Source organism: Mustela lutreola, chromosome 1 (assembly GCF_030435805.1).
Source record: "Mustela lutreola isolate mMusLut2 chromosome 1, mMusLut2.pri, whole genome shotgun sequence".
NCBI lineage: Eukaryota > Metazoa > Chordata > Mammalia > Carnivora > Mustelidae > Mustela > Mustela lutreola.
This window is the reverse complement of record NC_081290.1, coordinates 103,963,803-104,107,981: the sequence shown is the minus strand read 5'-3', so window position 1 is coordinate 104,107,981 and position 144,179 is coordinate 103,963,803. Positions and strand designations below refer to the sequence as shown.

The 144,179-nt window shown below is 38.0% G+C and overlaps 1 long non-coding RNA gene across 3 annotated transcripts; it reads left to right on the top strand.

The window, feature by feature from the left end:
- The first annotated feature begins 35,340 nt into the window (after positions 1–35,340).
- Positions 35,341–125,679, top strand: LOC131829697 (uncharacterized). Of its 3 annotated transcripts, XR_009352958.1 has the most exons (6): positions 35,341–35,621; positions 100,685–100,752; positions 104,386–104,489; positions 105,642–105,888; positions 121,591–121,656; positions 124,144–125,679. It is a non-coding gene; the product is annotated as an uncharacterized LOC131829697 (long non-coding RNA). The 3 variants fall into 3 exon arrangements; XR_009352959.1 differs by lacking the exon at positions 104,386–104,489 and having other exon boundaries at positions 35,343–35,621; XR_009352960.1 differs by lacking the exons at positions 104,386–104,489; positions 105,642–105,888 and having other exon boundaries at positions 35,351–35,621.
- Positions 125,680–144,179: the final 18,500 nt, after the last annotated feature.

The following is a 144,179-nucleotide window of genomic DNA, read 5'->3' as shown; positions in this document are numbered from 1 at the left end:
GTATGTGATTTAGTGAGTGCTGTGAAGTGTGTAAACCTGGTGATTCACAGACCTGTACCCCTGGGGATAAAAATATATGTTTATAAAAAATAAAAAATTAAAAAAAAAAAAAAAAAAAAAAGAGTCTCCTGACATCTAGTAACCAGCTCTACAACTTCTGTTCTTGGAACCAAAGAATGAAAAGAAAGAGAAAGGGAAAACATAGAAGAAAATCTTCATGACTTTGGATTAGGCAAAGACACCTTGTCATGCACCACCAATAATATACGCAAGCCCCGCTCCCCAAAAGACTTTGTAAACATTTCTTAAACATTGTACCAAAAGCAAGATCCACCAAAAAAAAAAAAAAAAAAAAAAAAAAAAATCAATGAATTAGACTTCACAGAAATTAAAAATCTGCTCTTTTAAAAATAAGAGAATAAAAAGGCAATAATTTTTATTCTCTAATAAGAGAAGATTTTATTCTCTAATAAGAGAATAAAAAGGCAAGCCACAGACTGGGAAACAATAATTATAAGTTATATATCTCTATATATATACGTATATATACATATATATATAAAGATTTGTTTAAAGAAAATGTAAATAACTCTTAAAACTCAGTAAGAAAAAAAAAAAAAAACTTTAATAGGCAAAAAAATTGAACAGGGCCTTACCCCAGAGAAGTCAGGCAGACTGCAAATAACAGATGAAAACATTTTCAACACCATTAGTCAATAAGAAAATACAAAGTAAAACCACAATGCGATACCACTACACATCTACTGGAACAAAATTTAAAACATAGCAACGGTCTTTAATAATATGGAAGAACTGGAACTCTTGTATACTGCTGATGGAACAGTAAAATTGTACAGACACTCTGGAAAACAACGTTGCAATTTATTAAATTAACGTATACCTACTGTTATGATTCTGCCATTCCACTCCTTGATATTTACCCAAGAGAAACAAAACCTGGGTCCACAGAAAGACTTGTTTACCAATGTTCATACAGCTTTATTTGCAACAGCGAAAAACCTGTGAACATTCCAAATGCCATCAACACATAAATAGATAAACAAATGATCCTTTATCCACATCATAGAATACCACTCTACGATACAAGAGAGTGGCCTATGGACATATGACAATCTCAAAAAGTATGAGTGAAAGAAATTAAACAGAAAGAATACATATTGTAGATTCTATTTATATAAAATCCTAGATAGTACAGTAAACTATAGTAACAAAAAGCAGATCCGGGTTGCCTCGGAAAGAGGGAACGGGGTGGGGAGAATAGGGTGGAGCCAGAGGGAAAGGACTTTGGAAGGGATTGCGAAGGAACACAAGAAAACCCCTGAGGTGATGAATATGTTAATCATCTTTATTTTATTTTATTTTTTAAAATATTTTATTTATTTATTTACTTTACAGAGAGAGAGAAAGAGAGCACAAGCAGGCAGAGTGGCAGGCAGAGGGAGAGAGAAAAGCAGGCTTCCTGCTGAGCAGGGAGCCTGATGCGGGACTCGATCCCAGGACCCTAGGATCAAGACCTGAGCTGAAGGCAGCCGCTTAACTGACTGAACCACCCAGGCATTCCAATCTTAATTTTAATTTTAATTTAATTTTCTCTTAATTTTAGTGATAGTTTCATGAATATACACATACATACAAACTTATCAGTTGTATACTTGATGTGTGTGCAGCTGAATGTATATAATTTATTTCTCAATAATGCTGTATTAAAAAAAAAAAAAAAAAAGGAAAACACTCCCCAGAGACAATGCTAGAATACCATATGGGGTAAACAAACCAAGGTGTCTGCTGTTAGCACACACTGAACTTCCTTTCCCCTGATAATACCTGCAAATTTATGAACTATCAAATAAAGTATGCAGTCTTCATGGATAATATACTTACACATGCAAAAAGGAGCAAAACAATTAGCCACTCTCCGTACTTGCCCAGGAGAATAATAATCAATGTCTGATGAGTAGCAAAGCATATAAATTTGATTTACAATGTTTCCCTGATCTATGATGGTGGGCTGGAAACCCACGCTTATACATTGGAAAATGCTTACATACCAGACTTCACTAAAGGGCCAGGTGTATGTTTTTCCTCCCCCCCGCCCCCCTGACTTCTATACCAGCAGTGATCTACTGTCTTGCAGCCTGGATGGCTCTGTCAATGAAGCAGATGGAACAATTCTTTCCTACTTCTAGTTAGGTTTGATGCTCACTGATAAAATCCACATTTCCTCCTTGCTGAGTATTCTTGTTCACATGTGTTCATTTGGCATTGAACCTGCTTACAAGGTGTTCTAGCAACATAGGTGCCAAGTCATAGTGGATCTGCTCTGGGAACCTAAGAGTCTTCAGGGTACTATTTAATTCTTCCCTCTGTAACCTCCTGAGGAGGATGAGGAGAAAGAGGAAGATAAAGCATTTGTTGATACTTTCAGACAAAAAGGTCTGAAGCTAAACTTAAGAATGTACCAGTTTGACAGCCTCAGTTCATAATGAAGATGAGCTCTTTACTATTTCTGTTTCTCTCCTAAGGAAGGTGCCAATGACTCTATTAAAAGGAAGGGGCTGTTTGCCAGCTGGAACTCCTTCACATGCCCTGTGAAGCTGCCCAACACAGCTGGTGGGCCAAAGAAGCCAGTCTCCATCCTGGAGTTTGACTCCTGCCAGAACTCACACCACCTGAGAAGCAACAGAAGATGGCCGAGCTGTGTGCTGTGTGCAGTGTGCATACCTATTGTCTTGGCACAAGGTCAGTTTAGTTTATACCAGTTAGTGCTGCCCCTGGAGAATATTTACTGCATATACAAATAGGCAGTTAATATGACCCTTGATAGACATGGTAATCGAGTTTGTTCTGACGATTGACCCAGAACTGCATTCTGCCAGTTATACCATGATTAATTCACTGTGCTGGCAGAGAAAAAACAGCTCTAGCTGAACTCTTGGATTCAGGCTGAGAATTAGCCTACCAACAGCTCTGTTACAATGATCCAGTCAATGTACAGTAAACCCCAAGGTTTTGAACACTCTTAAACCATTTCTAATATACACGAAATGGAAAGATAGCACAGACTCTTCCTAAAATGCCATTCCCTATTTAGTTGGGGTTGTTCTTTTGTGGCCTGAAGACCCTTGGAAGGTTTAAAATCCATAATCAACCCTGGCTTCCAACATCTTTTGGATTTTCAATGAAGACATGTACGCCAAGGAACATAATGCCAACAGTGAGCTAATTTCCGGAGATTCCTACCAGCCAAGGGATTTGGATAAAACTGATTTGTCTCCAGAAATGCCAGGAGTATACTGCTACTCAGTAAATGGGCTTTGCCTTTCTGTACTTCTTGCCTTTCCAGCACTGGCAGTATGAGTTTCTTAAAAATCGCTCTTCAGCATGAGGTTGAGAGGACTCTTAGAAACTTCCTAGGCCAACTTAACATGTTTCCGGAAAGTATCATGTAAGAAAAGGAAGTGGGGCCTAAGCCTCAGAACTTCCCATCCTCTTCAGACTGGCAGGACAGAAATGACAATTGCCTGCCTCTAGAGAAATCCAGAAATCCAACACAGACCAAGAAATTCATGTTCTCACAGATTCTCATCAAACCAATGGATTTCTCTTCTATACACATGTTCTCAACTCAGCCACAAAGTCGTAGAGCCACACCTAATAGGGGTATAAATCAAAGATATATACAAGGTATTAAACATTTACCCAGGGAATAAATGTTGTTGTATCTCTAAACCTAAGTCTACATCTTAATATTTTATTTATTTTTTAAGATTTTTTAAAATTTATTCATTTGAGAGAGATACAGAGACAGAGAGAGAGACAGAGAGAGCACAGGCAGGGGAAGAGGCAGAGGGAGAGGCAGACTCCCCACTGAGCAGGGAGCCAGACATGGGGCTCGATTCCAGGACCTGGAGATCATAACCTGACCAAAGGCATATGTTTAACCATCTGAGCCACCCAGGTGTCCCCACATCTTAATATTTTTTAAAGCTGTCCAGTTCACATTTACTTAAACTACTACTGATCTTGAAAATGAAGTATTGGATATTTGGTTACTCCTTATCATCTGTGATTTCTTTAATTAAATATTTACCAAAGTAAAAGTTGTCATGAAATTTTTTTCAAAGATTTTGAGAGATAGAGAGAAAGCAAGGAAGATAGAGAGAATGAGATAGAGAGAGAGCAGGATAGGGGTGAGGGGCAGAAGGAGAAGCAGACTCCCTGCTGAGCTGGGAGCCCAATATGGGGCTCAGTCCCCAGACTTCTGGATCATGACCCAAGTCAAAAGTGGATACTTCACCAACTAAATCACCTAGGCATCCCTGTTGTCACATGTATTTTAAAACATTTGATGTATATGCAGAGAAACCTCCAATTAGTACACTGTTACTCTTTGAGGCACAGGATTTAAACTTCACTTATTATTCCATTTGTTAAAGAACTGGGGATTTTTCCTTACTGATAGGGAAAGGGAAAGCAATATTTGGATATAAAAACTAAGCAAAAGTGCACGCATTTCACAGAGTATATTTCTCCAAGCAGTTCACATTGAGTAGTAAAGTCAAAGTCTCTTTCCTTCTAATTCATGCACATCCTGATATATAAACCATTTATGTAGTTAGTTGGAAAGTACACATTGGCATAGTCTGAGTCTACTGTGACTGTTCATGGTTACACATGTGGGGCTGATAATGGGTTGTCAGTTGGAATGTGGGACATAGGTGCCCCTATTTGGTTCTTAAATATTTTTAACTTCATCCCAGATTATAAAATGTAATTGAGGGGTGCCTGGGTGGCTCAGTGGGTTAAGCCGCTGCCTTCGGCTCAGGTCATGATCTCAGGGTCCTGGGATCGAGTCCCGCGTCGGGCTCTCTGCTCAGCAGGAAGCCTGCTTCCTCCTCTCTCTCTCTGCCTGCCTCTCCGCCTACTTGTGATCTCTCTCTGTCAAATGGATGAATAAAATCTTTAAAAAAAAATGTAATTGAAAGTTAGTAGCACATTTCTTCCCTACCATAATGCTGTGTTATAAGTAACCCCTTTAGTGAATGCATTGTTATGGGCTATATTATAAAGGGAAGAGAAGAGAAGGATTCCACCCTCAAAAACGAAGAAGAGGAACTTGACAAGAATATTAAGTTGATTCCTTACTGTCTGGGCTTTTAAAGCAAAATGTCATATACTGGGTAGCTTATAAACAACATAAATAAATATCTCCCAGTTCCAGAGGCTGGGAACTCCATGATAAAGTTGCCAGCAGATCTAGTATCTGGAATGCTTCTTGGTTCACAACCATCTTTTTTCTGTGTCCTTACATAGTAGAAGGGACTAAGGAATTCTCTTTAGTATCTTTCATAAGACATTAGTCTTAACAAAGATTTTTTGTATGACACCAAAAGCTTTTTGACATTGGTCTTGACAATGCTATATTGGATATGACCCTAAAAGGACAGGCAACAACGGAAAAATAAACAAGTGGTATTATATCAAAATAAAAGCTTGTGCAAGAAAACCAACAACAAAATGTAAAGAAAAACTACAGAATGGAAGCAAATATTGTGCACTATATATCAGATAAGGAAATAGTATTGAAAATATGTAAGGATCTCATTCAACTCAGTAACAAAACCCATATTAAAAAACCCATATTAAAACCATATTAAAAATGGTCTAAGGACTGAATAGATATCTTCCCAAAGAAGACATACAAATAAGAGAAGGGGATTAAGAGGTACAAACTTCCATTTATAAAATAAATTAATCACAGAGATGAAGAGCCCTGCCAGGGAATAGAGCCAGTATTATAACAGCATTGTGTGATGATCAATAGTAACTATACTTTTCAGGGGAGCATTGAGTAATGTATAGAATTGTCAAATCACTATGTTTTATAACTGAAACTAACATTATATTTCAGTAATTAAAGAACATTAATCTCATTCATGGAAGTGCCATCTTCATGACTTAATCACCTCCCACTCCTAATACCGTTTCTGCAGGCATTGGGATTTCAACATATTGAAATTTTAAATTTTGAGGGGACACAAACACGCAGACTATAACACCTATGGCAACAGCTTTGCCTCCATTTCCTAGCTTTTGGTTTCTGTCACCTTTTGGGGCCTATAGGCCCTCACTGCATGTTTTTATCACAACATTGAGAAGTCACAATCTAGACTGGTAACAATAACACCTACCATGAAATGAATACCTACTATGTACCAAATACTAAGAATCCTCCAAGGTAAGTGTTATCCCTGTTTCATACACAAGTAATCTAAGATTCAAACAAGTTATAATATTTGCCACTATAATATTATAGTATTGGATAGCACAGCAAAGTTTCCCACATGGGCCGTCTACAAAGCCAGAATTCATTCTATTCTGTTTTATATTATTCCTCCTAGAAAAGCTATGAAGATTGTCAAGCTTTCCCTGAGAGTCAGCACGTTTCCTCCATTCCTGCTACCTCTTGCTTTAATGGAACAAGCAGCTCTTCCCCACCTTGGACTCTGAATTCAAATTCTAGTTATTTTAATATGGTTATGTTTGCTAATGTAATAATAATAATAGTACAATATCCATGCATGGGCTATATTATAAAGCCTTGACTGATCAAGGTGAATTTTGGTTTCTTACTAGAGAAATAGCTCTGGAATTAAGGGCAACATAGACTGGAAGAGCCCAGCCTTAGCTGGAAAAAGATGACAAAAGGCACAATGTCAGAAGTTAGTAGTATTCTCCAGGAAATGTTTCTCAGGTATTCAAAGCTTAGTCTTTCTTAAACTAAAGTGATAATATAGATTCTTAGTGAATCAAACAAAAACTATAAATTTGTGGCAGATAGAGATATACAGAGGTTTAGATAACTACAGAACCCAGTAAAAATTCTGGTTTTTTTTTTTTTTGAAGATTTTATTTATTTATTTGACAGATAGAGATCACAAGTAGGCAGAGAGGCAGGCAGAGAGAGAGGAGGAAGCAGGCTCCCTGCTGAGCAGAGAGCCCGATGCGGGGCTCAATCCCAGGACCCTGGGATCATGACCTGAGCCGAAGGCGGAGGCTTTAACCCACTGAGCCACCCAGGCACCCCCTCAGTAAAAATTCTTGAAGCTGGATTCTGGATGTATTCTTTGTATCTATTGTATTCAGACTAATTTGTAGCTTGTATTTAACTTTTGCTATATTCAGATGTGTTATTTTTCAAAAAAGTAATTTATTCTCACTTTTTAAAAGGAAACAGTCAGGGAGGAGTCAAGATGGCGGAGAAGTAGCAAGCTGAGACTGCTTCAGCTAGCCGGAGATCAGCTAGATAGCTTATCTAAAGATTGCAAACACCTGAAAATCCATCGGCAGATCGAAGAGAAGAAGAACAGCAATTCTGGAAACAGAAAAACAACCACTTTCTGAAAGGTAGGACCGGCGGAGAAGTGAATCCAAAGCGACGGGAAGATAGACCCCGGGGGGAGGGGCCGGCTCCCGGCAAGCGGCGGAGCAACCGTGCACAAAATCAGGACTTTTAAAAGTCTGTTCCGCGGAGGGACATCGCTCCAGAGGCTAAACCGGGGCGAAGCCCACGCGGGGTCAGCGTGGCCTCAGGTCCCGCAGGGTCACAGAAGGATCGGGGGTGTCTGAGTGTCGCAGAGCTTGCGGGTATTGGAACGGGAAAGCCGGCTACAGAGACAGAGCCGACAGTAAGCTCGCAGCTCCGTGTTACCTTGAACCGGTCGCAGGCTCGGTGAGCTCGGAGCGCGGCCGGAGGTCAGGCAGACGGGAGTAACTGGGCGCTGTTCTCTGAGGGCGCACTGAGGAGTGGGGCCCTGGGCTCTCGGCTCCTCCGGGCCGGAGACCAGGAGGCCGCCATTTGTATTCCCGTCCTCTGGAACTCTACGGAAAGCGCTCAGGGAACAAAAGCTCCTGAAAGCAAACCCGAGCGGATTACTCACCCCGGCCCCGGGTGAGGGCGGTGTAATTCCGCCTGGGGCAAAGACACTTGAGAATCACTACAACAGGCCCCTCCCCCAGAAGATCAACAAGAAATCCAGCCGAGACCAAGTTCACCTACCAAGGAGTGCGGTTTCAATACCAAGGAGAGCAGCAGAATTCCAGAGGAGGAGAAAGCCAAGCACGGAACTCATGGCTTTTTTCCTGTGATTTTTTTTAGTCTTGCAGTTAATTTAATTTTTTCTTTTTCATTTTTTTTTTTTTTTCTCGCCTTCGGGTAAAATTTTTTTTTTTTTTTAACTGTTACCTTTTTCTTTTTTAACGATTTTTTACTAGTTTATCTAATATATATATATTTTTTTTTACATTTTTCTTAGGTGTTTTCTTTTTTAAAAAAAAATTCTTTTCTTTTTTTTTTTTTCTTTTTTCTTTCTTCCTTTTTGAACCTCTTTTTATCCCCTTTCTCCCCACTCACGATTTTGGATCTCTTACAATTTGGCTAAAGCATATTTTCCTGGGGTTGTTGCCACCCTTTTAGTATTTTACTTGCCCCTTCATTTACTCTTATCTGGACAAAATGACAAGACGTAAAAATTCACCACAAAAAAAAGAACAAGAGGCAGTACCGAAGGCTAGGGACCTAATCAATACAGACATCGGTAATATGTCAGATCTAGAGTTCAGAATGACAATTCTCAAGGTTCTAGCCGGGCTCGAAAAAGGCATGGAAGATATTAGAGAAACCCTCTCGAGAGATATAAAAGCCCTTTCTGGAGAAATAAAAGAACTAAAATCTAACCAAGTTGAAATCAAAAAAGCTATTAATGAGGTGCAATCAAAAATGGAGGCTCTCACTGCTAGGATAAATGAGGCAGAAGAAAGAATTAGTGATATAGAAGACCAAATGACAGAGAATAAAGAAGCTGATCAAAAGAGGGACAAACAGCTACTGGACCATGAGGGGAGAATTCGAGAAATAAGTGACACCATAAGACGAAACAACATTAGAATAATTGGGATTCCAGAAGAAGAAGAAAGTGAGAGGGGAGCAGAAGGTATACTGGAGAGAATTATTGGGGAGAATTTCCCCAATATGGCAAAGGGAACAAGCATCAAAATTCAGGAGGTTCAGAGAATGCCCCTCAAAATAAATAAGAATAGGCCCACACCCCGTCACATAATAGTAAAATTTACAAGTCTCAATGACAAAGAGAAAATCCTGAAAGCAGCCCGGGAAAAGAAGTCTGTAACATACAATGGTAAAAATATTAGATTGGCAGCTGACTTATCCACAGAGACCTGGCAGGCCAGAAAGAGCTGGCATGATATTTTCAGAGCACTAAACGAGAAAAACATGCAGCCAAGAATACTATATCCAGCTAGGCTATCATTGAAAATAGAAGGAGAGATTAAAAGCTTCCAGGACAAACAACAACTGAAAGAATTTGCAAATACCAAACCAGCTCTACAGGAAATATTGAAAGGGGTCCTCTAAGCAAAGAGAGAGCCTACAAGTGGTAGATCAGAAAGGAACAGAGACCATATACAGTAACAGTCACCTTACAGGCAATACAATGGCACTAAATTCATATCTCTCAATAGTTACCCTGAATGTGAATGGGCTAAATGCCCCTGTCAAAAGACACAGGGTATCAGAATGGATAAAAAAACAAAACCCATCTATATGTTGCCTCCAAGAAACACATTTTAAGCCCGAAGACACCTCCAGATTTAAAGTGAGGGGGTGGAAAAGAATTTACCATGCTAATGGACATCAGAAGAAAGCAGGAGTGGCAATCCTTATATCAGATCAATTAGATTTTAAGCCAAAGACTGTAATAAGAGATGAGGAAGGACACTATATCATACTCAAAGGGTCTGTCCAACAAGAAGATTTAACAATTTTAAATATCTATGCCCCCAACGTGGGAGCAGCCAACTATATAAACCAATTAATAACAAAATCAAAGAAACACATAAACAACAATACAATAATAGTAGGGGACTTTAATATTCCCCTCACTGAAATGGACAGATCATCCAAGCAAAAGATCAGCAAGGAAATAAAGGCCTTAAATGACACACTGGACCAGATGGACATCACAGATATATTCAGAATATTTCATCCCAAAGCAACAGAATACACATTCTTCTCTAGTGCACATGGAACATTCTCCAGAATAGATCACATCCTCGGTCCTAAATCAGGACTCAACCGGTATCAAAAGATTGGGATCATTCCCTGCATATTTTCAGACCACAATGCTCTAAAGCTAGAACTCAACCACAAAAGGAAGTTTGGAAAGAACCCAAATACATGGAGACTAAACAGTATCCTTCTAAAGAATGAATGGGTCAACCGGGAAATTAAAGAAGAATTGAAAAAAATCATGGAAACAAATGATAATGAAAATACAACGGTTCAAAATCTGTGGGACACAACAAAGGCAGTCCTGAGAGGAAAATATATAGCGGTACAAGCCTTTCTCAAGAAACAAGAAAGGTCTCAGGTACACAACCTAACCCTACACCTAAAGGAGCTGGAGAAAGAACAAGAAAGAAACCCTAAGCCCAGCAGGAGAAGAGAAATCATAAAGATCAGAGCAGAAATCAATGAAATAGAAACCAAAAAAACAATAGAACAAATCAACGAAACTAGGAGCTGGTTCTTTGAAAGAATTAATAAAATTGATAAACCCCTGGCCCGACTTATCAAAAAGAAAAGAGAAAGGACCCAAATAAATAAAATCATGAATGAAAGAGGAGAGATCACAACTAACACCAAGGAAATACAAACTATTATAAGAACATACTATGAGCAACTCTACGGCAATAAATTTGACAATCTGGAAGAAATGGATGCATTCCTAGAAACATATAAACTACCACAACTGAACCATGAAGAAATAGAAAGCCTGAACAGACCCATAACCAGTAAGGAGATTGAAACAGTCATTAAAAATCTCCAAACAAACAAAAGCCCAGGGCCAGACGGCTTCCCGGGGGAATTCTACCAAACATTTAAAGAAGAACTAATTCCTATTCTCCTGAAACTGTTCCAAAAAATAGAAATGGAAGGAAAACTTCCAAACTCATTTTATGAGGCCAGCATCACCTTGATCCCAAAACCAGACAAGGATCCCACCAAAAAAGAGAGCTATAGACCGATATCCTTGATGAACACAGATGCGAAAATACTCAACAAAATACTAGCCAATCGGATTCAACAGTACATTAAAAAGATTATTCACCACGACCAAGTGGGATTTATTCCAGGGCTGCAAGGTTGGTTCAACATCCGCAAATCAGTCAATGTGATACAACACATCAATAAAAGTAAGAACAAGAACCATATGATACTCTCAATAGATGCTGAAAAAGCATTTGACAAAGTACAACATCCCTTCCTGATCAAAACTCTTCAAAGTGTAGGGATAGAGGGCACATACCTCAATATCATCAAAGCCATCTATGAAAAACCCACCGCAAATATCATTCTCAATGGAGAAAAACTGAAAGCTTTTCCGCTAAGGTCAGGAACACGGCAGGGATGTCCATTATCACCACTGCTATTCAACATCGTACTAGAGGTCCTAGCCTCAGCAATCAGACAACAAAAGGAAATTAAAGGCATCCAAATCGGCAAAGAAGTCAAATTATCACTCTTCGCAGATGATATGATACTATATGTGGAAAACCCAAAAGACTCCACTCCAAAACTGCTAGAACTTATACAGGAATTCAGTAAAGTGTCAGGATATAAAATCAATGCACAGAAATCAGTTGCATTTCTCTACACCAACAGCAAGACAGAAGAAAGAGATATTAAGGAGTCAATCCCATTTACAATTGCATCCAAAACCATAAGATACCTAGGAATAAACCTAACCAAAGAGACACAGAATCTATACTCAGAAAACTATAAAGTACTCATGAAAGAAATTGAGGAAGACACAAAGAAATGGAAAAATGTTCCATGCTCCTGGATTGGAAGAATAAATATTGTGAAAATGTCTATGCTACCTAAAGCAATCTACACATTTAATGCAATTCCTATCAAAGTACCATCCATCTTTTTCAAAGAAATGGAACAAATAATTCTAAAATTTATATGGAACCAGAAAAGACCTCGAATAGCCAAAGGGATATTGAAAAAGAAAGCCAACGTTGGTGGCATCACAATTCCGGACTTCAAGCTCTATTACAAAGCTGTCATCATCAAGACAGCATGGTATTGGCACAAAAACAGACACATAGATCAATGGAACAGAATAGAGAGCCCAGAAATAGACCCTCAACTCTATGGTCAACTAATCTTCGACAAAGCAGGAAAGAATGTCCAATGGAAAAAAGACAGCCTTTTCAATAAATGGTGCTGGGAAAATTGGACAGCCACATGCAGAAAAATGAAATTGGACCATTTCCTTACACCACACACAAAAATAGACTCAAAATGGATGAAGGACCTCAATGTACGAAAGGAATCCATCAAAATCCTTGAGGAGAACACGGGCAGCAACCTCTTCGACCTCTGCCGCAGCAACATCTTCCTAGGAACAACGCAAAAGGCAAGGGAAGCAAGGGAAAAAATGAACTACTGGGATTTCATCAAGATCAAAAGCTTTTGCACAGCAAAGGAAACAGTTAACAAAATCAAAAGACAACTGACAGAATGGGAGAAGATATTTGCAAACGACATATCAGATAAAGGACTAGTGTCCAGAATCTATAAAGAACTTAGCAAACTCAACACCCAAAGAACAAATAATCCAATCAAGAAATGGGCAGAAGACATGAACAGACATTTCTGCAAAGAAGACATCCAGATGGCGAACAGACACATGAAAAAGTGCTCCATATCACTCGGCATCAGGGAAATACAAATCAAAACCACAATGAGATATCACCTCACACCAGTCAGAATGGCTAAAATCAACAAGTCAGGAAATGACAGATGCTGGCGAGGATGCGGAGAAAGGGGAACCCTCCTACACTGTTGGTGGGAATGCAAGCTGGTGCAGCCACTCTGGAAAACAGCATGGAGGTTCCTCAAAATGTTGAAAATAGAACTGCCCTATGACCCAGCAATTGCACTATTGGGTATTTACCCTAAAGATACAAATGTAGTGATCCAAAGGGACACATGCACCCGAATGTTTATAGCAGCAATGTCCACAATAGCCAAACTATGGAAAGAACCTAGATGTCCATCAACAGATGAATGGATCAAGAAGATGTGGTATATATACACAATGGAATACTATGCAGCCATCAAAAGAAATGAAATCTTGCCATTTGCAACAACATGGATGGAACTAGAGCGTATCATGCTTAGCGAAATAAGTCAAGCAGAGAAAGACAACTATCATATGATCTCCCTGATATGAGGAAGTGGTGATGCAACATGGAGGCTTAAGTGGGTAGAAGAATAAATGAAACAAGATGGGATTGGGAGGGAGACAAACCATAAGTGACTCTTAATCTCACAAAACAAACTGAGGGTTGCCGGGGGGAGGGGGTTGGGGAGAAGGGGGTGGGATTATGGACATTGGGGAGGGTATGTGATTTGGTGAGTGCTGTGAAGTGTGTAAACCTGGTGATTCACAGACCTGGGGATAAAAATATATGTATATAAAAAATATATGTTTATAAAAAATAAAAAATTAAAAAAAAAAAAAAGGAAACAGTCATTATGGAGCCTCTGGTGTTTTTTTGTTTGATTGTTTAGCATTACATAACCTTATGTTTGGAAAAAATAAAATAAATACATGTATTAGATACAGTCAAAACCATGGATATATTCAAATTAAGTTATCAAGTTAATGTGATAGATGATGATGCTCTTTTACTGAAACCGAAGTTGATGTTATAAATGGTAGAATATATGTCCTCAGGTCTGATTCTATATTTTAGCTATTTCTGTGTGTTGAATTCAGTAGTTTTAGTGCTTAAAAATGTCTTTTTAAGTTAAGCATGCAGCATATAAGGGAATTAATAACTTTGAGATTTTTCTTGCTACTTCAGGATAATCAGATCTTACATTTAATCAAAACTACAATAATCTATTTTCACATACCAATATAAATAACTATACAAATGATCAGTTTAATTGAAGATTAGTGTTTCTGTATACAAGGTATACAAGTTGGTAGTAGAGACAAAAAAAAAACATGGTTTAGGGGCGCCTGGGTGGCTCAGTGAGTTAAGCCGCTGCCTTCGGCTCAGGTCATGATCTCAGGGTCCTGGGATCGAGTCCCGCATCGGGCTCTCTGCTCAGCAGGGAGCCTGCTTCCTCCTCTCTCTGCCTGCCTCTCTGCTTACTTGTAATTTCTCTCTGTCAAATAAATAAATAAAATCTTTAAAAAAAAAAAAAAACATGGTTTCAATTCTTTAGATTTTTTTTTCTTTTATCATAAAAGAAGTCTAAAAATCAGCAGTCCATGACTGATACAGGAAGGCTATGATATCATCAAGAATGCAGGCTCCTATGTTTCTGCTCCTGAATAATACCTTACATTTTTAAAGTCACCCCATCATCCATGGAGCATATGCTGGAATTCTAATTATCATCTTCACACTGAAAACAAAGGAGAAAATGCAAAAGGGCAAAAAGTATTCCTCTCCACTGAGTTGGCTTCCTTCAAAGAGTTTTGCCATAATTTCAGCACACTATTTCTACTTGCATCCTATTTGCCTCAACTTAAACATATGGCCATACCTAGTTGCAAAGGAAGAAAAGAAATAGAAGTTTGTTTTTCGTTTCCATGCAGCAGTGCGTCTGGGTTTGTTACTAAGGTGAAAGAGGAAAATGTTTATCAGAGTAAGCAACTGTTAATCTTTGTCACATGTTATACTTTTAAACTCTGTGCTTTAAAAATCTAATGCAGTTCTTTTTTTTTTTCCTTAATATTTTATTTATTTATTTGACAGAGAGAGACAAAGAGAGAGAGGGGACACAAGCTGGGAGTGGGAGAAGAGAAGCAGGGTCCTTGCTGAACAGGGAGCCCAATGTAGGCCTCGATCCCAGGACCCTGGGATCATGACCTGAGCCAAAGCCAGCTGTTTAACGAATGAGTCACCCAGGTGCCCCATCTAATGCAGTTCTTAATAAGGAACATTTACATCTACCACCAATAAACTGTTCCCATTTGGTATACACAAAGGTGATAACCTCTAGTTAAGTGTGAAATAGAAATCAAAATATTGATTTCTGTCTGCCAGTTTCCTAGCACAGACCTCCTAAAATCTTTATCATTTCCTATGTGATAAGAGCACTAAGAATACCTTTTTTTCCTAATATTTGGTTTTGACCCCAGTTCCTGACATAGTGCTTCTAAATACCTTGGAATTTACTGAGTGATAGAAATGTCTCTCGTCCTTTTGGGTCTAGACTTGGTGGACATCTAGAAAGTTTCAAGATGAGGACTGATCACCAGGAAAACCAAGCCATGATTAAAAACTTAGATCTTTTAGCCTCTTCTTCATCATTTGGATAGGGGAGAAAGGCTAGAGATTGAGTTAATATCCTATTATGCCTACGTGATGAAACCTTCATAGAAAATCCCAAAAGTGGGAGATTTGGAGAGCCTCTTCACTGAGTTGGTGAACAATACCAGGATGACACACCTTAACTCCATTGGGGACAGAAGCTCCTGGGCTCAGAATCCTTCTAAACTTCACCCTAAGTATCTCTTCATCTGGCTACTCATCTGTATCCTTTATATGATAAACTGGTAAATATAAGTGCATGTTTCCTGAGTTCTGTGAACCATTCTAATAAATTATGGAACCCTGGGAAATGTTCTGGCCATTCAGTCAAATGTACCACAGACAACCTAAAACTTGTGACTGACACATGAACTGGGTGCAGTTTTCTGAGACTGAACCCTAAACTTGTGGTGTCTGATACTTACTCCAACTAGAGATATCAACTGAATTGTGTAACACTTTAGGTGGTATCACAGAATTGCTTGGTGTGGGGGGAAAAAAATCACACATCTGGTGTCATAGATATTGCATGTGAGTAAAGGAGACACACAGGAGTGGTTTTGCTACACATTTATGTCTACTTACAATATAAAAATGGTAATACCACTACAGTATATGTGCTCTTTGTTCTGTTCTTAAACTCTTGCATACAAAATGATGACTTAGTTCTACCATTATTTGCCTCTTCTAAAACTCTAGCCAAACTTTTGCACATACAGCATATAATGACAGTTTTCAATCTCTATTTAGCCTCCAGCAATCTGAAGGATTGAAATTATCTTTTTTAAAGAAGAGTCTAATGTTTAGAGAGGTTAGATAACCTGCCTGAAGTCGTGCAACTAAATCCAGCCCTGGACCCCTCTGCAGGTGCTGTGGCTCCTCAGGCCTCTGTAGGACAATTTATGCAAAGTTCCTTTGGCACAGAGTCACTTCTTCAGACCTAGGGTCCAGTTAACATTCTGAATGGTCATACAATCCTATGTGGGTTTCCCAGAGGCTTAAAAGAATACTTTTCTTGGCCTCTCCATTTCAAGGTGTCATATGAGTACCAGTAGGACACGGGCTGCTCTACCAGTAACTGTAATAGTGATGTATAGTTTTATGTTGTTGATGATAAATAGACAAGTTTTAGCAATTATCATCAAAAAATGACTCCTTGTGTTTAAGAACTAATTTTGGATCCACACCGCTTGGTTTGTGATCACAGCTCCAAAATCATTGGCTGTGTGATCTTCACCAAGTTAATCAACCTACACCCCATTTTCCTCATCTGTGAGGTATAAATAAGAGTAGCTACAGGGTCGTTAGAGGATAAATGAGTTAATATTAGCACTTAAAATAGTGCCTGACACATAGAGATGCTATCGTGTTTACTATCATTATTAGAAGTAGATGAATTATTAGTGTTATTATAGTCATTGTTCAGAGGAAGAAGGGAGCAATTTTGTATAAATGGGAATACTCTGATGTAAGAGTCATAAAGAAGGAATTCAGAAAATCATATAAAAGGGAAATGCACTTAAGAATCACACAGACCAGGGAGGGAGACATACCATAAGAGACTCTTAATCTCAGGAAACAGACTGAGGGTTGCTGGGGGTAGAGAGATGGGCTAGTGTGGCTGGGTTATGGGACATTGGGGAGGGTATGTGCCATGGTGAGTGCTGTAAATTGTGTAAGACTGACAGGGGTATAGACCTGTACCCCTGAATTGTGTAAGATTGACAGGGGTATAAACCTGTACCCCTGAAGTAAATAATACATTATATGTTAATTTAAAAAAAAAATCACACGGACCCTAAATCCAACAGGATCTCAGATCCATCACTCATCTTGGATAGAGATTTCTTGTTGGCCTTCAATAAGGTAAAGGAAATTGGTCCTTTTTATTCAACAATTGTAAAGCTTAGCAAAACAATTGATTTTTTTTTTTTTTTTACTCAAACTGCCAGGATCACATTATAAATAATGACGACTGGCTGCAAGGGGAAGGAGGAAATAAACCTTTGGGTTTGGGTGGGCAGGGAAGAGTACCCACACATTTGGAAAATGTAGAACTAGTTATGCAAGAGACTGAACTACATGTCAGAGACACAGGCTTGACTATAGTCAGCCTTACGCTGGATTTTCTGAACCTTTTCCTACTTCTGATTGACCTTCTGTTATCCTCCTGCCTTTGGATTTCCCTTACCTCCTGATTCACTTGAAATTTCTTTTTTTTTTTCAATTTGACATCCTGTGTATCATGTTTATAATGTTCCAAGAAGTGTTAAGTTGAATTTAGAATGTATTCCCCTTCTTTGTATGACAGGCAGTAAAAGACAGTGCCAGTCTTCATTTTACAAAACAAATTATAATACTCACACAAAAATAATTATTAAAAGAAGAAACCTATTTCTGACTAGTATGATAAAAGTGTTTTCTGCCCTCTATTTTTCACACAGATGAACTCAGGCATAAGATTTCTGGCAAGGAAAACTCAGAGTTCATGTCCTTGCCTCCCCCAAAGAAAAGATGAAATTTAAAAAAAAAAAAAAAAAAGTTCTTTAGAACTAAATGCAAGAAATTGCACAGAGAAGGAAAGCAGTTACATGAGGAACACTAGCATAGTTTGACTCATTTGGTAGAACTTTAAGACCAGTATATAAACATGACTGATACCTGCAAAACTTGCTTTACTGCTTGTTCTTCCTGTAAATTGGTATTTCTCACAAAATTTAGAAGGGAACTCTCTAACTCCTTTTCTTTCTCTTTATGTGCATTCTGCCTCAAAGCCAGCACAGACATGCAAACAGGTAGATTTGCTTCCCTGTGCCAGTAATTGATATAGTTGAACAAAGGATTCTGTCTTTCACCATAAAATGTATGTATTGCTAAGAGGAATTACAAGTTATCAGGCAGAATAATACCAGATGGCAAAGCCTGGAAGGAGAAACTGAGGTAGGTACAAAGCAACAGAATACAAGTACTGTGGGTCCCAAGCCCTGGTACAATCTATGCCTTCACAAAGGAAGCTCTGCACCTCTCCCACACTGACCAGCCCTGACGTCTTTTGGACCCTGGCACACGTGTGGATATCAGGATCCGCATTATGCTCTGGTAAGGTTAATAAAATTAGCCGAACTCCACCTCACAGCCTCCTTTGTGTTTTCTAGAACAGTAGCTCCCCCACTAGAGGGCAGGAAAGGGCATGAAGAACCAGTAGAACTCCATTAATGGAGTTCATAAAGTTTTGAGTGAAGATGAAGAATTTCTTCCGTGGATAGGGTCTGTTGTTCTAATTAACATACATAATGGAGAGTGGACCACTCTCGAGTCCTAGAGTCATTTTTGAAAATTCAAAATTCTAATAATGTGACTGACAAGCATTTCCTAAGTTATTTTATTTGGTAAATTCATTCTTTCTCCTAGACTCTAAATATCTTTGAGCAGGCTCTCCTATGCAAGTGTGCAAGACCACTCATATTTTGTGACAAAAGGATGGTTAATATTCATCCAATCCAGGAAAAAAGGGGACAGAGTAAAAAACGATGGGATCCACAAATAATTTTGTACTTTTGTGCAAACAAGTTCTAAAATCTAAAAGAGTGACCAGGGTTTTATCACAAATAATATATTTACCCAAGTTTAGCAGAATATGTAGTCTATTAGTTTTCAGGTATAACAGGAATAAAAATCAAAAGAAACCAGAATTGCACATTTTAAAATTGACTCCAAATTCATCAAAATATGGAATATTAGTACAACATTAATAAATGAAAAACAAATGGGCTCTTTCATTCAGAGGTTGAGTTTTGTTTTTTTGTTTTTTGTTTTTTTTTTAAATCTAGCCTATGTGAGCTCTTGGAGAATATAGATTTGCTGCCCTTTCTTTATAATATGTAACTGTTATTTCTATTCTGGGGATTTCTCATGAGTTTACAGCCACACTGTCACATATGGTCTCCTTTCCACCTAGTACTGGGTGGGGTTAAGTTCCTATTGACTTCTGTGACTCGGATTTAGGGGGTTTCTTCTTGGATCAGGTATATTTTATCTGAGAGGTCGTGGCGTGGTAGTGCAGCTGGGGGCTGAGCATCCCCAGCAGGAGGAAGGTAACATCACCCTGTGTCTATGGAGCCAAGCATGAAGAAAAACTACAATTAGCTTTTGCTGCTTTTCTGCAGAATCTGCATTTGCATTTTAAATTACATTTTGGTGTACTCATTTTCATCTTTCTTTTGGCTTTTAAAGCTGGAACAGAGACTCCTGACAAAAACACTGCCGAAGATTGGCATTTATTAGGGAGAAAAAAAAAAAAAAAAAAAAACACATCCACATGATTTTTTTTCTAAAATATTCCTTTGAGATTAGTTATTTCAGAAAGTCATGTTGACAGGCAGATGGAGAGAAAGATGCAAGATGGTTTCAGAGATTCTAGGAATCTCAAAGCCTGGATTTCCATTTCAACATTTCAATTCCTTGCTAGTCAGTGAGTTTCTCTAGCTCACTATATTAAAATGTGTACTATAGTAATATATATATTAAACTTGCTCTCCTGATACATGCTGACAATTATATAATTTATCATGCCAATAAGTCTGTTGAAATCAAAATCACAAAACTTGTCTCCTAAGTCTCTGGAGGGATGCTCTCTCTACATTGTTAAGCTTTGTGTGTTCTCTGCACCCCCTTCCCCATTTGCTTAAATACTATTGATTAAGAACAGCCTTCTCCCAAGTGATCCTCGGGTGTTAAATGTAAAGCAAAACAGAAATTCACACGAATCGGCTTGTGAGCTCATTCTCACTTCTTTGAAAGGGACCAATCCCTCCTCATTAAATGATTAATTCTAACTGATCCTTTGGCCAATGAGTTTATGGATGGATAAACCAAAAAGAATATCTCACTTTTTATTTTATCACTAAAGGACAGATGCTGAAAAACTGAAGATTGAGCCAGGTGCCAAGGGGGAAAAGAAAAATTATACAACTCAACCACCAATTTTCTAAAGGAGATATTAGCATGAAAATGTATTGCTATGATCAACACAAGTAAAATTAAAGGAACTGATATTGTGGAGAATTTATAATTCTCTACAATTCTAGAGAATTCTAACTTTCTCTATTATCAGCATATTCTAATAGTTTATGTCTGCGTACATCCCGTTATATATTTTGTCCAGCCTTCAGTGGTTTCATGCAATAGTTTCTTGTTGTGCAATAATAATGAAACCCCTTAGGTTTGAAACACTTTTACATGCATTCCTTTAAAATTTTATATTGAGTATAAAAGGCACTAGGGATGCATTTGTGAAAAACACAGATAAGACCCCTCCTCTCAAAAGTCTACATTCTAATTAGCAAAAGAATCAGTAAGTGGGAAACACAAAATCACTTAGATAGTTATAAGTTCTATGAAAAACAAAGAATAATGATAAACTAAAATGATATGGGGGAGGTGAAGCTAATTTAAATTGAGTGATCTGGAAGACCTAACAAAACATGACACTGGAGCTCCATTATAAGAAGAAAGAATGATGAAAAGATTTGGGGTCAGAGTTTGAGCAGAGTATATAGCAAGTACCAAGGTGCTGGCACAGGAACAAGCCTGACCTTCAAAGAAGCTAGTGTGGTTGCTGGACAGTAAGCAAGAGGGGAAATAGAAGGGGATGAATACCAAAATAGGCAAGAACCATATTTTCAGGTCATTAGAAGCTACTAGGCTACCCATTTTTTGTGAAATTATCCACAAAATGTAGTGGCTTAAAACAAAGGTTATATTTTGCTTACAGCTTGAAGATTAGGAATATGGGAAAGTTCTTCCGGGCAATTTATCTCAGATACAAGGTACAAGCTGGGACAGTTAAAGCTGGAGGACTCATTTCCCAGGTGATTTCTTCATTCAGTGTCTTGTGCCTCCATGCTCCTTGGCCTCTTTCTCTACATGGCACCTCACATTCTAGGGCCTCTCCAATGGCTCACTCTTCCTAAATGATGTCAGCATAGCTATCTCATGGTTGTTAAATGGCTTATACCAAGACTCCCTTCCCCCAGAGCAATCCTTGATCCACATTTTCAAGCCTTCTATGTGACCTCTCTTCTAAGTTTCAGAACATCCCTTCTCCCAGTTTTTGTTAATCAAACAAGATTCTAAGGCCAACCCAGAGTCAAAGGGAGGAGAGTCAACGATCTCCTCTCTATGAGAGGAAGGTCAAAGAATTTGCGGCCATCTTGAGTCAGCTATAGAGGCTGTGGTAAGCATTTTCCTTTCTTTTCCTGGGTCTAGCAGGAAGCCACTGGAGGCTTTAAGATGCAGAAATGACATGATTTTGTTTGTGTTTTTAAAATATCATTTGGGCTTCTAAACACAGAGTATACTGAATGAGGAAAAGAGAAAAGCAGGGAGACCAGTTAGAGGAAGTTACAGTTGTCTGGGTGGCCTGAAATGGAATGGTGCCCATGGGAAAGGGAAGAAGTGAATAAATCTGAAGGACATTGCAAAAGACTTGCAGTTGGGTAGGTATGTGGGAGAAGAAAAGCATCAGGGAGACACTGAAGATTTTACTGAGATACTATTTACTAAGATAAGAGGAAAGGGATCCAACTATTTACATGCCTCAAATCATCATCCCAAAAGCTCTTTGCAACAGCTCTGTGGTAGGCCTTATTATCCCCAATCTTTAGTCAGATGAGCATAATGAGATTCACAAATAAAAGAAGGAAGGAGATAGGAGAAGAGGGAAGGAAGGGAGAGAAGATAAAAAGGAGGAAAGATTTCCCTAAAACAATTAACTAGATCCCATGAGAATGGGTCTAGAATTAGTTATCTAATCAGTGTATCTTCCCATTGTACAACGTAGCTAACTAACAACGATTAGTATAAGAAGTTGAGTTTTAGATACTTATTTTGAACCTCCTCAAAGAATGTTTCCTTCTGAGTAAAAGAGAAACAGTGAAGATGATCACAAGCAAAAGTTTTGTTCTTAGTAATTACAGAATTTAAATAGTGGCATGATTAAATCTTTTCAAAGATCTCTAAATTTAGGTTAAATTAATTTTGATTTTATTCCCATAAAACATCACCTACTATATATATATTTTTTAAGTTGAATTAATAATCCCAGAAAACAGAGGAAAAGTATGATCTAGTGGAAATGTCCTGGAAGCCCTACTTCTATTTCTGATTTTGACATTGAACTTTGACATTTGAAACAATGAATTGTATGAAAATTCCCTAAATTCTGTCCAATTTCCTCCTCATCAAAACATTATTACTTTTAATAACCATGTCATGAACATGTAATGGGGAAAATGTTAGGGGAAAAAGATTTTTGTATACCTCAAAAAAAAAGTGGGTCTATTATTGTGAATTCTTCCCAAACCATTAATTTAGAATTTTAATACACCAATCTATTACCAGATAAAAAATAATCCAAAATAACGCAATATATTAGGACTCTTTGTGAGTGGAAGCCTTTCATTGACACCTCTCTAATCACCTTCAGCAGCATATAGTACTTAATGGGATTTTGCCAAATCAGTCATCAAATATGAAAACTCACATCATGGTAAAAAAAACTAAGTATCCTAGGAGGATCTTAGTTACCAAGATGATAATGACTGATAATTACTTTTATCTCCCATTTCCTTGCGTTATATTCAATTGTTGGTCACTATAAGCACCCTGATGCGACCCTGCCTGGGGCACTGAGCTAGCACACACACACACACACACACACACACACACACACTCTCACACCCACCCCAGGATACCTTTCTCTCACTCTGAGCAATGTTCCTTTACCCACATAGGAACATTGACTGAGCCTGTTTCCGTTCTAGGGGAGTAGAAGTTTAAAGGAGAACTATCTGAACAGTCATTTGGTGATGTGGTCTGAACTTTATATTTCTCAGCAGAAACAAGCCACAAACATCAAAACTGCCTGGAGATACAGATATATAGAGATTTTATACATAAATATAAAGAGATAGATATCTTCATCTATAAATATATTTTATCAATAGTTGTGTTAGATCTCAAAGCTGTGCTGTATATAGATGAAGACGGTAGGTCTAAATACAGAAAAACCAGACCATTTCTCTTGTACTTATTGTGGGAAACTGATTTAACGGATTTGGAAATGCTTAAAGGCAGGTTGAGAAAACTCTGCGGAATGTCTAAATAAACTTTCTGATTGTTCAACAATTTAATTAATGTTTCTGAGAAATCTGAAGCCAAAAGACCTTTGGATTTCAGTGCAAGCAAAATTTAGTTAGACATTCTACCAGAGTCATCATTCTTAAAATTCAAATTAAATAAGCAATGTTCCAAAGCATAAAATTCCAAATACATTTTTTTCCCTTAAACAAAAAAAAAAAAAAAAAAAAAACCTTTCTTCTTCAGATGTCACCACTTCTGTTAAAAACAGGAGCATTCTCATTTCCCTACATCCCTCCACATAGCTCAGTGAGGCTGTCCTCACATGAACACTGTATTAGTCTTCCCAACAACCCCGGCCTGTGATTGCTTCTTTCACAGGCACTAAATCATCTTGCATAGTCTCTTTGCCTATTACAATCTGAAATACAATTTGGTTGTTAAATTAAGCTAAATATTCTTTCAGTGTTTATCTATTGACTATGAAATACTGTTCAAAGTCTTTAATCACACACTCCAGGTTAGGGCCACCTCTTGGTCATGTGGGGATGTGGGCATTTTTTTTTTTTCAGCGTTCCTGTCTGTAATGACAGTTTGATTAAAAACGTATTAAAAATTCAGAGGCCCAGGACACCTGCGTGGTCCAGTTGGTTAAGTGTCTGCCCTGGGCTCAGGTCATGATCCCAGAGTCCTGCGATCAAGTCCTGTTGGGGGGAGGGTCCCTGCTCCGTGAGGAGTCTGCTTCTCCATGTCTCCTCTCACTTCTTCTATCAATCTGTCTCTGTATCTCTCCCTCTCAAAAAATAAAGTCTTTAAAAAAAAATTCAAAGGCCCATGTGAGGTATACTGATTTGCTAACAGATATTTAAAATCAAACATAGAGAAGACTTGGACTCGCCTATTTATTGTCCAATCAGAATGCGTTAAGATTTTTCCTAGCGTCCAGGCTCGGTCTCTGACTGTTAAGGTCTGGTAATCATCTTGTCATTATCTTTTGATGGTGACAGTCCCTCATTTTGTGCTAATAGGATTTATTCTCCGTTTCTTATTTATATTCTTGGCATTCCAGGAATTGTTGCCAGTTCCTGACCTAATTTGAATTCAAAATAATTATGTTTTGGGGCGCATGGGTGGCTCAGTGGGTTAAAGCCTCTGCCTTCAGCTTGGGTTATGATCCCAAGGTCCTGGGATCAAGCCCCGCATCAGACTCTCTGCTCGGCAGGGAGCCTGCTTCCTCCTCTCTCTCTCTCTGCCTGCCTCTCTGCCTACTTGTGATCTCTTTCTGTCAAATAAATAAATAAAATCTTTTAAAAAATAATTATGTTTTTATTTTTCCTGATTGACACAAAAAAAGTAGCAATGCTTTTATCACTCACAATGCCAAGGCTTTTTGAAATATTTTTGTAACAATATAATACAGATCTTCTTGCCTCTGCAAGATCCTATTATTTATATCATGCTGGTTACTCACTAAAAATGTTCCCTCAGCCAGTGAGCAGCCCATGAATACTGGTTCCAGTGACTCTCTCAGAGCCTGTGACTATGCTTCAGGATGATGAACACCATGCTTATCCAGAGTTTGCAGAATATACTAATGACAATTCATCTTCTGGTTATGCTAAATTTAGTGTTTGGAATTTTACCACATGGAGGTAGGATAATAAATCCCTCACCCATTTTTTCTCTTAAATTCTATCGGTTATATCATGTCATTCCTTGAGTGTGCCCTCTCAATGTTGACTACACCTCTGCTTCCCATACACCCCTCCACCAGGAAAAATGGAAGAGGGTCCTGTTGGCAAAGTAGAAAAGCTTAGATAAGAAATGTCTGTCCCTCACCCAGCATGGCTTATGAGCAGCCTGAAAGGGCATAATGTCACCTCATCTACTGGAAGCAAGTGAGAACATGAGTTAGAAGGGCTGAACAGCCTTTACTAAGATGCACGTTCTGATAAATGCAACTTTAAATCTCATTCCTGCAATTAGGATGAACTAATCCCCAAAGAAAATACCTTGTTAAGTGCCTGTGGAATATTTAAACAAAAAAGATATTACAGATAGAATTCAGTCTATTATTCTTAATTTCATGTTTTCATCAAAAACTGTCTAATCTAGTGTTGTTTTTCCAAAGATACACATCTCCTATAATGAGAGTGATGAATTACAACGACACCATTTTTATTCACCTACGTGGAGTGAGTACATACAATTGGGCTTTTGTAGATTTGTTTTTCCCAGGACTACGCAGACTTCCTCTTAAGTGAAAACCAAACAGTGATCTGGTTTCACCTTCCAAATCAAGTGGCTCATTAACGGTTGTGAAGGCAGTACTGATGTACTGGGTCAAGCTGACCTGCTTAGATCTGTAAATCTGTTCTGATATTATTATCTTCTAGAATTGCATGGGGTATGATTATGGAAGGTGTCTGGAAAGATGTCAGATGGAGCCTGAGTTTCAAGGAAGCTGGTTGTTTTCCCTCAGTTCCTAACACCCATTCTGAACTATGCGAGGAGGAATACTGTATATTTAAATGCATCTGTTGTACAACTGCTGAGTTCAGAGTACTCTAGCAAAGGGTGGGTAATCACACAGATGGTGTGCTTCACAACCAAAACCACTTGCTGTGAGATGCCACGTTCGCAGAGAACATGTAAATACTTGGCACAGTTGTGAGAGTTTTCAGAGGTGTTACATTCATTTAGAGAGTTACAGCTTTGGTGGTGACAGCTTTTCATTTTGGGCTAGCAGGATTAATTCTTTCTTCCTTATTTTTATTCTTGACATTCCAGAAATTGCCACAATTTCCTGATCTAACTTGAGTTGGGAAAGAGTTGTGTTTTCTTATTTTCCTTATTTTGTTCCTTAAAGAGAGTTCCTCTACCAACAACAATGTGATGCAGAGGGGCTGAGTGACCAGGAGAATACTGACTTTGGGCCCCACCAGGGAGTCCTCAGGCCTATATTCATGTGCCTTCCCACATTTCAATAAATATCACCAGCAACACATAGTATCATTTTGGTTTCTTTCATTCCAAACATACTAGGAAAAGTATTTTTATGTACATTTTCTAGGAACATTCATTTGCCCATCCACTTACTTATTAAATATATCACTGAGGACTTCCTGAGCATAAAGTAGAATCGGTCTCTAGGTCCCTCTGCATGAGCCTCCCTGCCAAAGTAAGAAAGTTGGGGAGCGGCCACGCTGAGAGGGTCTGAAAAAGACAAAGAGTGAAGTGTATCTGACGAATGGTGAGAAGATTCAAAAAAACAATAGTAGGTGACTTTGGTGTCTGTGAGAACGGACAGTGAGGTATGACATGCTATAGGTCAAGTCCATGACCTTCTCCACAGACAGCATGTATCAGAACATGCAATTCATGTGGTTTGTGGCCCTTGTTGTGGATACAGGGTCTGGCTGTTTAAAGGGGCAACACATGGCTGGATGCTAAGGGAGGGTTAAAATGACACAGGAGATCCCCTAAGGGAATTCAGCATCCAGACAAGGATGTACACCAATAAACGTAATATACCAGCACTCTGAAAAGAGCCAGAGAGTGGTTCACTTCTAGTTTCATGGAGGAAACAGCACTTGTTTTGGGTATCACAGAATGAGTAGGTGTGTGTCAGAGGAAAGAGGGTAAAAGAGCAAAGAGTTTCAAATATCCGTTCCTCCTAATTCTATGGCACATAGAACAGTGGCTGGTATGTAAGAGTTAACATTTACTGAATGAATGAATGACAGAATGACTGTCGAAGACAGTTGGGTGAAACTTTTTAAAATAAGATTCAGACTCCAAGGACCCCATACTCATATTTCAGACATCATGTGATAGGCTACATTAAAGTGAAAAATGTGACCATCTAAAAGACAAATGAATGATGTAACGTGGGAAAGAAAATTAGGAGGTGAGCTTAAAAGCCAAAGAGAAAACAAGGGTAGGAAAATAGTGTCAGCCAGAAAAGAAGCTTGCCATCATAAGATTAGTTTGGTGTTGTCAAAGCCATTTTAAAATTTCTGTGTATATATTTCCTATAGAAAATTACAAAAATAAACCAAAACAAAAAATACCCTCCAGATTCTAACATCTACAGAGACTCAGGAATGCAGATACAACCACTATTAATCTCAGTCTTACATGTTTCAAGACTAATATTTAAATGAATATTAAATGGGCTGATACTCTATGTTTTTATCTCCTAGTGTACTGTGGAGAAGGAGATACCAAGAAAAGTCTCAGAAATAATCCTCATCTGATTTAGCACAATTTTCTGAGATGTCTGAGAGAGTGGGAAACGTCTAGAAGTAAGGAACTTCTAGGTAGTTCTCCTGAAATATTTTAAAAGCCACATTTGTTACTTAACTAACAATGACTTAAAGCAATGAAAACATTCAGTTAATTGTCAGTGAAGAGGTGGAGATAGGCAGCCAGCTCCTGTGCGGTAGCTGGGTGACATTACCCAACGCTCCTTCTCCTCCTCTCGGCCCCCTCCCCTACACACAGCATGTTGGCTTACTCCTTCAAGGCACCAAGATGGCTGTCCCAACTCAGTTTCATATTCACATGATGGCAGGAGAACATGAGGGAGTGTGGTGCTAGCTTTGTCTGTCCCCTTGATGTGAAAGGCCAAACATCTCTCTCGACGTTATTGTAGTTGGTATCCCCTACTTCTAATTGGTCAGAATTTGACCATGTAGCTGGGAAATTAGAGAATACAATTGTTAAGACCGTCTTTAATAAATGTTGTGTCATTAGACCTGAAGACATGGTGATGCCAAACAGATTTGGGGTTTTGTTAGCAAGGAAGAAGGAGACAAAGGATATTAGGCAACCAGTCTGCCCGCCGTACACAGGAAGAACAAGCAGGGCTTGGTTCATGAGACCTACTTAACAACGTCACAGGTATGTCTCAGATACTTCCCACTATAGGAAAGATTCATGTTCCACCTCTAGAAACCATTTGCCTAATCACTAAAATGCACACCGGCCTCTTTATTCTCTGACACTATTTCATTTGTGCATCTCACTGGACAGAACGCACAGTTCCGCATTCAGTTACACTATCATTATTCACCTTTCTATATGGTTCTCTTAATCTCTATGGCAGGCAGCCCATGAGCCAAATAACGGCCTATTTACTTTTGTAGTTTTATTAAATGCAGACATGCTTATTTACTCACATATTTGTCTATGGCCGCTTTTACACTTACTGGTACAGAAATCATATGACCTCATTTCAAAATTATTTACTATCTACCCCTTTATAAAAAAAGAACTTGTCACCCTCTGGTCTACAGGTCTGTAAATTTCTCCACTTGATCTTAGCCAAAAGGCCGAGAAGCGATACAGGTCTGTAAATTTCTCAAAGGCAAGGTCACACCCTGTATTTCTCTTGCATCTCCATGAGCACAACTCTAGGGACATAGGGGGTGCTCAACAAATACCTTCTGTCGGGCAGAAATGAAAATCAAAGGAGAGCTCAACTCTAATAGTTAAACTCTGATATAAGTGCCACATATTTGGTGTTTCATTAATGTTTCCTGAATTGATCTAGGAATTAATCAAGTAATTGACTACTTAAGGAAAAATGCCTTACTACTGAGAGTGCGGGCTCTGGCTGCAGACTTCCTGTGTTTAAAATGCTGTGTGTCCTAGGCAACAAACTTAACCTTTCTGTTTCCTTTTGCATAAAATAGAAGTAATAAGATTCAATAGCTTGGAAGGTCCTTAAAACAATACATATCACATAGTAAGTTCTCAAAAAAAAAATGGTTATTAGTAATGCTGTGAAGGAGAGTCTTTAAAATATAGAATGTCATTTTAATGCGCTGTGGGATCTTCAAACCCATTCCATAAAAAAAAGAGGGACAGGATCAAGAAAAGCTGCAGCTTTTCCTGGCACCACTAACCCACGTGTGAATCAAACGGAAATCTGATGTAGGTGTTGCGGGGACGTCCAAGGAAGTATTTGCTAGTAGCAGGGTCAGAGAATAAACTAGCACATGCTGAGGGGGGTGACCAAAAAGTCACGAGCGTGTCAACACAGAAAGCCTGAACTCTGCTTCTGCGGATGAGAAGCATCATTGTCCCAGACGTGAGGTGAATGGCAGGAGAGCGCTTTCATTGAACTGTCAGCTAATGAAGTGGTGAGAAATTAGCAGGCCCTGTGATTTACACGCTAATGTCCCCTAACGCCACCTGGGGGCTTCCTGCAGGCAGAGGCACAGAGGAGGGGAAATGGTGTCCTCCATCCAGCAGCCAGCCTGCGCTGCTATTCTCTCTTTGCCAAGCAACACAGCAGCCCAGCTTGTTCCCATTCACTATTCAGCAAGCGGTTGGCAGACTTCCCTCAGAGCATGGGCAAGCCGCAGCTCTAAGAGCAAAATGAAGACAATGAAAGGAATTTTAAAAGGCTTCCACCTTTTTGCACTTTCTGTATGCTCTCTAAAAGTTGACTCAGCAGGCAGCCCTCTACCTTTTCTGCAGTCCTGCCAACCTCTCCCTCACTGCAAGAATAGGCCAGTGGGAATGGTCACTGTAATCAAGGCGCTCTGTGAAACACGACTCAGAAATAGGATTGGTGAGACATAGCCCCCAGAAGCTGTTCTCGCTGCATTTATCATCATTACTTAAAAGAGAGGAGTTTCTTTTTGTGAAGCTGCGGCACGTATTCCTCTACCCCGACTGCAGCTCTGCCCACCCGCCGGAGCCCTAGACTCTCCCGTTATGAAAGAAGTAACAGTTCTCACCCCAAAAACACATGCCAGGGAAAAGCAGGAAAGGACTGTCTTAGTCTACTGGCATCTTTCAGGCAAGAGGCCAAGTCAGAACTGAGGAAACAGTGTGTGATTGTGTATAGAACAGCCTCCCGTATTATAATTATATATTTCCTTGGACATCCTCTGACTGTCAAATGAATAATGCTGCATTTTAGCTCCCCCTGGTAAGCAAGGCCTGATTTTAAGACCATTAGGAAGGGGGAAGAATGCTATAGTCTTCTCGGTTTCTCTAGGGTCACAGTGTAATTGTGTGGCGGGAGGAACAGGGCCCTAGAGATGGTGTGACAGTCACTTCTCATTACCTCCCACTTGGTTCATTACATCTGTAGACAGCGATTGCCCATGTGTGGATACTTCCATTACACAGAAGGATGTAATGTGCCATAGACCTCAAATGGCTTTCAAAAGGGGAGAAGGCACTTTATTCCAGGCACATACCTATCTTGTTTCCAGGGGCCACGCCAAAGGAATAGAAAGTGACATAAGGAATAGATTAGTGGTGATCAATACAGAGGGACAGGCCCCGTACATGCTAATACCCAGTGGGGTATGTATACATGTGAATCCCACAAACATGTAACAGAACACACAAAAGACAGAACCCTCACTTACCAACCTACAAATTTTACTCTTAACAAACAGACCCAATTCATTCAGATGTATGTACATAAGCTCTTCTGTGGGCCCTCTGAACTGGCATTGCTCCTCTCTCACACATTGTGTGTGTGTGTGTGTGTGTGTGAGAGAGAGAGAGAGAGAGAGAGATACATTTTTCATTTGCAAGGGTGAGTCCTAGGAATAGTGAAATGCAGATATGTTATTTTACACTTTTCTCAAGGATGCAAAAATTCCCAATTAGATTACAAACTGAGGAGAATAAGCAAAAAAGAAAATTATAGAATGTTACAATCAGGAATGAATCTTAGGTGTTATCTCCAACAGCAAAGCCCAGACTTTTTCCTTAGAACAAAACAAAATCACCTCTCCCTAAAAGGTAGTAAGAGGTACCTAAAAATATACCCACAATGAAATAAAGGTGGGATGTTACATACTATATCCTGCTACTGGGAATTCACAGTGATGTCAACTTATTAAAGGATCTGAGAATTCCTATTACAAAAAAAAAAAAAAAAAAATCTATTTAACTCAGAGTTTCCATTATTCATTCTAGGAACACTTTTTAAAAATTCCAATCCTATCAATATCTTATGGAATAACCATACTATAATAAGAGATCCTGTTCTACTACAGTCCTCATTTTCTATAGATCTATACACTAGTAATTCAGAAATTTTCATTCATCTGAAATACCTGAGGATCTACGAGTAATCTCTCAGAGATTATTCAGTAAACTAGGTAAGGTTCAGGAACCTTAATATTAATCAAGCAACTCTAATGCAGAGGGACTCAGACCCCACTTTGGAAAAATACCAGACTCCACACGTGCTCTGTGTGTGTTCATCAGGGATTGAACTACATGTTAACAAGAGTTAAGACTTTAATAGTTAATAGGCTGGATGTCTGCAGCTTGGACTCTGAAAGTTGGCCAAGTTCATCATGAATTACAAGAGATTCTGAATATGAAAATAAATGTTTGCCTCTATAAATTGACCACAACTGACGGTTCACCTTCATAGCTGGCTTGAAAGGTGTATCCTTTTCACTTTCCGACTCATCTATTTACTGGATTCATTAATCCACTTTTATTAATCATTCAACAATTATTTACAGAGCATTCTCTATGTGTCGGGCACTGGATGGAATGCTAGTGATATTAGTGACCAAAAAAAAAGACAAAAATCTTTGCCCTTGTAGTCTAATGTCTTAGGAAAAGAGACACAAACAGCAAAACATCAAAGTAATAATTAAGTGAATGATATAGCAGGTTAAAGTCAGAAGGTGGTAAGTGCTAGGTAAGACCAGGCTGAGGGAGCTCAAAGGTACAGGTGGGCAGGGGACAAGGGAGGACAAGAACAATGGAAATAGGACAATAAAAAAATGACACTTGGGCAGAGTCTTGAAGGAAGTAAAGCTGGTGGCCTTTCAGGGATGTAGAGTAAGGGCCCAGGCCTAAAGAACAGCCGAGGGTCACAGAAAAGGAGTAGAAGGAGGGTACATGGGGAGAGAAGGGGGAATGGAGATGAGCACCATAGTGTCTCAGGCAGCAGGCAGCAAATCACCTGGCTTAGGGCTTCGACTTGAACTCAGAGTGGAACGAGAAGCCATGGCAACATACTGAGCAGAGAATGGAGATTGTTTGGGTCCTTGTTAAAGGCTGAATGTATTCCACGGGATTCACCACTGAGTGGATTTCTAGTGCTGTGCCAGGCACTGAGGATGGTGCTGTTTGCGAAGATGAACACACAGCTCCTGCTTTCAGAGTGCCGCAGTCTCTGGGCCTGAGGAGCTGCTTGTTGCAGTCAACACGTGAAGACTTAAAACCTAGTATCCTTGGCCCTTGCATCACGAGCCCTCAGCACAGTATTGGCTCTGTGATCTGGGCATCGCATGCTGCCCTGTCCTGGGCTAGCACAGGAAGAGCTCCAGCAGATCAGTCCAGAGGGGCAGGTGCCCAGCCTCGCCCTAAAGACACTGTGTGGACTTTGACCAGACATTAATCCCCCCTTTTCTTGGCTCTTCTATCTGTTTACATAATTTTCTGCAGAAATATATTTGTGAGGTCTGATGAGATAACCGGCACTGAGAGCTTTCGTATGTAATGGAAAACTGGCAATTTTAATTTTCCCTCAAATTATCATACTCTAAAATAAATAGAGAGTCGAGGAGATTCTCCAGCTCTTCATTCTGGCAGCGCTGCCTCAGCTGAAGATCGTCGTCGACAAGCTGGCAGCCCAGAAGCGAAGAGAGACTTCGTCCCTGGAGATAAAACCTGCTCGTTTTCAACAACCAAAATTCTGAGAGAGGGTCTTCTGGGGAAGAGCCATTTGTAGCGACAACCTCTTTTTAGAATTTTAACTTGCTTGCCTCCTGCTAGCTAACTCCTTTCTGTTGGGAAAGGATGTGAAAAGTCTCATTTAATTTCAGCCTCAAACATAATTCTAAAGGATCAGACTAGCTCACCTCACCTGTCACTCATCAAGAGACACGTCAGAAACAAAACCTCCATTCCAAGGAGGTGGGAAGTGAAAGGACAGGTTTCAAGAAAGCCAGAAGAATTAGCATGATGGTTGTGTTTGCCTTAAGCATGCATATGCAGCCTCTATGAACAGCAACATGATTTTTAATCAAATGCTTATGATGTAACCTCCCTGAAATCAGGAAAATTCAGGGACTTGGCAGGCAACTGGGGAAAGAGGCACCCAATGCAACACTACTTCAAACCACACTCTGCTTCGGAGCTAGCTACTCCAGATGTTTTTCTTTTGTCTTCATTTAAGTTTCCCTAAATACAATGTCTTACTAGCAGCCAAGGCAGCAAAATATACAACATATTAATTAATAGCAAGATGCTTAGCTAAGCAATTCTGTCTCTGAGTATGTGATTATATTTTTAGAGATTTTTTTTTTTCTTTTACCTTTCTTCTGTGAGATTTTACTAGAGGAATAAGTAAGGGGCTATCAGGAACCCATAAAATCTTCTGTGGCTGTAGCACGATTACTCCTACTCAAGCAGTAAGAAATAAGCTATACTGCTTACTCTTAACCATACTGGTTCTAGATGTTACATCAGTTATGAATTCACGACAAAACCAAGTTGTCCTGGGAATGACAACCACAACTCACAACGAGCAATTAGAGGTGCAAAGGGGTTTCTCGCCATTACAGACCAGCTTAATTTAAACTTCTTTTTCTTTTTTTAAGATTTATTTATTTATTTATTTGACAGATCACAAGTAGGCAGAGAGGGAGGCAGAGAGAGAGAGAGAGAGAGAGAGAGGAGGAAGCAGGCTCCCTGCTGAGCAGAGAGCCCAATTCGGAACTCGATCCCAGGACCCTGAGATCATGACCTGAGCTGAAGGCAGAGGTTTTAACCCCTTGAGCCACCCAGGCGCCCCCAGACCAGCTTAATTTAAAAAATTAAAAGTTAAATTAGTCTTTTCTGCCTGTTCAGAGATCCTTGAACTTCCTATTATCAGCAGAACATGTTGCCACACCTGCTCTGCCAATCCCCAGCCCCAGATCCAATCCAACCATCAACTTTCTCAGCTTCTGCTTCCAGGCAGCTGAGCATGGATACGGAAAAATCCCGTAACTCTGTGTACTGGCACCACACCAAATCTATGTTCTCCAACATCAGCCGGACCCTCAGTGCTGCTGGCAGTCCTTTCATTTGTCCCCAGTCAGCTCCGTTTCAGATTTCCCCTACAGCTGTTCCGAATTGTCAACATACTCCACGATCTCCTCAGTGTAAGTAGCTGCCCTTGTCCATCTATCAGACAAAATAGCGGTCCTCTCTTTCCCCTCCCCCTGCAGCCTGAGCTGTGGGAGTATCGTCCTTTCTCTACTCCCGCTCCCCTTTCCTCCTTAATTCCATCGGGGAATTAGCTGATCCCCAGAGCTAACACTTGTAGAGAATATTGGATACCTTCTCCTCAGACATCTTCTGGGGCTTCAGTCACTTCCCCTAACCCTTTGGGGTCTTTAATCCGCTGCTTTCTGCTCTCTGCCTTCCACTCTTTGATCTATGAATTTGCTCAATGTCTGCCTTATCACCACACACACACTTGCGTGCACCTAACAAATGTGCACACAACGCACGTGCACACATCCCCACTCACAACATTTTAATCATTTCAGCCTTTCACTCATGCTGCAAATTGCCTTGTATAGCAATTATCTGTTTACATGACAGTTTTCAACTGGTCCAGCGGTTTTTAATCATTGTTGTGTCACGGATTCCTTTGAGAATCTGATTAAAGCAATAGACCTTTTCCCTGAAGACGCGCACCCCCTCACCACTTGTACATGCAATACCAGGTCATTCACTGACCCACACAGGGAACATTATTACTTCCGCTCATCAATACTTCTAGCTCTACTCGTCTCCCAGGCACGCTGGAGAGCCACACTCCCTTCCTGACTTGAGATTAGTCACTGCTTTGGCCAATGAAATGCAAGTGGAAGCGACGTTTGCTAAGCTTTAAGAGGCTGCCCTGGATGTGCCGGGCTTGCTTTTTACTCTGCACCTTAACGGCTGTGTTCCCGGTCATGACTGCCGGGTCAGCGAGGGTCCTGGAGTGAGGAGCACGCCGAGCAGAGCACGTGGCCGACGGCAATGGACAGATGGAGTGGGTGAGAGAGAAATCTAGTTGTTCGAAGTGGCTGCAATTGGGGATGGTTGATTACTGTACTGCAACCCAGGCTCTGCGGCTTGACAGCGGAGCATTCTCCATTGGATATGAAATCACCTAAGTCAGAAAGATTCTTTCCAGTGGAGCATAAATTACCCTCCTTCCTGTTCCTAACCAACGCGCTCCTTTCACTGCCTGTTTCTGCACTACTAGTTCTGCCTGCCGGCAACATTCTTTCCCCCAGGGCTCCTCATCCTTTGGACCTCAAGTTAGGTGTTGCCTCCTTGGAGAGCCTCTTTTTGACTTCCTTCCCACCCCCTCCAGCCCATTACCATCATTCGCATCACCCATTTCTGTCTTTCACGGAACATGTCACAGCCTATGGGGATCTTAGCTATTGTCTGTCCCTCAGGTTCTGAATTCACAACATCTGCATTCTTGCTATCAGCAATGAGGCATAAATAACTAATGCCAACCAACTTGAGCCCCACATGAACTTAAGGGAATGCATTCAAAATATGGACTGCTTTCATTTGTTTCATATAATGATAAAAATAGTATCATAAATGTTCAGCTCCTACTTTACACTTTCCTAAACTGCGTTAATAGAAGAGAAAGCTCTAACTAAAAATGCTGGACAGACATCCAAATGTTTGGATGCACATCAAGAACAAACCACTGAACCTTGGTAATTACCCAGTCACCATTAAGAGGTCAGCTTGACATTTTGGGCTCTTTTCAGATAGTTGTGGCCAACAGCACTAACAACCTTTGGTCCCAACCCAGTTAAATAGTAGTTTTTGTAATTCATCAGTATACTTTTGTTTTGTTTGCTCCTTTTTTCCCTTTTACTCAGGACCTGCACCAAATGATCTTACTACACAGTGATAGTAAGAATTAGTCCTCAGGTTTCGGAAAGTATCGAGTAGCTAAACTTTTGTTATGTATCCAGAGATATAGGTAGAATATCTTGTCACAGAGTAAATAATTCATACATGTTCAATGAATTAGTGAATACATTTAGTATGAAATTACAAAGTTTTTGTTTTACTTGCTTTTATTATATGTAACTAATACCATACAAGACAACTATTCTAATTCTAAAACCCCAGGGGTGCCTGGTTGGGTCAATGGGTTAAAGCCTCTGCCTCACGTCGTCGTGATCCCTGGGTCCTGGGATCAAGCCCCGAAGCAAGCCCCACAGAGAGCCCTGCATCAGGTTGTCTGCTCATCAGGGAACCTGCTTCCTCCTCTCTCTCTCTCTGCCTCTCTGCCTGCTTGTGATCTCTGTCTTTCAAATAATTAAATAAAATCTTAAAAAAAAAAATTTTAGCCTTGTTTCACCTAAATACAAAACATGTTTTAAAATGTTAAAAATACAAAATTTAGTTAATATATAATTTTTCTATTTTTATTGCTTTTATGAAATGTGTTAAGCAGTCTTAACATTTGATAAGAGACTTAGAAATTGCAATGTTATCCTTCCAGCATACAACAGATTCTGAAAAACAGTCATTAGAAATCTAAATCTTGTCAGATCTCAATCTCATAAGCAAAAATTTTCTGAACCTTCTGAATTAATTGTCTGAATAAGATAAATTTAGTCCTGATGAGAACAACTGAATAAAATGTTTTACAATTGCTAAAAAATAAGCTTAGTTTAGAAATAAAAATAAACTTAGTTTAATTTTGTTCTTTCATAAACCATTTTATGTTTCCTTTGAATTTCCCATGTGGCAGTGTGCATTGCATAATAGTATCCCTTAAAACATGGAGCACATCCATTACCCTATCTCTTATGTAACATGTAATTGGCATGTGATAGCTACATTTTTCTATTTATAATTTTACAAAAATCCACATGGGTAACTTAAAAATAAGATGAGTTTTGGGGTTTTTTTTTAGATGAGACTGAATATCTCTGCTCTCTGAATTGTTTCCTATCAACTAATTTTTAAAAGGGAGATTGTCATCTGCCACCCCATTTTAAGTGAATATGGATAATCAGATGAGGTTTATGGTCTTTAAAATGAGACACACATCCAGTGTGTGTTTGCACACACATTTGAACACATATAAAGAGATTTTTTTTTTTTTTAATTGCTTTGCAAACAAGCCCGGTCCTTTCTCAATTCCTCATCACTACATTCAGCCTTCAGAAAAATTTTACAAAAGCTTCTTTTTTGTTCTACTGGGACATTTCAACCAAACACATAAATTCCACAGAAATAGTTGCTATAGAAATGCAAAGGGGATAAACAAGAATGAATTATGCAATCAAAAATTGCAACTGAAGTAGGGCAGTAGCAAGGTTTATGTTTAATAATGCTGACTGTATTTATTCTTGACTTTATATATACTCCAAATTGAATGTTCTGAGTCCTAAATTGGAAGGTCCTTTACTACTTAAAATAACACATCTTAATGAAAATATTTTAGCAGGCATTCCAGATTAGGAAATCAGTATATACCAAGCCAAAAATAGTTAAATTTAATGAATAATGAATTCAAGTGATGCCAATTACTCTCCTTTATTTCACACAAAATGGTCTTTATATGAAATGAAAGAAAGAGAGGTTTCCTCCACAAGTTCTGCAGACACCTTGGCTCTGAAGCATAAATGCTTCTTCAGGTTTCTACATGTCTTTCATTTATTTTGCTAAGGGGCTTATTTTGAAATAATGCTCTATAACAGCACTTAAGATTTTCCATTAGGTTTATTGAAGTAAAAAATCATAAGTTAAATCTCCTAAAAAAAATTTGTTTCTGTTTTTTACTTGTTTAGGGATTATATTCTAAAAGCTAAATTACTAACCAGGCATCTGGTAAATGTGACTGTGGCTATTAAGCTCTTCTAGTCTTTGATCTTGCTAATTAAGTTTTATACAACTTTAGAGAAAAAAGTTCTATCAATCATCTTATTTAGACGTAGTTTTAGGGAAAAAGTTTACTTCAGCAGACTAATACAACCTGTGTTCTAAAACCAAAATAATCCTGTTAAAAGTGTATAACAGTGACACACCCATTCATGTTATAAAATTTAACTCCACATTACCAACAAAATCCATAGAATCAGCTTAAGGTAAAGAAAGCAGGGAAGGAGGAATGAGAGGGGAATCATCTCAGAAAATATAGAAAAGTCACCGATACCTTTCTCTCTGAAAATATTGACCTTTACAGTTTCTGTAAGCCTTCTATTTTATACTGCTTTAGCAAAATGATAATCAAAATTATATCTGAATAGCATCTTTCTGTGTTTGGAAGAGTGGAGGAGCACAGGTTGTAGTCTTGGATAGGCAAGCGTTCCAAGCCAAGTTCCAATATGTACCGTGGACCTTGGTCAAGATTTAACACCTTCAGTCTGTTTATTCATCCATAAAATCATGAGGCATTTATCCCACAATGATTTGAATTTTACATCAAAGCTGTATTAAAATTATCCTGATGAAGGTCACCAATACCCTCTTAAATTTAAAATTAGAACTCTTTGCAATATTTGACTCTAATATTTAATAATTCTTTGAACTGTTTTTTCTTCAAAATGGACTAGCCTTTTGCTACCATTTTGCTTCCCTTCTGGGAGTTTGCCCTTTCTGGGAGTATTCTCTTTTATGCATTCTACTCTTAATTAGATGGTCTCTGTACTCTTCTCCCTCTCAGTAGTCATCCCAACAAATTCCATCCACCACTGCTCCTTCCCATGGCTTCAGCCATCACCTATACCTTGATGATTGTCTTGTATGTTCCTCCTTTTGAGACCTCTGCCCTTGGCTCTTAGCCTCCATATTACTACTGCCTATTGGACAACTTCACTGGATTGTTCTATTGGTACCATTCAAAACTTCCACCCACTTAGACATAGAGAGCTAGAACTCATCCCACAGCCCTTGCTGTCCCTTTTGCTCAAATCTCCTCAGTCTCCAGAAGCTTACCGAGTCTACCTCTTTACTATGTATTCTGATTCTGCCACTGCCTCAGTTCATTTTCTCATGTTTCAATCAATGGAAGAGACTCTACTTTCTTCAGAGTCGTTGAAATGCTGTAACAGAGAACATTTGTAACAAGTGTGGTAACAAAAATCTCTGGCTTAGCACAATAAAATTTTCTCCCTGCTCATGTCACAATCCAATTCAAGGTGTAGGGCAAGATTATGCTCTGTTGACTAATCAGGATTCCTCCATCCAGCGGCCACACCACCTCCTTATGGCGTGGAGTCCTGGCTCAGACCTTTGTACGTGGCAGGCAGGTAAGGAAGAGAGTGGTGTTGTTATGAGCCTAGTCTATGTACAGTGGTGGATCATGAACAGAATAAATGAAATTAGAACTTCTATTCCAAAAGGGGAATAATGGGAATTACAGTATTCACTGGCCTATTGCAATTCTGAAATCCTGCTTGGTAGGTTTTATTAAAGCCCTTATCCTAGGGAGAAGGTGAGTTATTTAATTAAGCTTTAATTCTGCTACTTGGGAACAATTCTCTTTCCCTCTTTACTCCTTGGACTCAGCTTTTAGGAGTTCTTATTGTGTATTTACTCCCTTTGGTAACAGCTGAAATGAGTGTTACCAAAAGTCTGAGAACCCAAAATGTGATTTTACAGCTCAGCCAGTGAGTTTTTTAGTCTGATATTTTGGATTTCTTGACAATAAAATTTTCATCAAAAACATGCTAGGCTTCTGTTGCATTTGCTCCAATCTGTAAGTCTCAGGTCTTTCTCTTCCCTCCCTCTCCTTAACAGCTACTTTTATTATGGTTTCATATCACAAGGCTTCACTCTTAATCAGATCCTTGACCTAAAACTAATTCATGATAACCAACTAAAAAGTTTTACCTGACTTTCATGGCTCTATTTAGGATCTGGAGGCAGTTGGCTTCCCAACCACTTTTTACCCCAAGTCTTTGACTGTCTATTGTTTTCTGGTCAGCTTGAAAACTGAGTAACCCTGTCTGAACACATCTCTTTTTTGAAACACCTTACCAGAGGAAGCCAACACACTGATGAACATGACCTAAAACAAGGGTTCTCAAAGTATGGTTTACACAAACCTAGGAATCCTGGAGATTCTTTTAGTGGATCCACAAGTCAAAACTACTTTTATAAAAACTCTAAGAGGTTGTTTGCCTTTTTCACAGTGTTGACAACACTTGCACAGATGCCACACCAGCAGTGGTGGGTGAAACTGCTGGTGCCTTAGCACAAATCAAGGCACTTTCAGCAAACTGCATCACTGTATCATTGGACTTTGGGTCCTATTTGTCACCATAAACTTGCTGCAAAAAAACCCAAAAAACAAAAAACAAAACAAACAAACAAACAAACAAAAAAACACCTTTCACTTAAGAATGCCCCTGCTGAAACAGGAAAAATTATTCACTTTATTAAATCTCAACCCTCGAGTACAAGTCTTTTCAATATTCTGTGGGATCAAAAGGAAAGAACACGTAAAGCGCTTCTGCTGCATACCAAAATACAATGGTTGTCTTGGAGGAAAAGCAATGTGTGATTGTTTGAGTTGCAAACTGAACTCATCTCTTTTTCATGGGACACCATTTTTACTTGAGAGAACAAGTGATAAACAAAATATGGTTATTCAGACTTGGGTATTTGGCAGTCATTTTCTTGAAAATAAATGAAGTGAGCCTGTCACTTGAAGGCGAACAACCTGACAGTATCTGTTGCCAATGATAAAACTCAAGCTTTCAAGTAAGAATTAGAATTTTGGAAAAATCATCTCTGACACCATGCGCCTGACAGTTCTGAATCTTTAAAGACTTTTCTGAAGATATCAGTACTGATATTAACAAATGTGATTTTTAGAAATATTATATAATGAGGTGTGTCAATGTGTAAATCAGTGAAACAATATTTTCTAAGAAACCGATGAAAGATATCACAAAATCATTCATGGGTAAAAAAATCCCTTTGAAGTACAGTAAACTAATAGATTTTAATGTAATAATGTGCAAAAAGTTCCTTGATATGATTTCAGAATCCACATTGTAATCAATTTAAATTATCACCTATTTTGAATTATTACAAAAACTATCCATAGTTATTTGAAAAGGCTATTCAAATACTCTGACAAAAGAAGATTGCCCTTCTCACAGAAAATATGTCCACATCTGTGTCAGGCCACGTTTTCCTCATATCATAACAGAGCAAATGGGAAGGCAAATGAGAATCTCTATGCCTATTAAACTGGACAGTATAGAGTTTTACAAAAAATGTGAAACATTGTCATCCTTTAATAAAGTGCTTTTGAAAATTATTTATTTTAACATAATGGATTTATGATTATTTTCAGCTCATTAGTATCTTTAACTTCTCAGTTTTCATGTGGTAATTTTTCCTAAATATAGCTCATAAACAAAATCTTTTTGTAATTCTCAGTAGTTTTTAAAAAGATAAATCAGTCCCAAGAAGAAAGTTTTTGAGAATCACAGGCCTAGAGAAAGGATCAGCAAACAAGTGCCCACAGGTAAAATCCAGCTGTTTTGCCTGTTTTGTAAACAAATTTTACTGGAACAAAGGCTACCCATTTGCTTACATATTGTCATGGCTGCCTTCATGCTATATCAGCAGAGTTGAATATGTGCAACAAAGATGATAGTGCTCTCAGAGCCCAAAATATTTACAATTTTGACCTTTACAAAAAAGCCAATTGCTGATCTCTGCCTTGAGCTTTGGTTCTCAAGCTTGGCTGCATATCAGAACTACCTGGAAAACTGTTAAAATGCTACTAATGATCTTCCCCTTCTCCAACACATACACACACGTTAAGTCAGAATCTCTGGGGGTGGGGACAGAGCATAGATAGTTTTTACAGTTCTTCAAGTGATTCTAATATGTACCCACGGTTAAGAATCACTGTCCTAAAGCTATAAGATTTTCAAGTATAAATCATGCCTTCTGGATTCCCAGACAACATCCAAGGTTCTTCCCATTCATGACCATATTTTCAGCTTCTAATATCACAGTCCTCGCTGCCCACTGGCAAACACTAAATCAGTGCCACATTTGTTGTTATACCGGTACCCCACTGGTAGGTACAAATTTCAAAATCAGTTAGGATAAGCTATCTGCTGTAGCAAACACTTCTCAAATTTCAAAGACTAACACAATAAAGGTTTATTTCTCAAGCAAATCATGGTGCAATATGCTTTGGTAGGGGTCTCTGCTCCACAAAGGAACCCAGCTGCTTCTAGCTAGAGACTCTACCATTCCTCAGGGCCTCAGAGTACATTGCTGGATCCTCCTACATCTAGCCAGGTGAGGAGAAAAAGAGAATGGAAGATTGAGTGAGAGGTGTTTTATGGGCCATGCCTGGAGAAGGTATTAGTAACTCCTCTTGGCCAGAACTTAGTCTTCCTGGTCACAAGTAAGTGCAAAGAAGGTGCAAAACATAGCCAACCTTTCTGCCAAAGAGGTTAAGCAAAATCGTTTTGGTGAACTAGCTTATCCCTGTGGCAACTGCTTCCTTACCAGTCTTAAAGTCCAGTGCTGTGAAGTACCTTCAGGACCCCTGTGATAGGTAGAATGGCCTCTAGACTCCCTCCTTTATTTTTTACTGCTAATTTGATATATCCAATTTAGTACTTAGCTCACTGACTTCATCTGCCCCTTCCTCTGCTTTTAACAGATTTGGAGAGAAATTCCTAGCAAAAAGACTAAGAGTTTGTTCTTTCATGCATTCATTCTCTGAAAATAAGTTCGTCGTGACACAGACTTCATCAGAACTTAATTCTGTGGGAAGGTGTTCAGTATCACAAAAACAACAAAATAGGAAAAACAGACAAGCTTCTAAACATCTTTTGCAGTATCTTTCCTGGGATGGATCTCCTATTCATTTCAAAGAGCTTCTTTCCTGAAGAAATGCAAAACAGGAAGGAAGTCTGAGAAGCCTACATAATGACAATCCTACCGAAGAGGATTACCATGAAACTTATATTCTGCATGTTTCTCTTTCAGTGAATTTCTCCAGTTTACTCAAATTTCATGAAGGTGTATAGCGCCTATAATTTCAGCACATACCTATAGCCAATAACCCTTCAGGGGGCTGTTTGTATGAATCCTTTCATTTGGATGGATTTATTTCATCTGCCTATATAAGAACTGGAAGAAAAACTCAGACTTTTAAAATATTCTGAGTATAGAATATTAAACTTATATTGTGAAACAGTTTTGTTGTGGATTAGGGTTGAGTTTTTCTTGAAAAAGACACTGGTCAGCTTCATGCACTGACACATTTTTCTGGTAGAGTCAAGCACTCCATGCAAGATTCACATTCTATTTAATTAAGTGGACAAGGATCTTCCTCATCAATTACTCAATTTCCTTGCATCTGGATAGTATAGGTTCACCACAATGAACATTAATATATTTTACTCAGTAATATAACTGTAATATAGGAATTGTGACCTGCTAATTGATTTACCATTTATAGAGAATATTTTGATAAACTATAGTCACTATTGCAGAGCCATTCTGCAGAGCCAAATTCTAATGGACTTTCAACCATTTCTTGAACTATTTTGCACCTACTATGTATAAAGGCAGATAAGAAACACCTGTGGAATAATTATCATTTGGTGGATTGAGTCAAATTTATTCTAACCATAGACACATAATTTTCAATATGAGTCCTAAATGTCAGTACATCAAGTTTCTCTGAACATCATCCCTTATCTTTTATTAAAACCTCTCATTCAGAATCTGGAAGACATTGAATTCCTACTGGCCCCTGTGGTTTAGTGTTCTTGCACACTAGATATTAATAGTAATTAGCTATTGGGGCACCTGGGTCGCTCAGTCATTAAGCATCAGGCTCCCTGCTCCTTGCTCCCTCTCCCTCTTCTACTAACCCTACTTGTGTTCCCTCTCTCGCTATGTCTCGCTCTGTCAAATAAATAAATTTAATCTTTAAAAAAAAATAGTAATTAGCTGTTGTCCTCATCCTCACCTCTCAACACAGTATCAGTTTTCCAGTGGCCATTGATTCTGTACTAGGAGCTCTAAACTGCTAACCACAGTGGTAGAGAGTAACCATGGAATTCTCCTTCTCGGAGGATAAGAGGTCTTTCTACCCTTTAGTCAGTGATCATTAAAGCCAACTAATACATTGTTAAGCTTAACAAATCACAATGCCTGTAGGGACCCATTGGGACTTCGCCACTGAAACTGCAACAGTGAAGTCACAATTATCCAGCAATTAGGTTTACAGCTGTATTCACCTTTTAATAGTCCAGTCTACAAAAATGTGCCCACACTTCTTTCTGTTGAACTTAATCTGGAAGGTTTATAAAGCCTTCATTTTTATGTAGGTTTCTGAAACCAAGGAAGCAATTGCATCTGAATGAAGTAATGACAAATTTTATGAAGCAGAAAAAACAATTTTTTCCACCTAACATAAGCCTTATTTTAAAAAAATGGGGTATTTCCAAGTTATATTTCCAAATGGAATATGCTCTGAGCCATCATAAAAATCTGGCTGCCAGAAAAGTATCTAGTTTAGTAAATATGAACATGGATACCTAATGTTTTAGGAATGCTTTCAAATATAGGTAACAAACAGCCTAACTAGAGTGACTTTTTTTCTTAAATTAGGGAGTTATTTTTCCCCCTACAGTGAGAAATCCAATTACTAATGCTTGATTGGTTCAGCAGAGCAGTCATGCCAAAGACTGAGATTTCCTTGATCTTCCTCATTATTACAAAAAAAAAAAAAAAAAAGACTGCTGCACCTTCTATAAATACATCCTCTTTCCCCCAAGCAGGAAGATGGGCCAGCAAGAAGGGATGGTGCCAATACGTTTTAATAGGTAAAATCCAATTTTAACGGAAAGATCCCAGAACATGTTTGTATCTCTTTGGCCAGAATTTTGTCCCACAGTCACTGCTGGCCTAAAAGTGGCAAGAGAGAAGATAACACAGATAAAAAGGAAAGCAGCTTCTTACATTCAGAAACTGGCCTAACACAGCCAGACGTTAGCAGTGTTAAGAGCTAATGCATCACTCACAATAGGCCTTGATATTCTACAGTTGATCATAAATAAGCTTCTAAATCACCACCAATGCCTGTGACGAAGAAAGACAAAACTATTCCATAACTTCTTTAAGCACAGAAACAAGGTCATTGTGCAAACCATAGAAATACCAAACATCCCCATGTACTGGCTAATATGGAAACTTGCTGCTGTTTTCCCAACTGCCGCTTTGGGCTTACTTTACTTTTCCCATCTTATACACAGGATTTTTAAAAATGTCCAGTCTTAGTCCGGACTTAAGTCTTAGTCCAGTTGGGTACTGGGTGTCTCAGTCAGATAAGTGGCCAACTCTTGATTTCAGCTCAGGTTATGATCTCAAGGTCCTCAGACAGAGCCCCATATTGGGCTCTGCACTCAGTTTGGAGTCTGCTTCTCTCCTTCCTCTCCCTCTGCCCCTCCTCATGCTATCTCTTTCTCTCTCTCAAATAAATCTTTTTTAAAAAATGTCTAATCATAGAATTATCCCCAACTATGGATAACATCCAAATGAGGGCAAAGCCACTTCCTTAAACCATCCCCCCAAGTCATTTCACATTTGTCTTGATCCTGTGATAAGTCCTTCAAAAACTTCTGAAATGTCTCACATTGCCCAATGAAATTCTCCCTTCCTTGCACCCAGGAATAAATCTAGCTTGTCCAGTCATAGGTATGTGTTCCTGGTGGGCTTTCCCTGGACGGCACTGAGAGATTAGGTCAACTAAACAAGTGTATTCACCACACCTTTGTTTCATTCTAGTATATTTTCAGTTAAGATGCTATAGCTTGATATGCCATGCTTCGAGATCCTTAATTAAGAAAGAGAACTGGGGTACAGTGAACTGAGCATGGGATGAATAATTAAGAGATAAGGATTCTAGTCTGTTTTGTCCAGTTAATTAGTAAAGTGACCCCAGGTAAGTCATTAGAGTACGGGAAAGCGACTGACCTCACAATAGTCTAATGAACCAGTTAACATTAACCATGTTTGAGAGATGGCAAAACCAATGTTCCAAGAGGTTGAGTACATTTTCCTATTTACTTTCGGTAAGTGACAGAACTAGGATTTGAACAAGGGTTCTAACTCTAAAGTCTAGAGGTTCTCCACCTTCTTCCTCTGTGAACCAACCAAATTGTTGAACTAGAGCTTTAAAGGTCCTTTCCATTCAACATTCTAAGACTTTGAGTGATGTGTCATAATATTTGCATTGACTCTTTTTTAATCCCATCTGATCTGTAGGTGAAAGGTACAGGAATAATGTGAGATGATGTATGTTTATAGAGTTCTGAATTTAAGCAAGCCCTTTTTTAAAGGGCATAAATCATAAATTTGATCTACCATTTGAAGTTCCAAGTCGAATCAATTTTCAGTTCCTTTTAAGTCAAAATAGGACCACTTCACTTAAGGAACTGTGAGACCCAGTACAAAAAGGGCTGAGAACAGCAAAGCAGGAAATGAGAAAAAGCAGGAAAGCAAATAAGCATGTTCCTTTTTTATATTCAGATCTCAACTTTAACACCTTAACATTTACATATTCATGTGGCATACCTTTACAAATCAGTAATAGACAAATACAAGAAAATATAATCACATAATTGAATAAGGACAAAGTAAAATCATATGCATTTTAGTATTACTGATTTAATAAAAAAATTTTTAATAGAAATAATCGAGGCTTTGGGAAAATAAACACTGAAGGACTGGAAGAAGTGATGTCCTTTTGTACTTGCTTTTGAAAGGCAATTTGAGATATATATCCAACAGTTCTAATATTTTTACATATCACATTTGACCCATAATTTACTTTGAACAAAACCACAGAAGTATGCAAAGAGTTAGCCACAAAAATGTCTGTGGAAGTACGATGTATAATTGAAGAAAATTAGTAAAAAGTTAAAAGGTTAATGATAGAAGATTGATTAAATTGGGGTTTATTCATGCAATGGAAGTCTTTGGATGTTAAAAATATAAAGGAAAAACGATATGGACAAACATGAAAAACACATTGCTAGGCGGATAAATGTAAATTCCAGATGTGTGATTGTGTTGTTTTAAATAGATGTAGATACAAGAGTGATTATGGATTAAGTATTTATGTGCCCCAAAACTCACCCATCGAAATCTAATTCTCCATGTGATGGTATTTGGGAGGTAATCAGGTCATGAGGGTGGAGTCTTCATGAATGGGATTAACCCAACTTTAAGAAGTGGCCAGAGGACTAGTGCGCTCCTTCCACCCCTGTGAAGATATAATGAGAACTCAGCAGTCTGCAACCCGGAAGGGAGCCCTCACCAGAACCCAACCACACTGGAACGTTGATCTTGAAATTCCAGCCTTCAGAGCTACAGGAAATAAACATCCGTTTTTACAGCCACCTGGTCATTGGTACTTTTTATAGCTGCCAAAACTGAGTAAAATGGTATAAATGAATTTTTAAAAGACTCGAAGATATCCAGTAATTATCTCTGACTGATAGGATTACCGGTAGTTTTGTCTTTTTATTTATCTACATTTTCCAGATTTTCTATGAGAAATATAAATGTTTTTATAATAATTTTTTTAAATGTATTAATTCTTAAAACAAATACTAATATATATTAATAAAAATATACTGTTTGGATGTTAGCTACACTTGTGAGCATAGCTTAACACAGAGAAGTTGAATCACTATGTTGTACACCTGAAACTAATGTAACTTGGTACATCAGCTATACTCAAAAAAGAATTTCTTTAAATATAGTCTTCAGTATCTCAACTGCCACATTCACTTGTCCTTAAAAAAAAAAAAAAAAAAAAAAAATCAAAGATAAGCCCTTAACATCATGACCATCAGATCACAGTCCCCATGGTTGTAGATACCAAGCCAAGGGCCATTTCTATTCTAAGAAACACAAATACACTTAGCTCAAGGAGGCTTTTCAAATAATTATATTAATTCTCTTTCAAACTTGGAAATCCAGCTTGAAAGGAATACTGTGTATACAAACTGAAATTTTTAAAAAGCAAAATTATTTTTAAAAAGTGTTATTTATTTTGTAAGGTTTTCCATTGTGGTATTAGCCACATTGACTTTGGAATTATAAAAGAAATTTATTTACTTGGAATATTTGCTTTAACAAATATTGCATTTCTTTTTTTTAAGCCAATGCAATGTTGCAAACCAACAGTTGTGCAATGATATTTGGCAAGAGTTAGTATCACAGCAGAAACTTGTATTTAGTTGTTTTCCTTTGGGCATTTTTTCTTTTAACAGAAAGGACTTTTAAAAACAAAAGTATGTGCTTTATTAAACGGCAATATTAATGGCATAAATTTACACCCTATTAAAAAAAGTTGAAGAATTAGTTTGCCTTTATAGAAAATAGTGCAATACCTACCTTGTATTTGTTGCCTATTGTTATTTAGGTTCTTAAATAAACGCTATCTTATTTTATCCTCACAGCCACCCTGTGAAGGAGATATGATTACCCCCATTTTGCAGATGAAGAAGTTGAGGCACAGAAAGTTTTGAATAATTTGAAACTTTAAATTACTTGAGCAAAATCATACAGCCAAAAGGAGGAGAATCAGGATCTGAACTCAAGTCTCTGACACTAGTTTTTGTTCTGTTCACTAAGTAGGTTGTTCACAATACACTACTTTTCTTTGGGATTACATTGTATTATTTGGCTATTTTTCTTCTTTGGAAAGATACCTGGGTGGCTCAGTCCATTAAACATGCAACTTTTGATTTTGGCTCAAGTCATGATCCCAGGGTCCTGGGATTGAGCCCCACATCAGGCTCCATGCTCAACAGGGGTCTGTTTGAAGATTCTCTCTCCCTCTCCTTCTGCCCCTCCCACCATTCCTGCTTATTCTCTCTCTCTCAATTAAATAAATCTTTAAAAAAATCTTTAATAAAAAGCTTAAATAAATCTTTGGGGAAAAAATGATGCCACACTTATTCTTCTGTCTGTGACTTGATTTTTCTCTCTTCCCTTGTGAAACAAATACCAGAGTATAGCCCATGGGGGATGAGTTACCTTAGGAACCCATGTGTACTTTGAAAGCTCATAAAGAAAGACTTCTGACAGCTAAGTGAACTTCCCAGGGTAGAAAACATGGGTAGGTTATACACCATACTGGGCAGACAGTATACCAATCTTGGGCCAGGACTTGTGGGAGCTACAGTACTTTCAAAGAAAATTGATACAGGGAGTCAGGTTGCTGGGTGCTAGGAACTGTAAACCTGGGGCTCCAAGGAAAAGCAACCTGGATTGAAAGTAACACTCAGCTACCTCATGTGCTCATGCCGTGAACAAGGCCAGAAAGATTAACACTCTCCCGCAGTGTCAACGAAGGGTGGTCATCTGAAGAGAGATGATCAGTTTACAGAGCGGCAGGGGTACAGCAGGAAAAATGCCAGCAGCAAAATAACCCCAGATGGATTTAACACCAGGACTCTTCCTGTTTGGGTGTGGAAATCTAATGGACTCCTCCTGGGAGAGAGAACCTCAATCAAGATACTAAATCAGCATATGGATGCTTTGATCCCCTTTTAGCTTAATTTGGGGAAATAAGGGGTATGAAAACTGGCATAGCCATTGTTTCTCCATGCCTTTCTCTCTCTTCCAAGTTAACTGCAAGGGGCATGCATTACCTTTTCAACTTAGCATTATTCCCTTAAAATCATTAACCAGACAAATTGTATTAATTAGTTATGTATTATCTTGCATGTTAGTTCAGCGTTTTAAAAATATACTATTGGTTTTAAAAAAAAAAAATTCATTGTACTGTCAAGCCACAAAGCTATCATACAGAAAGTTTTACCTCAATGTGCTAGAAGATAAGAAATGTTACTAGAACACACAGTGAACTAAACAGGCAAAAAGCCCTTAGGACAAACTCTTCTCACAGACATAATGGCCCTCATGTTACACATTCCCTCATCTCCTACAGGAAAGTTTTAGGCAGAGAGAATGTAAATATTTTGCTTATTAAATGTTGGGTCCTGTTTTATGTAATTCTGAAGATTTCTTCCTAAGAACAGTCATAAAATAAAAACCTCCCTTCTTTTTCTTTGGGTCACTTTGGATATACAGCTCATTCATCCTTGTGCCAGAGAGAAACTTTGGTTTTTTTGTTTTTTGTTTTTAATTAAAAAATATATTCCTCAAGTGTCCAACTCTTGGTTTTGCCAAAAGTATATATATATATTTTTTTTTTCTTGTCAACTTTACCCTATATCTTCTTATGTACGTTGGCCATGTCTACTCAAAAAATGTATTGCCAATGACTGATTATTGTTATGCAAAATAACCAAGGAGAAATTTAAACACATACACCCACACGAAGTTTGCACTTAGACTCTCTGAAATAGTTCATTCAACTGTACTTTGACTTCCTTAAAACTATCTAATGATTTATTTTAACTCTTTTTCTTTAAGAATTTTTTTTTTATTTATTTGACATAGAGAGTGAGAGAGCACAGCAGGGAGAGGGAGTGGGTGAGGGAGAAGCAGGCTCCCCTCTGAGCAGGCAGGGAGCCCAATGCAGGGCTTGATCCCAGGACCCTGGGATCATGAACTGAGCCAAAGGCAGATGCTTAACCAACTGAGCCACCCAGGCACCCATATTTTAACCTCTTGTATATAGAAGACATTCTGGCAACGAAGTGTATGAATTATTTCAGAGAAGGAATATATAATGTTATTTTAAGAGAAATCTGATTTCTGGAATAAAGTAGAATTAAAATTTACCACTTCTTACTTTACTTATATTTTAATTGCTTTTGACAGAAACTTTCTGTTTGTAAACTAACACACTGGGAAGAAATAAGGAGAAATAGCAATTATTTACTCTCACAGTGCAAGCTTTCAAGGACTGTGGTAAAACTGCTCATCAGTTGCTGAATCTCAGTAGCAAAATATCAGTCAATCAAAACCAAAACACTTTGGCTAGACTCTATAAAATCAGAATTTCCTGAAAGACCCTCATTGCTTCTTTTTAGTTTAAACTCATCTACTTCATCTACCATCGACTCCCACCCACCGTGGTTGTATAGAACAGTAGAACTGCAATTTAAAGTAAAAAATTAATATATTACAATGGATTTCAGAGTGAAGCATTGGAACTAGTCAGACAACTTTCTGTGATGAAAACCCACAACTAAGAAAATTAAACTTCCTATAATTTTGTAAATTATAGCAGGAATACCTGTAATTACCCACATAAATGATGACAAAAAAATTTGCCCTTAAGGGGTTGGATTACATTTGAAGGGAGGCTGCCTTATTTGCTATGCTCAAGAAAGAAGGCATGTTGACACACAGAATAATAGCTAATGTGTTTTGGGCACTGAGAAGAAAAGGATTTTTAAAGAAACCTGATAAACAGGACATGGCTCTTTTCTATAAGGAGATTCAGCAAGCCCAACAAAACAAGAAGCCACCTATGGTAGCCAAAACTATCCCTAAATCTACACGCACACACACACACACACACGCACACACACACATTTTCAGCTACCTCTATCGACACAACATTAACTGGCAGATTGTAATCAGAAGTGAATCCAGATCTAATGTTTGTTTTCCTTTTTGTATCTGGCTGCCAAGCCTAACTCCCCTCAAATAGGACAGAGTACTATGTGCTCAGGAAACTACAGAATTCCTGCCCCTGGGTGACTGACAAAGACCGCAAATGTTAATCCCATCACAAAAAAAAAAAAAAAAAAAAAAAAAAAAAAAATCACTTTACTCCTGCTAAATTAGACATATAAGATAATGAAAATGGCATGCAATATCCCTATAACCAGTCATCTAAAATACATGGGCTCATTTATAGATAGATTTGCAACTTAAGAGATATTTGAAGGCAGACAAGCTCCAAGTTAGAACATGTTATGTTCTAATGTGGAGAATGTGGAGAATCCCATAACTCATGTTAATTTTTTCCCTCCACATACAGTTCCCATTCATCATTCCAGATAGAAGGTCCATCAGTATCCTCCAGCACATTATGAAATCCTGATATAAGTGTCTTCCATCTATAAGCAAGGTATTTCTCCTCCTTAACTGTACACAACACATGAATTGTGGAGAGCAAATTTCCTCTAACACTTTATTCCTAAGAAGGCTCTTTCCACCACCCTTCCCACAAAGTGAGCACCGATCTTTGTGCAAGGTTTTGACATTTACCGACTTAAATACAAAGATGGTTTGAAAATTCTTGTTAGGTTTGCTATATAATTCTAATGTGCCAACACCCTTCATAAACAATCCAGTGTTCTTCAAAACAGAAGTAGCTTATTTAGCCCAGCCAAACACATGTGGGAAGTATCACCAAATGGAGCTATTCTCTAAACCACCAGCTACAGTCCTCTCTAGTTCATTATTCATAGAAACACATCTATGTTTAAAATTTTAACCAATCCATATAAAACTGAAAGGAGCAAACTATAAACTGCTTTATTAGAGATAAAAAAAGGTAATTATATATGTATGTGTGTGTAATACTAAAGATCTTAATATAAGAAATAAAGTTATACACACAACCTAGATATGCAGGGGTTTTGAGCTGACCAACAGAACACATCTAGAGCTACAGTCTTTATAGCCACATCCTTCTACATTTGGTCCAAAAATGTAGTCTGGACTTTTGCTGCATTAGCTTGCCCCAAACTATCAAAGTTACTAATTTCCAATGGACGGAGCATAACCTCTACAGGAATCCTAGCAAAATGCTTCTGGATGGCCTTTTAAGGTCGTTTAGACATCACCAGATGTTTTTGATTACATTGTCACCAGAACTTATATCTCTGTTTATCTGTCATTGCCTCAAGTCTTGGTTCCTGCTGATTAAATCTGTCTTAGCAACAGTTACGTAATTTTGCTTCTAGATATGAAATGGCCATTGGGACTCTACTTCCTGGTTAACCTGTCTTAATGAAACATCACATTTTCATATCTTCCCACAGGAAAGGAACGGGGTATAATAGAAATGAGTTAAGATATAATGATCTCTCCCCCACCTTTTCCCTGCACAAGTCTCTGAATATTCTTGTATCCTTTCATTCATAAATAAGGAAACCAATATGGATTTTAGCTTTTAAAAAGCAATGCTAACATTGGTCACATTTCCTACAAAGACCTAGAACCTATTACAAACTTTTTAAAATGAACAACAAAAAAGGAACTGATTCTCCAAAAGGTCAAAGTTTCAGCTAATTTACATAATCACTAAAAATCAGCACCAAGTGATACTGAAAAAGTTAGAAAGCACCTCACCCCTAAATCTGTCATTCCTAGACCATACACATACATATTCACTAAATAGGAAAATACCTGGCACAACTCTCAGATTTTCTTTGTAACACTTCAAAGTATTTTGCCAGAATTACATAAATCATGGTCTCTTAAAACTCCTCATATCTGCTGTATAAGGTCAAAAATTATTGGTATTTAATGGTAAGTAAAGTATATACGCTGGCAAATTCTTTGTATACAGATAACATTCCAGAAGCATCCCATTGTTATTTTCACGTCCTATTTAGACAAAAGGTACTGAGAATGAATGTGTTGAGAGAGTATTCACAAAACCTCTTAAGGGCAGGCTGTCCACACGTTGGAGGAAAAACAGCCTGCCAGGCACTTAACACTGTCAGGTTTTAGGGGACCCCATATCTCTATGGAATTCTGAGACCATATAGGCTGCTCCAGGATAAATCTGGCTTCTGGTGGATCAATGATAGATGCATCTTTTGTTATATTTTCCTGCTTATTTTGCTAAATAGGTTGCAAAACTCTCCTTCTGTAAGGCCTATTTGGCAAGCATTTTTTTTCTAGGAGATAAAACTGGGATACCAAGAAAATTCTCAATCACAATAAAACATAAAATCCTAGCAATGTTCCAAGGTTTATGACAGTCAAGCACCTAATCCATTTATAGGAGACTCCTATCAAATACTAGGTATTTGTTGAGAAAGCCTAACCTCTTAAACTTGCCTAGAGACCTCAGAGATTTTGCCACCAACTTCATTTTCCTCCTCCTATGTGGAATACTGCAGACTGACTTCAAACTGCCAATATGCCTTATTTCTACTGGTAGAAGCCCAGTCTGCATGTGCTCCTTACAATCATTCTAGGACAAAAATCACAATGTTTCCCTTTGCCAGAAAGTCATTCTTGCACCTACTTTTGCAACTAGGAGTGATTGCATTTCCTGATAACGGGAACAGATGTGGCTGGAAACTTCTCTTGCCTCTTCTTCCTTTTTAAAAATATTTTATTTATTTATTTGAGTGAGAGTGAGAGAGAGAAAATGAGCTAGGGAGGAGCAGAGGGAGAGGGACAAGCAGACTTCCTGCTGAGCATGGAGCCTGATGTGGGGCTCAAAATCAGGACTCCGAGATCATGACCTGAACTGAAATCAAGGGTCAGACACTTAACCAACTGAGCCACCTAGGCACCCCTTGCTTCTTCCTCCCATATGGAAATGACACTTGGTGCTATGGTAGCCATATTAAAAATCAGGGAGCATCAAGCAGAGGAGGAGAGAGCCAGCAGATGAAGAAAAACGGAATGAAAATCTAGAGTCTATATGCTTGCTAGTGAAAACAACAATGGAAACAAGACCAGCAATCACCCATCATCTTGCTTCTTGCTATGTGAGAGGGGGGAAAAAAAAAAAAAAAACCTATTTACTTAGACCACTATTAGTCCAATTTTCTGTTACTTGTAGCCAAAATCATCCTATGTAATAACTTCTGCTTCATGGCTTCTGTGCAGTCCTGTCAGTCAATATGCCTCACCCCAAACATCACACGCTTTCCTACCTTCACCTCTTTTCTCCACTTGGCTTTGCATTTGGTGAGGATTTAATAAATATTATAAAATGAATGATGTGAACTGATTGATGAAATTTTAAGTTTAAATTAGTGGCCCATCTTTAGATAAATAATAATTATTCACTAACTATGGTATGTAAGGCATGGTGCTATAGTTATTTTACATTTTGAGCTTTCATTTATTCAGAATTATTTCATACATTCCAAATGAAAACTTTTGTGCTTTGCTTTTATAAAGAAACAAAAGGCCTCAATATATATATATACAGGGTGGTTGTCTAGAGGACAGGAACCAGCTCTCATGCAGTGTTTTATAGAAAGTCTAGCTCACTGCTGGCACTCAATGAATATTAAATTATAATAATACTGCTATGGGTATCATTCAGATTCTGACATTGTTATAACTTTCGACTCTGTTTCTGAAGTGTATGAGATCCTGTAATAAAAATGTTTTATAGAAGTGAATGCACATTACATACAGTTTGTCAGTCATCTTAGCCAGGTTGTATTAGGAACGTGTTGGGCTCAAATAAAAATGTGCTTTAAAATTCTATGTCTAAAATGTTGATGTGATTCAACTGCTAGGGTGTAAGTTTTCTAATTTACTATAATAAATTTCTTTTCAAAAACATTCTAAGATTGCAAGTATCTTCAGTATCTACCCTTTTCTACAGGAAAACTGAAATAGGGCAAAAAAAGATTTTTAAAGTATAAAATCTTGGGACACCTGTGTGGCTCAGTCAGTTAAGTGTCTGCCTTTGGCTCAGGTCATGATCCTAGGATTCTGGGATCAAGTCCCACATTGGGCTCCCTGTTCTGTGGGGAGTCTGCATCTCCCTCTGCCTGCCACTCCCCCTGTTTTATGCCCTCTGTATATGTCTGACAAATAAATAAAATTATATATATATATATATATGTGTGTGTGTGTGTGTGTATACATATACATATATATATATAAGTTTAAGTCGTACTTCTTTTTTTTTAATATTTTATTTATTTATTTGACAGAGATCATAGATAGGCAGAGAGACAGGCATAGAGAGAAGGGGGAAGCAGGCTCCCTGCTGAGCAGAGAGCCCAACTCCGGGCTTGATCCCAGGACCCTGAGATCATGACCTGAGTGAAGGCAGAGGCTTAACCCACTGAGCCACCCAGGGACCCAAGTCATACTTCCATTTAAAAGAATTCCTGCGTGATTTTGTTTTAATAATTTTAAAACTATTGCATTTAGAAGAAGCATATAATTATTAAAGAAAAAATTTCAAACTCATTCATATAACTACCACTTAAATAATACAGTCAAAGTCCTGAGATGGTTCAGATGGCATTCGCCATATGTCAAAATTTCCAAAGATATCTTAATGCTTTATGGAATTTTGCTTGAAATTGTCCTTGCTTATCAACCTAAGGAATTATTATGATGATCCACTGTATTTTTGATGATCCACTGTCTTTTTAACTATTTGTTCATCCACTCCATTTCTGAAACTCTAGCTAACAAACTTTCTCTTTGCTTACTTACCTCTGCTTTCATAATCAGCCCTTCTTCTGAAGGACACCATTGAAAAAAATATTTAAACTTTAAAGTAGTTCCTTAATATGGAATAATCTTCATTTTAAAACCACATTTATTTTACTTCTGGGCATTTACCCTAAAGAAATGAAAATCTGAGCTCATACAAAAACCTGTATACTAATGTTCATAACAACTTTATGTACAATAGCCAAAAATTGGCAACAACCCAGGTGTTCTTCAACAGGTGACCAGTTAAACAAACTGCAGCATATCCATACCATGGAACACTACTCAGCTATAAAAAGAATATTGATACATGTAAAAACCTAAATCAACTAGAGAACTGTGCTGATTAAAAAAAAAAAAAAAAGCCAATTCCAAAAGGTTACGAAGGGTAGGATTTCATTTACATAACATTCTTGAAATGACAAATTTATAGAAATGGAGAACAGATTAGTGGTTACCAGGGTTTAGCATGGTAGAAGGGCAGAAGAGAAGTGGGTGTGGTTATAGGATGGCAACCTAAGGGATCCCAAGCTGATGGAAACAGTCTGTATTTTGACTACACTAATTTCAGTATCTTGATTGAGATATTATCCTATAATTTTGCAAAATGTGACCATTAGGGAAAATTGAGTTAAAAGATCTCTATTTCTTACAACTGCATCTGAATCTTTATCTCAAAGTAAACTCTAAATTTTTGCCTAGCTTCCATTCCATCTCCTTATAACAACTTTTTGATGTTTCTTGGAGATACCTGTCTTATTTTTTAGTCCACATGGTTCAGATGGTCTAATCCAGCCTAAATTTCATGGCATTTAAATGACATGTAAGTCAGACCTGATCAACCAGCACAGTCCATCTCCTTATTTCTAGCAATTGGTTGAGGATTAGTCACTGCAGTGGTATTCAACTGAACTGTGGAGGAAGAGAAACTTTCTTTACTGCAGTTGCTTAATTTGGAAGATGAAAAGTTAGAACCAACAGGCTGACCTCGACACTGAGCCAGTGCAGGGGAAGCAGAGCCAACAGATGGAGTCTTGGGTCCTAACAACAGTTTGCGCCCCTGAATCCAACCATGCCTAAAACTTGTATACCTTCTAGACTTTCCAATTATGTGAGCCAGTATATACATTTTAAAAAACCTTTATTTTAAAAGATCTTCAGTGAAGATTAGAATCACATTCAGTATATGACAAATATTTCTATATATTAGATATATATATCTAGTGAAGATAGAAATACTTCCCACTGTAAGGAAAACATTTTATTATTCCATTAGTAAAAATTCATTTCTGTACTTTTATTTCAGGTTTAATGTCAGTTGTCCTCTTCTGATCTTAGTCTGCCACTAATTTTCTTGAACGAAGTTTCTGGGATATACTATATTTTTGTGTTTTGTACATATTCTTATCAATTTCTAAGATTTTTGTATATTAAGGATAGTAGACCTCTGTCTTGTGCCCATGTAAAATACTTCTGTGTACCGGCCATTTGTCTTTCAATCTCACATGGCGTGTTCACTCCATAGAGAAGCATTTAATTTTTATAGTTAAATTCATCAATCTTCTTCTTTTATTGTTCCTGGCTTTCATATCATACTTAGAAGAGCTTCTCTATGCCAATATCATCTTTAAAATCTACCCATACTTTCTTCTACTAGTTTTATAGTTTCCCAAATGGTTACATATTAAACATTTATTCACTAATGCATTTTTTCCTCACTGGTTTAAGACTCTTTCTCAAATGCTAAATCCCTATACAGAAAAGAGTCTAAGGATGGGTGTTCATTTGTTTCTTAACCATCTATTTCTCAGTTCATATTATTTCAATTTCATCAGCTTTATGATACATAATATCTGGTTAGGCAGTGTTCCTTTTTAGTATTTTGTGTTTTTTAGAACCCTTTCAGCTATACCTGCACATTTATTCTTCCAACTGAAAGTAGAGTCTTAACTCTGTTAAGATTAACATTTTGTCAAGTTCCACCACACGTCCCCACAACACATCAGGATTTTGGCTGATGACCACCTTGTGTATAGCATAAATTTAAACCAGGTTGACCTCTTCAAAAAAATTAAGCCTACTTTTCCTAAGGCATGTCTGTCCATTTATTCAAATCTTCTGTCATGTTCTCAAATCTTATTGTCATGCCATTCCATATGTTTTAATTTTATTCATCTAGTTTCTGTACATTTCTTAAGAATTTTCCAGATACGGGTCCCTGGGTGGCTCAGTGGGTTAAGCCTCTGCCTTTGGCTCAGGTCATGATTTCAGGGCCCTGGGATCAAGCCTCATATCAGGCTCTCTGCTCAGCAGGAAGCCTGCTTCCCCCTCTATCTCTGCCTGCCTTCCTGCCTACTTGTGATCTCTCTCTGTGTGTCAAATAAATAAATAAAGTCTTTAAAAAAAAAAGAGTTTTCCAGATATTAAATGCTATACAGCTGTAGAAGTAAATGCAATGTTTCCCTTTATATTTTCCTTATAAGAATGTGATATATCAGAAAACTATTGGTACTTGTTTGTAGCCATTTACCTTAATGAACATCCTTGTTTTCTTAAAATTTTAACAAGTCTGGAAGATGGATCATTTTTTCAATATTTTCAAAGATCATATCATTTAAAATAGATCAAGAAACAACTGGGTCATCAGAATAACTTAAAATGAAAAAAAGCGATGCTGGTTTAAAATATACGCACACACATGTCCTACACAAATATATACAGATGAATCCTCTAGATTGGGACATGCTTTCTTCTAGAATTTAAATATTAGCAAAAGCAAGGATTTCAGTATTTTTATAAAGCACTCACACTGTTCAGAGAGCTCTTCCTGTTATACCATACTATTTCTCCAATGAGAAAGATTGCCCTAAAGAACTATTTTTTCTGTGATTCTCAAAAATCAAATATTGCAATTTTAAAATTGGTATAAGAGAAACATCTCATCTGATGCTTTTGCTACTTTAAAAAAAAAAAACAGGTTCACAACATGTGATTAACAATGCACATAAACTTGCCTCTGTGATTTTGCGTTGAGATAATGGTTAAAATCCATTAAAGTATCCTTTTATGGTTGATGATCTGTCAGCTGAACATCCAACAGTTTCTTTTTATAGAAATATGATTTGATCTGCAATGTCCTGGAACATGTTTTTCCTGCTATTTGGCTTCAAGTTTATGCTAATTAATGGGCTTTATCTCACAATTTCCGTGGTACATTAAAACCCCCTCCCTCTAGAAGCATTATTTGAAAGACCAATGGAATTTCTGCAGCATTTTCTGTAGGTACTACTCAAATGATAAGACTTTTTTTCTTTAAATCCTTTGTTGTACTAAATTTTTACTTTCTGTATGTCTTCTTTCTCTATACCACTTACAAATTCCTTGAGAGAAGAAATTAATAGTTTTTGAACTCCTAAGTGCCAGAGTAGTCTAATTGTTTTAAATACACTTTTTCATGGTAAATATTGGTTCCTATTGACTGTTCTATCTCCTAAGAGAATCTAATGCCCAGTAAATAATAGATGGATGTTACTTATATAATTGTTACTTAAACAATTATTAGTATTTCTTTCTTAAGTAATTTCCACCTAAGTGAAATAATAGTTTCCTTATTGGCCTGATATTACTGTAAGTTGCTGGTATTAACAATCAAAGTTCATTGCCAGTCCAGAAATGTAAGGAATTTGAGGCTTTAATTATGAAGAAAATAGGTTTCTATTAGAGAATTATATTTTCTCAAAGAAACACCCAGAGCTGTAACAAAGGCTGTGGAAAGCTAGAAGATTCATTTATCCTTTTGTTACTAATCTTTTGTCCAATAATTACATTGTAATTTTAGTTAACTCATACTACATTTTTTTTCCTCACTGATTGAGCTAATGATCCATGGATTAGCTTGTATCTGAATCCCAAAAGTATAGATGAAACTCCTTCATATATACATGAAATGAGACTAATAACAACCATTTATTGAGTGACTATTATGTGTCAGGTACTGAACTAAGGGTTCTACATGCTTAATTTGATTTAGTTATCATGACAAACCATGCAGTTGATATTATTATCCTGATTTTAGTGCTTAGAAAAATGCTTAGAGGAATAACTTCAAATAGAATGCAAAGCCTGAATTCATCCATTTTCATGCACAATAAAAGAGTCTAAGACTTGAATCCCCACTAGCATCGGGAATGAACTGTCTACCTTCTCCATGAACTCTAAAAAAGCAGGGAATGTCTATCTGACAGATACTATGACTGGAAACAGAAGCTAGGATAGTGAGAATGAATTCCCACTGGAAATATTTTCAAAAATATTTTCTCACTGAAACTTCATGACCATTCTATTAAATTAGTGTTGCTCCCATTTACAGATGGGAATACTTCAAAGTCACATACCTAGGAAATGACAGAGACAAATCTATGTCTGGGTCTTATAGATCCAAGACCAATACTCCCACCATTTAACTCTAGTTCAAACATGACAGAAGAGATGGCAAAACCTGTCCCTCACAGTGTTATACCCATGGTATCGCAAAGTTCAGATCACCTTCAGTCTAGACACTGTCTCAAGCATGCATCAACTAAAGTAACTGCTGATCTCTAACTTTATAAAAGAAAATACATCTCTTAACAGTATATTTACTTTAACACCCTGTTTTTCTTCTTCTGGGGTATCAATAATGTTCAGTTCAAATTCTGTAAATAACTTGTAGTCCAATTGATGCTATACAGTTTGACTATATTTTATCAAAGTATCTATTTGAAAATCATGTATGTAAATTATTTAGGCTTAACTATTGTGTACAATTCCAACATGCCACTCACCATGGACATTTTTTAAATCTTCCAGTTGCTTTCCAAATTCTCCTACATACTCTGGGCCCTATCTACCTATGGCCAAGCTAGCTGTGCAGCCCCCTCCACCTCAGTCTCTCAAGCAGTTAGACTGAGGACATAAGACCAGGTTGAGCTGGTGAACTACTTACATATTAAATCATCAAATGTCACAATAAGGTAGGTATTATGTGTTTTATTAGATTCAGTCTGTGTCTATTTGACATCCATTGATTATATGTCCAATTATATTAACTATATTTTCTGTATGTCTGATGCTCTGGTATTTGGTTACCTCACAGAACTGGAGAGAGATGCCCTCCCAGGACTAGCCAATTCTTAGAGATAGTAAAAAGTTTGTCTGGGAGCAAATCTCCTACATGCAAACCAGCCAATCCTGAGTCTGTATCTCCAACCACCTCTTTATCTCATATATAGCAAGCTTATATTTCCCTGCCTGAAATTACCTCAGGGCCAGATAACAGGCCACATGAAACCACCCCTTTAGCCTGAAGCCCATGAGAATTATTCAAACTGGCCAATACTAAACTGTTTACCCTACCCTTCCTTACCTTTTCTGTGGAAACCCCGAGAAAAGCCCTGGTGCAGATTTTCCCTTCCTATTTTTTGCCACCTGACCAAGACCTGGCACTTTCCATATGACCCCTCTTTGGGACCTGTGAGTCTCATAAACTTCTTCCTTCCAAGCCCCTTTCCCTTGACTGTATCATCTTTACCATACCACATTCAACAGTCACATTATTGGAGCTGTAGTTACTATCTTTAACCTCATTTTAGAGATGATGAAACCGAGGTACAGAGTGTTTAAACAATTTGCCAGAGATAACATGATGAACCAATATTCTAAACCAGACAGGCAGGTTCCAGATAGCACTAAATCAAGGCTTTGTCTCCTTTGTTGTCCTCTCCCCCTCTTCCATACCTGGAATAGTTCCTGGCCTTATGGTTTTTGTTTGCACTCAACTGATGGAATATAAAGCCACTCATATTTTTGGTGTTCTCAAAAAGCAATAGCCATAGGGAGGAGCAAGATGGCAGAGGAGTAGAAAACCTAAATATTATCGGGTCCTAGGAATTCAGCTAAATAGTTATCAAACCATCCTGAACACCTGCAAACTCAACAAGATATCAAAGAGAAAAATAGTAGCAATTCTAGTAACAGAAAAGCAACCACTTTCTGGAATGTAGGATGTATAGAGAAGTGAATCTGATATAATATACAGGAAGATAGACTGTGGGGTGAAGGGCGGGCTCCCAGCAAGTGGTACAGCAGCAGAGCACAAAAATCAAAATTTTAGAAGTCTGCTCCACTAAAGGATGTTGTTCCAGAGGCTAAGCAGGGGGTGGAGCCCACACTGAGACACTGGGGTCTCAGAACCTGTGGGGTCACAGAAAACCAGAGGTATCTGAGAGTGTCAGAGCTACTAGGTATTGGAGTGGGGAAGCTGACTCAAGAGACAGAGCTGAGGAGGGGGCTCTCAGCTCAGAGTTACCTTAAACTGTGAGCTGAGTCACAGTCAGGCCACCACTCTTCGAGCAGGAAACCTACAAGCTGAAGATATGGGGATACCCCCCATCCTCCTCTGGGAGGAGCAGCACAGGAGTATGCAGCAGGAATCTGCTGGGTTTGGAGACTCCAAATGGGGCTGTGTGCCAGAGATAGAAATGTTCAGTCACAGGCCACATCGGCACAAAGCACAGCTGAAGACCAGGGAGATGGAAGTGATTGCATTTGCTGAGGGTGCACTGAGGAGTGGGGCCCTGAGCTCTTGGCTTCTACAGGGCCGAAGATTGGGAGGCCTCCATCTTCATTCCTGTCCTCCAAAGCTGTATGGAAAGCATTCAGAGAACAAAAGATGCCAAGAGCAAACCAAACAGATTACTCAGCCTGATCCCTGGCAAAGGCGGTGCAAGTCCACCTCAGGCAAAGACATTTGAGACTCACTAAAATAGGCCCTTCCCCCAGAAGATCAACAGGAACAGCAAGCCAAGACCAAGTTCACCAATCAATGAAAAGTGCAAAACTTCAGAGCTATGGGAATACAGCACATAGAATGCATGGCTTTTTTCCCATGATTCTTCAGTCCTTCAAATTAACTTATTTTATTTTTTTTCTTCTATTTTTATTTATTCCTCTTTCCTATTTTAACATTTTTAAACTATTTTATCTTATCAATACCTTTTTAAAAATCTTTTTAATTTTTCATTGTTACAGTCATAGTCTATCCCTTCATTTTATTTAACCTTATTTTTGTAGACATCTAGGTTTTTCTTTCTTTAAAATTTTGGTATACAGTTTTCTCTAACAGATCAAAATATACCCTAATTCTGGCGTATGACTTTGTTATAGTCTCCAGCCTGATCACATTCTTTCTATTTTATTGCCTTTTTTCAAACAACTTCTTATTAATTCCCTTTTTAGAATCATTTTAATTTTCATCTTTACAATCATACATCCCATATATAAATATATGTATACACACACACACACATATATATATGATTTTTTTTCTCCTTTCTTCTCCCCCTGCTTTCAGATATCTTCTGACTTCATTAGTGAATGTTTTTCTGGGGTCATTGATACCTACTATTAGTATTTTGTACTCTAATTCATCAGTTCTTACCTGGATAAAAAGATATGGTAGAAAAACTCACCTCGAAAAAAAAAAAAAAAAAAAAAGAGGCAATAGTGATGACTAAGGACCTAATCAATATGGATATAAGTAAGATGTCAGAACCAGAGTTCACAATAATGATTATCAAGCTGCTAGCTGGACTCAAAAAAACCATGGAAAACAATAGATAATCCCTTTCTGGAGAAATAAAAGGACTAAAATCTAACTAAGTTGAAATCAAAAAAGTTCTTAATGAGGTGCAATAAAAAATGGAGGCTCTAAATACTAGGATAAATAAGGCAGAAGAGAAAATTAGTGATAGAGAAGACCAAATGATGCAGAATAAAGAAGCTGAGAAAAAGAGAGATAAACAACTACCAGACCATGAGGGGAGAATTTGAGAAATAAGTGACACCAGAAGATGAAACAATATTGGAATATCTGGAATCCCAGAAGAAGAAGAAAGAGAGAGGGGGGGGCAGAAGGCATATTGGAACAAATAGCAGCAGAGAAATTCCCTAATTTGGTGAAGGGAACATCTAAGAGTATAACTTTTAAGTCTCAGTGACAAAGAAAATCCTGAAAGCAGTTCAGGACAAGAGGTTGGTAACATACAATGGTAGAAATATTAGATGGTCAGCAAACCTATCCACAGAGACCTGATAGGTCAGAAAGAACTGGCATGATATATTCAGGGCACTAAACAGGAAAAATATGCAACCAAGAATACTATTTCCAGCTAGGTTGTCACTGAAAATAGAAGGAGAGAGAAAAAGCTTACAGAACAAACAAAAACTAAAAGAATTTGAAAACACCAAGCCATCCCTACAGGAAATATTGCAAGTGGTCCTCTAAGCAAAGAGGGAGCCTAAAAGTAAGAGACCAGAAAGGAGCAGAGACAATATACAGTAACAATCACCTTATAGGCAATACAATAGCACTAAATTCCTATCTCTAAATAGTTACCCTGAATGAAAATGGGCTAAATGCCCCAATCAAAAGACACAGGATATCAGAATGAATTAAAAAAAGACTCATCAATATGCTTTCAGCAAGAAACTCATTTTAACCCAAAGACACCTTCAGATGTAAAATGAGGGGGTGGAAAACAATTTATCATGCCAATGGTCATCAAAAGAAAGCTGGAGTGGCAATCCTGACATCAGATAAATTAGATTATAAGCCAAAGACTATAATAAGAGATGAGGAAGGACACTATATCATACTCAAAGGGTCTGCCCAACAAGAAGATCTAACAATTTTACATATCTATGCCCCTAACATGGGAGCAGCCAATTATATAAGCAATTTAATAACAAAATCAAAGAAACACATTGACAACAATACAGTAATAGTAGGGGGCTTTAACACCCCACTCACTGAAATGGACAGATCATCTAAGCAAAAGATCAACAAGGAAATAAAGGCCTTAAATGACACACAGGACCAGATGGACATCACAGATATACTCAGAACATTCCATCCCAAAGCAACAGAATACACATTCTTTTCTAGTGTGCATGGAACATTCTCCAGAACAGATCACATCCTGGGTCATAAATCAAGTCTCAACCAGTACCAAAAGATTGGGATCCTTCCCTGAATATTTTTAGACCTCAATGCTCTGAAACTAGAACTCAGTCACAAGAGGAAAGTTGGAAAGAATTCAAATACATGGAGATTAAAGAGTGTCCTACTAAAGAATGAAAGGGTCAACCAAGAAATTAAAGAAGAGTTGAAAAAACCATAGAACCATAGAACAGATCAATGAAACCAGGAGCTATTTCTTTGAAAGAATTAATAAGACTGATAAACCTCTGGCCAGACTTATCAAAAAGAAAAGTAAAAGGACCCAAATTAATAAAATCGTGAACGAAAGAGAAGAGATCACCACCAACACCAAAGAAATATAAACAATTATAAGAACACATTATGAGCAACTATATACCAGCACATTTGACAATCTGGAAGAAATGGATGACTCCTAGAGACATATGAACTACCAAAAATGAACCAAGAAGAAATAGAAAACCTGAACAGACCTATAACCAGTAAAGATATGGAAGCAGTCATCAAGAATCTCCCAACAAACCAGAGCCCAGGGACAGACGGCTTCTCAGGGGAATTCTAACAAACATTTAAAGAAGAATTAATTCCTACTCTCCTGAAAACATTCCAAAAAATATATATAAATGGGAGGAAAACTCCCAAATACATTTTATGAGACCAGCATTACCTTCATCCCCAAACCAGACAAAGACACCATCATTTACAGAGCAATATCCTTGATGAACATGGCTTCAAAAATTCTCAGCAAAACACTAGCCAATAGGAACCAGCAGTACATAAAAAGGATTATTCACCGCCACCAAGTGGAACTTAATCCTGGGCTGCAAGGTTGGGTCAACATCCACAAGTCAATCATTGTGATATAATACATTAACAAAAGAAAGAATAAGAACCATACGGTACTCTCAATAGGTGCTGAAAAAGCATTTGACAAAGTACAGCATCCTTTCTTGATCAAAACTCTTCACAGTGTAGGGATAGAGGGTAGACATTTTGATATCATCAAAGCCATCTATGAAAAACACACGGCAAATTTCATTCTCAGTGGGGAAAAGCTGAGAGCTTTCCCCCTAAGGTCAGGAACATGGCAGGGATGGCAACTATCACCACTGCTATTCAACATAGTTCTAGCCTCAGCAATCAGACTACAAAAAGAAGTAAAAGGCATCTGAATTGGCAAAGAAGAAGTCAAACTCTCACTCTTCATGGATGATAGGATACTTTGTGTGGAAAACCCAAAGGAGTCCACCCCAAAACTGCTAGAACTCATACAGGAATTCAACAGTGTCAGGATATAAAATCAATGCACAGAAATCAGTTGCATTTCTAAACACCAACATCAAGACAGAAGAAAAAGAAATTAAGGAGTCAATCCCATTTACAATTGCACCCAAAACCATAAGATACCTAGGAGTAAACCTAACCAAAGAGGCAAAGACTCCGTACTCAGAAAACCAGAAAGCACTCATGAAAGAAATGGAGGAAGACACAAAGAAATGGAAAAACGTTCCATGCTCATGGGTTGGAAGAACAAATATTGTGAAAATGTCTATGCTACCTAAAGCAATTTACACATTTAACGCAATCTCTATCAAAATACCATCAATGTTGTTCAAAGAAATGGAACACATAATCCTAAAATTTATATGGAACCAGAAAAGACCCTGAATAGCCAGAGGAATGTTGAAAAAGAAAACCAAGGTTGGTAGCATCCCCAACCCGAACTTCAAGCTCTATTACAAAGCTGTCATCATCAAGACAGTATGGTACGGGCACAAAAACAGACACATGGATCAATGCAACAGAATACAGAGCCCAAAAATAGACCCTCAGCTCTACGTCCAACTAATCTTCAACAAAGCAAGAATGTCCAATGGAAAAAAGACAGTTTCTTCAACAAATGGTGTTGGGAAAATTGGACAGCCACATGCAGAAGAATGAAACTGAACCATTTCCTTACACCACACACACAAATAGACTCCAAATGGATGAAGAATCTCAATGTGAGAAAGGAATCCATCAAAGTGTTTGAGGAGAACACAGGCAGCAACCTCTTCAACCTCAGCCACAGCAGCTTCTTCCTAGAAACATCACCAAAGGCAATGGAGGCAAGGGCAAAAATGAACTATTGGGACTTCATCAAGATGAAAAGCTCTTGTACAGCAAAGGAAACAGTCAACAAAACCAAAAGACAGCTGACAGAATGGGAGAAGATATTTGGAAGTGACATATCAGTATAAAGGCTAGTATCCAAAATCTATAAAGAACTTATGAAACTCTACACCCAAAGAACAAATAATCCAATCAAGATATGGCCAGAAGACATAAACAAACGTTTCTGCACAGAAGACATCCAGATGGCGAACAGACACATGAAAAAGTACTCAACATCACTTGGCATCAGGGAAATGCAAATCAAAACCACAATGAGATACCACCTCACACCAGTCAGAATGGCTAAAATTAACATGTCAGGAAACCACAGATTCTGGCAAGGATGCTGAGAAAGGAGAACTCTCCTACACTGTTGTTGGGAATGTAATCTGGTGCAACCATTCTGAAAAACAACATAGAGGTTCCTCAAAAAGTTGAAAAGGTAGCTACCCTACAACCCAGCAGTTGAAAAGGTAGCTACCCTACAACCCAGCAAGTGCTCTACTGGATATTTACCTTAAAGATACAAATGTAGTGATCCGAAGAGGCACCTGCACCCCAATGTTTATAGCCGCAATGCCCACAATAGTCAAACTATGGAAAGAAACTAGATGTCCAAGAGCAGATGAATGGATAAAGAAGATGTGATTGTACACACACACACACACACACACACACACACTTACATATGCAATGGAATACTATGCAGCCAGCAAAAAAACCCTGAAATCTTGTCATTTGCAACAACACGGATGGAAGTAGAGAGTATTATACTGGTCAAAATAAATCAGAGAAAGACAATTATCATATGATCTCTCTGATTTGAGGAATTTGAGAGGCAAGTCAGGAGGTCTTGGGGAGGGCAGGAAGGGAAAAGTATGAAACAAGATGGGACTGGGGAGGGAGACAAACCATAAGAGACTCTTAATCTCACAAAACAATCTGAGGGTTGCTGGAGGGTTGAGGGGAGGGAGAGGATGGCTGGGTTATGGGCTCTGGAGAGGGTATGTACTATGGTGAGTGCTGTGAATTGTGTAAGACTGATGATTCACATACCTGTACCCCAGAAACAAATAATACATTATATGTTTAAAAAACAAAAAAAAAGCAATAGCCTTTACTTCAACTGGCAGTCTGTTATCATGAATCCTAGCCTTTTTTTTTTTTTAAATTTTGCTCCATTTTCTCAGTTTCAGCTTGACATTTCTAGATACCCTTCTATTCCATTGTCTTCACCACCTCCTGGCCACAAATCTTTCTCAGTATTCTTGCCCAGCTCTGACAAAAATCTGGTCCCATTATTTCTGAAATACATAGGGGGAGGAAGACAACAAAGTCTGGAAGTTTATTCATAAAGTATATTCACAAAGACAGGTAAAATAGCATATAGGAGGATGAGAGCTGCCCTTTTTTCTAGGTTAAACTATATCCAAGTCACCTCTACATCAAGGTATCAATATTTTCACCAGTCTCATCAAAGCTCCCAGGATTTCTGCTATACTCAAGCAAGCTAATCTAGCATGATTGGATATAAAACCAGATACTATAGCCCCAAGCTTTGGTGGAGAAAGAAGCAGGGCAAAAGTGATTAACAATGTATTAAGTTAGTTCCTCCCAAGAAATACCATCTCAAGACATCTAAAAAATTCCTTGACCTCCATGAGTAAAGCTTATATTAACTCATCCCCCCAAGGGTCCTTTGGGAAAAGGCCAAAATACTTATATGGAATTCTTAGGCAAAAATTCATGCGTTCATATTAGATCAAGGCCAAGAGCAGGGAAGAAAGGTTTCATAATAATCAATGTACAATTATTTATAAACAGCAGTTTTTCCTTGTATATATTCAGCTTTAGTGTTAAAATCTTTTTTAGTGGGGGTAAAAAGAATTTTTAATAAATATTGTCAACACAAGTAGAAAGATAAAGCTGTTGTTAGAGAAAATTACCAATACCCTAATCTCCTGTTTCTAAGAAAGAGCTTCTAGAATAACACTTCCTCCAGCTTCTCTACATTCCCTTCTGTGTTCCCCAGACAAGAAGAAAAGACACAGCTGATGGGGTAGATTAGAACAAGGATCTGTGTAAGCATGGCTCAGCCTTTCTACCTTCAATCTTTCAGGACTACAGAGAATAGAGAATTTTCTGTAGGATGATAGAGAACAGCGCAGTCCTGGAGAAAAATATTTTGATCGCTTCTCGGCCTTTTGGCTAAGATCAAGTGGAGAAAAATATTTTGGAGGTCCCCAAAAAGGGGTAGACTAACAAAACTCCTCATGGGATTCCAAATGCAGACCCACATCCTTTTCAGACCAGCAGCCCCAGGAGCTTCTACTGGCTTCTTCCCCCTTTCACTGACACTGGCCTTCTTCTCCAGATCTTAAATTTTTTGTGGTGAATATTCATAGGTCAGGGTCCCAAATTCTTTCTTAAAGAACCATCTCCCTCCTTGTCATCTACTATAGTTCAGCAGATGTGAGGCGGGAAATCAAAGTACATCTTCTTTAGAGAATTCTGGCAGATCACCCTAAAGCCTATACTTACAGGAAAATAGTCAGAAACAGTAAAATTTTCCACTACTAAGGGAATATCTAAGAAATACACCCAAATCTGGCCTTGTGAGTCTATCATTTGATCCTGATCTATCTGGCTTTACTTATTTCTCATTCGGGTCCAAACTCGGGATTTATGGGATAGAAACAATGATCCTCTACCTCTTCAAACTTCAACAAAGTTGTGCCAAAGGTAATCTGAAAATCTCTAAAATGTTTAACACCTAGCCTGTATTGAAGAAAAAAGAAATCATCAAATCTGTCTCCCTCAGTCCCAAGTTCACTTCCTCATAACATCAGGTATAGGTGTATGCTTTCATTCTAACTTGGACTTCCCTGTTGAACTCCCAGAATCTTGGAACTGAAAACGACTGTATGGACTACTGGAGTAAGGATCTCTCTCCAGGTCACAAAGCTAGTTGTAGACAGAGTTAAAAACTGAGACCCAAATTCTCCAGTTCCTAGTTGGGTTCTCTTTCTGTCATACTAGACCTCCTTCTCAAGTTTTCTTCATAAGCTGATACTATGAGTGCCATCATTCCTTAATTAACATCAAAGATGTCTTGCAGTGGCAAGTAGAGAATGCGAGAACCACTTAATTCAGAACTTGAAGCAAAATTAGAGAAAAATACCAGCCCTCTTTTCATTTTACAGATGAGGCAAGAGAGGGCCATAGAAATGGCCCTGCTCAACTAGACCATGCATCACCTGCCTCTCAGCTCACTTCTCTTTTCTACACAGAAATGCCCACTTTAATTATTGCAAGCTAAAACCCAAGTGTCCTTTCTCTCTGCTTGGTCAGTATCAGAGAAAAAAAGTAGGTATTTAACCTCCTAAATAAAAAAGTAGGCAGTACATTATTATAATTTTCATGTAATGCTCTAAAGAGACTGTTTTATTGATTGATTTAAGTTAGTTTCCTCCTAAAACTTACCATGCACCTTCTTGGTAATAAGATCCCTATTCCTAGCATAGACCCCATTTAGAAAACAAACCCCATGTCTTAGGTGAAAAACAATTCCATGATAAATGCTGATGAAAACCATTAATCGTGCAAAGCCATATTAAGTTGTTTCAGTAATGAGACAGGAACTGTTTAATGAAGCATGTCTCAACAATAAATAACAACAATAATAAAGGGAAATTTACTGCTTTTAGCTCCATTGGACATTTGTCTCACATCCCAGAGCACTGTAAATTAAAATTGGAAATACTTAATTCCGGGTATAAGTAAAGAGGTAGAAAATGTTTAAAAGAGGTCAAATTATACTTTGGTCACCACAGTTTTAAAAAATAGGTTCATTTCTAAGGCAAATATATGAACTAAATAACCATCACATTTATTATACATGCATTTATTATATCTGCTGAATAATAATGTAAACATTGACACTCTTACCTAGTTGTTACAGTTTTGGAAGGATTTGTTCAAAGACTGATTTATTATTTTCACAGAAAATGCGAGAATGAACGAAGTGCTGACCTAAGAACAGCCACATTGTGTGCATCTCAGGCCTGAGGTCTCTGTTTCTAGAGAAATAGACCAAAAGAGCTCACAATCTACAATGAGATCACCACATAGAAATGGCAAATAAATAAATAAATAAATAAATACAATAAATAAATAAAATAAAATAAAGAAAAAAGAAAGAAAGGGGTCAGCTCCCAAGGTTTGAATCCTAGGCAGAACCAATCAACACTCTTTAAAGTATGGCTCACCCACCTGGACTAGAGGCTTTTTATGAGCTGGGATGGCATATCATTAACCACTATGCCCCAGGACCAACCTGGACCAAACTGCCACATCCCAGCCACTGTTCAGAAGCATCCCATCTCTTTCCCCTCTGACCTAGAGCAACTTCTGAGTAGATTCACTCCTTTCCTACCTTTTCTACTTTCTAGCTCTGCCAAACATTATGCTCAATATAACCTCTGGAAGGGAAGGACTGTGCCAGTCTTATTCTTTGTAGTATCTGCAGCATCCAATGCTAAGAAATCTGTAACATCATTGAAAATTGGTTGTGTGTCTATTTGAACACCTTTAGGAAAGAAGTATTTGAGATGGTCCCACAAATCCATCTTAACACAATCCTAAAAGATAAAACCTTCTTGAGAAACCTCAGATGTGTGGTGTCTTATGGGTGGAAAAGGGTAAGGGTAGAATTATTTTTCCTAAAGGTATATTTTCTATTATATTTGAACAAAAAATGTTCCTATTTTTTCTTCCCTTTAGAGCTATACAAGAATAACTATAAGCCTCATCCCCAATATTCAGTTAACTGACAATAAATAACATGTCCCCAACTCCCCAGTATGGTTCAGATTAGATATGGCCAATTTTTTGTACATATTAACTTCTACCCAACCACCTCACCACCATTGTATGTTTATAGCTCCACTACTTTAGTCCAGCTGTATTGCTTACTAACAACACTGGATAGGTTTCTTAACCACTCTGATCATCAGTCTTTTAGTTGTAAAATGGAGACAACATCACTTAACTCAGACTTGAGGATTGAAATCCAGGACATACACTCAAATTGTGGTTATCACATAAATTCACTACATAAAAATATGCACTCAAAGTGTTTTGAGTCCTGGTGTAACTTTTTAAATTGCCTCTCAGATACAGGACACTGGCTACCCTTTTGGAGAGAACAGAACTAGTAGAGAAAGGAAAAGGAAACAGAGAAAGAATAGATCAAATATAGAGAAAGGAATATCCATCAGGATTAGATCACTGACATTTATTTTTTTATAAGATTTTATTTATTTATTTGACAGAGAGAGATCACAAATAGGCAGAGAGGCAGGCAGAGAGAGAGGAAGGGAAGCAGGCTCCCTGCTGAGCAGAGAGCCTGATGCAGGACTCGATCCCAGGACCCTGAGATCATGACCTGAGCCAAAGGCAGCGGCTTAACCCACTGAGCCACCCAGGCGTCTGATCACTGACACTTCTGAAGGAGAAAAATAAGTAGGAAAATATATCAATAGGTAAACACTTTGAGGAGATTCTCAAAAGAAACCAGCATGGTTGAATAAAGTCCTGTCAGACTCGCCTAATCTCCTCTGACAAAGTAAAAGATCAGATTTCAAATTTTAAATTCTGATCTTGGAGCATACTTCCCAACAAAGGTAAATTCCACCTATCAAATAACAATTATGGTGACATAAAGCTGATTGGAGAGCTGCACCAACAGTGTGGTTGATTCTATCTTAACTGAGGAACATAACAACCATGCTCCACAGACTGGAGTCATGCAGTAATTAGAACCAAGTCTAGTGAAATCACATGATTTTATCTATTTGAATCTTGCACATGCATTTTCTGAACTGTATCTGATTGCACACTCCCCTTTACACACTTAAACCTTACACACAAGAATGAGAAAAGCAGAAAAAATAAGGATACATCTCACATTTACACAAAGGTCTCAAGTTAGAAAAATATGGCCCCTTTCTAAATCAGAAGGGGGAAAAAAATGAGGTTAAGTTTTTTTTTCCAATTACCAAGCCCTCAGAACGCATTTTTAAAGCGCACAAAAAGTACAATTAAGGGTATGTAATACAAGGTTCTTTTGAGTGTTTTACCCACATTGACATTAACAAGTAAGTCAAAAGTCAAAATTTCAATTCCTAAAACTAAACCAACAATCTTAGCTACCAAGGATTTACTTTAAAATTCTCTAATTGTAGGCCAACCTACTATTGCTAAAGTGTCAAGTTGTTGCTGTTGGTCAGAAACACTCTAGTCTTCTGTGTTGCTGTTTTTAACATGTCTATAATGGGGAAGAAAAGGAGGGTACACAGAGCTCTTGTAAAGCTCTTGACCTTGTAGCTTCAGAGGGGGTTCATACAAGAGGGAGGCAAATATTCATTATTGTGAGATCCAGGAGGAATAGGTCCATCTTTGCAAAAAGATACATTAGGAATACTAAATTAGAAATTATTCACTCCAACAATGCCCACCTCCTCATTCACATTCTATACAGAAAAAGTTTCCATCATTCCTAGGAGCTGCAGTTAATAAGAAGAGACTTGGACTCAAAATAAGAACAAGCTTTCATAAATGAAACAAGATGTATTAAAGAGCTGAGTAACAGATCAATGGCAAAGAGGATATAAATTTGAAGTGTTATAACTAATCATTCAAGTTGTCTAAAAATGGAAAAGTCTGCCTGAAAAATTCTGCATGTCCCATAACTAAAAGAGTTCAAGTAGTTCCCCTAAGGCCAGTGGCAGAGGGAATCCCCACACCACATGTTTTGATGAAATTTTAAAAGTTTCTCCCAATAGCAAAGAGATGATCATACCAGAACCTAACTTACTACTCCAAACCCATCCACTGTTTTGGAAATTATAAATGCATGTTTATGGCCTGTTCTAAGTGTGTTCTGAGTGAACTCCAAAAAAAAAAAAAATCATTTTTAATGAGAACTTGAAAGCAGATATCTGTTCTTTAAACAATTATAAAATTCCTTGAAAATGGGCAAAAAAGGAATTCTTTAAGAAAATCCAAGTAGTATAATAAGGTTGTAAACTTTGTTAAGAAGGCAAGAGTTTATTAGCTGTGTGAACTTGGACAGGGTAATTAAACTGTTGGAGTCATTTCATCATCTGCTAAACAAGAATCACAATCCAGTGGGCTTGTTAGAAGGACTGTATGAGTTAATACAGCAAATTCCTAGGGCTCACTGTCTGCCCAACAAATGATATCCATTATTATTGCTGTTCTTGAAATGGAGTAAAACAAAGATTTTGTGATGTTCATTTGTGGAAGTACTGAACACCTTGAAAAGAAAAATTATTATCCTGGACTTACAGGAATTTTTCTTCCTAACTATTTTTCATTAAAAATCTTCCCTGGAAGAAGGATATGATACAGGAGATAGAATACTTCTTTTGAGCCAGACTGTTAGACAGTGCTATTTATTGTTGAAGCCTTTTAATCCCATTCCTGGGAAAATGATGGGTGGTCTTGGCATGAGGGCAGGGATAGTCTGTTGTAAAGAGATCTGTTAGGAATGATCATTCTTAGAGCTCTTGCAACATTCAGGTTCCCAAGAACAAGGAGTTACTGGAGAGTACCTCTCATGCTAAAACAGAAAATATAGGAAAAAATTAAAAGTGACACATTAAAATCTTTCAGCATAATTCTAACCCATCAGGTGCATAAGCGGAAAAACCATCCAGAATATTCCTTTGTTAAATGCCAAACTTTCCTATGAAAATGAAGACTTGCAAACTTTAACATACACACACACCCCAATAGTATATAATCAGAGTGTTCTTCATCTCCCTAGAAAACACAATACACATTTAAAGTATGTCAGCACTCTCTAGAAATGGAACAGTTGGATGTATAATGTATAATATTATGAGCTCTCAAACACCAGAAGAATTTAGCAGGAGGTGGAGCTTCACATGTTAAGATACAAAGTTTTCCCTGAGGCAGAAGAATAAACTGCCATATTTCTTCAGATCGCCAGAAATGTCCAATTGGTTGTGTTTCAATCTCTCAAAGACCATCTGTGGAGCACTATTATTCCTTAACCAAGTTTGATATCCTTGTTTTGGTTATCAAGCAGCCTACCTTCAGGTTTCAAAACATCGTTTCATCTCCTAGTCCCAATTTCTCAGAACATTCATGACTTCTTATTCAAACCAGGAGCTGATAAAACTAGTTACTTTTCTCCTCTCAATATCCAGAATGCTGTCAGAAGTTGGATTAAGCCTAACCACCTGCCTCTTAAGAGTTTTTACATGAGTTGATAAACTTGATTCCAGTGTATCTGCCAGTGAGACCACAGAAGATTTAAGAAAGTACAACTTAAGAAAGTAAAAAACTTAAGAAAGTAAAACTTAAGAGAAAAGCATTCTTCACTGTGACTGAGCTGGGATTAAACTTGAGGTGTTCTAATCCCACACTTCATGTTACTGATGAGGAAATGAGTTGCACACACCCAGTTTGTTAAAGGCAGATCTAAAATTAAAACCTGACACCCAACCCATAGTTCAGTTTTTACTAATACACCTACATACCTGCATGCACACAAACACACACACACACTCAACTTCACTTGAATTTCTTCCTTGTTTGATAAAGAGTGAAACCACTAAAAAATTATTGTGAAAAACTGGTTTCACAGTTGAATGATTTAGTTCCGGGGGAGAGGAAGGGATACCTCAAAGATGCCATGATTACTGGACTCTCATCTAGTCAGGCACATTCATGGCAGACGTGGGAGTGTAGGAGATCCCTGAGGGAGAAAATATAGGAAAAGAAAAACAAACATCCTATGATTTAACCATGATTCAACCATGGGAAAAACCTCTATTTGTGGCATGGGGGAGGATGAATAACATTAATTGCCACCTTGGGCTTCTTCCCCAAAGTACTCTAGGACTGGTTTTTCAAGCATAAAGGAACCAGACAAGCTACAGCAGCCCACAGCATGTTTTCTCACCTCCCATATCTGTGCCTCACACCCTTCCTTCCCAAGACTAGTTCCTGGTCCCTGGTCTCCATTTGGAATGCACACCAGGGCAGGATTTCTATAGAAGAGGGAAAAGAGGTGGTTCACAAGAAGACAAAATATATGGCAAGACTACAGTTCTGGTGTTTCTCAGTATGCATTTGTTGATTTTTCAGGAGTTGCCTGCATGCTCAACTAGGTCTCACCTTTAGTACTGATTCTAGCTTTATTTTTTTATTTTTTTGGTCCCTTTGCCACTCAAATGAGTAGGCCATCTGGAGCTATCACATCAGCTCCCTGTTCAAGAAAACTTTGCATTCAGACATTAATAGAGTTCTGGGTCAAAACCAATGGTTTTTGTTTTTCTTTATCCTTCTATATATTTCCAGCAGGTTTGCCATGGTTGACTTTATGAAGATTTCTGAAGTTAAATTAGGCCTGAAGGAATGGGTAGAATCTGTTCCACCATATTCCAGAAAGTGAAAATAACATAAATCACTATTTTTATGGATGTCAGCTATTCATGTATTACCTTCAGTTTTTCCCATATTACATATTTAACATCTTATTTAAATTGATCCTTTAAAAAACTTGAATATTTACTTTAGTCTCAGTCTAAGTCATAAAAATCTGTCAAATCATAGATTTGAAGTACATGTGCACTTTTCTGGTTTACATTAAACTTAAATATATAACTAAACACTCTTGAAGTGTATTCATATACCACCCAAAATCATTTCAAGTGCCATCAGTGAGAAGCATCAACTTTGGGAAACACTGAATTAATCAAAGCATGCTGAGTAGCATACATGACAGACGTCCCAGACAAAAAGAACAGCATTAAACAATGTTAGGTGGAAAGTCTTAGGTCAAATTATCCAGACCTTTGACATGAGAAAATAAATAAATAAAATAGGAATCAATGCCAAGTGGGAATGAAATTAAAGCAATGCTGAAATTCACCTGCTAATCATACAGAGGATACATCAAAGGTCAGAAGGCCTACATTTGGGAAGGCTAGAAAGCTGTTACAAATAACCATGCCAGCTGGTGAGAGCCTTGGATAAAGGTACAGACTCCAGGCAGAAAAGTCTGAAGAGCTATACTTAAAGGAAGCAATCAGAAGGAAAGGAAAGGAATTTGGGAGGAAGAGATAAGGGCAAAGATGATTGCAGACTTTCACAGGGAGGACTGATAATGCTGTGGAAATGATAATGGAATGTTTGAGGGGAAAATTTAAATAAAAATGTCCAATAAGCATTTGGTGATACCATTCAAGACCTCAGATAAGAGACAGGATTGCAGTGATTTTGAGTCACCAGCAGAGATTTGACAAATTCATGAAATAGATATGTACCCCAAGACATAGAGTAAGAAACAGTGCAGTTCTGTTTAGGAAACCAAGCCTCACCAGCTGAGAAGGTGGTTGTTAATCAATAACAACAAAAACCTACACTAGAGCAGCTTTCTCAACCTTGGGAGAATATTAGAAAAACTGGGGAACTCTAAGAATTACCAGGATCGAGGGTATGTACTATGGTGAGTGCTGTAAATTGTGTAAGACTAATGAATCACAGAGCTTTACCCCCCAAAATTGTACATTATATGTAAATTTTAAAATTCAAAAATTAGAAGGAAGCAAAATGGCAGAGAAGTAGGAGACTGAAATATCATTAGGTCCCAGGAGTTCAGCTAGATAGTTATCAAACTATTCTGAACACCTACAAACTCAACAGGAGATAGAAGAGAAGAAAAGCAGCAATTCTTGAAACAGAAAAATCGACCACTTTCTAGAAGGTAGAACATGAAGATAAGTGAATCCCAAGCAATGGGAAGATAGGGGGGAGGGGCTGTCTCCTGGCAAGTGATGGAGCAGCTGAGCAAAAAATCAGAACTTTTAGAAGTCTGCTCCACTGATGGAGATCACTTCAGAGGCTAAGTGGGGGTGGAGCTCTCATAGAGACAGTGTGGTCTCAGAACCCACTGGGTCACAGAAAGACTGGGGGTGTCTGAGTGCAGCAAAGCTGCCAGGTATTAGGGTAGGGAAGCCAGCTACAGAGACAGGGCCAAGGAGAGTGCTCTCAGCTCAGTGTTACCTGAAACCATGATCTGAGGCACAGTTAGACCACTGCTCTTTGAGCAGGGACCCCAAAAGTGAGAGATCCAGAGAGATTCACCTTCCTCCTCTGAGAGGAGCAGAGCAGGAGCATATGGCAGGAATCTGATGGGTTTGGAGACTCAAAACAGGGCAACAGAGATAAAAACACCCAGTCACAAGACAGGTGAGCACAGAATGCAGCCAGAGACCAGGGAAATGTGAGTAATCAATGGCTTTTCTCTGAGGGAACTCTGAGGAGGGGGGCCCTGAGCTCTCAACACCTCTGGGCAGGAGATTGGGAAGCTGCCATTTTCATTTCCATCCTCCAAAACTGTACAGAAAGTGTTCATGGGAAAAAAAAAAAAAAAAAAAAAAAAAAACCCTACCAAGAGCAAACCCAAATAGAGTGAACCAAGCAGATTACTTAGCCCGGCCCCCAGCAATGGAAGTGCAATTCTGCCTCAGGCAAAAACATTTGAGAATCACTATAACAGGCCCCTCTCCAGAAGATCAGCAAGAACATCCAGGCAAGACCAAGTACACTGATCAATGAGAATTGTGGAACTCCACAGCTATGGGAAAGCAACACATAGAATTCATGGCTTTTTAACCATGATACTTGTCTTTCAAAGTGAAATTTTTAAAAATTTTTTTATTTTTTTAACTCTTCATCTTTCCTCCATTAACATTTTCAACTATTTTATCTTATCAATACCATTTTTAAAAAATATTTTTAAATTTTCATTGTTATATTCATATTTTAGCCTTTTATTGTATTTAACCATTTTTTGTAAACACATAAGGTTTTTTTCTTTAAAACTTTGGGTTACAATTTTTCCTAATAGATAAAAAATAACCTAAACTTAGCAGATGACTTTGTTCTCACCTCCACACTGATCACATTCTTTCCTAATTTTTTTGTCTTTTTTTTACCAACTGCTTATCAATTTCATTTTTAGAATTTTGTAAACTTTCCTCATTACAGACATATTCCATACCTTCATTGTGTATAAATTTATTCTTGCATATATAGAAGTTTTTCTTTCTTTAAATTTTTGGGAGGTAGTTTCTTCTAAGACACCAGAATAGACTCAAAAAAGTGCGAGGCTCTGTTCTACTCATAACTTATATATATATATATAGAATATATTCTATATTATACACCATATTATATATTTATATTTATATATACATATAGATAAATAAATGTATATATAAATATATATATCTTACATATAATTATATTAAATCAATATATTTATACTATGTAAATAGAATGTAGAATATATTATAAATAGAAAATATACATATATGGAATAAAGGGGGGGTTATATATAGATATAACCCCCCCTTTATTCTCTCACCCCTAGGTTTGGGTCTCATCTGATTTGGTTAGCACACATTTTTCTGGGGTCATTGCCTCCCTTTTAATATTTTATTTGCTCATTCATATATTCTTATCTGGATAAAATGACAAGGCAGAAGAACTTACATAAACAAAACAAAACAAAACAAAACAAAAAGAACAAGAGGCAGTACCAACGCTAGGGACCTAATCAATACAGACATTGGTAATATGTCAGATGTAGAGTTCAGAATGATGGTTCTCAAGGTGCTAGCTGGGCTCAAAAAAGGCATAGAATATATTAGAGAAACACTGTCAGGAGAAATAAAAGCCCTTTCTGCAGAAATAAAAGAACTAATATCTAACCAAGGTGAAATTAAAAAAAGCTACCAATGAGGTGCAATAAAAAATAGAGGTTCTTAATGCTACGATAAATGAGGCAGAAGAGAAAATTAGTGATAGAGAAGACCAAAAGATGCAGAATAAAGAAGGTGATGAAAGAGAGACAAAAAACTACCAGACCACAAGGGGAGAATTTGAGAGATAAGTGACACCAGAAGATGAAACAATATTAGAATAATTGGGATCCCAGAAGAAGAAGAAAGAGAGAGAGGGGCAGAAGGTATACTGAAACAAATAGCAGCAGAGAAATTCCCTAATTTGGTGAAGGGAACAAGCTTCAAAATCCAGGAGGCACAGAGAACCCTCCCCCCCCCCAAAAAAAATATTTGGTCCATACCCCATCATCTAAGAGTATAACTTACAAGTCTCAGTGACAAAGAGAAAATCCTGAAAGCAGCTCAGGACAAGAGGTTGGTAACATACAATGGTAGAAATATTAGATGGGCAGCAAACCTATCCACAGAGACCAGACAGGCCAGAAAGAACTGGCATGATATATTCAAAACATTTAATGAGAAAAACGTGCAGTCAAGAATACTATATCCAGCTAGGCTATCATTGAAAATAGAAGGAGAGATAAAAAGCTTCTAGGACAAAGAAAATCTGAAAGAATTTGCAAACCCCAAGCCAGCTCTACAGGAAATATTGAAAGGGGTCCACTAAGCAAAGAGGGAGCCTAAAAGTAAGAGACCAGAAAGGAGCGGAGACAATATACAGTAACAGTCACCTTACAGGCAATACAATGGCACTAAATTTCTCTCTCTCAACAGTTACCCTGAATGAAAATGGGCTAAATGCCCCAATCAAAAGACACAGGATATCAGAATATATAAAAAAACAAAACCCATCAATATGCTGCCTACAAGAAACCCATTTTAGACCCAAAGACACCTCCAGCTTTAAAGTGAGGGGGTGGAAAACAACTTACCATGGTAATAATGGGCATCAAAGAAAGGTGGGTGACAATCTTTATATCAGATAAATTAGATTTTAAGCCAAAGACTATAATAAGAGATGAGGAAGGACACTAGCTCATGCTCAAAGGGTCTGTCCAACAAAAAGATCTAACAATTTTAAATATCTATGCCCCTAACATGGGAGCAGCCAACTACATAAACCAATTAATAACAAAATCGAAGAAACACATCAAAAATAATTCAATAATAGTAGGGGACTTTAACAGCCCCCTCGCTGAAATAGGCAGATCATCTTAGCAAAAGATCAACAAGGAAATAAAGGCCTTAAATGACACACTGGGCCAGACGGACATCACAGATATACTCAGAACATTCCATCCCAAAGCAACAGAATACACATTCTTTTCTAGTGCACATGGAACATTCTCCAGAACAGATCACATCCTGGGTCATAAATCAGGTCTCAACCAGTACCAAAAGATTGGGATCATTCCCTGCATATTTTTAGACCTCAATGCTCTGAAACTAGAACTCAGTCACAAGAAGAAAGTTGGAAAGAATTCAAATACACGGACACCTACTAAAGAATGAAAGGGTCAACCAAGAAATTAAAGAAGAGTTGAAAAAATTCATGGAAACAAATGAAAATGAAAACACAACTGTTCGAAATCTGTGGGGCACAGCAAAGGCAGTCCTGAGAGGAAAATACATAGCGGCACAAGCCTTTCTCAAGAATCAAGAAAGGTCTCAAATACACAACCTAACCCTACACCTAAAGGAGCTGGAGAAAGAACAGCAAAGAAAGCCTAAACCCAGCAGGAGAAAAGAAATAATAAAGATCAGAGCAGAAATCAATGCAATAGAAACTGAAAGAACCATGGAACAGATCAATGAAACTAGGAGCTAGTTCTCTGAAAGAATTAATAAGATTGATAAACCCCTGGCCAGACTTACCAAAAAGAAAAGAAAAAGGACCCAAGTTAATAAACTCATGAATGAAAGAGGAGAGATCACAACCAACACCAAAGAAATACAAACAATTATAGGAACACATTATGAGCAACTATACACCAGCACATTTGACTATCTGGAAGAAATGGATGATTCCTAGAGACATATGAACTATCAAAAACGAACCAGGAAGAAACAGAAACCCTGAACAGGGAAAAAAAAATCATCAGATCGGGAGGGAGTCAAATCATAAGAGTCTCAATGTCACAAAACAAAGTGAGGTTTGCTGGGGAATGAGGGAATAGGGATAGGGTGGCTGGATTATGGACACTGGGGAGGGTATGTTCTATGGTGAGTACTGTGACATGTGTAAGCCTAATGATTCACATACCTACACACTTGTGGCAACTAATATATGTCAATAAAAAATAAGTAAATAAAAACTTCAAAAATAATTAATTAATTTAAAAGAAAAAATAATTAAAAGGATCTGGATCCCACCCCAAACTAATTACAGGTCTCTGGGACCAAAACGGTAATATTTTTACCTTAGGTAAAGTATTACCTAATACTTTCCATACCTAATAAGTATGGAAAATTCTAGAATAACAAAAAACTTTAAGTCATGTCTCTTAATCTTCTCTATAAGAAGCATGCTAGTTTTCTAGAGTGCTTTCTACATAAACAAAGTACTTGAATATATTTATAGTGATTTTATCTGCATAGGATTTCAATTATTTTCATTTATTCTGAAATTTTTATGACTTTTTTTCAATTTATTTTCATATTAGTTGTTTCAGTTAGAAGGACTAGAGTATCCAGTCTTTTAATAAGAAAAAAGTGTTATTATTCTATGTGCACATTGCCAGGTTATATCTCAGTTGTCAATACTTCTCTTAAGATTTTAACAGAGAGTGAGAAAACACAAGCAGGGGGAGCAGGAGAGGGAGAAATAGGCTCCCAGTTGAGCAGGGATTCCGATGTAGGACTCAATCCCAGGACCCTGGGATCAGAGGAAGATGCTTACCTAACTGAGCCACCCAGGCATCCCTCAGTTGCTAATAACTTCTGAAGTTCTAAGGCCTCATAAGAGATTTTTTTCTTTATGTTTTAATGTTTTCTTTACACCCATTTGAATGTTGCCCACACCTAGTGCTTTCAGAAACATTCTTAAGGGAATCTCGGTATTTACTCATTTTTTCAAGACTTTTAAAATAAAAAATTAAGCAATGAAAAGTTCAAACAATTTTTTTCAATTTTTATTTCCTGATTATCTCACACTCTATAGGATAGGAGTAAATTTTCAAAAGAAGATGTCCATCCTTACTTCACTTTCACTCATCAGGGGAAATAACCATGCCTCTGTTCCTCCATTTGCCCTGAGCAATGATACTTGATACTCATCTACAATATTTTCTCAGATGTGCATTTCTTTTTTTTTTTTAAGATTTTATTTATTTATTTGACAGAGATCACAAGCAGTAGAGAGGTAGGCAGAGAGAGAGGGGGAAGCAGGATCCCCGCTGAGCAGAGAGCCCAATGCGGGGCTCGATCCCAGGACCCTGGGATCATGACCTGAGCCGAAGGCAGAGGCTTAAACCCACTGAGCCACCCAGGTGCCCCTCAGATGTGCATTTCAATGGGTAGAGGTAATTTACTCAAATTATATGTACAGATAAGGCTAGGATATTGGAAAGTCAACCTCGTTACTCACTTATCAAAACAACTTGTTTCAGATCATCAAAATCATTTTTCTTTTCTGTACAGACCAAATCATGTTAAGGATTTAACACTTTTTAAAATGTCTTTCTAAGCAACGATGATAATCAGGGTATATAGAGCTTACTAGGTGGTTAAGACGAGGAAAAGAGTCCAAGATAATTTAGCCTAAGATTACAGACGTGTTCTAAAGAAGAAATAAATAGCCCATTGTTAAATTCTAAATTAACTTGGAGACAATTCACTAAGAAATCAATGTGTAGGAGAGTCGTGTATATCCTAGAATCAGAAATGTTCTCTTGGAGGTCATGATATTTTATATCATGAATTCTTCACACCCTTTAAATGAACCCTTTGCCCCTAGCCTCTCCCCCTTAGCATCTGCAGAACAAGTTGGGTGGAGCTTCCACACATGAGCCCTTCAAATATTTGAAAACATTGATTATGTCCCCTCGTAAACTCTCTCTTTTGCCAGCCAAACAGCCACATTCATTGACTTGTTCCTCTTGAGATCTCCTCCTCCTGGTTACTCTCCCCTGAACTCCTAAAGATGTTTGCATCTCCTGAACTTAGTGCCTTGCAAAAGCAAATGTGCTATTGAGTGAAGTTCAATCAAAACTTACAGGGAGAAAAATGTCACCTGCTTCATTTTTTATACTCTTAATGTACATTTCCTGCTGGTATTTTTCTTTTTTAAAAATTAATTTTTTATTAATATATAGTGTATTATTAGCCCCAGGGGTACAGGTCTGTGAATCGTGATGTTTACACACTTCACAACACTCACCATAGCACATACCCTCCCCAATGTCCATAAGCCAACCACCCTCTTCCTACTCCCCTCCTCCCAGAAATCCTCAGTTTGTTTTGTGAGATTAAGAGTCCCTTTTGGTTTGTCTTCTTCTCGATCCTATCTTGTTTCATTTTTCCTTCCCTACCCCCAAACCCCCAAATTGCTTCTTAAATTCTTCATATCAGGGAGATCATATGATAATTATCTTTCTCTGATTGACTTATTTCACTCAGAATAATACCCTCTTGTTCCATCCATGTCATTGCAAAAGGCAAGATTTCATTTCTTTTGATGGCTGCATAGTATTCCATTGTGTATATATACCACATCTTCCTTATGCATTCATCTGTTGATGGACATCTAGGTTCTTTCCATAGTTTGGCTATTGTGGACATTGCTACTATAAACATTCCAGCGCACTTGCCCCTTCAGATCACTACATTTGTATCTTTAGGGTAAATACACAGTGGTGTGATTGCTGGGTCTATTTTCAAGCTTTTGAGGAACCTCTCTGTTGTTTCCAGAGTGGCTGCACCAGCTTGCATTCCCACCAACAGTGTAGGATGGTTCCCCTTTCTCCACATCCTCGCCAGAATCTGTGGTTTCCATACATGTTAACTTTAGCCATTCTGACTGGTGTGATGTGGAATCTCACTGTGGTTTTGATTTGTATTTCCCTGATGCTGAGTGATGTGGAGCACTTTTTCGGTGTCTGTTGGCCATCTGGATGTCTTCTTTGCAGAAATGTCTGTTTATGTCTTCTGCCCATTTTTTAAAAGAGCTATTTACTTATTTATTTGACACACAGAGATCACAAGTAGGCAGAAAGGCAGGCAGAGAGAGAGGGAGAAGCAGGCTCCCTGCTGAGCAGAGAGCCCAATGTGGGACTCAATCCCAGGACCCTAAGATCATGACCTGAGCAGAGGGCAGAGGCTTAAACCAATGAGCCACCCAGGCAACCATTTGCCCATTACTTGATTGAATTATTTGTTCTTTGGTTGTGGACTATCATAAGTTTGTTATAGATTTTGGATACTAGTCCTTTATCTGATATGTCATTTGCAAATATCTTCTCCCATGTGTCAGTTGTCTTTTGGTTTTGTTGACTGTTTCCTTTGCTGTACAAGAGCTTTTCATCCTGATGAAGTCCCAATAGTTCATTTTTGCCCTTCCCTCCATTGCCTTTGGTGATGTTTCTAGGAAGAAGTTGCTGTGGCTGAGGTTGAAGAGGTTGCTGCCTGTGTTCTCCTCAAACACTTTGATGGATTTCTTTCTCACATTGAGATTCTTTATCCATTTGGAGTCTATTTGTGTGTGTGGTGTAAGGAAATAGTCTAGTTTCACTCTTCTGCCTGTGGCGGTTTCAATTTTCCCAACACCATTTGTTGAAGAAACTGTCTTTTTTCCATTGGACATTCTTTCTTGCTTTGTTGAAGATTAGTTGGACGTAGAGCTGAGGGTCTATTTTTGGGCTCTGTATTCTGTTGCATTGATCCATGTGTCTGTTTTTGTGCCCGTACCATAATGCCTTGATGATGACAGCTTTGTAATAGAGCTTGAAGTTCGGGTTGGGGATGCTACCAACCTTGGTTTTCTTTTTCAACATTCCTCTGGCTATTCAGGGTCTTTTCTGGTTCCACATAAATTTTAGGATTATTTGTTCCATTTCTTTGAACAACATTGATGGTATTTTGATAGAGATTGCGTTAAATGTGTAAATTGCTTTAGGTAGCATAGACATTTTCACAATATTTGTTCTTCCAACCCATGAGCATGGAACGTTTTTCCATTTCTTTGTGTCTTCCTCCATTTCTTTCATGAGTGCTTTCTGGTTTTCTGAGTACGGAGTCTTTGCCTCTTTGGTTAGGTTTACTCCTAGGTATCTTATGGTTTTGGGTGCAATTGTAAATGGGATTGACTCCTTAATTTCTTTTTCTTCTGTCTTGATGTTGGTGTTTAGAAATGCAACTGATTTCTGTGCATTGATTTTATATCCTGACACTTTGTTGAATTCCTGTATGAGTTCTAGCAGTTTTGGGGTGGACTCCTTTGGGTTTTCCACACAAAGTATCCTATCATCCATGAAGAGTGAGAGTTTGACTTCTTCTTTGCCAATTCAGATGCCTTTTACTTCTTTTGTAGTCTGATTGCTGAGGCTAGAACTATGTTGAATAGCAGTGGTGATAGTTGCCATCCCTGCCATGTTCCTGACCTTAGGGGGAAAGCTCTCAGCTTCTCCCCATTGAGAATGAAATTTGCTGTGTGTTTTTCATAGATGGCTTTGATGATATTGACATGTGTACCCTCTATCCCTACACTGTGAAGAGTTTTGATCAAGAAAGGATGCTGTACTTTGTCAAATGCTTTTTCAGCACCTATTGAGAGTACCATATGGTTCTTATTCTTTCTTTTGTTAATTTATTATATCACAATGATTGACTTGTGGATGTTGACCCTTGCAGCCCAGTAATAAATCCCACTTGGTGTGGGGAATAATCCTTTTTATGTACTGCTGGTTCCTATTGCCTAGTATTTTGGTGAGAATTTTGCATCCATGTTCATCAAGGATATTGCTCTGTAAATGATGGTGTCCTTGTCTGGTTCGGGAATGAGGTAATGCTGGCTTCATAAAATGAATTTGGGAGTTGTCCTTCCATTTCTATTTTTTGGAATAGTTTCAGGAGAATAGGAATTAATCTTTTTTAAAAGTTTGTTAGAAATCCCCTGGGAAGTCGCCTAGCCCTGGGCTCTGATTTGTTGGGAGATTCTTAATGACTGCTTTCATATCTTTACTGGTTATAGGTCTGTTCAGGTTTTCTATTTCTTCTTGGTTCATTTTTGGTAGTTCATATGTCTCTAGGAATCATCCATTTCTTCCAGATAGTCAAATGTGCTGGTGTATAGTTGCTCATAATGTGTTCCTATAATTGTTTGTATTTCTTTGGTGTTGGTTGTGATCTCTCCTCTTTCATTCATGAGTTTATTAACTTGGGTCCTTTTTCTTTTCTTTTTGGTAAGTCTGGCCAGGGGTTTATCAATCTTATTAATTCTTTCAGAGAACTAGCTCCTAGTTTCATTGATCTGTTCCATGGTTCTTTCAGTTTCTATTGCATTGATTTCTGCTCTGATCTTTATTATTTCTTTTCTCCTGCTGGGTTTAGGCTTTCTTTGCTGTTCTTTCTCCAGCTCCTTTAGGTGTAGGGTTAGGTTGTGTATTTGAGACCTTTCTTGATTCTTGAGAAAGGCTTGTGCCGCTATGTATTTTCCTCTCAGGACTGCCTTTGCTGTGCCCCACAGATTTCGAACAGTTGTGTTTTCATTTTCATTTGTTTCCATGAATTTTTTCAACTCTTCTTTAATTTCTTGGTTGACCCTTTCATTCTTTAGTAGGTGTCCATGTATTTGAATTCTTTCCAACTTTCTTCTTGTGACTGAGTTCTAGTTTCAGAGCATTGAGGTCTAAAAATATGCAGGGAATGATCCCAATCTTTTGGTACTGGTTGAGACCTGATTTATGACCCAGGATGTGATCTGTTCTGGAGAATGTTCCATGTGCACTAGAAAAGAATGTGTATTCTGTTGCTTTGGGATGGAATGTTCTGAGTATATCTGTGATGTCCGTCTGGCCCAGTGTGTCATTTAAGGCCTTTATTTCCTTGTTGATCTTTTGCTAAGATGATCTGCCTATTTCAGCGAGGGGGCTGTTAAAGTCCCCTACTATTATTGAATTATTTTTGATGTGTTTCTTCGATTTTGTTATTAATTGGTTTATGTAGTTGGCTGCTCCCATGTTAGGGGCATAGATATTTAAAATTGTTAGATCTTTTTGTTGGACAGACCCTTTGAGCATGAGCTAGTGTCCTTCCTCATCTCTTATTATAGTCTTTGGCTTAAAATCTAATTTATCTGATATAAAGATTGTCACCCACCTTTCTTTGATGCCCATTATTACCATGGTAAGTTGTTTTCCACCCCCTCACTTTAAAGCTGGAGGTGTCTTTGGGTCTAAAATGGGTTTCTTGTAGGCAGCATATTGATGGGTTTTGTTTTTTTATATATTCTGATATCCTGTGTCTTTTGATTGGGGCATTTAGCCCATTTTCATTCAGGGTAACTGTTGAGAGAGAGAAATTTAGTGCCATTGTATTGCCTGTAAGGTGACTGTTACTGTATATTGTCTCCGCTCCTTTCTGGTCTCTTACTTTTAGGCTCCCTCTTTGCTTAGTGGACCCCTTTCAATATTTCCTGTAGAGCTGGCTTGGGGTTTGCAAATTCTTTCAGATTTTCTTTGTCCTAGAAGCTTTTTATCTCTCCTTCTATTTTCAATGATAGCCTAGCTGGATATAGTATTCTTGACTGCACGTTTTTCTCATTAAATGTTTTGAATATATCATGCCAGTTCTTTCTGGCCTGTCTGGTCTCTGTGGATAGGTTTGCTGCCCATCTAATATTTCTACCATTGTATGTTACCAACCTCTTGTCCTGAGCTGCTTTCAGGATTTTCTCTTTGTCACTGAGACTTGTAAGTTATACTCTTAGATGATGGGGTATGGACCAAATATTTTTTTTGGGGGGGGGAGGGTTCTCTGTGCCTCCTGGATTTTGAAGCTTGTTCCCTTCACCAAATTAGGGAATTTCTCTGCTGCTATTTGTTTCAGTATACCTTCTGCCCCTCTCTCTCTTTCTTCTTCTTCTGGGATCCCAATTATTCTAATATTGTTTCATCTTCTGGTGTCACTTATCTCTCAAATTCTCCCCTTGTGGTCTGGTAGTTTTTTGTCTCTCTTTCATCACCTTCTTTATTCTGCATCTTTTGGTCTTCTCTATCACTAATTTTCTCTTCTGCCTCATTTATCGTAGCATTAAGAACCTCTATTTTTTATTGCACCTCATTGGTAGCTTTTTTTAATTTCACCTTGGTTAGATATTAGTTCTTTTATTTCTGCAGAAAGGGCTTTTATTTCTCCTGACAGTGTTTCTCTAATATATTCTATGCCTTTTTTGAGCCCAGCTAGCACCTTGAGAACCATCATTCTGAACTCTACATCTGACATATTACCAATGTCTGTATTGATTAGGTCCCTAGCCTTGGTACTGCCTCTTATTCTTTTTGTTTTGTTTTGTTTATGTAAGTTCTTCTGCCTTGTCTCTTTATCCAGATAAGAATATATGAATGAGCAAATAAAATATTAAAAGGGAGGCAAAGACCCCAGAAAAATGTGTGCTAACCACATCAGAAGAGATCCCAAATTGTCAGAAGAAAGGGGATAAAAAAAGTTCAAAAACTTTTTAAATTATATATATATATATACATACACATATATGTATGTATATATTAGACTGGTGAATAGAACAGCTGCCCACTTGATTTTGGATGTATTTTGGTCTCTGAGAAGGAACTACCTCCCAAAATTTTAAAGAAAGGAAGAAAAACTTATATATACACAAAAATAAGGGTAAACACAATGAAGGGATGGAATATGACTATAACAATAAAAATTTTTTTAAAAAATTCTAAAAAATGATTTGATAAATTGGTTGGGAAAAGAAAAAGTGGAGAGAATATTCTCAGGCTGGAGAATAGAACAAAGCCATGTGCTAGATTTGTATATTTTGATCTATTAGAAGAAGTTGTATCCCAACAATTTTTAGAAGAAAAAACCCTATATGTATGCAAAAAATAAAATTAGATACAATGAAGGGTAAAATATGACTATAATAATGAACGTTCAAATGGATTTTTTTAAAGAAAAGTATTGTTAAGATAAACAAGTTAAAAATGTTAAAAGAGGAAAGAGTAAAAGTTAAAAAGTTAGAATAAGAAAAAAATCAAAAATAAAATTTAAAAAATTTAATTAACTTTGCAAGTCTAATGAATCATGGGCAGAAAGCCATGAATTCCATGCTTTGCTTTCCCATCCTCTGGAATTCCACTGTTCTCCTTGATCAGTAAGCCTCGTCTTGGATGGATATTCTTGCTCATCTTCTGGGGACAGGGGCCTATTGTGCTGATTCTCAAGTGTTTTTGCCCAAAGCAGAATTTCACCACCCTTGCCAGTGGATTGTGCTAAGTAATCTGCTGAGGCTTGCTCTTGGGAGCTTTTGTTCCCTGAATACTTTCTATAGAGCTCTGGAGGATGGGAGTGAAAATGGTGCCTCCCAATCTCTGGCCCAGAGGAGCCAACAGCTCAGAACCCCACTTCTCAGTGTGCCCTTGGAGAAAAGCGCTCAATCACTCCCATCTCCCCAGTCTCCAGCCATGCTGTGACCAAACATTTCTGTCTCTGGCACACAGCCCCATTTGGAGTCTCCAAATCTGGAAGATCCTGCTGCTCTGCTCTTCCAGTGCCTCTCCCAGATCTGCCTCTTGTGGGGTCCCTGCTCAAAGAGCAATGGCCTGATTGTGCCAGAGATCACAGTTAAGGTAACCCGGAGCTGAGAGTTCATTCATTAGTTCCATCTCTGTAGCTGGCTTCTCCACTCTGGTACATGTGAGGTTTGCTACACTAAGACACCCCTGATCCTTTATTGACCCTTCGGGACCTGAGACCACACTGTCCCCAAGAGGGCTCCACCCCCATTTAACCTCTGGAGCAATGTCCCTCTGTGGAGCAGACTTTTAAAAGTTCTAATTGTGTGCTCTGCTGCACCACCACTTGCCTTGAGCTGGCCCTTCCCCCTATAGTCTATCTTCCTGTCACTTCAGATTCACTTCTCCACACATCCTGTTTTCAGAAAGTGGTCAATTTTCTGTTTCTAGAATTACTGCTCTTCTAATCTTCGATCTCCTGTTGGATTTGTAGTTGTTGGGAATGGTTTGATAACTAACTGAACTCCTGCAACCTGATGTCATCTCAGCCTGCTATTCCTCACCCATCTTGACTTCTCCTCTGCATTCCTTTTGGGATTTTTCATACTGAAGTCCCATTCTGGATTCATTGCTGATGTGCTCTGTGAATAACCACAAGTTTTTCCCTCACAGGTGCTGAAGCCATGCCATATGACTTACTTGTATGCTTATAAATTGTTTCTTTTTATAGACATTAGAGGACATTAAAGTCCCTTTAACTCACCATAAGAGTAGCCTAGACATGGCAAGAGAAAAAAGATATAGAACCAAACCCTACATAAAATTCACTGAAGAAAATGTAATACCAGTTGTCAAATACTAAAGTTTTAGAGTATTTATCTTATTTGAAGATTTCAGAACATTTTTATTATGATTTTTATAGCAAATGATACGTTCAAGTGCTTTTTTTCTCCCTGGAGGATTTCTAAAATTATCATTGGGATACCCTTACAAAATTGACAAAACCAAGCCATATTCTCTAGAAACATGTCCTTTAAGGTTTTAAGACTGGTTTTCATTTGACTGGGGCAAGGTAACTGGTATTGCTATCATTTCATCAGGAAACAAAATTCACACTCCATTTTAAATGTAGAAAGGGATATGGCAGGATTAATAAAAGAATGAAAGTTTCTCCAAGCAGGAGCCAAGCCTTCACAATCTCCAATAGCAGCTCTCACTGTCTGACTACTCAGTGGGCAGAACAGAAGCCTGTGTGATGGCAATGGGTCAGAGCTGCTTAACAAAGAGAGTGAAGACTACCAAAGTTGAAATAGGAGCCAAAAGTAAAGATAAAGGAGGAGAAGTAGCATATTGAGGTGAGGAAAGTAATAGTTGTCAAAATGATGAAGTTAGAGAGTCAAGAGTTAGGAAGCAATGAGAAGTAATAGAGGATGATTTACAGAAGAGGTAGAGAAATTCACAGAAAATTGCTGGAATAGAACAGAACAATCAAGGGCACAGTAGCTAAAAATCCCAGCTTCCCAGGAGAAGAATTTTTAATATAGATGTTTTCTAATATTGGCTTGATATGAAATTAAGAAATGTTTTACTTTCAGGAATCCTGGCTAAGTGAGCCAAAGAGAAGGTCATGTGTCAAAAGAAAAGCAGGATTTCTTAACTTTGACAGGATATTAGAATCATCTGTGGAACTTTAAAAAAGTGGTTTAAATTGTGTTTCATTTCATTTATTGTCTTTAAACTTTAAGTAAAACAAACAAACAAAAAACCAAAGAACAAAAAACAAGATCCACAAAACAGTAATACTTCCTTTTCAAGTTTAAAGCTTAACAAGGAAATATTACTAAAGCTATGGAAAATTACTTTTCTAGTTTTATTGAATTTTTCTTGAGGGTTTGAACCTTAAGACATCCTCCTTCCCTTGCAACTTCCTTGTAATTTTCATTTTGAATGTTTTATGATGTCACACTGCACTGCTTCTTCAGTATTTCTATACTGAGTCAACAGTTTGATTCCCTACTGAAATCATGTCCCCACTGAGAAAGACATACTAATTTCAAGATTTGCATGACTAAACAGGGTCAAGTTCAAATTCCCCATCACTATCAACAGATTGTGGAAAAGAGAAAAATACTGATTAAAATACTAAAATGAAATTACTGGTTGCTGGAAAAAGCATGACTTTCAGAGAAAAATAAGATGCTTTACATGAAAATATTCCTGTTAAAACATATTTTTAAGAAAATTACACCTTTTTGCCATAGGACTTGATGGTCTAGAATTCACATTTTTTCCTGAACCAAAATTAAGTATCAAAGTTTTCTTTGCAGTTCTAAGATTGAGATAATCTTAGAATATTCCAGCTTTCAGAAAAAAAGGGGGGGGGCAAAAGACCAGGAATTCTACTTTTTATATTTAAGTACATTTTTAAAGATTCTCCTTTTGATACTTGTAAAACACTCCCATGTGTCCAACTATACTTTCTGATTAGTTGATATTGAATGTTGACCTGAAAGTTTAAAATAAGTACATTTCAACACTGTAGTGTCACAAAAAGGGGAACTATTATAATATTGAGGTGTAAAAATAGCAAAAAAAAAAAAATTCAGCTTAATAAATGTGAAACATGTAATTGTTTTCTATATCACTAAGTTTTGCCAAACTGTCTTTGCTGTCACTTTACACTACATAGATTGGTGGCTTGTGTATCTTTGGTGACTTTTAAGAAACAAAACAAAAACTCACAAAGGTTTGATCAATTTCATTCAGTGGAGTGTTTTCCTTTATCCCCCAAGGATGAGCTCTCCCTTTCTCACAAGAATTTGATCATGACACATCTCTTGGATTTTGTTTGTGTTTTTATCTTTGATTGGGTTATTACAGTATTTCTCTAAACCCAACTATCCTTCCTTCAAGTAGCACATCTTCCATGATAGCTTTCAAAACACCGGGCTCACCTTTCCCCTCTTACTAGAATCCTAAAACCACAGCCAGTGAAAAACAAAAGTGAATAAGACACTTCACTGGTGTGTTAGATATAGTCATTCTCTTATAATAATCATCATGGCAATCAGATTTAATGACAACTCAAATGCGGTCTAGGAGTTAGTGCCTTAGGAAGTAAAAGGGGATTCACATTCACTGTGCTTTGACTATGTGCAGGTACTTTCTACATGTCTTAATCTCCACACCTCTCCACTAGATACCATGCCTGAAAGGATATCTTTACATTATCCCTTATTGAGCATTCCTTCATGAACCTGGTGTAGACCTCGATCTGCTGCAGGAGAGAAAGGGCAGACATACCCTAAATCATGGTCATTGACAAACTTCATCAAAACTCACTTGATCACTATAGGGTCATACCATGTAGCAAAACAGTTACTAGAAATTATTATAGCATAAGCATGTCTGAACAGCATAATTCTTAGAATCAGAATTTTCCAGTCCTACAGATATGTTTTCTAGGTCAAAAGTAAATTTAAATCATCTGCTTTAAAAATCCTTTCAGATTAAAATATCATATGTCCTACTCCATACTTGTTCCTTGTACAAATCTGTAAGAGTTAACAGATACAGGACAACTAATAGATATGCAAACCATTCACACTCTAGGAATCTAGTGCATATCCCTGAATCTTACACACTAGAAAGTTGTATATTCAGTCCTTACAACCTCTGACATTAAATTTACATTTTATTGTATAGTCCTTAACTTCTCAAAACACCCTTAAGAAATCATCCTTGAAAGCACTGTCATAATTGCTATAATGTGTTAAGGTTGATAAGTCTAACACTCTGTGCACCAGTCATAAAAAGCTCCAATGTGATTCAAGATTGGAAGATATTCCTTCTGAAGAAGTAGTTCCTTCTCCCCTACATTCCTCTTTCTAGTTGGGAAACTGGACATCCTGGGAATAAGCTTAAAGCTGAATCAAAGAAACCATCCACTTACTTTTGCAGAGAGATTTTTTTTTCCCTTGGCCTCAATTTTCTACTTACATTTAGCCAAGTTGTTTAAAGTCATCTGGAATTAAAAATTCTCTTATATCATTAGGACAGAGGAGTTTGAACATATGTAAATTTAATAAATAAAGGCTAAGCACTTACCAGGATATGTAATTGAAGTAACTGTAGATGTTTGACAATTTTATGAAAGTAAACATTCTAAAATGTAAACCTAGGTCACTCCTTGATTACAAGTCCTTCCATATCTGTCACAGGTTTCAGAATAAAGTCAAAGTTCCTAAGTGTCCAAGTTCCTACAGCCACGGTCAGCCCTTAGTTCCTGCCATCTAAAAAATGTTCTACCTCCTGCAGGCTTGTTTTGGGTCTTTTGGGATGTCAGATCCAGTGGTAGTCAAAGAAATGGCCAGAGAAGGAGAAAGACTCAAATAACTAAAGAAAACTGAACAAGGAGATGAGAAAGGAGGTGGGCAGTGGGGTGTTGGGGGAAGGCAGGGAGAAGAGAGAGATGAAGGTTGGTGCCAAGAAAAAACTGGAGAATGAGAGACACAAGGCCAGTCTTGAGGTGTTCAAAAGTAAGATGTGATTGGGAGGGAGACAAACCATAAGAGACTCTTAATCTCACAGAACAAACTGAGGGTTGCAGGGGGTAGGGGGTAAGGATAGGGTGTCTGGGTTATGGACATTGGGGAGGGTATGTGCTATGGTGAGTACTATGAAACGTGTAAGCCTGATGATTTCCAGACCTGTACCCCAGGGCAAATAATACATTATATGTTAATAATTTTAAAAAATAATAAAAATAAAGTTAAACACCCTGTAAAAAAAGGAATTCAGATTGGGGACAGATGAGGATTTTAGTGTTCTTCTGAGAAACACAAGTAGAAATCAGAACTACTTGATCCTCTTCTGTGATTAGACTGAGCTTTCTTACATGCCACTCCATAAAGAAATTGGGCTGTGTGGGACTCTGGGTTCTGTTCACACTAGAAGTAAAACACACTAACCTTCTATTTATTTGACCACTAGGATTTCCTCTGACTCCAGCACCACACTCACCCTGACTCTAAGAGTTGCCTGCAGTTTATAGAACCCATGTTTTTCTTGCATCAGAGTCTCTAAACTTCTAAAACATTGCTCTATCTAGAGCATTCACTGTCACCCCTCTTTTATACTAGGCTAAAGCCTGCAGCTTCCTCAAAATCAGTTTAAATATTCATCCTACAGGAAGCCTTCCTTCCCACCCCATCTCAAATCAGAGATGCATACACAGAGAAAGCACATCTGCTCCATCAGTCTGTTTCCTTCAATTTCTCCCATTGCACTAAGCTCCATGAGGGTAAGACAGTGAGAGCAAGAAAATGAACAACACTTAAAGTGAAAGCAGGAAAAACAAAAACACTTGGCATCAAGAACTCAGAATGGTTATAAAATTAAGCCTTCTTTCACAAAATATACTATCAGAAAATGACTCATACAGAGGTTTTCTGGTTTATAGTAAAATACTACCATTGAGGCTTTGAAGATATGGGGCACTTATGAAATCTCCAAAAAATTATCTTACTTCTTAAGCAAAATTCCAAAGATACAAATGAGAGTAAACACAGAGGCTGATTTGATTAAATATCTGGAATTTTAAAACTGATCTGAAATAAAGACAACTCAAAAAGACATACATAAAAATGTTTTAAAAGACTTTCAGACAAGATGGTAGTATGGTAGCAGATATCTAAAATCCTTCCTAGAAATTGAGCTAAGTTCTAAAGGAAAAATAAGAATAGCGAAGAATCCTACCTTGAAGTTCACATTGGTCAAACTCTAAGAGACAGTTAGTGAATTTAATTAACTTTAGCAGCAAGAGTTCACACAGTCTATTAGATGACTATCCAAATCATTAGAAAACTGAATCAGCAGGCAAGTTTTCAGAAATGACAGAGAATAGCACTGTAGAACTGAGCTAGGAAGGAAATGGCAGCTCTGCCATCAGACTCTGACCTGCAAACCTTGGAAGCTGAGACCCCCTCCCCTCCGCAATCAAGCACCACAAAACTGGATACCCCAGCATGGTATTTGCCGGCAGAACCTAGAACAGCCAGCACCTCACTCTTCTCTTCCAAGTAACATGCAAGTGCATCTGAATGAGAAACCTAAGTCCCATTTAGAACTCCAGCTAACAGAGTATCTAGGAAATGTATTTATTTTTTCAGCTCTTGCACACAAAAAGGCACACTAGAAATAGGGGGATACAGATCCTGAAAGTCTGTCCCCCAGGTCACACACAAACATGTGGGTGTCTCCTCAATACATCATGGCAAAAACCTCAAGGGTTTTTGCTGCCTATAAAGAAGGTATTAGCTTGAAGGGCTCCACATACTCATAATTCCCCCTCCCCAAGAGTAGTGCTGTGACATAGGGAAGAGCTAAGGAAATCCTTGGGGGGTGAGGGGCAAAACCAAAAACAAATACTTCTAAATTTGAGGTGATAGGGCTAGAGGTGAGACTGGCACTTCTCCACTTAATGTCCTATCACCAGCACAAACAAGGGCCAGGATATCTCATTCAGAGAGGGCCCTGGTCATATCAAATAAAAACCTGCAATGGAAGGTTCTCTGATCTTGCTTCTCACCAATGTAGCAGAATTTTTCAACTAGAAATACCCTCTCCTAAACTATAAGAGCATTCTAGATTTCTACCAACAAGATATAGCTGGCTCTGGTACCATTATATTCCTGGATTATAAGAAATGTGACTTTTGGCCCTACTAGAAGAGTTTCAAGTAATGAAACTGTAAAAATCATGTTTCCTGTAGATGTATTTATCTTTCTCTGCACACCCCTCAGACTGATAAATCAATGAAAATTTAAAAGAATTCAGTTAAACACCTTAACTTCTGAAAGGAGAAGGCCACCAATAGCCTTGTAAATACTATTTGGAGGAAATGGGATTCAGCAACAGATCTGCTCCAGCTCAGTAATGAACACTTGAGGAGAAGCAGCCATACTGAGGGGGGTGGGGGTGGGGGTAGTCAACCATTTATATCACCTGCAGTGAAATTAAAGAAAATTAATGGGACCAAGGAAGGATACAGAGAGAATGCACAAGACTAGAGATAAAAAGAATACTAACATTAAGTTAAAAAAAAAAAAAAACAATGTAATAGTACAGTGACATTTTAAATGGCACTAGAAATAGCCAAGATCAGATCCAACTACAGAAAATAAACTGCAGGGACTCTTTCACAGTTAGATTAAAAAGATAACAGCAAATGAGGCACGTAAAATATATGAAAAACAGCTTACATATTTAAAATGTGAATGAGTATTAGTTTAATACACGTTTTTGGACATCTTTGTACCTGGCTTAAAATGAAATGTAGGACATACAAAGATAGAATATTTTCCTAACCTGAGGAAAGATTCAAGCAGATCAAAAGGGCTCACAATCTACTAAGAAAAGTAGCAAAATAATAAACACTTGGTTATATCATGAGGAGATATTGGTTCAGGGGGCTGGGTGGGAGGGATGAGGCTGTCCCTGAGGTGTTTTTTGTTCTGTTTTGTTTTTTAGAATTTTTATTTATTTAAGAGAGTGTGAATGAGTGAGCCAGTGAGAGGTAGAGGGGGAGAGAGAGAGAGAGCAGGAGCCAACACACACATAAGAATGGTGGGGAGGGGCAGAGGGAGAGGGAGAATCAAGCTCTCCAATGAGAAGGAAACCGACTCTGGGGTCTATCCCACGACCCTATGATCATGACCTGAGCCAAAGGCAGATGCTTAACCGACTGAGACACCCAGGTGCCCCATCCCTGAGCTTTTTAATGTGCACAATAGATACAGGAAACAATGGAGGAAATTTGTATGAAAATTTCAGGGAAAATATTGGGAGCCACAAATGTGGAATCTTAAAAAACAGAACAACAAAAATCAGAAGCAGATTCAAATCCAGAGAACTGGTATTTGTCAGAAGTGTGGGGGCAAAGGATGGACAGAATAGGTGAAGGACATTAAGAGTACAAACTTTCAGTTACAATGTAAGTAAGTCACAGGGATGAAGAGTACAGCAAGGAGACTATAGTCAATAACATTGTAATAATGTTGTCTGGTGACAGATGTTAACCATTTATCTTAGTGAGCTTCCTATAATGTATAGAATTATCAAATCACTATGTTGTACACTTACAACTAATGTGACATTGTAGGTCAATTACACTTAAAAGAATTCTGAAATGAACTGAAATGAATTTTTCACACAAAAAAAGGCAAAAATTATTCCCAGATATACTTCCTGAAATTTTTTGTATACCACTCTTGCAATCTTCCTGGAAAAAAAATCTTAAATATTCCAGTCAACCCACCAACACAGCAAGATATAGATTTCAAAAATAAACTGTGATATTAAAAAGAGGCAACTCAGAGAATACTTCTCCAAAAAACTAGCTCCAAACATAGAGCTTTTATAGCCACACAGGAATATGAAGGTACACGATCCTTAATTTTCTTTTCAGTAAACTGAGGAAATATTTTCCTTAAAGTCTTAGATATTTTCAACCCATTAACTCCTCATCCTAGGCAGGTTGGAATTCATCTTCATAACTGCCACCTTGTGAAAAAATGCTTTCTACCAGGACAGACATCACTCCTTACACATCCGTGAAGGACAAAAGGGCTAAAAAGAGACCTTTCTGACCTATAGGTCCCTCCTTTTAATCAAAAATTCTTGGGGTGCCCAGGTGGCTCAGTCAGTTGAGCATGTGACTTGATTTCAGCCTAGATCATGATTTCAGGGTCGTGAGATGGACCCCCATCTCGGGCTCTGTGCTGGGCGAGGAGCTTAGGCTCCCTCCACCCTTCCCCCTCTCACTCTAAAAAAATAAACTTTCTCAGGAGTTCCCCAATAATATCTTTTTAGATCTTACTGGTCAGAACTAGGCTATATGTCCTTTGTAATGGAATAGAAGCTAAGAAAATATTTGCCACTTTCAGGCTTTCTCATAATTGATCTCAGAGTTGAAAAGAAGACTGTGAGCCAAGACTATAATGTCCATCATCAGGTAAATATTAAAGTCATGGTAAAGTTCTGCAAAACATTTCTATGTTAGTTCTTGAGAGTTGTGTTTTTTTTTTTTTTTCCAATTATATCCAGGCAAAACTCAGGATATGCCAACAATAATAAAAGAAAAAGGCTGGGGGGGGGGGTGCGTGCTTACAGGGGTGGGTGGGAAAATGTGGAGATCATGGCAAATGCTAAAACTTAAAAGTAAAATAGTGTCTCTGTCTTGGGGAGTCCCTCTCCTTTGTTGATGGGAAACCTACATACATAAGAAGGTGTAATCCTCACCCTTGGGGATGGTTAAGGGACAGGACCATTATTTACACCATATACCAAGACCCCTCTTGTTAGCTTAGCATTCCCCTCACTCCCCACCTTCACACTTCCCTCAGGCAACACCAAAACAAAATCCCCACTTATTTAAGAACTTCAGACCCTGAGTTTACATGGTCAGTTTTTCACAAATTCCACAAGCAAGTTTCTATGGAAGGGGAGGTGGTATAGATTAGGAAAGAAGAGAAGACAGTGACTGCCTTCAGCACAAATGACCCTTCAAGCAGGCAGTTTTGGAGGACACAACCTGAAGTCTTCTAGAAAGTGGACTTCTTTCCCAGCTGACTCCTCTTAAGCAGGGTAATTTTCTGGAGATAACACTACCCTCACACTCTCACCGCCACCTCCCTTGCCTTGAGCCCTTAAAAACCATCGGTTTAATCCATTGGTAGCCTGACCCAAGGTTTATTCCTCTCTTTCCACTGCATGAAAACTCAGTGAGAATGCCCCAAGGGCAGCCCAAAAACTCAAACACATCCCTGTCTAGCATGGTCAGCAACTGCGTGAGTTCCTCATTTTCCCTGAGAACTACTGCCTCCTGCTTCTCAATGATTTTCACCACCTGTGAAACAAACTTCTCTCTTTTCTACAAGATACAACAGGACAGAAAGAGAAACAAGAGCTCAAAACCCATCAAAGCATTCCTGCTCAATTCTGCCAAAAGCCTTTATACCCTTACCTTCCCTCCTGCTATTTATTAGCTTTGCCAATTTTCCATATGGTCTGCCTCCCATCTGACCACTTCAGGTTGTTGAGAATGTCAGTTTCTGGTGGAGAAAGGGAAGGTGCATGGGTGCTATAGATTTCTGAGGAGCTTTCTTCTAAGAACACTTCCCTTCACCTCCAGAAACTTGCTTCCTTGGTGGTTTCACCATTCCCCAGTATCTGCCACTCCTGCTCCAGGAGCTTCCCCAGCTCCTTCCCCTTCCTTTACACCTCATACACTGCACCTTCTACTGGTCATCAACTGCTAGCATTTTTTTTCTAGATGTCATTGTCTAGATGTCATCTAGAGGATGGGACCACCAGTTGACCTACAAACTAAATGCAGTCAATAGGAGGCTCCTAAACCCCCCATCCTTGAAATACACATTGTGCCCAGTGTTCCAACCATGGGAATGGCTTCAAGGATGTGGTCTTGAGAGAACAATGTGTTGTTGATATTATCTGAAGACTATAGGCTACTGAACACTATGAGAGCCTTTATAAACTTTTAAGATTTGGAGGGATACAGTGGAGATCTACCCCTGCTGCAGCCACCCCGACAATCCTGTGACTTTTCTTGACTACCAATCTCTGTGCTCTCCCTCTTTCTTCTGTCTCCCCTTGTCCTATGTTAAAAGGGACCAGTTTGTGAACCAGCAGCAACTGTTGCAGTTTCTTCACCTGGTGGGACAGAGGGAACCAGTGAGCATGAAAGGCACACAGGACTCCCAGAGCCACCAACCAGTAGAAATATATCAGATCCTACACAAATGGAGAAAAAGAATAGGACCTTCCCCTTGTAAATGTGTAGGACACAGATATGAGAAACATGCCATACACGCGCCCCCCCCACCCCCCACCGCTGAAGCCAAAGCCTGGTATTCAACCTCCTGCCCAGCCTGGCCCAAGTCACAATAGCCCCTGGTTCCATTCTTCAAACTCCAGTTAGGAATCCTTCACAGCAGTAATCCACTTAGGTGTCTCCACCTAGGCCTGGATTGGGGTAGGAGAGGCAAGCTGTCCTTTTAAGACAGTGGTTTTCAGACATTAGTGGATAGCAGCATCTCCTGGAGAACTTGTCAAGCCTGATGACCAAATCCACCCCCAGAGTTTCTGATAAAATGGGTCTGGGTAGGGGCCCAGAATTTGCATTTCTAACAAGCCTCCAGGTGATGCTGTTGTGATGATGAAGAAAACACACTTTGAGAACCACTGCTGTAAGCTACCCTGACTTCTTTTGACTTCCTATTTTCCTCCTTCCAGATTCTAAGCACCTTTCATTGTCAGGAAATGATTCTAAGTACTTTAACTCCTCTCTGTACCCACTCTATCTGATTCTAAACCATAAGCAAGTGATAAGACATATACTCAATGCCCTTGAAGGTTGCTTTGTAGAGCAGTTAAGAATGAGCAAACTCTCAGGATGCCAGGGTGGCTCAGTCTGTTAAGCATCTACCTTTGGGTCTTGGGGTCCTAGGATCAAGTCCCATATCAGGCTCTCTGCTCAGTGGGGAGTCTGCATCTCCCTCTCCCTCTGACCCCTCTCACTGTCTCTCTTAAACAAACAACAACAAAAAAAAAAACAATGAATGAAGTCTGATAACTGCATTGAGTCTTGTTTCTGCTGTGTACAAACTATGACCTCAGCCAGTGACTTCTGAGCTTCTCCATTCCAAGTGCTTTATCTAGTGCCCTATATACAATGTGTGCCTCATCATTGTTTTTAGCATTATTGTCAGAAAAGTCTTTTCAGATAAAATCTGCTTCCACCAATCTTCTTTTCATTACACATCCTAATTTAATCTAATAGTCCCATTGGAGTCAGTCAACTGTATGGTTTTCGAAGATGCCCAGGTGATTTCAATGCATAAGTTTTCGAAACCACAAGGTAGACTAATTATTTCCCACCTCCACCAGGTGAAGAGAATCACTGCCACTTGCCCCTCCTTGAGCACCTACCACAATATGGAGCTTCAGAGACTACATGCCCACAGGATCCACCATACCTCCTCTGTGCTCTCTAATGTGGAGCACACCCTGTCCAAACTTCTCCTCCTATTCTATTCTGAGATCCTGAGAGTTCAAAGTGGGGTCCATCCCCCTCCCCAGAGCCACCCCTTCCCAATAAAGTGCAGAAGGCCCGGGGAGAAGGGAATATCATACCCTTCGCTGAGTCATGACCATGTTATGTCCATGAGAGATAGGAATAGAGAAGTGGCCAAGGTTATTAGTTACAAAGAACACCACCACCCTTTCAGCCCCTTCACCTCAATGGAAAGAACTCTCTATTCATTCCCTGGATTCAGGAAAAACATCTCATTGGGGTAAGCTCGACCTAGCTGAGCACCAGCAGTAGTTGAGCAGGAAAGTGTAGGTATCTGGTAGTGGGGGGAAAAAAATGCCACCTAGATACAAGGTCTGGGCTCCTCTAGGGTTAGGTTATCTAGGAGGTACAGGAATCATACCTCCAGAGCAGAAATTCCATGTCACCCATGGTAAAGTGTCAGGGAGATGGAAACTAAGTAATGGGAAAGCCCCAGGTACTACCTGGGATCAGAAACTCTTCCTTACGATGTTTCACGATGCTTTCTGAAAGGAGCCAAATGTTGGATGAAGCTGGATTGCCTCCAGCTTTCTGAAAGCCAATATAATTCCACAAAGGGGCCAGAGACTACCCAAGCACTGCTTCCTGAAATTCAGGTAGAGTTTCCCTCCTCTTCTCTAATGAAGCTTTTTTTTTAAACCAGGAAATACTTCAAGGATCAAAGAGTCAGATCTTTTCTTTGGCCAATAAGGAAAAAGAATCAGTCACAATAAGTGGAAAAGCCAGGAATGAATTCCATGTTTTAATTTCAAGTTAATTTTTCTCACTGTACCATATTTCCTTAGTCTCTAATTCATCTTTCACCATCTCTAATCTACTTGTTTCCCAGCCAGTCAGCCAAGCCAAAACATGAATTCTTATTCAGGATAGCCAGTCTCAAAAAGCCCGATTTCCCAAAACACTTTGAGTCCCATTCTCTTTCTTATTGGACCATCTCAGTTTCTTCAAAAAGAAAAAGAAAAAGAAAGGAAGAAAGAAAGGAAGGAAGGAAGGAAGAAAGAAGGAAAGAAAGAAAGAAAGAAAGAAAGAAACTGAAGAAATCACATAAGAGGAAAATAGCAGGAGTAGCTACTAGTTAGTGTCATTTTACCTGACAAATTCCAAGGATTTCAGCGTAGAGCCTCCTAGGGCTGGCCTAGTTGCTCACTAGTTCTCAATTTTGGCTCCACATTAGAAATGCTTGGCGAGATTTTAAGATCCCCTGTACCCAGACCAATTAAATCAGAATCTCTGAGCAGGAAACCCAGATAGCAGAATTGTTAAGGTTTCCCAGGTGATTCCAATGTGTAGAATACTTCTCTAACAAGCCATGTGTTGGCTCCTGATCCAGATTCTAAGGCTGCCCAGCTGGGGTATAAGCTTTCTGGGTGAGAAACAGCTGTGGATGAGAGAGGGCAGTTCTTTGGCAGCAATATAAATTGTTAAGCAGCCACCTAGCAGAGAATAAAGTCACACTAAAATTTTAAAATAAAGCCTCTAATTTTATTGGATCAAACTTTACTGCTCTTCTAGACTTTTTTTCTCCTTTCATTTCATAAAATTATAGAGCTAAAGCAATAATGCTAAAGAGATCAATACTGTTCATCATCAGGGGTGGATGTCATGCCTTTTCTTAACAGTCTTCAGTGAACCCGCAGAGCTAAAAATAAGTTAAATTAAGTTTTAGACCTCCATCTGTCTGCTAAGGTGACTGCCTGACCTACTGGTTGTTTTTTTTTGTTTGTTTTCTTTTTTTCCTACTCCCCCAGACCAGCTCTTCCTCCTATCAAGTACTACCTAAGAGATCATCTGTAGGGAAGAAATTGGGAAGACTTTCTAAGAGAAGTATTTACCTGGTTAGCATTTAGGTATTACCACCTCAAAAAAACAAACAAACAAAAAAACAAAAAAAAACAACAAAAAAAACAGCTTCTATGCTAATTGGCTGGCCAGGACCTGGGTAGTAGAAAAGAGTTGGCAAAGCAGTTCCCAGGAAGGAGAATACACAGAGGTAAGGTAAGACACATTAATGTATGTTCCGGATGCCCATGATATTACTCTACAATTACTCAAATATATTGCTGAGAATTTCTCTTTGATTCCAGGTAAGCAAATGAGACTGTGACTCAGATATGTCTTTATAAATGAGTTAGAGGCAGCATGATGTAATGAAGATAGCAGAACATGACATCGGATTCATATCTGATCTCTGTCACTAATTAGTCCTATTTATGTCCACAGGAGAAACTTTTCAATCTCCCTTAGCCTCAACCTACTACTCACCTGTAAAATAGGGATAATAATATCTCCCTCACATCATTTTTTTTAAAGATTTTTTTTTTTTAATTTGACAGAGATCACAAGTAGGCAGAAAGGCAGACAGAGAGGGGGGAGCAGTCTCCCTGCTGAGCAGAAAGCCCAATGCGGGGCTTGATCCCAGGATCCTGGGATCATGACCTGAACTGAAGGCAGAGGTTTTAACCCACTGAGCCACCCTGGTGACCCCACATCATTGTTTTAAAGATGAGTATTCTTTTATGTAAGTATCCAGTATGGTGAATGGAAATAATAGGCATTCAATAAATAATTGTGGCAACAAATAGAATAATGATAGCAATCGTATTTGCAGTCATTATTGTTAGCTGTTGTTATCTGTACATACCAACAGAGAAATTATTAGCTTATATCCCAAATCAAAAGCTCTCACTTTATGTTTCTGAAGTATTTGTGACATGGGAAATATTCCTAGTCATGCAACTGAGGCTTACAGTTATTTTGCACAAAATTTCTTTAATAAGGTCCTTTTAATTTTTAGTTCTAAGGTACTGGAATGATAACATTTCTCAGTCCTTAAAACAATAAGACCAGGTTAACCAAATGGTCTCTGGTTTTAAAAACAATGAGAAAATAAGAGATAAATTCTATAAAAAAGACAGTGTACAGAAATGGATAAATAAGTGTAAAATGAAAGATTTTGAAATCAAGAGAGACATCTTGCCAAATATGAATAACTCATTCCTTAGCAGAGTATTTATTAGGGAAAATAATGACAAACACAATCTTGGCAAGACAAACTTACTAATTGGGAGTGTATTGGGCAAATTTCCAAGAGATGCATAAATCATTTTCTAGATCAAAGAAAACTATTAAATACTTGTGTGGCCTTAGGAATGTTTCTTAATCTCACTGAGCATCAGTTTCCTCACCAGTAAAATTGTGGTGATAATAATAAGTTGTTTTGTGCGTGGAATTAATTAGCTGGTGGTATACATAAGTCACTTCATATAGTGCCTATTGCTGTGTTGGCTATCATTTTTATCTCTGAAGCTAGGATTAAAGTGATTTAGTAGAAGAATTTGAAGACCTATCAGAAAATAATGATTTGGCTAATTTCCAATACCTGAGCCTCCCACGGGATTAGAGTGAGGTTTTGGGCATATCACATGGGATCCTCACTTATTCTTAGTTTGTCAAGTAGGAATTACTAAATGTAGGAGGGTATCCAAAAGGAGTTTTGGGGTTTAATCAAGCAGACTAATTATGGTAAGGGATGACACCTCTTACCACTTGTATTTTTCCTACAAAATTTTGATCAGAAAGCTGTGTTAACAAAGGATTTTTAATTCCTAACAGTGGGAGATCCCTTTCTAATTGGTTACAAGTTAGTTTTGTCATATCTCTGAGCAACATTTGGCATATGTAAAGGGGAAGAAGCACACAAAGAATATGCTGGAATGGAGTCTGCCTATATGGGCATTCATCCTTAGGCAATGACACAGCAGTCTTTGCAAAGAGCATGACAAGCTTCTTTCTTATTCATTTATTCATCAATTATTTCGTAAGCACTTAGGACCAACAAGCAACCCCTAATTTCATTTGTTTTTACACTACATGAATTACTTCTCATACACAGTCTGATCAGATATTCCTGGTCAGCAACTTAAACTCAAGTGAGGTCAAAATCCCACAAATTTCCCTTAGTGACTCTGCCTTGTCCTAGAATCTCTTCAGAACCTTCGGCTGGATGCTCTACCTGCAGCCAGACAACAGGCAAAAAGAAAGAGACCTTGGAAAATGGAGTGCCTTTCACTTAATAACCTCAACTCAGAATAGAAACACATCACTTCTGTCCACAGTGTGTTGGGAAGAACTAGTTACATTGTCCCACCTAGATGCAAGGGAAGCTGGGGAAAGTAGCTAGGTAGCCACTTCCCAGTTACAATTCCAGGCTATGGAAGGCGATTCTGTTGCTCAGCAAGCTATCACTGCCCTAAGTACCCAGGTGCTGATGAAATTCCTTTCATCATGGAACTTAGAGTCTAGTTCACTCTTACTCTGATAAGAGCTTCCTCCTAAAGTTTCAGTGCACTAAATCATCTTTCATCAATTTTACCCTCATCTCGGTCTACTCTATAGAACTACAGTTCCCAGAATCCCTTTCTAGTATCAGTCAGGGTTTGATTCTGCCAATGAGGCATTCACAAAGATTTTTTAAAAGGAGCCATTTTTCTCAGAAGCAGCTGTTTGCAGACCGATGAGATCATTGTTGGCAGCACTCCTTAGCTTTCAGCACTTCTCCCAGGAATCACTTGCTATAAGCAAGCAGCTGAAATCATCAGAAGCTTCCAGTGCTCGGCCATCCTCTTGAGAATAAGTACTCCATGCCACTAGGATCACTGATAGTGGCTCTCCTGCAATTCTTTCAAATTTGCTGAAAATAATCTTCCAGGCCTCTCCCAAAGCAATTCCAATGCTTTGAATTAATTTTCTTCCTACTCAAAATACTAGAATGACTTCTATTTTCTGGAAAAATCTGAACACACTCAGGATTAAAATGTTCAGTACGTTTAATCAGTAATTCAAAGAATTATTTTCCTGTGCCTGTTATATGCTAGGTCTTATGCTAGATACTAGGGAATACAATTTGACAAGCTAAGTAGATTAACTTCTGCCTTCATTGGGCTTATTTTCTTTAAAGATTTTATTTATTTATATTTAATATTTATTTGACAGACAGAGATCACAAGTAGGCATAGAGGCAGGCAGAGAGAGAGTGGGAAGCAGGCTCCCTGCTGAGCAGAGAGCCCGATTCGGGGCTTGATCCCAGGACCCTGGGATCATGACCTGAGCTGAAGGCAGAGGCTTTAACCCACTGTGCCACCCAGGCACCCATTTTGTGCTTATTTTTAATAAATAAATATTATTAAATATAGTAAATATTAATATTATCAAATGTATTAAATATTATATATTTTATATAAATATATTAAATAATAAATGAAGATTTTAATAAACTCATTAAAAACATATAAAACATTTTAAGCCTGTAAGTATAAGTGTGTATGTGTATATATATATATATATATACACACATTTAAGTGTATATACACGCGCACACACACACACACACCATCAAGTTTGAAAGGAAAAAGAAAATCAAGAGTAACTCAATGCTGCTTTACTCATCAAAAGAAATTTGGCAAAATTCTTGGAAGTATGTCACTAATTAAATATCTTTATTGCCTCTGAGTTGTAATGAAATGACATATCACACAACAGGGGCCACAATTTGTCAAGGTCATAATAAGTATCTTCCAAAGGCAAGAAACCCTACCTTGTTTTTATGTGCAGGATGAAATATTGCATATTGGTTATGCTGCTAGAGGATTTGGATCATCAGTAAAATGGAAAACACTTGGCTGCAAATGCAGTTTTTTTTTTTTTTAATCTGTAAATGTTGGAATTTTACAGTAAAATCCTTTAGAGAAGCAGTACCAAGTAAAGCAGAATAGGTCACTGTTAGGGATAATTCTGATCAAGATAATATGGTGTCTGTGCTCTTCCCACATATTAATTTGTTAGTCAATGGTAAAAATGCTTATTTTCTATTCTTTATACTAATCTAGGTTAGAGAAAGACCATCAATTTTCACTATTAGGGTGTGTAATAATTGTATGAAGATTATAAAGTATAACTATCATGCTCCCCTTTTCCTCAGTGTCAGTACTAATGTGAACATAGCTAACAATAATTAATATTCTATTAGTGGCTTGTAAGTAGAAAAAAAAAAAACATGTGTAGGAAACCATCAGGCTCCATCCTAGCCACAACTAAGACAAGCAAAATGTTTATAAGAATCTGCATCTGCTTAGCTCTTTGTATCTATTCACTCCTCAGAAGTAGGACTCATAATTTACCATTCCCAACCTCTGAATACAATCAAGGAGATCTCTTGTAAACTCTGTTCAGTACTTCAAGCCTCAGCATTTGGCTAGTCTTATTGCTTACCCTATATTAAAGCTCAGAATCAAAGACCAGCCATGTTCTTTATAAACAAGCTTCTACCATACATCTATTCACTCAACAAATATTGATTGAACATATAATGTGTGTTGGGCCCTGGAGATATAACCAAAGATGACATAGATGATCCCTAACCTGATTGTATTTGGGGGTGAGTGATGAAGTTACAAAGAGGAGGTAGACTGTTCATAGAAGGAAGTATAAGGGCAACTAAATCAAACTTGACAGTTTTGAGACCACTTCCTAGAAGAAATGCCTTTAACCACAATCTAAATGAGGCTTAAAAGTTATCCTGGCACAGAAGAGAGGTAAAATTATCTGGCAGAAGGAAGAACGTTGAGAAACCCGGAAGTGAGAGAGACCATGGCAGATATTCTATTGGAGGAACTGGAAAGAGTTTAATATAGCTGGATTTTAAATTACAGTGTTGAGTGGTGAGTTCAGAGAATTAAGGAATAGATTTTATAGGAACTGGTAGACCACATAAGAGAGTTTGAAGTTTAGGAGCAATTTGGAGCTCTTGAAAGGCATAAACTAGGAGAACAGTCGGCTCACTTTGGCATTTTGGAAGTTTTATTCTGGCTGTCCTATGAAGAACGGAAAGGAAGGGAAGAAAGACGGAAGGAGGAGGAGGAGCCATATAGGAGATGATTGCCGTAATTCAAGTATGAAAGTATGGTAGTTTAATCTATGGCATTGAGTTTTTCTCTGGATTGACCGACTAATACACTGTTTCATTTAGAATTGGTTTCCTGCCTTACTTCTCACAGTCCCTTCCAGATGTTAAAGTTCTACCCCATGTTAGTCTTAATAGCAGCACTTCTACATGATATCAAATATGCTTGATAGTAATTGATTGCCAGGGTGCCCCTCTACTGATTGCCTTAATCATGTGTTCCCCAACTATGATATGCTATACTCACCTACTGGGAAATGTAGTTCTTGCTACCACCAGTCTTTCCCTAAACAACTCCTATTAACCACTTCCTGTTTTCTGATGCTGAGACCTTTCAATTTGCTGTCTTTCCTCTGTGAAAGCATATTCTTTACCATGGCTTTACTATGTTGTCCTAGTTTTCCTATGATCTAAGCTCCAATTGAAACACTGGCAATATCATGGACTCTAAGATAAACTGACACAGATTTTAGGATTTTGAACTTGTAGCCTCCTATAGTCCTTGTACTGCTCTCTAGTGTCACAGAAATTTCTTCAGCTTGTATTGAATAGCTATTTAATCTGAATAGGCATATGTTTTTAAAGTTTGTATTTAAATTCCAGTTAGTTAACACCCAGTGTAATATTGGTTTCAGCTATACAATGTACTTATTCAACAATTTCATACACCTGGTGTTCATCCCAACAAGTCACTCCTTAATCCCCACCACCTTTTTAACCCATCCCCCATCTACCTCCCCTCAGGTATCTATCAGTTTGTTCTCTATAGGTAACAGTCTGTTTTTTGGTTTGCCTCTCTGTGTCTCTTTTTCCCATTGTTCATTTGTTTCTTAAATTGCACATATGAGTGAAATCATATGGTATTTGTCCTTCTCTGACTGACTTATTTAGCTTAATGTAATACTCTATAGCCCCATTCATGGCATTGCAAATGTTAAGATTTCATTTTTGTGTGTGGTTGAGTAATATTCCATTATATATACCACATCTTTATCCATTCGTTAGTTTATGAACACTTAGGCTGTTTCCATATTTTGGCTACTGTAGATAATGCTGCTATAAACATCAGGATGCATGTGTCCCTTTGAATTGGTATTTTTGTATTCTGTAGATAAATACCTAGTAGTAAGATATCTGGATAACAGGGTGGTTCTATTTCTAACTTTGTGAGGAAGCTCCATATTGTTTTCCAAAGCAGCTACACCAGTTTGCATTCCCACCAACACTGCAAGAGTGTTCCCCTTTTTCCACATCCTTGCCAACACCTATTCTTTCTTTCTTGTGTTGTTGATTTTAGCCATTTTGATGGCTGTGAAGTGATATCTCAGCGTGGTTTTGGTTTGCATTTCTCTGATGATAAGTGATGTTGAGCATCTTTTCATGTGTCTGTTGGCCATCTGTATATCCTCTTTGGAAAAATGTCTTTTCATGTCTTCTGCCCATTTTTAATTGGATTACTAATTTCAGTTAGTAATTACTAATTTCAGTTACTAATTTGAGTTTTATAAGTTCTTTATATATTTTGGATACTAACCATTTATCAGGTAAGGCATATTTATCTTTAAATATTATGAGAGCATTATAACTTTACAGGTACACTGATTCATTCATTCAGTAGTCATTGAAGTTCAGCCCTATGGTTAGAATCTGGCTGACTCCAAGAAAGGATACAAAATGTTGAATGACACATAATTCTTCTTTCCAAGAAACTAAAAAGTTAGTAGGGAATCCAAAAAATTGTATAGTCAACATTTCTGTAATACTGTAAGATATTTAATTCTCTCAAGATGATAGATATCAATTTAATTTGAATGCTTACTATGTGCCAGACTCTACCAAACACATGATATGTCCTGCGTTTTTCAATTATTATAATAATCCTTCAAAGCAGATGTTATTCCAATTTTTTTTAAGTTAGGAAATAAGACTCAGGGAAGTTAGGTGACTTGCCCAAGATTACATAGAGGGTAAGTGGTAAAAGTGGATTCAATCCCAAGCTTGTTTTATGAACAGAGATTTGCTTTTTACTCATATGCTATAGATACTTGCCTCTAATGTCCACGAATCATAATATATCCCATTCTAAAACCCATTACATCCATTTAAAATATCTTCTGGAAAGGAATACGATGGAATAAAGCAAGAAAAGGATGACAGAATGCTTTCAACTTTTATGTTAACTTCGATATATTTATTGTGGCTGACTGAAACTCTCTCTAAAGAGGACTTATATGGGTTGAAATAACCTATAAAAGAATTCTGAGGCTGCACTTGAGCTCTGTGGGAAAGAGCACCATCTTTAATTTGTGATGTCTGCCCTGAAGTCAGAATAGAGAAGTTGTGATTATCGTACCAAGTTTGTAGCTATCATGTGCAAGGAAGTCTATGAGAAATCAACCATATGATTGCCTAGTAACAGTGAAGACTCAAATGAATTCTGCTTTCTTATATCTGTCCTGACCAGCATCTACAGCTTTATCACATGGGGGGTGGGGGTGGGGGGAGAGAAAGAAAACTGGGAAAGAATTATAGACCAAACCTGCTTTTTCTAAAATGGTAACTGCCAGCTAGATAAGGCTTTTAAGCACTTAAAATCTACTGAGAATGACTGAGAAACTGAAATTTTAATTTCACTTAACTTGAACTAATTTCAATTTAAACTAAAATACTGGACACTATATTTGGTTATTGGAAATGTTTAAATAAGTTTAGGATAACTTGGAGATGTGACTCTACTTTTTAACCATTTTATAAAATCTAGAAACAGATCAAGTAATTTCAATGAATATTGAAATATGCTATAAGTACAAAATACACACTGGATTTTGAAGATTAATCCCACACAAAAAAAGAATGTGAGCTATTTAATTGATAATTATTATACTTGCTATCTCTTAAATCTTTTGGATATATTGTTAAGTCAAATATATTTAAATCAATGTCACCTGTTTCTTTTTACTTCCTTAATGCAGTTAGTAGAAAATTTGAAATTGCATGTGAGACTCACATTTTATTTCTATTAGACAATATTGGACACTACAGAAGATCACAAGGACAGGGAAAGAGAGGGTGAGAGTAAGTAGGTATTGAATTAATTGAATATTCAGGTAGGTGGGTGTTCTAGAAAGTGTTTCTTGGCCTTTCTTTTTCTTTTATAATTATTTAAGGTGTCTTTTTAGACCATGTTGTTGTTGTTGTTGTTGTCAGTCCTCCATGAAATTTAAACCAAAAATATACTATATATCTGTTTATGTACCATGGCGGATCCCAAATCACTCAAATATGCAAGATGTTCTTGCCCAGCTTATATTTAACAGCTTGTCCCTTTGAGAGTGATACTTCTCCCACAGAGTTTTAGGTGTTGGGAAGGGTTAAGTGACTAGAAGTCCCAGTGATGAGAGAATGAATCTTCAGACAGTGTGAGGCAATGACAAATAAGGTATCATGAGTTAATTAAAGAACTATGTTGAAGAACAATGAGGCAGAGGTACCAAAATGAGGATCTGGGGCAGGGTATGAATTATTAGGAGCCATGGTGATCCAACACATTTTTTTGTACCTTTAGACTGTAGATTTTTCTAGACATGTGAAATGTTGGGGCTACATCTAACTCACAATTATATGGTTTGTAGAACGACTGCATATCACCAGTATAACAGGTGTTAAGTTATATCACTCATTCCTTCCATAAGTGTAGATGTCAAATCTATATTTCAAATCTTTCTTTCTAAATATTTTATTTATTTATTTGACAGACAGAGATGACCAGTAGACAGAGAGGCAGGCAGAGAGAGGAAGAAGCAGGCTCCCCGCTAAGCAGAGAGCCCCACGTGGGGCTCCATCCCAGGACCCTGGGATCATGACCTGAGCCAAAGGCAGAGGCTTCTGAGCCACCCAGGCACCCCTGTCAAATATATATTTCAGATGAAATGAAGAAATTAGTGCACATAACATGTAATAGCTTTATTTCCAGGCTTTGGAATCTAATAGAAGAAAACATGGATTCCTCCTTGATTTTTGCTGTCCTTTGGTCTCCATTACTCATGTATCTGTATTAGATGGTGAAACAAGGATAATGACAATAAAAGAAGATGTAGGCCAGAATGTGGGGTGAATGTCAATTGATGCCATTTTCTGTAAATAAAGATTTATGTGAATAATATTTATTTCCATAGTAATCTATCTCATAAGGCTATTTCATATAGTTTATCTTATGAGGCAAAAGGGCAAATCCTTTGATACTGTCAAAACATAACTTTCTTAAATATATAGAGTATAAGCTTGAAATTTATAACATGTCCTGAAATGATTACGTAAGACAAAAAAATAGGGACTCTGTGTTGGGTCTTGGGGATAAAAACAGAGGTATTTTCCAGATTTTTGCTCTGACCAACTGGAAACCCATTCAAGTTTTCTTGGTGATTTGTCATTGTAGTCAAAATGAGTGTCACAGCTTCATGATAATTAAAAAGCACTATTTAACTAACTTATCCTGACTCAAGCAAATTTTCAATTTTAATTTGGTTTCATGAACAACTCTTCCAAGCAGAAAAACTCTTCAGATGCCCAACTGTTTTAAGTTTTCCTGCCTATTAGTAGTAATATTTTTATTGAAAGTTTTTTAGCATTCTAGATTTTTTAGTAAGTACATTATATGCACTTGGAATATAGTATGTTACATTAAATTCTTCCCACTTTCCACCTCTCCCTTTATTCCCTAGCTCCATAAGTAGCTTCACTATCTTCCTATATCACCCAAACCAAATGTTAACAAGTTCATCTGAGGATCCTTTTTCTCCTTGGTTCTTGCATTATACTCGTCATTTTAGCCTGCCAATTATTCCATGTAACATTTGTACATCTCCATTGCTACTATCTTAGTCTCTCATCAATTCTCCCAACTTCTTTAAAGTTCTCTTTACTCTTCAAATCAATTATTGTCTTAAACAGAACTGTTTCAACCCTGACTGACATGGCTCAAGTGGCTAGGTCAGAAAAGGGAATTGACTGGCTCAAGTAATTAAGAATGACAAGGGTAGTTCTGCCTTCAGGTGCAACTGGGTCCATATACTCAAGCCTAAGATTAAATTTCTTTTTCCATCCCTCAGCAGTGGTTTTGTCCATGTTCTGGCCCCGTTATCACCTATTGCAGTCAAATTTTCTCCATATGGTGGGTATTATAGACATGGAGACATACTGGCCAAATCCCTCTTCCAGAAAGACTTGCTGTTAACTGTGGGAAATGCAAAGAGCCAACAGCCTCTAGTTGTCAGTTCCCTTAGTATCTTTATCAGCTACAGAGAGCCACCTCACCCAAAGTCACGCATGCATCTGGTGACTGAATGAAGCTGACCAGCCATCTGGAACCTATGCAGGACACTGCTGGGCTTTCCTCACACCAGAGCTTCTTGCCAGGTTGGCTGAAGCCTTGTCAAGCCTGCATCTCAATCTACTCCTCTCTTTGCCCAACTATGTGTCTTCAATCCTTTTTCTGGGGTTGATCCCTAATAGACATTTGCATTACAAACTCTATCTGTGTCTGCCTCCTCACCCTATAATAGTGAATTAGATGGCCTGAGTGACTAGGACTTTCTTGTCCCAGAACTGGAGCTAAGCCTTCTCCCTAGTGCTGACTAGAACAATCCTAATGATGGATTCTGATTGACCTTCCTTGGTTCACATTTCATTCCCTGGGCTAATTACTAGGGCCATGCAGTCAGGAGGGGTGTTTGACCCTCACCAAGACCACATAGAATGAGAAAGGAAGAGTTATGTAGGAAGGAAAATGTTGTCCTCTTTAAACTTCCATATATCCAACTCCTATCTCTTTCTATAATACAGATCTAAAGTGGTTTTTCCTTTGTTTAAACATCAACTTTCACCATTGCTTATAGCAGAAAACATTCAGAACAGCACAAAACACTGTAAAGGACACAGATTCATCAAAGCCCCCATCATTCTTACTTGGGCATAATACTTAGGAATGTTCTCTGCCTTGATTGGGGATTGCATTTTGCATGAAAAGATATCCAAAGGAATGCAGTTGCTACCTTTGCTTCAGCTGCTCCAGTGTATCCACGCTGACCTGCATCTGGACAGTTCTTTCTCATGGTTTTTCATTCATGGTTGAATCATGGCTGCCAAGGCTTTAGTCATCATAGACTCATTAATGTCAGGACAAAGGGGTGGGTGGAGATTTCCCAAAACCATCGCCTTTACCCATACTTGCCCCACCAGGTTTTCTATTAACAGTTTATGGGACAGAAATGAGTCACATGAAAACCCCTACCTGCAAGGGAGATGACTGAGAAAGTCAGGCTCTGCAGGAGTCATCAAGGGAAAGGGGGTTAGAATTTAAGTTAAATAAGAGGGAAAGTGAGAATGTGAGGGGGCTAAGAATTGACAGTGAAACTGTTGTAGATTATAGGTTCTGATGAGGCAAAGGAACATCTGAAGTCAAGGTTCTGAACAGAGGAAACTAGAATGATCGGAGCTGGTGAGCAGAGCAGGAAAAGCTCGAAATTGAGATTGTGGAGTTAGTTGAAGTTATTTGTAATGACACAGAAGTCAGGGGCTAAGTGGAGGAGTGAATGGAGGGCAGGAGACAAACCAGCATTGACAGTCCCAGCAGGTGCTTGGCACTCAGCAAGTGGTAGATAAACAAACGATAAGCTGACTTTCCTGTCAATATTTATCTGCAATCTCTGCATCTCTCCTGAAAGAGACTCTCTTGTCAAATGCTTTCTCCTCTCTGATGTCCTATAGGGACCTATATGTCAACATATTCAAAGGTCAAACCGTAACTTCTCAGTTTTGACATCCCATCTCTTTATTATGTTCTCTGGTTAGCTACGTATATTCACTTACCTCAGCCAGTGATCTAGAAGGTGCCCTGACTCTTCTTTCTCATGGCCGCCTCTTACCAGTTACAAGGTTTAAACATGGTAACTTAGAATCATCTTCTTTATTCTTTCTTCTCTTCCTCCAATACCTTGGTCAGATATGCATCATTTCTTATGGGGACTATTGTAGTAGTCTTTAAAGGAATCTTCCTATATAGAAATATGATTTTTCCTAATTAAAAATTTCTCAGAATTTCTCAGAAATCCCCAATCTGTGAATGTAGGGGAAAATGTACATAGTATCATCTCTTCATCCTGCCAACACTGTGAATAAATTGGTAACCATCTTTCACCTGGTCAACAACACAATTAGTCACCTATAGGATTATTTTTAACAACATAATTAATCATCTATAAGATTTACTTTACAAAATGGAATAGATTCATACACCCTGTACTCTAATTTAGAAATTCCAAAAGCCAGTATCGAACACAGTAATGTATCTCAGCAATTTGTGGGTTATGCTTTGATTACTTTGTTACTCCTGTTTATTCTAGTAGTTATCTAGTTATAATTACATACGTAATTCCCTGTTAGGTTCTTAGCACTGTGAGGATAGAAGCCAGGGCTGTCATGCTCATTGATTATGTTCTTACTAAGTGGAGCAAGGTCTAGTGTCAAATGAAACTTTTTGAGTGAATGCATGGATAGTTAAATAGCAGTATTAAATAGTGTGTCACTAAAACAAGAGAGGAAATTTATTAAGAATGTGCTATGGGCTAATACCATGAGGACAAACTATGTGCATTATTTCTTTTACTACTCAAAAGATGTAGATATTATTATTACTCTATAGATGAGGGAATTAAAGCTTAGAGAAATTGTTACTTCCCAGAGGTCATGGTTACTAGGGAAAGGATCTAGGACTTTAATCATGATCTGATTTCATGCTGTTAATGATTATAGAGGTTCCAAATGAATTACTGTTTTATATTATTATTTTTAAATTTTATTTTATTCTATTTTATTTGTGTTCCAAAATTCATTGTTTATGCACCACATCCAGTGCTCCATGTAATACACGCCCTCCGTGATCCCCACCACTAGACAAACCCACCCCACCACCCCCCTACCCTCCAAAACCCTCAGTTTATTTCTCAGAGTCCACAGTATCTTATGGTTTGTCTCCCCTTCCTATTTCCCCCAACTCGCTTCTCCTCTCCATTTCCCAACGTCCTCCATGTTACTGTTTTAAAAGTATAAATTTATCGGGGCACCTGGGTGACTCAGTTTTTGGGCACCTGCCTTCGGCTCAAGTCATGATCCCGGGGTCCTGGGATCAAGCACCACATTGGGCTCCCTGCTGAGTCGGAAGCCTGCTTCTCCCTCTCCCAAGCCTCCTGCTTGTGTTCCCTCTTTTGCTGCATCAAACAAATAAATAAAATATTTTTAAAAAGTATAAATTTATACAAAGTATAAAATAAAATATAAAAATATTTCGAAATTTACTCAAAACACATATTATTACTCATATCTTATTAATTTCATTTTTCTAGTTTTCAGCTTTTTTATTGAGGTATAATTGACATAAAATATATTTTAGGTGTACAATATAATCATTTGGCTTTTGTATATATTGCAAAATTATCATAAGTCTAGTTAACATCTGTCATCATACAGTTACAATCTTTTTCTTGTGATGAGAACTTTTCTCATAGCAACTTTCAAATATGCAATAAACTATTAACTATACTCACTGTGCTGTACATTATATATATATATATATATATATATATATATATATAAATAATTTCTTTAGCCGTTATTCATTCATAACAGACACTTACACTGTTTCCATTCTTGGCTATTCTAAATAATGAAGATAGGAGTGCACATATCTTTTTGAATTAGTGTTTTCCTTTTCTTCAGACAAATACCCAGATACAGAATTGCTGGATCATATAGTAGTTCTATTTTCAATTTTTTGAGGAATTTCCACATATTATTTTCCATAGTGGCTGTATGAATTTATATCCCCACCGCTAGTGTACCAGTATTCTCTTTCCTCCACATCTTCACCATTACTTGTTAATTCTTGTCTTTTTTATAATAGCCATTCTGACAGGTATAAAGTGGTATTTCACTGTGGTTTTTGATTTACACCTACCTGAGCAGTGACATTGAGCATCTGTTCAAGTACCTGTTGGCCATCTGTGTATCTCCTTTGGAAAAATGCCTATTCAAATCCTCTGTCCATTTTTTAATCAGACTGGGGTTTCTTGCTATTGAGTTGTATGAATTTTTCATATATTTTGGATATTAACCCCTTATCAGATATATGATTTGTAAATATTTGCCCCCATTTAGTAGGTTGTCTTTTTTCATTTTGTTAATGGCTTCCTTGGCTGTGCGGAAGCATTTTAGTAGAACTACATATTAATTTTTATTAGAGCTTCTTTAAGAGGGTATTTTAATTGAGCAAGGGGAGTCAGAGAGCAGCTTGGCATTTCTCATTCCTACAGCCTCTCTGTTCTCTGCTGTGGTCTATAGGGAGTAACCTTTAATAAAAAACAACAACAACAACAAATTCTTCATACTTATGAAGATTATAAATTAGCATATGGATTATTTCTTTTTTTGAGACAGAGCTTTAAGTAATTGGACAGCTTTTTAAAAATCTGGTCAACAGATCAAACAGCTAGTGATGATATTGTTGCTACAGTAAACCCTGTTTTCAAGAAAAAGTTTATTCTATTAAGTGTATTTTGCTCTAATACTGAAGCAGCTATGACAGAGTATACAAAAGGTTGCTTAAAGATTACACAAATAAAAGCCCCTCTTTTTTTTTCCAGTAGGAATTAATATGGAAAATACTTTGTTTTCCTGGCAGTTTGAAGGTAGTATTAGAGAATTTTGGATCTCCTGACATCATTCCTTATAAAAAATAAATGATCCTGAAAAGCTTCCTAATGAAATAGGGGAATGCAGGGCTGTGTGATGTTGTATCAGAGACTTCTTTTTTTTATTTTTTTTTTCAAAATTGGCATTAAAAAAAAAAAAGGTGGAAAATGAGGAACTTGGACAGGGGATTAGGAATTTTGAAAACAGGGATTAAGTGGAAATTGTATTGTTTCTCTATGGGATATGTAATATAAATCAGAGCAGCAGAGTTAAAATGGCAGATCTGACTTCTAGCCTTTGAAAGTAAGAGATCTGTTACAACAAGGTTGACCCTTGATCTTGTCTGAGAACTTGGATTTTGGGGTATAGGGTTCCCACCATTCCTAGAACTGATGAAAGTGGCTCACTGTGCCTAAATTGTGCAATCAATATGGTTTACCCTAAACACCTTTTTTCACTCTGAGAGTCTGATATCTATGTGCCGCTCAGAGGATGCCTACATGACCAGCTAACAAAACCCTGAGCACTGAGTTTCAAACAAGCTTTTTTGGATGACAACCACTACCAAAAAGAGTTGTCACAACTTGTTGCTGGGGGAATTTAGTGCAACCCGTGTGACTCCACTGGGAGAGGATTCTTTGAAACTTATACCTGGTTTCCCCCAGACTTTGCCCCACATGCCTTTTCCCTCTGCTGATTGCAGTTTGTGCCATTTGTAGTAATCATAGCCATGAATATGATTATATGTTGACTCTTATGAGTTCTCCTATCAAATCACCAAACCTAGAGGTGATCTTGGATAACTTCAACACAGTACCTTACTCACTATTACTAAAAGTCTTCAGGATATCACACAACTGTTGAGTTTTCATTATGTATCCAAGTATTTTTTTAAACACTGGGAATATAATAATGAGTAAGATATAAACTGTGTGAAAGATTCTATTGCTCAGGATTTTGGATGATTCTCATCCAAAACTGATTTTGTCTTCCAGGAGACATTTGGTAATGTCTGGAGACATTTTTGATTATCACCACTGGGACAGTGCTACTGGCATCAAGTGAGTAGAACCCAGGTACATTGCTAAACATCCTACAATATAAACAGAACAGTTCCCCTCAAGACTCCAAAAATCATCCAGTTCAAAATGTCAATAGTGCCAAGGTTGAGAAACTCTAATATAGTGGGAGAAAGACACACACACAGGTGATTTTAATAGAATGTGAAAACTGGTCGTTGACCTCCTGCCTTCCAGGGACCTTATCCTTTCACTTACCTTAACCACTCATTCCTACAACCAGGGCCCCCCACCTATCACCTTTGTATTTCTTTTACTCCCTCATGGCCTCTGATGAGGTTAAGTTCCATTGTCAATTAACAGTAACCATTCCTTTTAATACCCCCTATTTCCCCATATCTAGCTCTCTCTCTAGGCCCTCTTGACCAACCTCAATAATAGTAACCTGAATTTATATTGACTCCAGACCCATGATGCAGCTGACCTTGACTGATTTCACTTTAAATTCATAGTCCTCAACCATCACATGGATCCTGCATGCTATGCTGCCACCACATATCTGCAGAGCCTTCCTTCTCTCACCCATTTCATACTTGCTCTCTCTCTCCAAATTCCCTACACCTGCTAGCCTTTCTTTATGCTCAAGTTGCTTGCCCTGTTTGCAGTTTCGCTGAGAAAATAAAAGCAACCAGAAGAGAACTTCCACAAGCTCTCATTGCCACAGCCATTGAAGTTGGCACAACTGGCACACATTGTCTGCCTTCTTTCTGGGACAAAGGATGAACTACATTTATCAACCAGCTCTAGAAACCCCTCTCACTTGTTCAAGGAAATCACAACTCCAGGACTCCATCTCTTTTCTCCCACATAATTGTTTCCCTCTCTATGGAATCCTCACTACCAACATCAAAATATGCTTCTTTCCCCATCTTAAAAAAACTTCCTCTCCGGACTCCACTTTTCCCTCTCATCACTATACCATTTCTCTCCCCTCACATCAAAACTACTTAAAATAGTCGATTATATTTACTGCTTTAAATTTACCTTCTATTCTTTCCTGAACCAGTTAAGGTGTTCACTATTTTTCCAAATCCGTTCTCACCATCCTGCACTGGTAAGTCATCTTTCAAAATCAGATGCATGAGGGGTACCCAAGGAACTCCCTGCACCGCAACATGTGTGGGAGCCCTCAGCTTCTCTATTAAACTGATTCCCCTACTTCTGTTTATTTCATGAACTGCACAGTCCCTTCTCAATGCTCTGAATTGTGACTTCACTTTGCTTCCCCATGCTAATCACTTTGTTCTCTTAGTGGCTCTAAACTCAATTCCATTGAAAAAATGAACCTAGGGGTAAATTTGTATTTTTAGGTCAGACTGCATCATATATTATCCACCAGGTTATAGGCTAAGTGATTTGTTTCTGGGATACACTGTAAGTCCAAACACTGGCCACACCAACAAAAAAGCCTTTTATTGCTTCTCTGACTTGGCAGTTGAGGGCAAGGCAACCTTATCAAGAAAGGAACAGTGGGTATTGAAGACAATGGGATATAGCCAGTGTAGTGAGAGTAAATTTTCAGTTATCCCCTCCCTATCCAATGGCATGGGTCACATACTATCTTGTAATATGGTGGTCCATGCGTATTTCATGTAGTACAACCTGAATTTAAGAACCTGTACTCCAGGACTATGCCTTAGCTATTATCTCTGTCTTTCTGCCATTGACTGTGTGTCCTCAGCTTCATAAGACCACATTAGGGCAGTATAAAGGAAACATTGACACTTAAGAGGGCCTTGAACCTGAAGCATATTTTCCCAATTCTTATCATGCTTCATTCTGTCTTTGTGACCAACCATATTTGCTACTACTCCTGCTACCTCCTCCTAGGTTCCCAGCTCTCTACTACACAATAAACTGGGTGGAAGGTACAGTAATCTCATATTTATTGCTGGTCCCCGGAACCTTGTTCCACAGCCTAGGCTTCGTAGGTGATTGGCAAATGTTGATGAATAATGGCAACTGAGCATTGGTCCCAGTTCAGTCCCTTTGGCTCCATTATTATGGCTTTCTGGAAGGCCCTTTGTGATCCAGTATTTTTGTAGCTTCATCTATTGATCATAAGCTTTCCTCCCTATCATTCCATACCCTATCCCAAAATCTATGCCGGGAAGCCTTGCAAGGTAGAGTGCGTGGAAAGGCGTGCAATATATTTTTAGCAGATTATATTCCTAAAACTGCAACCTACCACCTTATAGGCCCAATGCTATTAATATGTCTATCTGCTTTTCTTCAGCCCAACATTCCCATGCACAATAGAAAAGAAGCCCTTTAACAATCATGTAAATGTTACTACTAATAAAAATAAGCACTACGTTGAAGCCAAATTACATGTCTTTTACTGGGAAATTTTAATATGGTTCCATGTCCAAGTGCTTATTGTTCAGAGAGGGATTTTTGGTGTATATGGTCGCTGAATTATTTTTTTCTTCTTTACCCATTAATACTCATATTTTGGTCATTTCACAGATCATTCGTGTCTCTACTAGAGAAGAAGAAATATAAATAGAAAGGAAATAAATTTCAATTTATAAACTGAGTTGTTTGTGCATAACTCTAATAGTTTAAAAAATAGGAAGAAGAAAAAGCTGTATAAGGGGTAAGAATCTGAAATCAGTAATTAAAAATGAAGTATGAACTTTTGGGACTTCATCAAAATCAAAAGCTTCTACACAGCAAAGGAAACAGTCAAGAAAACAAAGAGGCAACTCACCGAATGGGAGAAGATATTTGCAAATGACAGTACAGACAAAAGGTTGATATCCAGGATCTATAAAGAACTCTTCAAACTCAACACACACAAAACAGACAAGCATATCAAAAAATGGGCAGAAGATATGAATAGACACTTCTCCAATGAAGACATACAAATGGCTATCAGACACATGAAAAAATGTTCATCATCACTAGCCCTCAGGGAGATTCAAATTAAAACCACATTGAGATACCACCTTACATCAGTTAGAATGGCCAGAATTAGTAAGACAGGAAACAACATTTGTTGGAGGGGGTGTGGAGAAAGGGAGATCCCTCTTACACTGTTGGTGGGAATGCAAGTTGGTGCACTCTTTGGAGAACAGTGTGGAGATTCCTCAAGAAATTAAAAATAGAGCTTCCCTATGACCCTGCCATTGCACTACTGGGTATTTACTCCAAAGATACAGATGTAGTGAAAAGAAGGGCCATCTGTACCCCAATGTTTATAGCAGCAATGGCCACAGTCACCAAACTGGAAAGAACCAAGATGCCCTTCAATGGATAAATGGATAAGGAAGATGTGGTCCACATACACTATGGAGTATTATGCCTCCATCAGAAAGGAGGAATACCCAACTTTTGTATCAACATGGACGGGACTGGAAGAGATTATGCTGAGTGAAATAAGTCAAGCAGAGTCAATTATCATATGGTTTCAGTTATTTGTGGAGCATAACAAATAGCATGGAGGACATGGGGAGTTAGAGAGGAGAAGGGAGTTGGGGGAAATTGGAAGGGGAGGTGAACCATGAGAGACTATGGACTCTAAAAAACAATCTGAGGGGTTTGAAGTGGTGGGGGGTGGGATGTTGGGGGAACCAGGTGGTGGGTATTAGAGAGGGCACGGATTGCATGGAGCACTGGGTGTGGTGCAAAAATAATGAATACTGTTATGCTGAAAATAAAAAAATTTTAAAAAAACCATTACTTTCGTGGAGGGAAGAGTTGAGGGACAGTGAAGAATTAACTCTTTCTTCTACATATATTTTTGTTGAATTTTTCACAATAAAGATATATTCACAGGTTAAAAGAACAAACCATAAGTGACTCTTAATCTCACAAAACAAACTGAGGGTTGCTGGGGGGAGGGGAGTTGGGAGAAGGGGGTCGGATTATGGACATTGGGGAGGGTGTGTGCTTTGGTGAGTGCTGTGAAGTGTGTAAACCTGGTGATTCACAGACCTGTACCCCTGGGGATAAAAATATATGTTTATAAAAAATAAAAAATTTAAAAAAAAAAGAAAGAAATGAAGTATGAAACCTATCCTATGGCATTCTTTTTGGTATTCTTTACATGATAGGTCACTTTTTCTGGGAAAGGGGCACATATTCTCAGCATGGAGCATATCACTTGTGTAAAAGAGTCTGGATTGAGAGTGTTGATGTGATGGAAATAGGCCAGATGAGTAAATTACACACATGTTTGAGTTGAAGCTGCTCCTGGCAAGATGTAAATTATGACACATTTATAAAAGAGTCCACAATTGCTGGAGGAATTTCTGTGTTAATCATCAGGAGACAGATTAAATAAAATAAAATTTTTTTTAAAAAATCAGTGCCAGCTTATATAATATTCTCCTTCCCTTCCGAAATCAATTATTGGCTCTTCTCTGTCAATGACTGAGAATTGATAGCAACTTAATTAGCTATTTTTCCACTGAAGAAAATCACATTTTTTTTTATTCAAATACACCCATACAAGTTATCCAGGAGATATGTGGCTACAATGTAGATTCCAAAGAATCACAGAGCCAACTCCTGAGTTCAAATAAAGTGACATTTTAAAATATAATTCTAGCTCCTATTTGAGAAGATTAAATTCTATTTTAATATAAAATGCCCTTTTTTTCTACAGTTGCTATATTAGACCAAAACTTCATGTCAAAGAAAGTCAGTAAGTATTTTCTCCAGAAAAGGTGTCTTTTAATAATTTTAAGGTGGTTAATATTTTCTGTCAACTTGATTACCTAGTGCTGTAAAATAGTCCTATGGATTTTGAAACCAGTTTTTGAGTCCCCACTCTTCACCAATAAAGTGGCAGTGATGTCAATGAAAATATTTCTATAATTCTTTCTAATCATGATATAAAACTGGAGGCCCTAAAAAAAGGATTGATACATTTGACTTCATAAAACCATAGAATTTGTATATGAAAATAATATTTTATGTAAACAAAGGTAAAAGATACCACAAAGTGGAAGAAAATATTTTCAGCATCTGTGGTAGAGGGTAATTATCATTTTAGAGAGAGAGCTATTACAAACAGATTAAAAAAAAAAAAAAACTGCTAAGCATATGAAACTGTTCCCAACCTCACCAATAAGTCCAACTTAAACAAGAAAAAATTAATTTTACTTACAAGACAGGCCAAGATGAAGAATAATAATTACATTCAGTATTGGTGAGAGTAAGGGGAAATCAGCACAATTGTACCCTTTTGTCGAAGTATAAATCACTACATTTCAGCAAGTTCTTTAACAATGTTTCTCAAAATTAAAGTACATCATCACTTTAACACAGCAATTCACTTCTATGAAGCTATCCTATGGTAATACAGAAACATGAAACATATGAACATGGTCACCTTAAGGCATTTGTCATTGCAAAAAAAATTAAAACCATGTAAAAATGTGTCAGTAGGAACTGATTAAGTAAATCACCATAGAATCTTACAACAGGCATGTATCCATTTTGCAATTTCAAGAAAACCTTCAGGTATGGAAGGACAGGATAGTGAAGAAAGAACAAAATTGCTTAACATGTTAACTTTTAAAAATTAACTTTAGAATAAAGTACAAAATATGTGACGTCAACCCCACTCCCACAGGCTGGGCTGTCAATAGCTTACTATGTATCCTTTCAGAAACAGACTCGTGTATATTTTGAAGCCATGGCCAACTCTGCTCTTACTAAACAAAGTTATAGTTAAATATTAGTTTTTTAAATCTCATAAGATACAAAAGGAAACAGTGCCAAAATAATTACATGTCTCAGGTCTACAGTATCCCAAAGGACTGAAATCCCAGCAGAGGCATCAGGCATCACTATAGCTATGCTTGCTAAAGAGAAGAGTTTAATTTTTGCACTTCCTCTGTGGTGTCTTAACCCACTGAGCCACCCAGGCGCCCCCCTCTGTGGTGTCTTAAATGTCTTCACTAACACAGGCAGTGCAGCTTCTCTAAGCCCTCATATTTGTCTTCCAAACTTCCTGGTTTCACCTTATCTGTTACAGGTGATTTGCTTCCTTATTTTAGAGCAATGATGTTTTAACATTGCCATCATCTCTCTTTGCAGTGGCTCCTTTTTATTCTTGGCAGCCCGACCTTTTCTCCCTCCTCCTCTCCCCTGTAAAACAAATGTTTATTTAAATGATTTTTTTTAAGAATTTATTTGTTTATTTGATAGAAAAAGAAAGACAGAGAGAGAATAATCAGGGAAAGCAGCAGGCAGAAGGAGAAGCAGGCTTCCCACTGAGCAAGGAGCCCTACATGGGGCTCTTGATCCCAGAACGCTGGGATCACGAGCTGAGCTGAAGGCAGATGCTTAACCAACTGAGCTACCCAGGTGCCCCATATTTAAATGATTTTAATTCAACAAATATTCCACAATGATTAGAATAATTGCTATAAAGAGTGTTTAGAACCCTGGCTGACCCACATGTCTCATTTAAACCAGTCAACAATTGGAATTAGTTCAATTTATTATTTTTTTTAGAGCTGATCTATCTTCTTTCACTGCCTTACAGACTTTCCCGAGTTCCCTCTTCCTCCTCCTCTTGTTTGCTGCTTCCTCCTCCCTTCTCTTTCCCTTCCTACCATTCCTGTCCCTCCTCACATCACCACCAGCCTTAGTTCCTCTTTCCATAAGGTTTCAGCCACAATATTTGTTAAAACAGAACTTGAGGGTTGATCCGGGAACTAAAGCATGATGTATACTATGGTTTCTTCTATGGGCTTTAGCAAGAAAAGGTCATGAGTACACTTGGTCCTCATCCTCCTCCTGGCTATAGTCTACACTGGGACAGGAAAGGAACCTGGTCACTGGAGGGGAAAACGAATCTTTTACTGCAGAACATAGGCCTGTGTAGGTTGCCTTCTGCACACAGGGACCTCTTCGCTTTGATCATTATCTTCTATTAAATTTTTTGAGACATCCTGTTGCTCTCAGTTCTACCAACCCTATCTCATTATCTATGACTCCTATCCCCATGCTTGTTTTACCTCTTCAGTCATCTGCATCTGTCTAATTGTTATCCTAACCTCACTTCTGCTTTCATTCATTTATTTAGCAATGTAATGGCAACTTGCACAGTGAAGATACTCCTCAACTGATCAAGAGATACTTTAAAGTTCTGTTTTAACATTCTTACTAATTAGTCAATTTTTAATGCTTTCTAATAATATGAAAAGGTGATATAGAAGGGAATAATGTCACAAACGAACTTCAGCCCATGAAAGCTAACAAAGGTTTAACTGTTGGTTCTTAATATTTGGCAGTCAAAAGAGTCAGGTCTGCTTTAAGATGTTGTACTTGTGAGTTTGCAAAAGGAACATAGGAGTTGTGGGAAGAGAGGTTACTATAGCCACTTAAAATACTAAATTTACTAAGAGAAACACCACAATGTTAGCTGGCTTCTTTGCCTTGTGGTTTATTCTCATCCACTCTCTCCTTTCCAGAAAGATCTTTATAATAATCTAATCTCTTCTTCAAATTCTCAACCCCTTCATGTGACATCCACCTACCTTGTGGTGACATCCATCTACCCTCTACCTAGAACCCTTTTCCCACTCCTTTGCTTGTCTACTTCCCACTCTTCCCACTCCTCAGCTCTGGAGTCCTGACTCTGTGAAAGAGCCTGATTCCTAAGACAAGCACAGGCACACATTTCTCTATTCCTCTTGTCCCCCACTCTTTACAAACACCTCCATTATAGTTCTTATGCATATTATTATACATGTATACATGCTCTTGTCAAACTTTTGCTTAGTATATCCAGCTTGTCACTAGAGTGTACTTTTCAGCATTCAGAAACCACACCTTTTTCTGTCTATGACCTCCATATCTAAAATTGTACCTGGCATTTAGAAGGTACCTGTATCAGTGAGAGTTCTTGTTCATAGGCTACTATGGCTAAATTGATCAGAAAAGAGATTCATTGATAAAAAATATTTGGTGGATTACAGATAGGCTCAGAAGATAAGTAGCAACCAGTTGCTTCAGGGCAGCAGAGCCAAATCTAAAGCCATAACACAAGAAAGTCTAGAGACCTTGGTACCACTGGTGCCTCCGTCCCTATCAGACATGTGTGTGGTGCTACCAGCACTGGACTCTTTTAATACTTTCAAATTATTTCTAGTACTTGGTTTCACTGCCTCCGCATTCAAAATTCTTTTTTTTTTTAAAGATTTTATTTATTTATTTGACAGAGAGAAATCACAAATAGACTGAGAGGCAGGCAGAGAGAGAGAGAGGGAAGCAGGCCCCCTGCTGAGCAGAGAGCCCGATGCGGGACTCGATCCCAGGACCCTGAGATCATGACCTGAGCCGAAGGCAGCAGCTTAACCCACTGAGCCACCCAGGCGCCCTGCATTCAAAATTCTAAGTAGAAGCATCCAGAGCCTACTTCATGAACCTATACTTTGACTTATAAGTAGTGGTAATAGGGAGAGTATAGAGAAGTAGACTTCACATCTTAACAATCTGTGCAATGGAGAATCCCCCACAAAAGGAAGGAAAATTTTATACTCAGCAGTCACCAAAAAATTACAAATGCCCATGAGAGTTACCAAGTATTATCATGCTGTCACCTTGAACTACAACAATGAACAGAAATCATTTAAAGTACATTTAATGATTTTGAACCCAGCTTTAAAGATAATGAAATGATATTTTTATTACCTTTGTTTATTACACAACTCTTCTATAGCTCAAATTTTTATTTGGAAATTGTAGATAACAAGTATATTAACTTTTTTCACTGTTGTAACAAATTACTACAAACTTACCAGCATAAAAGAACACAAACTTCTTATCTGAGTTCTGTAGGTCGAAAGTCTAGGTGGGCTTGGCTGGCTTCTGTCTTCCGTATCCCATAAAGCGGAAATCAAAGGGTCAGCAGGGCGGCAACTCTTTCCAGAGTCTCCCAGGGAGAATCCATTTCCTTGTTTATACAGTATATCAGCAGAATTCGGTTTCTTGTGGTTATAGGTCTGGGGTCCCATTTCTAAGCCATCGGCTGAGGGCACTCCCAACCTCAAGAGGTCTTGTGTATTCCTTGCCTTGTGCCTCCACCCCCTTTCTCCATCTTCAAAGCCTATTCCTGCAAAGCAATTTGCCTTGTTTTTTCTTTTTTGTTTTCTTCTTTTAATTAGCCATAACAGTAATAACAGATAACATGTTACTCTTTATCAAGCACTGAGATCAGAGTTTTACTAATGAATCCCCAGTAATCTTCCTTTACCGCCTCTCAGGGGTGTGAGGGAACCTGCTCCTGTCAGTTTTATGGGCAGGACAGCTTCATAATTTGCAGGGCTTCATGCATAATGAAAAATGTGGACATAGCAGGGACAGGAAAGTCAATCTTCCCTTCCCACAGGCCTATACCCTAACCCATGGCAGATGAACATTCCCAGAAGAAACATGCAGTAACTTGATGAGGAGTGGGTGAAAGGCCCCAACAGAGTTGCCACTAAAAATATGGTGGCAAACTAGCCCAGAGCTAGGCAGACCAAATCTTTGCCCTGTTGTGAGATGCTACATGGTGCTCACCTCCAGACACCATGTGGTCAACTGGTCTCTTCAAAGTATATCCATATTAGAGGTCGGTGTTGATATATGTTGCTACAGGTTGAACATTTGGTGGTGATATTAGAAAGAATAGTCTTAAAAAGGGGGAATTCCCCCACAGAGCCTCCATCCCTATCACAATGGTGGCTTGGTTCTCATGCCTATTGTTCTAGCACTGAAGTAGTTGTTCACACTTTGTTAACATTAATAAGCCAAGTTATTTGAGCTACTTTTGTTTTGAGTGACTATTCTGTGATAATTACTCTGACAGAGATTAATAATGAATTAATAATTAAAGAATGCAAATGTTTTAAACTTTGTGTGCATTCCTGTATATCCATCCATATGCTTCTACCACATACTTCTTGGTCTCTAGCCACCCAATGTTACTCCCTACAAGCCACTGTGCAATGGCCTTTATACTCCTTTATTTTTTTTTTTAAAGATTTTATTTATTTGTCAGAGAGAGCGAGCGAGAGCGAGCACAGGCAGACAGAGTGGAAGGCAGAGCCAGCAGGCTCCCTGTGGAGCAAGGAGCCCGATATGGGACTCGATCCCAGGACGCTGGGATCATGACCTGAGCCGAAGGCAGCTGCCCAACCAACTGAGCCACCCAGGCGTCCCTATACTCCTTTATTGAAAATATATGACTAGATACCACGCAAAGCTCTGTCTCTTGGTAGGAAGGAGTGGTGGTTTCTCTCACCATTGTCTTAAAAAGCCACTCAGTATGGTTGTAGTGAATTTGCAGTCCATTGTGAGCATCAACATACCAAGCTGACATTCATACACCAAGCTTGGGCTTTGTTTTTCTCAGTCATCTTACTATAACTAAATTATAAGTGAAATTATGAACTAAGTGGTTGCTGATGCACTAATAGCAGATTAAATGGGAGCCAGCTTACTTTTGCCCTTTGTTTATCCCTGATTCTAGATGTACTACTTTTATTTTACAATGTATTATTGGATTATTGTTGTGCATCTCAATTGTGCATCTCAAAGATTCTGACAGACCCCAGCTTTTTTTTTTTTTTTTAAATATTTTATTTATTTATTTGACAGAGAGAGATCACGAGTAGGCAGAGAGGCAGGCAGAGAGAGAGAGAGGAGGAAGCAGGCTCCTGCTGAGCAGAGAGCCCGATGCGGGACTTGATCCCAGGACCCCGAGATCATGACCTGAGCCGAAGGCAGCGGCTTAACCCACTGAGCCACCCAGGCGCCCCAGACCCCAGCTTTTGATGGGCAGTTATAATACATGGTCATGCATTCCTTTTCTACCATTGTCCAATAGTGTCAAAAATTGTTTTCAAAAGGCATATAATTCTCTGGATGATTTTGATGTTCTTCAATTGTACTATGCTATACTGAGGTGTGAATTTAAAATTTTCTTGGAATTTGTTGGATTTGTTGAATGATATTGGTATCTTTCATTATTTCTGGAAAGTTCTAAACTATAATACCTTATGCCTCAGTCTTTCTCTTTATTCAAACAAAAACCTTAACCCTATATATATATATTTTATATATATATTTCTATATATATACACATATATATGTGTGTGTATATATATACATATATAGTTAATATCTGTTATATATAAAAATATATTATATATCAAAAATATTATATATCAAAGATAAGTCAAAGTATAAGGAAAATACGTATATGTATTCTACATTTTCTGTTCATTTTCCCTATGCTTTGACCTATCTTTGATATTTACTATCTCTCTATCTCTTTGGGTTACTAAGGTTATCTCTTCAGTTGTTCTTTTTTCTAATATACTATTTCTTTTATTAGATGAGTATAATCTGTTATTCAACTAATCAATTGAGTTTTTCATTTTTAACAATCATAGTTTATGATTCTAGTTCTGTTTTATGCTTTTTTGAATTTGTTCATATTTTATTTTACTTATTAAAATATATTCATACACTTTTATATTCTATGTCCTGTAATTCCAAAATATGAAGTTTGAAAACCTGCTTCTGTTTCCTTTTTCACATAGTGTAGTTTATGTGTTTGTATTTAATGATCTTTTTTAATTATATGCTGCTCTTATGCCTTAGAACTTTATCTGTAGAAACATGTTATTGCCTTGCATGAAGGAAGGTTATTCTAGAAAAAAATTGTCTTTGTTCCCTTCAGGGACCTGGGGATTTTGGGCTCTCCAGGTAGCATATATTTGGGTCACAAAATTGAATTGTGTTTGCAAATATCAAAGGATAATGTTTAGTTTTTTCTACTAAATACCAAGTTTTGAGACTGGCAGTTTTCCTGATAGTTTCCTGAAGAGTAAAAGGAGGCAGATTTATTTCTAGTCAATACACACTATGAGTGTAACGTTCTTTGTGATCCCAGCTTTCTGTGAGGGATTTCTTATTAGACTCACTTTATATGCCTTCCAGAATGTTTTTTTTTTCCCTTCCTTAAATTTCACAATCTCACCAAACCAGTGTTCAAATTCTCATGGTGTAGTTAATGCCCTCAAGAAACAAACAAAATCTGTTTCCAGTGCTATCCATGCTCTTCTCTTGGTACCTAGGTACACCACAAATTCTGGCCTGCATATTCCGTATTTCTTGCCATTAATGAAAGCAATTAAGGAGTATTTTTCTGTATTTTACACAGCATTTTGTTCTCAGAACGTTTAGAGGCCTAGTCTGCCATTGCTCCAGAAATCTCTTCTGGCCTTTTCTCACTCAACCTGTTAGTATCCTGTTGTTAGAACTGCTCATAATCTAAGTCTGGTATGAGATATTTGACTTTGAGTAACAACAAAAACAAAAATGACCAAAGAAATGCTACAAATAGTTGCTTTTTTCTCATAAAACAAGAAGCCTGGAAGCAGGCATTCCAAGTCAGCACCTGCTCAGCAGCAATATTGAGGACAAAGATGATATAGCTAATCCTTGAGGAATTAGTCCATTTTACAAGCAAAATAAAAGGAAAAATCAAAAGGAGAAAAGCTTGGGCCAACAAAGTTTTTTATTTAATTAAGAAATTTTTATTAAGAAATAATAATTTCATTGGCAGAACTGAAATACATGTTTACCTCAAACCAATCAAAAACCATGGCAAAGGGGCACCTGGGTGGCTCAGTGGGTTAAAGCCTCTGCTGTCGGCTCAGGTCATGATCTCAGGGCCCTAGGATTGAGCCCCGCACCTGGCTCTCGGCTCAGCAGGGAGTCTGCTTCCTCCTCTCTCTCTGCCTGCCTCTCTGCCTACTTGTGATCTCTGTCTGTCAAATAAATAAATAAAATCTTAAAAAAAAAAAAAAAAAAAAAAACTATGGCAAAAGTGCATGAGAATACCATCTCTAACGTAGACCAATCACATTACCTGAAGCTAGGATAAGAGGCTGCTCCACTGGAACTCAGAAGTTCTCCATTGCTACCTGAATAAGTAGGGATTCTGTGAGCAGAAAATAAGGTGTTGGAAAATGATTACTGGGGAGGCATTAGATTATGTCTGTCAAAACACCTAATGCTCTCTTCAGCATCTAGAGTTTCCTGCCTAGAATGCCTTCTCTTCTCCTTTCATCTGTTTATGTAAGTCCTCATGTCCTCAAGTCCAAGCGTGGGCCTACCTTTTGTTAAGCCTTTGCCATCTCTTTCCATGTATCAATTGTTAATAACTATTACAGAGTGCATCTTTCTTCTGAGTGTGATCACTTGCTACATTAAGTTATTCTTCCCATCTCCCAAACCAGAATGTCAGCTTTTTGAGAGTATGACTCCTATCTCATGTCCCCTAGCCTAGCACTTGAATATACTCTATATTCAGTAAGTCAAAGCTCATTGTTTACTAACAAACTAATTGATTATTTAATTGCTTATGTTCTCCGTAACTCCTTCTGCTTAGTGACACATCTTTGATATTTACCCTAAACCCTAATCCATTGACCTTCTTTTATATCTTAATTTTATTGACCTCTCTGTTTTTTAAATTCTAATTAACTATTCTCACGTAGAAAACCTGTTCTGTCTCACTCCTGACTATCCTGGTGATTTATTATAGACTACGATCTCTGCTATTCTACATTCTAGTTATTCTCCTAGGTTTCAGTCTTTTTCCTGCCTCTTTCTCTGGTTTCTTGTCACCTTATTTCTCTCTTCCTTTCACTCTAATCTCCTGAGGTTCATATTTAAACCTTCTTTACTCCTCAACCCTTTTCTTTGGGCAGATCCATTGGATTTAGATGATTCCCCAAACTAATGAAAGCAGTCCTGATGATTTCTGTACCTGTATTTATTGCATTGTTGTCATTTCAGGCTCAAAGTTTTTAACACTAAATTTATCATCTTTGTTCAAATATACTTTGTATTCCAATATCCCTACTTCTTCCAATGGTGCCACCACTTTTCTAGTCCTACAGCATGAAATACTTAAGGCAGTTCTAACTGTTCCTGTCATGTTGATTCCATCTTTGAAATGTCTCTAATACCTATTGATTCACTTTTTTCCTTCTTCAAAATTCAGAAATCTATACCTCAATTAACTAAATAACATCAAGCAATTCTCTCACAAATACCTCTTTTCTCCAATCTCCTAAATGGATTAATCTTTCTTAAAAATTTACCTTAAATGAAGTCCTAATTCTGAGCCACAAAACTTCACTGATTCTCAACTACCCAATTTAGTGAATTTTCTCTTGCTTCTCCCACAGAGGATTTCTGAAAATCACCTTTAAGGAACAAAAGAATCTTTTTTCTAATGTTCAGAAGTCAATAAAACATCTCTTCTGCTTTCAGTAGATTTGCTTCCCAGATGAATGTACAAAAGAACAGATCACATGTACTATGGGTTCTTTCAGCAACCATTCTTCTCATGTCTTTCTTGTAGTTTGTTTGGGGTTTTGCTCTTGCTGTCACTGTGACAGTCTCTTGAGCTGCCCTCACTTTTTTAAAGTTATGCAGGTTGTGAAATTTGAGAATGAAAAGAAATTGCTTGAAATCACTTAGCTGACTAGGGACTTGTACATATTTACATAACTCTAGTTTTGCTTTTGTTTTTTATTTAAGATTGTATTTATTTATTTGACAGAGCGAGCAAGAGAGAGAGAGAGAGAGAGATAAGCAGAGAGGCAGGCAGAGAGAAAGAGGGAAACAGGCTCCCCACTGAGCAGAGAGCCCAATGCGGGGTTCAATCCCAGGACCCTGAGATCATGACCTGAGCTGAAGGCAGAGGCTTAACCCACTGAGCCACCCAGGCGCCCCTCTAGTTTTTGTTTTTAAATAGAACAATTCCAACTGGATACTGGCCTTTGGAGGGACTTTGTGCAGGTGGCAGGCCAGTTAACATGGTGGAGACTTCCTTTTAATTACGTTCAGGTTGAGTGGCTCCCACAAAGTAGGTAATTTGGACTGATTTCTTTTTTCCATTGTAAATTAATTTCATACTAATATTTTGTCTTTCTTTAGAAGATTGTTGATTAGCAAAAGCAGTTTTGATTTTCAAGAATCTGATGCATTTGATCTTAATGTATTTTCTTTCCCCATAGAGCAGAGATATTTTGAAAATGTTTTACTTTAATGGTTTCTTATCTAGACTAATTCCTTGTAAAAGATCAAACTGTCTGCATGTTAAAACAAATGTGCATTTGAATGCACAATTGATTAACCAATTTTCAAATAATTAACTTTTAGATTTTGCATGTGCATTTGTTGCTCATTTGACCATATAATAATTAATTAGCCTTAATTATAATGGATTGCACCTTCAAATCATGCTTGCATATTCTAATAGAATGACAGCATTTGTTACCACTTTGTTTTTTATATTTTAGTCAAACAGACAAGCACTCACAAGCAAAGGAAGAGAATTTTAAAAGTGGGGGACATTTTACATCTGCAGAAGTTGACATTTTGATTAATGAAGTGTTACAGTTGTTTTTAATGTATTTATTTGGTGGTGCATTCAGCAAAATTAATCCTGATAGATGAAATGTGTTTAAAGCACTGCTTACAAAATGAATGGTGTCTCCAAGCTAATAGAGTTATAAATGAACAGAAAAAAATGAAGAAGACTTTAAAAATGAGTCAAGTGAAAATAAATGCCAGATTAAAAAAACAATTTATTCTGTGTGTCTAGGAGAACCAAAGGGAACTCAAGTGCAAAGAATTTGACTTATGGACTAAGTGAGGAACTGAAATATTTATTTATTTGTTTGTTTGTTTGTTTGTTTTTCCAGCTGAAATATTTAAATACCAGTCTAATGTTATTCAGTCATGACTGAAAGAAGATGCACAGGTTGAGCTTCTTATCTTCACCTGTGATATGCAGAGCTGAAAGGCAAAAACCAAGATTACATCCTGAGGAACATAATAAGAGTCAAGCAGAGAAGTACAATCATACCATTCATCAGTGATTTCGAGAGCCATGATGTAGCTTGAGCATCAGGGAAAACAAGAATCAGAATTAGATGGCTCAGGCATCCAAAAAAACATTGGGGGATGAGTATTACAAACTAAAGCCAGCTTCCTCCCAGGAATGTTTCCCCATCTCACTTTTTTGATTTTGAAAGTAGAGTACGTCTATTTGAAATGATAAAAATAGGATGCTCAGGTAGCTCAGTTGGTTAGCCTCTGCCTTCAGTTCAGGTCATGATCTCAAAGCCCTTAGATTAAGCCCCACATCAGGCCCTCCAACAGGCCTCCATTCTGCCTCTGCGCTCAGCAGAGAACCTGCTTCCCCTCTCCCTCTGCCCCTCCTCCCTGATTGCACTATCTCTCTCTCTCAAATAAATAAATAAAATCTTTTTTTAAAAAATAAAATAAAATATAAGAACAATAAAATAAGAAACTTATCTATGAAAATTCGCCATAAGAGAGAGTTCCTATTTTATGAATAATAATTTCAGTCCATATAGGCAATTCTCCAAAGATTTTCAGAATACATAAATAGCCAAGTTTTTCACTCTTGGGAAAGGTCAAATAGGTGTGCATACTCTGTACAGAATAGAGTAGGCCTTCAGAGAGAGCCACACACATGCGAACTCTAACTTTATCACTCATTAACTATTGGGTCCCAAGCAAGTTTAAAAATTTCTCTGTGTCTTGGCTTTATCCTGTCAACAAAGATGAATAATATCTATTTTTTTATCTTTAATGTCACAAGAATTGAATGTGTATGAGGACAGTCATTTTGCTGGTATTGTTCACCGATCTAGCCCATGTGCTTAAAAAGTACTGAGCACTTAGTAGGTGCTCAATAAATACTTAATGGATGAATGGTTATAAAGGTATTTTTCATAGTTCCTGGAACTTAAGCATTCATTAAGTAAATGTTAAACAAAACATAATTTGGTAGCACTTCTACACCTAGATATAATGGAGTGCTAGAGCAGACTCCCCCTTCAGCTGAAAGAAACTAAGAATTCCACGTCTTTGTCTAACCAACATTTTCAAAATGAATTTGTCCACATAAGTCTTTTTTCACATCATGACATTCCTTCATTTATTCAAATGTTTATAGAATTTCTATATATGCCAAACACTATTTTCCATGTCTAGAAAGTCGTGAACCAGTCCCTCTCCTTCAGGAGTTTATACTTTTTTGTGAGGAAGGCAGAAAGTAAAGACTAAAGTGACATGTGACTTCAGGTAGTAATAAGCACCATGAAGAAAAATTAAACAGGATATAAAGATAAACAATGATTGTTGAGGCTGGAATATATGTGGTACAGGAATCAGAATATATTTTGGGAAATTCTGGCCTTAGATTTATACCCATATGCAAGCCAAGGTGAAAAAGACCTATAAAAGGAGAAGGCTTAAGAAAATCCTAACACTTTATCTTCACTCACATTGATGAGTGCTCTCTTGAAGATACTTAGTCCTTGAGTTTGAAGGCAAGTGCTATTGATGGAGATCACAACACCAGACACAAAGGAAGGCTATGTCATGGGAGGCATCCAAGGGTCTCTGAATTAGAGGCCCTCATATTGTACTTTGTAGATAGTACTTACTTAATGCATTCTGTAGGCAAATTTCCCTTCTTGAAAAATTGGAAAAATGTAATATTTACACATTTTGTTGAACTTAAAAATCTCAGATGTTCAGGGCCACCTGCATGACTCAGCCAGTTGAGCGTCCAACTCTTGGTTGCAGCTCAGGTCATGATCTCGCGGTTTTAGGGTCAAGCCCTGCATTGGGCTCCATGCTCAGTGGAGAGTCTGCTTGAGATTCTCCCTCTCTCTCTCTCTCCTGTTTTTCCCCTTCCCACATCAAACATATAAATAAATCTTTTTAAAACCCTTTGACCAATTCTATGTGGCTGCGATAATGAAATCATTCCCTAAAAGCCAGAGCATAGCCCACTCCATAGGGGAAACTATGGACTTGTGGAGATAATGGATGGCCCCACTTTCCTTACAATTGGATTGGATGATGTACTTGGGGATGACGTTATCTCTTGACAAGTTTTCTCCCACTTGCCAGTGATTCCTTATAATTAGGACATTGTTAAGGCTGGACCTCAAACAAAATGGGCTTCTTAATTGTATCTTCCCTTGTAGTCATATTTATCCTAGAAGTCACCTCTTGATGTACAATTGCAAACAAAGGCTTTAGATAAGCATACAATAGTCGTGTAGGTAGGAGCCTCAAAGCTCACTGTGGGATAGTCCCTGACTATAGTGACTTCACATCAGGTCCAGAGTCTTAGAGACCAAAAGCTACCAACAGATTATGGGAAGCCAACTTAGTAAACACCAGATGATGCTTATATATATGCCTGAAATATACGTAAAAGCTGTCAAACTTTAAACCCAGCTACCTTAGGCCTGTACCTGACCATCGTATCTCTATAGCATAGAACATAACTGTTCAGAGGTTATTGATCTTGTTTATTCTAGCTGACCAGATTTAAGATACCCCTATTAAAATTGCAGATGATGGCTGGTTTACCAATGGCAGTAACTTCATGAAAGAGGGGAAAGAAAAGCTGGGCATGCTATAGACAGTCTAACAGACTGTCAGCAAATACATCTGCCCCAGAAGCTGAGTTAATAGAACCCACATGTGCTTTGCAGTTGGCAAAAGCCTTAAAAATTGATGTTTATACTGACTCCAAATATGCCTTCCTAGTCCTATATGCCCATGGAGCAATTTAAAGAAAAGGGGATTATTATCAAATCCCCAATCAAATATGGGCCTGAAACTATTACACAAATTCAAAGGATAACCCTTCAAAACCAAATAGTCCTTGATATCCTGACTCTACTTCAAAGAGGACCAGTATTAGATGACTGGCTCCTGCCTAGGATCAAACTGTTTTGCAGCTCTAACCATATGTTGGTGGCTTCCCCCAGGCTGGATAGGCCACTGTACTCTGGGTTTTGCCTGGATCCATGGACATATTATTAAAACAATTACCAACACAGACAAGTTTAAAATGGTGGACATGTTCTATATCTCATCGGTATGACCACCTAGCATCCATCTTTATTCCCTCCTTGAGACTGGAAGATGTTGTTTGCACATGGAAACTCTTAAGTAAATGGTCAAAGCCCTAAATAACACTTAAAATGTCATTTCTCTATTAAATGCTAAAGTAATACATATGTGTGAAGATGTTTTACAAAACTTATGCTATCATAAAAACAATGCTGTGTATACATTCCAGATTACCACAAAAATATTTCTGTGTTTCTAACAGACATGAATACTCAAATTGGCACTTGAAACGATCTTTTTCCATTAATGATTGGTTTAGTTCCTGGCTTAGAGGAAGATTATGGTCAACTATTAGGGGTCACTTTATTGGACTGCTCATTCTTAGAGCCATACTGATTTTAATGTATTGCCTTTTTCAATCTTTTGCTTGGTGCTTAAACTCCTTACAATAACTTCCTTACAATCCTTACAATAACTTCACATCAGCAGATGATCCTTACTTACCTGTAGAGATAATTCCTTAATGTCAGCATTGGATTCAGCTGCCTCCCTCTTTGTAACTCTCCTATATGTTCCACCAACTGACCGATACTGACCCCCAGGTAGGGACATCTCTATGCCCTTATTCAGCAGGAATATGTTACAGAAGATGAGATCTTCTACCTTCAACAACCTTAAAGATTCAAGGGTCAAAATTGTTCAGGAGGAAAATGATGAAGGAACAGAAGGCTAGCTGAAGACAAAGCATCAGCTGATACCCTCTGACCTCCCCCCACCCCCACTCTTGGGTGGGATATTGGCGACATTCTTCCAGGAATCTCCCAACTATCTTAATGTTAATACCTTGCTAACGGGGAAAACAACCTTAACTTGAAAATGGCAAGGCCTCTGATATTTGTAGGCATCCTGTAGGTCAGTCCTCTTTAGCATATGAAAGTTCTTTTGAAACTTCTTTTTTCCTTATTTACTTCCCCCAACTCCCAAGTATATAATCCTCACTCCTCAAGACACTGGCAGCAGCAGTGTCATGAGCAGCAGCTCATTCTGCCCATGGATTCTTTCCCCGTGCTTTAATAAAACCACCATTTTGTGCACGCACACACACACACATACAAAGTCTCAGCTGTTCAATTGATCCTACAACATTTCTCATTAGTAGATAACTGACTGGCATAATTTTTCTTTCTTCTAGACAGAGAAATTGAATTGCCAGTTTCCATCTTGCTCCTCACCTCAGATGGCTAAGTGGGACAATCCATGGTTTTTTTTATTTACCAGTTCACAACATCTGTTAGATATCATATTGTATGTGCAGCCCTGTGTTAGGAGCTAGGTATGCAAAAATGAATTTGATGTAGAGGAACTTACTAGCACACTGGTGCTAGTGAGATGGTTAGACAAATGGTTAGGTACTTCCCCTTGTGTTTCCCAGCCTCTGTCTTAAGAAACAAGTAAAAGCTTCACAAAGAAGGGATGTAACTCATTTGTTTCTCACTTTTCAAAGCCACAGAGAACACAATAAATAGGGCTAGATGCCTAAAATGTATTTTATCTTGACTCATGAAGTTTTTTAAGAATAATGATCAGTACAACCATCTTTTGTTAATCAATTAGAATAAGATATCACAAACACAGAACTTCTCCCCATTATTTTCATTAGGGAGAGTCTATTTGGTAGCAAAACTTCTAAACACTCACTAGTCTTAAAGTGGATACTCAGAACTGGTTAGGGCAGAGAACACAGTGGTTCTAATCCTCCACCTGAAGTCATATGACTCATTTGAAGCAGAAGTGGGAAGAAGCAGATAGGCCAGAAATCTGAAATTATGAGCAGCAAAGAAAGTCATAATGATTGTACTGATGAGTCATCTGCCATCTGCTTCTCATTCAGAAAAGTCAAGGTACAGATAACTAAGAGTAAAGCAATACCAAGAAAAAGCAAAATGGACTGTTTTTCTGGAATGATACAAAGAAAGATGAAGTACATGAGAAGCTGTCACAGGGAGACCAATGTATTCAGAACCCTTCTGAGCAGGCTGGGCAGAAACAGGCTTTGTGAAACCCCAAACCTGCAGTAACTGATAGAGAAAAGGAAAGGAGTCTTACACTCTACCTAACCAGAGAACTGGAAGCCAAGAAACTCAGTAGGTGAGCCTCTTCCAGCTCCACTGGTTGGCTCAACTTGCAATACCAGAGGCAGGAAAAGGCCCTCATGAGGACCCCATTCCAATGAGGGAAGAGAGTCTAACAACACACAGATCTCTTTAAGCCTTCATCAATTCAGACCTCTCTGAAGATCCACTGTGGCTACCTTTCCCAGAACAAAGAACTATTCTATGGAAAAGTTCTATGTTCAGTGGAACTTCTCATTCCATTGCTATTGGTTTATACTGCTGTTTTAGAACTGATCACACTGTATTATGTGCCTTTGTATCTGTCTCACTAACAGATGGTAAACTCTTCAAGAATAGAAGTAATCACTTATTTATTGCTATCTCTCTCCAGTGCCCAGTAAAGTTCTTGGACCAGAATAGGTACTGAAAATATCTTAGTAAACTGAAGTTAACTGGTCTTCCCCCTTATATTTCACTCGTGACCTATCATCCTAGATGAGTGTATTATGGAACTTTGGTTACAATTCCTATACAGAATCTTATGAAGTGCCATTGAGATTTTAGCTGCCCCACTCAAAAACTTAGATAAAGGAGGGCAATGGATTATTATTCATTGATTCTATAAATTTTTGTGGAGCATCTATTGTGTGCTATATATAATACTTGGGCTTGGGATACATTAGTAAACTAAGATCCTTGACCTTTTGGAGCTTACATTCAAGTGGGAGGAAGAAAGAGAAAATAAATATAAAAGACATGCTAGTATGTTAGATGATAAGAGAAAAGAGAAAAAGTAAAGTAAGAAATATTAGTAGTTCCAAGATATAGGGTTGGGGGTTAGACAGTTTAAAATACTCAATAGACCAGTCAAAGTGTGCCTCACTGAGAAGGTAAGATCTGACCAGACTTGAAGGAGGTGGTGGAGTTAGCCAAGATGATATTTGAGAAAAAATGTATCATACTTTCTTTTTCCAGCTGCAGAGAGAGCTTTGAGCCAGTGCTGCCTTGAGACTCAGAAGACGTGGTAAGTTTGCCAAATGGCCAAAACACTTGCTTTTGGCCCACACAGTATATTCAGTGAGTAAGGTTTTAGTCATTTTGTTACTGTTGTGTGACATGGGAGACTGAGAACAGGAACAGAGAAAGGAGAAGCACAGGACTCAAGAATGAGGTGGGGTTGGGAAAGAGAGGGAGCTCTACTCTGAGAACAGGGAAGGTTCTGGAAATCTTGTGGGCGGTATGAAGTTAAAAAGTTTGCTATTTCCATAATGTTCTTCTCTATAATGAGTTTAAGTTATCTAATTCTGGCATTTTAAACTCAGACCTTCTTTGCTGCCTCTAAAGACTTCTTTTAACTGGCTTTTCTCATTCATTGTATATTTCTGTGGCAACCAAAGGACAGCAATCGAAACTATAACTTCTGGCCTAGAAAAAGGAATTCTAGTTTTG